At 35.0% G+C, this 144,179-nt stretch overlaps 4 protein-coding genes across 8 annotated transcripts; all 4 read left to right on the forward strand.

The window, feature by feature from the left end:
• The first annotated feature begins 26,588 nt into the window (after positions 1-26,588).
• On the forward strand, positions 26,589-42,706 carry LOC134845115 (myelin transcription factor 1-like). Its single transcript, XM_063861971.1, has 2 exons — positions 26,589-26,978; positions 42,189-42,706. Exons 1-2 carry the CDS (start codon positions 26,847-26,849, stop codon positions 42,414-42,416), a joined length of 360 nt encoding a protein of 119 aa, XP_063718041.1. The 5' UTR covers positions 26,589-26,846; the 3' UTR covers positions 42,417-42,706.
• Positions 42,707-47,240: 4,534 nt separating this feature from the next.
• LOC134843768 (lateral signaling target protein 2 homolog) lies at positions 47,241-53,784 on the forward strand. Its single transcript, XM_063860033.1, has 3 exons — positions 47,241-49,481; positions 53,071-53,740; positions 53,778-53,784. Exons 1-3 carry the CDS (start codon positions 48,668-48,670, stop codon positions 53,782-53,784), a joined length of 1,491 nt encoding a protein of 496 aa, XP_063716103.1. The 5' UTR covers positions 47,241-48,667.
• On the forward strand, positions 53,762-68,770 carry LOC134845212 (histone acetyltransferase KAT6B-like). Of its 5 annotated transcripts, none has more exons than XM_063862113.1 (2): positions 53,762-57,714; positions 68,603-68,770. In XM_063862113.1, exons 1-2 carry the CDS (start codon positions 53,784-53,786, stop codon positions 68,656-68,658), a joined length of 3,987 nt encoding a protein of 1,328 aa, XP_063718183.1. In that variant the 5' UTR covers positions 53,762-53,783; the 3' UTR covers positions 68,659-68,770. The 5 variants fall into 5 exon arrangements, 1 of the variants encoding a protein (XP_063718183.1); XR_010162725.1 differs by lacking the exon at positions 53,762-57,714 and adding an exon at positions 58,346-58,530 and having other exon boundaries at positions 68,617-68,732; XR_010162726.1 differs by lacking the exon at positions 53,762-57,714 and adding an exon at positions 58,346-58,562 and having other exon boundaries at positions 68,617-68,731.
• A 419-nt stretch (positions 68,771-69,189) lies between these two features.
• LOC134843769 (pleckstrin homology-like domain family B member 1) lies at positions 69,190-81,272 on the forward strand. Its single transcript, XM_063860034.1, has 11 exons — positions 69,190-69,199; positions 69,613-69,822; positions 69,873-70,039; positions 70,511-70,648; positions 71,557-71,622; positions 73,251-73,553; positions 74,244-74,354; positions 77,255-77,468; positions 77,787-78,499; positions 78,713-78,988; positions 80,335-81,272. The coding sequence occupies exons 1-11, from the start codon at positions 69,190-69,192 to the stop codon at positions 80,533-80,535; spliced, it is 2,409 nt and encodes an 802-aa protein (XP_063716104.1). The 3' UTR covers positions 80,536-81,272.
• The last annotated feature ends 62,907 nt before the right edge of the window (positions 81,273-144,179 follow it).

Consider the following 144,179-nt stretch of genomic DNA (forward strand, 5'->3'; position numbering starts at 1 on the left):
ACTCGGCAAACACTGGGTTCATTTTAGCTTGGTGAAAGAACTATCAATTCATATTCAACTAGACTAAAAAACAAGTAGTCCCTGAGGGTACTATCAGTAATAGGAGCGCGAGTTAAAAAGTAGGTCTCCTAAAGTATATGAATGCTCGGGATATTTACTTAGCTTCCCGAAGGTGAATTTTTGCCACAATTTGACCCCTAATTGGCAAATTAAGTTACCCTGATAGCTAGAAGGATGTGATTAGAATTGAAAATAGATAGGAATTTTAGGTTCTTGTTGTGAATAAGCTACCCATGGAAGGGGTTTTCCCCCACCGCCAGTAAATCGAAAATTTACCGGATTAATTAATTTAAGATTTGGGTGACTGGTTAGTTAAAGATAAGTTGGTTTAGAGGTGAAATTGGAATTGATATTTGCACAACCTAGGTGGAGATGTCTACAGTGAGTTTGGAATTCGTAGCTGATATTTGCAAAACTTAGTTGGAGATGCCTACGGTGAATTTGGCATTCATAACTACTGTCTTCAGGAGAAGTTTCTGCTTAAGACCTTGCGCAGGGGTACCATTCTGAAATTCAGGTCAGGACTTGTAGGGTTGATCGTAACTGTAACTAAAATCAAAACTCAAATGGTCAAACATAACGAAAAAGTTACGGTTAGCCAATCCTTAGCCAAAATAAAATTAGCTACTGGTGAGTGTAATCGGGTTCCTGTATTTAGTTAGGGAACAGTTCGATACTTGTGAGGGTAAGGATTCTCCCAAGTTAGTGTACGTACGTTAACTTAGTGGTTTTGCAAGAGTGAGAGATAGTTGATATAGCTATTGAGGATAGCAAAAGTTTAAAATTGTAAGTTAGCATTAACGCGAAGTTTAATTGTAATCGAGCAACAGTTTTGATGAATTGCAAACCATTTGATTTTTTGATTAGATTATAACAATATGTTCTGGTCAATTAATATCTTCTGTATTTCGACTTATAATTATCTGAATTTAATTGCCATTGGAAAGTCTTGCGAACGTGAGTGCGAGCGATACAGCCAGAAGAGCAGTACAAACTGGCAAGCGACATAATACCTTACGGAATAATTGCCACCAACTTGAGCAATTCGTGATTGTGGATAGTAGTAAACCTCGGTTGCCTCGCTGAATTCACTATTCAATACCCAAAGTACCACTTTGGGGTGTCCTTAAGAGAGAGAGAGAGATAGATAGAGAGAAAGAAAGAGAGAGAGAGAGAGAGAGAGAGAAAGAAGTAACTAGTTTAGAAGTATGTACAGAGTCTGCGAAGACTTGAAAGTTTACTATTTTTCTGTTTGATTTTTTATTTTTTGTCAAGTTTAATCTGAGTCGTTTGTTTTTACAATCTTCGCGACTTAGATGTTAAAAGTATATTTTTTTGGTAGAATGATTCGTGATCAAGTCGGTTTTTATTTCATTTGAAACTTGTAAACAATGTTCTTTCTTTTCGGAAAATGTTGCTGTAAATTTATAGCCTGTTTTTGTTGTTGCTCGGGCTTTCGAGTATAATGTAGCTACTATGTTTGTTGTTTCTATAGCTTGTGGTTCTGATTTGTATTGTGTAACTTGGTTTTTTGCATATTTGTGTAGCGTTTTTTGTTCATTTTCTTCACAATCGTAGTGTTTAACTAAGAAATCCTGAGGTCCTGTGCGAGGAGATGGAATTGTGTTTTGTTCGGAAAAAATTAGAAAAGGATGTGTTGAAAGGTTAATATTTTTAAAATATACATGTGTATGACAATCCTGAGTATGGGTTATAAAAGGTGATATCCAATTGTGTTTTTGGTATATCTGTCGTATTTATATATGACTTCAGTCGTTATAAATGGGGGAGGTAATGATTGAGCTGTTATATTTGGTGGACTTAGGGGAAAAGGGTGTTGAACAATATTTTTAAGTCTGACTGGAATTTAAGTATTCCAATCCAACCGTAGAGGGGGAATTGTCGATGGTTGTTCTTGGTATCTTGAATCAAGATTGGTCGGGAAATTAAGGGGGAAAAGTGTTGGTGATATTTGACTTAAATATGGTGTTGATGGAAGTGAAAGTGTTTCTGGGAGAGATGATAATACTTTATCGGAAGAAATATCTATTGGTTCATTCACTAAAATTGGTTCACCTTGAGTATATGAGTTTGTTGTCCAATATGGTGGTCTTTCGGTGGTGTCTGGGGGGTAAAAGGATTTTCTCGAATTTGTTCTGATTTTGGAGTTGAACCTCGATAGTCTGATGGAATATTTGAGATGATTTGTTGTGAAGCAAATGTGGGACTTTCTGGTAGTGTACTACTTGAAAGTTCTGAGGTAGTTAGTGTCGGCGATTGGGGTATGTTAAAATGAACTCTGGGGGTTTGAAAATTTCTATGTCTTCTTGGAAAATTTGTCTATTTATTTCAAGTGTGTTTTGATTTTGGCTTATATGTCTTACTCGATTAAGATCTTGTTGAAGGGTGGGATATAAACTATATGTTGGTTCGCTTAAAGATGCTTGGCGATGAACTGGTTCTAATGGTTCAGTTAATCGTGAGTGTCGTTCTTCAAAAGTGTATGGATTGTCTTGAAAAGAATTTCGTGTTGAGGGTTTTGGGATTGTTGGTAGTTGTAGGTGTTATTTGACTGTCATGGAATGTTGTTGGTGGGGGCTGGTTCGGTGGTGGTTGATTAGCAATTTTGAAAAGGTATTTGAGTGTTTAATTCTTATTGGGAAAATTTATGTTTATTATAATATTCTTCAAAAAAAAGTATCAAAAGAAAAGTTGCTAAGGCGTTTGTGACTATTGCTTTTTTTATAAATTTGCACATTGTCATGATTAGGGATATTAAAAATGTGAGAAAAATTATGAATAAAAGAAAAATATTTTTTCGACTTAAAATGGTATCATTTAAGTAGATTTTTTGTTTTCGTACCTGTAGATGTGGTCAATTATTTGGGAAAGTTGGAGGCATATTTCAAATAGAGAAAAGAAAATTCAAAAAAGATTGCAAAACTAAAAGAAAGGATTATTAATGATTCAAAAGTTTCAAGGAAAAGGAATAGCAAAAAATTAAATAGATTGAAAAATTTTGTGAAAAGGTTTGAAAGTTTGTGTTTTAAGTGATCAACTGTTATATAAAGAAGCATTTAAGAAATGATTTGTTTCGGCGAATATTTTTTAAAGTTTTGAGGTGAAATTCAAGTGTGGTCGGATTATTTCTTGATTTTTTGACAATTGGGTTGAGATTTGTCAGAAATTGTTGAGGGTGTATTTTTATGGTATTTGGGAGGTCTTCATAATTTTGTTTTTGTTTGTTGGGTAATTGGGGGTATCTTTAGGCCAAATGATCATGGGTCTTTTTTGCTTTAGGCTAGTTTGTCATTTTTGGTTGGAGGGTTTTTGAGGTCTGAGTTGGGAAAATAATGTTGATTTTTGCATAATCTGATAGGGGAGGGTTGAAATCAGACTTCTGTTTTTCTACTTTTTTGTCTGCTTAGTTACCGCAGCACCGAATTTGCCTGAATATTGGGCAATTTTACTTGAATCGAAAAACATTTCAGTGTATTCCGGTTTTGAGCAAGTAATTGACTTCCAAGAAATTTTGTCTACTTTTTTTTGCTTTTTTTGTTTTTTTTTCCATTTTATTGTGAAAGTTTTTTTATAAATTCAAGGAGCGTTCTGTGCATTTAGTGCAGTGGTAACATCTATGCATTAGACAAAAAAACCCAGTAGTTCGCTTTCAGTCGCGACTTTTTTTGTCGAAACTTCAATTTTTCTAAAGCCTGGAAATTCGTGTCTGCTAAATTTTGTCGGCTTAGGTCCTGCAAAAAGATTCGGTTTCTTGTAAGCATTTTGAAAGCTTTTTGTAAACACTCTACTTATGCAGGTAAATTTGTTTCAGGAAATTTTTTTCCTTTTAATGTTTAATGTACTTTTATTTTTGATGTGTTTTCATATGCCAGTAATCGTAGTCATGCAGTTTTGTATAGCAAGTAACGTGATGCTTCGTTTTACCTCTCTGTGAAAAAATTTTGAATTGTTTTCATCATATTTTTTCAAAAATTGAAAAAAATAAACATGAAAAACGAGAGAAACTCTTAAGCGTTTTTTGTGTTTCAACCTCAGTTCAGTACTAAAATTTAGTTTCAATCTGTGTTGTTTTTTGGCTGTTGAATCGGCTGTATTTGTCGCATAATTATTATTTCAGACAAAAAGCTCATTTGTGTTTGCACATTTTTTTTGTTTGGTTTCATTTGAGTTTTTCGCAATTTGCTTTTAAAAAAGATTTCTCATTGGTGTCTAAACCAAATTTTAAAGAGGTAGTCATATCATTTATAAAACCAAGTACCAAGCAGTTCAAAACCTCGTCCAGTCAGATCTAAATCATATCAAAGTTTTTGGTAACTTTTTTCATAAACTGCTAGACTAATTTGTTGTTTGACTATGTCAACTTGGGTTTTTGTATGCTTTTTTTTTGATACACTTAATGTATTTCTTCAGTTTTACGTTGTTTCATTACGTTAAAACAGTAATGAAACGCTTTTTTTTGCTGCAAAACTTTGGGAAAAGTTTGCGTTTTAATTTGCGTTTTAAAGTTCAGCTAGTATTCATGTTTTTCTTTTTTCAAAAAATTCAAAAACAAGCATCTCTTTTTTCTTATCAATTGGAGTTTAATTGCATTTTTCTGGACGGAATTTTGTTCAGTTTTCTTTTTCTGTAACCTTGTTTTTGTTTTATTCGATTTTGTTTTTTTTCGGAATGAAAACCGGGTTTTATTTTCGGCTTCAGCGTTTTTCAAAATCATTTGATTGTTCATAGCCAGAACATTCTGTTTGGTTTGAGTTTTTGAGCCATTTTAGATTGAAACCAGAAGATTAATTGTTTGGATTTGGAATTGTTTCAAATTCGTTCTCGTTCTTGCAAATTGAAGTATAGCTTTTCGGTTTATAGAATTCTTTTTTTTCATCAGTCTGCAGCTTACAAGTGGTTTCATCGCTTATCTTCTGAAAAGTTAGCAAATTTACAATGTTGGTTTCAGACTGAAACTTTTGCTGGTTGTTCCGCCCAGTGAAAATAGGGAGAATTGGGGAGCTTAGTAATCATCGGACAGGGTCTAGTGATATATCATATTGAAGCCTTTCTAGTCGTGATTCGAATGACATTAAAAAAGTAAAACTGTATATCTCAGTGTATTGAAAAATCAGTTTCTTAGTTTAGTTTTGAGCAAACAAAGTGAGCGCTAACTTAATTATGAAGTTTTTTAGAGCAGTTTCGGGATTCAAAAACCAAAACATCTACAAAAAAAATTAATTCGGACTTTTTTACAGTTTTTTTCCAGTCAATTTTCGAACACAACTGTTATCCATCTCACCATTGTTTTAAAATTGATTATGCTTAAGTTTTTTTTGCTTTGTTCGAGCTTTTAAAATCCAACTACGCGCAAAAAAAACAGCAATAAGTTTATAAAAACTTAATTGTTTGTTAAGGAATATGGTCTAATCGCGTGCTACTTGCGAAGAAACCACCTATCGTAGCTTAAGTTTAAAAATATTTTGCAATCATTTGCCACGCTGAGTTGTTAAAACCTTATTCTTATCATGCATTGTTTTTCATCGGAAGTGGTTTGAAGTTTAAAAACTTACTTCACTGCTCTTGTAAACTACTGTTCAGCTTCTAGCTGAAACTGAAACTGCCAATAAAGCTACAGATTTTAAAGGTTTTATTACGAATGCGATTGGCAAGTTCCTACAAATTGAAATTTAGCTAATCCGTTTTTAATAGTTTGTTTTTTCTTCGATTTTTTTGTTTGCTTAGCAAAAACGCTTCATCTTGTGAAAACTGGATGTATTTTTGTTTCAACAATTCGATTTTTTTTTGGCTTTTCTGGAAAAATTGCTAGAGATAACAACCAGGCTTGAACCAAAAAAGTCCTAGTTTTGGATCTGATCATGATCAAATTTTTTCAATATTGTCTTTTTTTCGCAAAAATTCATCGGTCTGTACGCGCCAGCTAAAATTTTGTCACATCGCGAACTCTTTTGAGCTTTTGTTTTTGTAATTAAAATTGTGTTCAAATAATTTCTGGCGGCGTTTCCAAATTTCCTGCCGAACCTAAACTTTTTTCATATTTTTTTGTTCCGCCCATATGAAAAATGAGGCGGAACATTAATTTCGGGTGTGTTTTAGTTTTTTCTAATTTTTTGTTTTCCATGCAAAATCAGTTACCACAAATAGAAATCGGAGAGAGTCAATTGATATATCATACAATTTTTAGTCAATATTAGAGTGAAAACAAAATTTCACAAAAAAAAATTACCAGTGTCAAGTAAAACCTGTTTGAAGTTTCTGATTTTTGTCTAACTTCGACCGAATAAAGCGATTGAGCCAGCTTACAATAGCTTATTCAAATGGCTTAAAAGCTTACAATAGGTTAATTAAAAAAGTAAAAACGTAGTTCTTTTTGGTCAACAAAAATTTTATGAGTATTTTAGCGCCTTTTTGGAATCAAAAACATCAGAAAGAATAAGAACATTTTAAACAAATTTTCTATTGATTTTTTTTCTTGTATTTATTGCAGCATTTGTCTTTTAGTTTGCTGATTTTACTCTGACTGTCAACTATGCCTGATTCGTCTTTTTTAGCATTTTTTGTCGCACCACGCCGAATGAAATGACAATAATTTGAAGAAAAACATGTTTGTTATGTTTTTAAGAATATGGTCAGAACATTCTCTGATTCTTGCGCAGTAACCGGCTATCCTTATTTTGTTTTGTTTTCGCTTAAAGACTATGTATGAGCCTCAATAGTTTCGACTGAATGTTAATCGTCCTAGTGGCCTTATTTTGCTGCTTTTGAAGAATAAAATTTGTGCTTATTATTTTTTTGTGTGTCCCTGAGGGTATCATCCCTGAGGATGCGGCTGAAAAATAAGAATTCGAATTTCGGATCTTTCAAACATTTTGAGGTCAAACTGTGTATTTCGTGAATTGTAAGTAGATTCAGCAACAGCACCGTTCTTTTTTTAAATCTTTTTTGTTCTTGTGTTTCTTTTGATCGTGCCTATAAAGTTTTAAATTGTTCAAAAAGTGATTTCTGGATTCCAGAGACCTAGCCAACAATCTCAGTTTTATTTTCGGCTTCAGCGTTTTTCAAAATCATTTGATTGATCATAGCCAGAACATTTTGTTTGGTTTGAGTTTTTGAGCCATTTTAGATTGAAACAAGAAGATTAATTGTTTGGATTTGGAATTGTTTCAAATTCGTTCTCGTTCTTGCAAATTGAAGTATAACTTTTCGGTTTATAGAATTCTTTTTTTTTCATCAGTCTGCAGCTTACAAGTGGTTTCATCGCTTATCTTCTGGAAAGTTAGCAAATTTACAATGTTGGTTTCAAACTGAAACTTTTGCTGGTTGTTCCGCCCAGTGAAACTAGGGAGAATCGGGGAGCTTAGTAATCATCGGACAGGGTCTAGTGATATATCATATTGAAGCCTTTCTAGTCGTGATTCGAATGACATTAAAAAAGTAAAACTGTATTTCTCAGTGTCTTGAAAAATCAGTTTCTTAGTTTAGTTTTGAGCAAACAAAGTGAGAGCTAACTTAATTATGAAGTTTTTTTAGAGCAATTTTGGGATTCAAAAACCAAAACATCTACAAAAAAAAATTAATTCGGACTTTTTTACAGTTTTTTTCTAGTCAATTTTCGAACACAACTGTTATCCATCTCACCATTGTTTTAAAGTTTTTTGATTAAGCTTAAGTTTTTTTTTGCTTTGTTCAAGCTTTTAAAATCCAACTACGCGCAAAAAAAACGGCAATAAGTTTATAAAAATTTAATTTTTTGTTAAGGAATATGGTCTAAAAAATTTTGCAATAATTTGCCACGCTGAGTTGTTAAAACCTTATTCTTATCATGCATTGTTTTTCATCGGAAGTGGTGCGAAGTTTAAAAACTCACTTCACTGCTCTTGTAAACTACTTTTCAGCTTCTAGCTGAAACTGAAACTGCCAATAAAGCTACAAATTTTAAAGGTTTTATTACGAATGCGATTGGCAAGTTCCTACAAATTGAAATTTAGCTAATCCGTTTTTAATAGTTTGTTTTTTCTTCGATTTTTTTGTTTGCTTAGCAAAAACGCTTCATCTTGTGAAAACTGGATGTATTTTTGTTTCAACAATTCGATTTTTTTTTGGCTTTTCTGGAAAAATTGCTAGAGATAACAACCAGGCTTGAACCAAAAAAGTCCTAGTTTTGGATCTGATCATGATCAAATTTTTTCAATATTGTCTTTTTTTCGCAAAAATTCATCGGTCTGTACGCGCCAGCTAAAATTTTGTCACATCGCGAACTCTTTTGAGCTTTTGTTTTTGTAATTAAAATTGTGTTCAAATAATTTCTGGCGGCGTTTCCAAATTTCCTGCCGAACCTAAACTTTTTTCATATTTTTTTGTTCCGCCCATATGAAAAATGAGGCGGAACATTAATTTCGGGTGTGTTTTAGTTTTTTCTAATTTTTTGTTTTCCATGCAAAATCAGTTACCACAAATAGAAATCGGAGAGAGTCAATTGATATATCATACAATTTTTAGTCAATATTAGAGTGAAAACAAAATTTCACAAAAAAAAATTACCAGTGTCAAGTAAAACCTGTTTGAAGTTTCTGATTTTTGTCTAACTTCGACCGAATAAAGCGATTGAGCCAGCTTACAATAGCTTATTCAAATGGCTTAAAAGCTTACAATAGGTTAATTAAAAAAGTAAAAACGTAGTTCTTTTTGGTCAACAAAAATTTTATGAGTATTTTAGCGCCTTTTTGGAATCAAAAACATCAGAAAGAATAAGAACATTTTAAACAAATTTTCTATTGATTTTTTTTCTTGTATTTATTGCAGCATTTGTCTTTTAGTTTGCTGATTTTACTCTGACTGTCAACTATGCCTGATTCGTCTTTTTTAGCATTTTTTGTCGCACCACGCCGAATGAAATGACAATAATTTGAAGAAAAACATGTTTGTTATGTTTTTAAGAATATGGTCAGAACATTCTCTGATTCTTGCGCAGTAACCGGCTATCCTTATTTTGTTTTGTTTTCGCTTAAAGACTATGTATGAGCCTCAATAGTTTCGACTGAATGTTAATCGTCCTAGTGGCCTTATTTTGCTGCTTTTGAAGAATAAAATTTGTGCTTATTATTTTTTTGTGTGTCCCTGAGGGTATCATCCCTGAGGATGCGGCTGAAAAATAAGAATTCGAATTTCGGATCTTTCAAACATTTTGAGGTCAAACTGTGTATTTCGTGAATTGTAAGTAGATTCAGCAACAGCACCGTTCTTTTTTTAAATCTTTTTTGTTCTTGTGTTTCTTTTGATCGTGCCTATAAAGTTTTAAATTGTTCAAAAAGTGATTTCTGGATTCCAGAGACCTAGCCAACAATCTCAGTTTTATTTTCGGCTTCAGCGTTTTTCAAAATCATTTGATTGATCATAGCCAGAACATTTTGTTTGGTTTGAGTTTTTGAGCCATTTTAGATTGAAACAAGAAGATTAATTGTTTGGATTTGGAATTGTTTCAAATTCGTTCTCGTTCTTGCAAATTGAAGTATAACTTTTCGGTTTATAGAATTCTTTTTTTTTCATCAGTCTGCAGCTTACAAGTGGTTTCATCGCTTATCTTCTGGAAAGTTAGCAAATTTACAATGTTGGTTTCAAACTGAAACTTTTGCTGGTTGTTCCGCCCAGTGAAACTAGGGAGAATCGGGGAGCTTAGTAATCATCGGACAGGGTCTAGTGATATATCATATTGAAGCCTTTCTAGTCGTGATTCGAATGACATTAAAAAAGTAAAACTGTATTTCTCAGTGTCTTGAAAAATCAGTTTCTTAGTTTAGTTTTGAGCAAACAAAGTGAGAGCTAACTTAATTATGAAGTTTTTTTAGAGCAATTTTGGGATTCAAAAACCAAAACATCTACAAAAAAAAATTAATTCGGACTTTTTTACAGTTTTTTTCTAGTCAATTTTCGAACACAACTGTTATCCATCTCACCATTGTTTTAAAGTTTTTTGATTATGCTTAAGTTTTTTTTTGCTTTGTTCAAGCTTTTAAAATCCAACTACGCGCAAAAAAAAACGGCAATAAGTTTAGAAAAACTTAATTTTTTGTTAAGGAATATGGTCTAATCGCGTGCTACTTGCAAAGAAACCACCTATCGTAGCTTAAGTTTTAAAAAATTTTGCAATAATTTGCCACGCTGAGTTGTTAAAACCTTATTCTTATCATGCATTGTTTTTCATCGGAAGTGGTGCGAAGTTTAAAAACTCACTTCACTGCTCTTGTAAACTACTTTTCAGCTTCTAGCTGAAACTGAAACTGCCAATAAAGCTACAAATTTTAAAGGTTTTATTACGAATGCGATTGGCAAGTTCTTACAAATTGAAATTTAGCTAATCCATTTTTGATAGTTTGTTTTTTCTTCAAATTTTTTGTTTGCTTAGCAAAAACGCTTCAATCTTGTGAAAACTGGATGTATTTTTATTTAAAAAATTCGATTTTTTTTGGCTTTTCTGGAAAAATTGCTAGAGATAACAACCAGGCTACAACCAAAAAAGTCCTAGTTTTGGATCTGATCATGATCAATTTTTTTCAATATTGTCTTTTTTTCGCAAAAATTCATCGGTCTGCACGCGCCAGCTAAATTTTTGTCACATCGCGAATTCTTTTGTGCATTGAGTTTTTGTTTTTGTAATTAAAATTGTGTTCAAATAATTTCTGGTGGCGTTTCCAAATTTCCTGCCGAACCTAAACTTTTTTCATATTTTTTTGTTCCGCCCATATGAAAAGTGAGGCGGAACATTGTTTTCAGGTGTGTTTTAGTTTTTTTCTAATTTTTTGTTTTCCATGCAAAATCAGTTACCAAAAATAGAAATCGGAGAGAGTCAATTGATATATCATACAATTTTTAGTCAATATTTGAGTGAAAACAAAATTTCACAAAAAAAATTACCAGTGTCAAGTAAAACCTGTTTGAAGTTTCTGATTTTTGTCTAACTTCGAGCGAACAAAGCGATTGAGCCAGCTTACAATAGCTTATTCAAATGGCTTAAAAGCTTACAATAGGTTAATTAAAAAAGTAAAAACGTAGTTCTTTTTGGTCAACAAAAATTTTATGAGTATTTTAGCGCCTTTTTGGCATCAAAAACATCAAAAAAAAATAAGAACATTTTAAACAAACTTTCTATTGATTTTTTTTCTTGTATTTATTGCAGCATTTGTCTTTTAGTTTGCTGATTTTACTCTGACTGTCAACTATGCCTGATTCGTCTTTTTTAGCGTTTTTTGTCGCATCACGCCGAATGAAATGACAATAATTTGAAGAAAAAAATGTTTGTTATGTGTTTAAGAATATGGTCAAAACATTCTCTGATTCTTGCGCAGTAACCGGCTATACTTATTTTGTTTTGTTTTCGCTTAAAAACTATGTATGAACCTCAATAGTTTCGACTGAATTTTAATCGTCCTAGTGGCCTTATTTTGCTGCTTTTGAAGAATAAGTTTTGTGCTTATTACTTTTTTGTGTGTCCCTGAGGGTATCATTCCTGAGGATGGGGCTTAAAAATAAGAATTCGAATTTCAGATCTTTCAAACATTTTGAGGTCAAACTGTGTATTTCGTGAATTGCAAGTAGATTCAGCAACAGCACCGTTCTTTTTTTAAATCTTTTTTGTTCTTGTGTTTCTTTTGATCGTGCCTATAAAGTTTTAAATTGTTCAAAAAGTGATTTCTGGATTCCAGAGACCTAGCCAACAATCTCAGTTTTATTTTCGACTTCAGCGTTTTTCAAAATCATTTGATTGATCATAGCCAGAACATTTTGTTTGGTTTGAGTTTTTGAGCCATTTTAGATTGAAATAAGAAGATTAATTGTTTGGATTTGGAATTGTTTCAAATTCGTTCTCGTTCTTGCAAATTGAAGTATAATTTTTCGGTTTATAGAATTCTTTTTTTTTCATCAGTCTGCAGCTTACAAGTGGTTTCATCGCTTATCTTCTGGAAAGTTAGCAAAATTTACAATGTTGGTTTCAAACTGAAACTTTTGTTCCGCCCAGTGAAACTAGGGAGAATTGGGGAGCTTAGTAATCATCGGACAGGGTCTAGTGATATATCATATTGAAGCCTTTCTAGTCGTGATTCGAATGACATTAAAAAAGTAAAACTGTATTTCTCAGTGTCTTGAAAAATCAGTTTCTTAGTTTAGTTTTGAGCAAACAAAGTGAGAGCTAACTTAATTATGAAGTTTTTTTAGAGCAATTTTGGGATTCAAAAACCAAAACATCTACCAAAAAAAATTAATTCGGACTTTTTTACAGTTTTTTTCTAGTCAATTTTCGAACACAACTGTTATCCATCTCACCATTGTTTTAAAATTTTTTGATTATGCTTAAGTTTTTTTTTTGCTTTGTTCAAGCTTTTAAAATCCAACTACGCGCAAAAAAAAAACGGCAATAAGTTTAGAAAAACTTAATTTTTTGTTAAGGAATATGGTCTAATCGCGTGCTACTTGCAAAGAAACCACCTATCGTAGCTTAAGTTTAAAAATATTTTGCAATAATTTGCCACGCTGAGTTGTTAAAACCTTATTCTTATCATGCATTGTTTTTCATCGGAAGTGGTGCGAAGTTTAAAAACTCACTTCCTTGCTCTTGTAAACTACTTTTCAGCTTCTAGCTGAAACTGAAACTGCCAATAAAGCTACAGATTTTAAAGGTTTTATTACGAATGCGATTGGCAAGTTCTTACAAATTGAAATTTAGCTGATCCGTTTTTAATAGTTTGTTTTTTCTTCGATTTTTTTGTTTGCTTAGCAAAAACGCTTCAATCTTGTGAAAACTGGATGTATTTTTCTTTAAAAAATTCGATTTTTTTGGCTTTTCTGGAAAAATTGCTAGAGATAACAACCAGGCTAGAACCAAAAAAGTCCTAGTTTTGGATCTGATCATGATCAATTTTTTTCAATATTGTCTTTTTTTCGCAAAACTTCATCGGTCTGCACGCGCCAGCTAAAATTTTGTCACATCGCGAATTCTTTTGTGCATTGAGCTTTTGTTTTTGTAATTAAAATTGTGTTCAAATAATTTCTGCTGGCGTTTCCAATTTTCCTGCCGAACACAAACTTTTTTCATATTTTTTTGTTCCGCCCATATGAAAAATGAGGCGGAACATTGTTTTCGGGTGTGTTTTAGTTTTTTCTAATTTTTTGTTTTCCATGCAAAATTAGTTACCACAAATAGAAATCGGAGAGAGTCAATTGATATATCATACAATTTTTAGTCAATATTTGAGTGAAAACAAAATTTCACAAAAAAAAATAACCAGTGTCAAGTAAAACCTGTTTGAAGTTTCTGATTTTTGTCTAACTTCGAGCAAACAAAGCGATTGAGCCAGCTTACAATAGCTTATTCAAATGGCTTAAAAGCTTACAATAGGTTAATTAAAAAGTAAAAACGTTGTTCTTTTTGGTCAACAAAAATTTTTTTGAGTATTTTAGCGCCTTTTTGGAATCAAAAACATCAAAAAGAATAAGAAAATTTTAAACAAATTTTCTATTGATTTTTTTTCTTGTATTTATTGCAGCATTTGTCTTTTAGTTTGCTGATTTTACTCTGACTGTCAACTATGCCTGATTCGTCTTTTTTAGCGATTTTTGTCGCACCAACCGAATGAAATGACAATAATTTGAAGAAAAAAATGTTTGTTATGTTTTTAAGAATATGGTCAGAACATTCTCTGATTCTTGCGCAGTAACCGGCTATCCTTATTTTGTTTTGTTTTCGCTTAAAAACAATGTATGAGCCTCAATAGTTTCGACTGATTTTTAATCGTCCTTGTGGCCTTCTTTTGCTGCTTTTGAAGAATAAGATTTGTGCTTATTATTTTTTGGTGTGTCCCTGAGGGTATCATCCCTGAGGATGGGGCTTAAAAATAAGAATTCGAATTTCAGATCTTTCAAACATTTTGAGGTCAAACTGTGTATTTCGTGAATTGCAAGTAGTTTCAGCAACAGCACCGTTCTTTTTTTAAATCTTTTATGTTCTTGTGTTTCTTTTGATCGTGCCTATAAAGTTTTAGATTGTTCAAAAAGTGATTTCTGGATTCCAGAGACCTAGCCAACAATCTCTGCGCATAACCAGTCTTTTGTTTGGCCTCCTAAAGAAATGGCTTTTCATGACAACATTTTTGCTTTCGACTAAGCAGGAGTTTATCCAAGTCTGTTTCGCCAAACTCAGAATTCGATTGAAAGTTTTATCCTGAAAAAATCTTGCATCATATTGAAGGTTAATGAGTAGTACGTTAATTAATATTCAAATATATATGTTAATTACAAAAACACACAAACGGTCGAGTCCAGGTTAGTTCAATTTTTATTAAATTTTTCCCTTCTCTGGTGAAACTCATAAGACGGTACCGATTTGGTCTACCCCACAATTGGGAAGAAAGAGAGCTAAAGGTACGAGCCCCATAGGATGTATACTAGAGATGTTTCGACCCTGAATGCAAAAAACCCGGATCCTTAAACCTCCCGTGTCCCAAGTATTAGCTTTTCACTGAAATGCAATTAATTCTATTAGAAATCGATAACTAGCGGCTGGAATGGGACCAAAATTATTATGTGATAGACTTAGTTGAGGAAAACTTTATAATGCAATCCCAGACCCACGACCCCTAATTCCGGTGTTTTTCTCGGAGCAATTAGTCACTACCCCGAATTCTGGAAGTCGTTTCTTAAGCCCCACTGATCACACGGAGGCAAAACTTTAAGATATGAAAAGTAGTGTCCAGTGAATTCATGTATTTTTTATGAGGTAAACCCGACTGCTTGACCTGAAGTTTTTAGCTTTCGGGAAAGAATATCCTTAGACCGGAAGTAGGCAATTTTTACAAAATAAGAGGCATACTGACTTTTTAATGGAAAAAATGATTTTCTAGCATAAAAAGGGAATATTGTTTTTATTGCGGCAAAAAACACAAATCCCGAAAAAAGAGCCTCTGTGAGTTAAAATCCTCCGGCGACTCCTTTTGGTGTTAGTAGCCTTTTCTTGGGAAAAGTGCTTCTGGACCTTAAAAATGTGATATTGTGGGAAATATAAATGGGATATGAGTGAAACTTTGTAGGTAAGACCCCAATGGGATTCTGATCCCAGATGTAAAGACTGACCCCGGGTGATCCCAGAGTGACCTTTAATTGATCTTTGGGTGCTTAGGACTAAAATTGCAAAGAAAGTGGCGCATTCCCCGGCGGCCCTAACTCAATGGAAACTCATATCGAATCGGTCACCTGACTTATAATTAGGAGGAAACCTTCCTTTTGGAAACTGAAGCAGGAGCTGAAAGGGATACAGCTTGTACATTGAAACATTGAACTAATGGAGCTATTTAAAGTGGACTTGGCAAACACTGGGTTCATTTTAGCTTGGTGAAAGAACTATCAAGTGATATTCAACTAGACTTAAAAAAAGTAGTCCCTGAGGGTACTATCAGTAATAGGAGCGCGAGTTAAAAAGTAGGTCTCCTGAAGTATATGAATGCTCGGGATATTTACTTAGCTTCCCGAAGGTGAATTTTTGCCACAATTTGACCCCTAATTGGCAAATTAAGTTACCCTGATAGCTAGAAGGATGTGATTAGATGTGAAAATAGATAGGAACTTTAGGTGCTTGTTGTGAATAAGCTACCCGTGGAAGGGGTTTTTCCCCCACCGCCAGGAAATCGAAAATTTACCGGATTAACTAATTTAAGATTTGGGTGACTGGTTAGTTAAAGATAACTTGGCTTAGAGGTGAAATTGGAATTGATATTTGCACAACCTAGGTGGAGATGTCTACAGTGAGTTTGGAATTCGTAGCTGATATTTGCAAAACTTAGTTGGAGATGCCTACGGTGAATTTGGCATTCATAACTACTGTCTTCAGGAGAAGTTTCTGCTTAAGACCTTGCGCAGGGGTACCATTCTGAAATTCAGGTCAGGACTTGTAGGGTTGATCGTAACTGTAACTAAAATGAAAACTCAAATGGTCAAACATAACGAAAAAGTTACGGTTAGCCAATCCTTAGCCAAAATAAAATTAGCTACTGCTGAAAGTAATCGGGTTCCTGTAGTTAGTTAGGGAACAGTTCGATACTTGTGAGGGTAAGGATTCTCCCAAGTTAGTGTACGTACGTTAACTTAGTGGTTTTGCAAGAGTGAGATATAGTTGATATAGCTATTGAGGATAGCAAAAGTTTAAAATTGTAAGTTAGCATTAACGCGAAGTTTAATTGTAATCGAGCAACAGTTTTGATGAATTGCAAACCATTTGATTTTTTGATTAGATTATAACAATATGTTCTGGTCAATTAATATCTTTTGTATTTCGACTTATAATTATCTGAATTTAGTTACCATTGGAAAGTCTTGCGAACGTGAGTGCGAGCGATACAGCCAGAAGAGCAGTACAAACTGGCAAGCGACATAATACCTTACGGAATAATTGCCACCAACTTGAGCATTTCGTGATTGTGGATAGTAGTAAACCTCGGTTGCCTGGCTGAATTCACTATTCACTACCCAAAGTACCACTTTGGGGTGTGCTTAAGAGAGAGAGAGATAGATAGATAGAGAGATAGATAGAGAGAAAGAGAGAGAGAGAGAGAGAGAGAGAGAGAGAGTACAAACCTAGAGACACAATTCCCGGAAATCTAGTACACTTTATATCTAAGATATCAATTTTGGACTCCCATCTAGTTTTCCACCCCCTCGTTAAATCACAAAATAGAACAGTTCAAAAGTTCTTCAAACAGCAACTTGCAGGTAAAAACTAATGTAAAAAAAAATTTTTCATTTCTTCACACTGATACCTTGTGATGCAATATATAACCTCAAAAGTATTTGAAATAGACTATCATCGACTCAACTTCACATAGAAGTCAAAACAGGGGCTGGAAAAGAGCTAGAATATGCTCTCCTCAAACAGTGATATCACATAGTGTAAATAGTTTAGGTAGATTTTACATAATCTATCTTCATGTTTTTTCAGACAAGTTAATACTTTTAACGAAATCCGCAAAAGAAGCTGAGGCAATAATGGGTGCGCGTAGAGGTATGGTCTCATTAAAAACCTCGTTTAGAAGCATAGTACTGTTCGTTTAAAACCTCGTTTAGAACTATAGTCGCGTTGAAAACCTCGTTTAGAAGTATGATCCCGTTAAAAACCTCGTCTAGAAGTATGTAACCGTTCGTTAAAAACCTCTTTTTAGAAGTATGGTTCCGTCAAAAAACTAGTTTAGAAGTATGGTCCCGTTAAAAACTTTGTTCAGAAGTATGCTGCCGGTCGTTAAAAGCTTCCTGTAGAAGTATGGTCCTGTTAAAAAACTAGCTTAGAAGTATGCTACCGTTCAATAAAACCTCGTTTAGAAGTATGGTCCCGTTAAAAACCTCGTTTAGAAGTATGATCCCGTTGAAAATAAAATCTCGTTTGAAGTATGTTGCCGGTTGTTAAAAACCTCGTTTAGAAGTATGGTCCCGTTAAAAACCTCGTTTAGAAGCATGCTCCCGTTAAAAACTTCGTTTAGAAGTACGCATCCTCCTAGTTTTTAGTTTGTGACCTGAAAAAAAAACTTTTAAGGAGACCTTCAATGATTCAATTTCAGAAAGAAGTCAAAAGGGCGACTGGAAAAGAGCTTGAATGTGCTCTGCTCAAATATTGATATTACATGATGTGGATAGTTTAGGTAGATCTTCCATAATCCATCTTCATGTTTCTGCAGAAAACTTATTACCTTTAATGAATATATATAATTGCTTAAGGTTGATATTTTTGAGAAATTCTAATTGTCAAGAGTTTTTTTACTTCGTAGAGGTTTTGAAAAAAAAAACATTTTCCGACAATGAAAATCACTATAGTCATACCTAATTTCAAATGCCGCAAGAAATCAAAATTCGGAACAGATAGCCCAACAATAACTTTGGTATCAATTAGAGGTAAGATATTCGTAAAGATTATATGCGTTCGGATTATTTCTTTTCTACAAGAAAACCATTTTTCAACAATAAAGCAGTTCGGCTAACAAAGTAGAAACGTCTACATTTGATGCAATTTTAAAAATTGTTGAAATTATTGATGACTGTTTACACAAAAAAGTTCCAGTGACATGCTGTTTTATTGAACTATCGAAAGAATTTGAAACAGTCGATCACCCAATTATTATTTTGCTACACCAATAAACGCACAATCTGGACAAAATGATAACAAAAAGAAATAGTGTTGTGTTCTACAAGTTTCAGTTTTGGGTCCAATTTTGATTCAAATTCAAAATAATGATCTACCGAATACTTGCAACAGTATCTTTGCTGATGATACCGATATGAACAAATGCAAATCTGATTAAATTGACTACTCGACTTTCATAAAATCTGACCCTTGTCAAATTGAAATCAAATTTAGATACATTTGAACAAGTGAATAGAAATCAATTTTCGCGAAACTCTTTTTAATTTTTTAGAATTGCAACTGGGTACTACAATTACTTTGTCCACAGGACTCATCTGGACTACTGGTGGTATCTTGGATCATATTGAATTCATAATTTTTGATGCCTCCATCACACTTAAACTGGACGTAGCGAACACGTCCGGGAGACTTAACGTCCTTTGTTCCAATTTGACCAGGACTTGTTGTTTTTCAAACGGTAAAAAACTCGGTTCAAAATTATTACTTTTCTGCTTATGTTTTGTCGGCTTAGTTGCCAGATCTTAGAATCGTCTTTTTTTATTGTAAAAATTTTTCACTATAGTTGATGATTTGAATGTTCAAGCGTTTTAAGAATCCGGTCGAATCGACAGGTGATTTTTTTAGATTGATTGTAATTTTTGCAAATCGATTTGTTAAAATTTCATTTTTTTTTCGATGTTTTGTCTTTTTATCCGCTGAATAAATTTTTTGTGGCATCGTTTGGGGCTCAAAAATTATTTTTGTATGCAAGGCGTGCGTGTGTTCTGGGGGAATTGAAACGTTTTTTTTATTAGTATAGAATTTTTTTTCCGCATGAATGGTTTCTGCTCTGGTTTTTTCGGCTCTGTTACCGACTCTTGACTATAAATTCGAATTCAATCAACCATTCGGTGCATCTGCCGTAGAAGTATTCTAAGTGCTTGATACATTAAAGGGCTGCGAATTGAAACCGATCGAGACCTGATTTTTTGCAAACTAGAGTTTTTGTGTTTTTTTTCGGGCTATTGTCTCTTTGTTTTTTTTCCATCAGCTTAGTTCTCGTAGCCCGATTTTTTAAAGGCTCAGCTTTCTTCCAAGTTTCTGTAATCCCTATGCTTGAGACGACGAATCCCGGGACTGCAATTCTGAGACCTGCTTTTTTGCGAAAAGAAAATTCTCAGCTCATTTGGATTATTGTCGATCTGCTTATTTTTTGTTGGCTTAGTTCAGCTGAGATTATATTTTCAAAATTCGGTTTCTTTCTAGCTTTTTGAAAATTCTTGTAAAATTTTGGATGATCCAGTGAATCGTGTATTTTGGGCTTTTGTTGCAATTTTTATCGACAAAAATGATTTTTGAAATATTTTTCTTCCAGTTTTTTCCATTGTAATTTTAATCATAGTCAATCATTTTTGTATCGCAAAAGACGTAAAACTCAGTTCCTCCTCTGAATTTAGATTTTTGTCTTTGGTTTTTCAATAATTTCTTTTCATTTATTAACAATCGGAGCAAAATGTCATATACTGCGATGTTGGTTTTTGTTCCAATCTAAGTCGTAAATGAAAGTGCTCATTAAAAGTGTTCACCCATGATGTTGCTGCATAGCATGTCTTCAAAAGCATTTCATTAGCGTTTTGCAATTTAAAAACGGGTCCATTGAAAACGTTCAGGATCAGGATATTGAGACTTGTTAAAAAAATTGCCCCTTTGCCGAAAATTTAGTTTTATCTCGAAATCTATTTTTCCAATTTGAAAAAAAACGTTGTGCCAATTGAAAGACCGAATACACATTTGTCTGTCTGCTAGTCTTTTTTACCTTAATCTCTTTCTGCCTTACCCCTTTTTACGGCCTTCAAAAATTTCAGCATAAGGAGTTTTTGATTTTTTTTTTTTCAATTTAATTCAATTTCTGATAAACTTCTCACTCAAAAGTGAAAAAAATTGACTCCCTTTCTCTATGCATATTTCGCTATCCTCTAATTTTTAGAGAAGAAAATATGGCAGTTTTGAGTTTTGGAGTCTTAATCGGTTTTTTTACCCTTGCGATAAGCCAGAGTATTGCAACCGGGTACTTGACTTTTTTTCCCGTAAACAATTTTGTCCACAGACTCATCTGGACGTATGGACTTATCTCTACCTTGTTTTATTATCTGTTCAATTTTCCTAATTTCCTTAGCTCTCCTGGCCAACTTAGCCTGGAAGTAGCCTTTCAAGTTGGTTGTAAGTTTACCAATCTGTTTGGGTGAGTTTTCATTTTTTTTTCATTTTGGAAAATTTTTTCGTTTTTGGCAAAAATTAGGTTCCTACTAAAAAATTCGCCTGATTTTCAATAAAAGTGTATCATTTCAGAGCCATTTATTTCTCTGTTTGCCTGCATACTCACCTAAATCCCTCCATTTAGAGCCTTCGAAAATGTGCGGGGGATCCATGTTTTTGATTTAAGAAGTTTTTTTTTCGGTTTTCCCGAAAACTGTTTCGCTCGAATATAATTTTTTGAGTTCAATGAATGGAAATCCTTTGAAAATCTCATCTGCATGAGTGGCCTTGACCAAATTTTTTTTGCATATAAAATTATGGCCCTCGAAATAGTCAAATTTCTTTTTTTTGACAGTTTGTGGATCTTTTCGACTTTTCTCGAAAACTAACCTCTTTAATCTGATATTGTTAGTTCAATGAGATAACAGCTATTGAGAAGTTCCTCTACTTTAGCGGACACTAGCAAAAAGTTATACACAAAAAATTATTGCCCTCTGAAAACTCTAACTTTTTTTAAAAAAAATTCTTGAAAACTACCCTGCAGTAACTGAGAAGTTTGGTTCAATTCTCCGGAAGCGCTTCGGGAAATTCTTTTGCTTATGCGTTTACGTCCAATTGTTTTTTACTCCAGAAGTTTGTATTGCGGATTCAACTAAATCTATGTTGCGGATTCAATGATATAAAAGGTAGTGAAAAGTTCTTGAGCATAAGTCAAAACTAACAAAAAATTGTACACAACAAATTATCGCCGTCTGAAAAATCAAACTTTTGACCTTTGAATGTTTTTTATTACTTTTTTTGCTAAGTATCCTACCAAATCTGATATTATAGGTTTAATTGAAAAAACAGGTTGCTAAAATCCTACCTTTCATTAGCAACGCCCAGTTCGTTAAAAAAAGTTATGGCCTTCAATTAAGTCAAACTTTGACAGTGATTTTGGAATGGTTTGCGTTATTATGATTTACCGGACCAATTCTCAGGTTGCGTTCAATCGAGATACCCGGCTTTGGAAATCTTCTCCGCATAAGCAGCCGTAACCTGCTTTTCGCAGAAAAACATGGTTTTTGGGAGTAGTTTAAACGTTTTTTAGAACTTACGACCGCTTTTTCTTAATTTTCTTAAATTTTACACCACCAAGTCTGAGATGAAAAAATTTATTGAAAGAATGGTTTGCAACAATTGCTCTTGCAGAAACAGCGAATCTTTAGTTTTTTTAAGAAAAAAGTTTTCTCCTGAGGTAAATTGATTGTCTCTAAATTTCTTACTCTTCTTACTTATTTTGGTAGTGAAACAACTAAAGTCTTAGGCAAAATTGAATTTTTGAAACCACACTGTTCGTGCGGCATCAATATAGCAAACTTATTCAATATTAAGCGCGTTCTTCCAGCCTTAGCTGGTCCTGTTGTTTGAAATGTTTTTAAATGTTTTTATTGTATCGCAAGTGGCGCGAAGCTCGACTTCGCCTCCGAGTAAAACTTTTTTCTCGTACTAATCTCACTAATCTGAGAAAGAGTATACAACAAAAAATTGGTAGTAATTTCTTTTCGTGAACGACTACAATCTTGTGTTTCTAGAATTTTTCTAGAATTTTTCTTTGTCTTATCTAAATGTTTTTTTTTGAAATTTTGTCCGTTTTCCACCTGCAATTAAAATTTCAACCAAAGGAAAAAAATGTAGAAATTTAACCTGCTTATCTCGTTTCAATCTATTTTCTGTATCAAAAGCAGCATGGCCTTAGGAGAAGTTCACTATTGAATTTTATTAGCATTTTTGAGAATTTTTGACGAAACGAACCCTGCCAAATCTGAGATTAAGGAATCAATCAAAAAATAGGTTGGGGAAAATTTTTCGCATAAACCGCAAATCCGTAGGAAAATTGATATAAATATTTCAAAAATCCATATTTAAATCGTTTTTGTGTAATCTTAAACTACTCCCGAAATTCACTCTCCCACATTCGAGTTTAAGGGTTCACACAAAAAAAACAAATCAAGCATTTGGTTTTTTTGAACATTTTCTTGGATTTTTTTTTTAACGCTGAATTAATCTGATCGATGAAACTGGTCTGCATATGGATTTTTCACCTGCCACAAAAATAAGAGCAAAAATTGGGCACGGAAATGTTGAAACTGTAAATGAGTCAACCGGGGGGCTTGTTGAGGTTTTTAAGTGAGCCGTTTAGCATGTGCAATTGGATTAGTTCTACATTGATTTTTTTAATTGTCAACTGTGATTTAAACTGCAAACCTTCAAGACATAAGTGCAAATAACGAACGGTTACAAATTTTGCAACTTTGGAAAACGGTTAATTTATAGTTTTTGCAAAACATCGTTTTTTCAGTTTAAAATGGTACACATTACTGATTCATAATCTTATTTCGTAATTTTTTTGACCGAAAGTTTTCATAATTCATAGATTTCGAAACCGATAAATGAAACAAGATTGTTCGATTTTCATTTCTATGTTTGACTTTCTTTCTATATTGAGATCCCCGTCAAAATACAGTTTTCTGTTGCTAAACCTAAAATTCATTAATTAATTAAAGATAAATTCTCAATATTCTTCCTATTGTAAACTTTTTTTGAGATGAAAACGTTGCAAAAAAAACAAACTTCAAAAAATAATTCAAAGTTTTTGTGTTCAAAAAATTTTCCGAAAGTTTGATTGGTGATTTAAATTATCTCAAACTGAAGATGATTTATTTGACTGTCCAAAGATACTACTTTCAAACAATTGTCTCGTGCATGCATTTTTATGTTCAGTAAAATAAAAAAAATTAACGTATTAATTGACTTGCGATGGAAAAATAAAGCCAAAAATGCCATCTCAGTAGAATTTCAGTTTTTCACGTTCAAAACAGTTTTTCACCATTTCAGTTTTTCACGTTCAAAACGTAGAAATTGTTGTTAAAGACTGAGACTGTAAAAAAACTAAAACTGAATATAGTGTAACGCTGTTTGTTTTAATTTAAGGATTTTTGTTTCAAAGTTAAAACTCAATTTGGGAGATGAGTTGTAATAATTAACTCATGTGCCTAATGGTAGTTAAAAATTGCTTCAAATAGAGTTTTTTATTGATTAAAAGACATTTCACATGATTTGATGTGGCAACGCATTTTTTCGCCCCAGTAAAGCTTTTTTAGCAAAAATAAACCGCTCGGAACACAAAACTCTGTTCATAGATTCAGGGCAGAGCACCTCATGTTCGGAATAACCGTTAATGGGCGATATTTTGGGTCAAATAGCATGCCTCAAAATAGCATGCATTGATATGTGAAATTATAACCGAGCTGAGAAAATAGAAGATTTCCCATGCAATAATTATCCTAAAACTGAACCAACTGACGTTTTACAACTCAAAATTGAAACTTTTTGATTAATTTCTTCCGAAAAAAACTTTAAAAAGACATTCTTTCAGGGATAATTAGCATGGTGGTAAAATTTTCACTTCGCGAGCGTCCAATTGTGTACTCAATCCCCTGTCATGCAATAATAGTGCGTGAGGTTGAGCTCTAGCTTCACCGTTCAACACAGCCTGACTAATTACGGCATTGCATTTAGTATGAACTTAGGATAGAATGTCTTCAGAATATAATTCGAAAATAAATTTTTAATCAATAATTTTTCCAAAACTTTGATTGGTGATTCATTTTATCTCATACTAAAATTTATTCAATTGACTGCCGAAAGATACTGCTTTCAAAGAATTATCTCGTGCATTTTTATGTTCAGAAAGAAAATTTTTTTTCTACTTGACATAGTTATGTACTTCTAGTTTTTTTAACGCATCAAAAGACTTGCGATACAAAAATATAGCCAAAAGTGCCATCATAAAAAAGAAAAGCTTTAAAATAATTTTTCAGTTCTTCACGTTCAAAACGTAAAACTCGTTGTTAAAGACTGTAAAGAAATTCAATACTGAAATAAATAGAACGCTATTTGTTTCAACTTGAAATCTTTCCATTCAAATTCAGTTTGGGAAGGGTGTAATAGTTAATTAATACGCCTAATAGTAGTTGCTAGTTGCTTCAATGAGCAATTTTTGTTCATTAAAACACAATTTAGTCAAAATTTTGAAAATCATATGATTTGATATGGCAAAGCACTTTTTTCGCCCAATAAAACTTTTTTTAGCCCAATTAAACCGCTCGGAACAATAAAGACTGTTTCTGTTTCTACAATCGGGGCAAAGCACTTAATGTTCGGAATACCCCTTGAAAAATCTCAAGTAGATTTGCTAAAAAGTTTCAAAAAGCAAAGATTACTGAACCGTTATTTTTCGTCCCCCAGCTGCCATTATGAAAAAAGCAGTGGTAAAGTTTGAGTGATGCAGGGATCTCTTGTGATCAATTAGCTCGCCTTTGGCACTGTTTTGATTGCATAGATGTTTCACGTTACTCTATCAAAATAATATGCAGATACTTCAAAGCGCGTGTAAATTTGTCCAGAAAGCTGTTATTCAAACGCCGGCAATTTTCTCTACAAAATTACTGAAAAAGTTTTTTTTCGCATTTGAAATTGGGAATTACATATCTTTTTGGAGTATAAAAGTTTTAATTCAAAAATTTTTGTTTAGAACGCTGAATTAGTCTGAAAGATTAAACTAGTCTGCATTCGGATTTTCACCTTCCCCAGAAAAAAAAACAACAATTAGGCAGGAAATTGTAGAAACTGCAAATGAGTCATACGCAGGGCATGTAGAAGTTATTAAGTGAGCCAATTAGCATGCGCAATTGAAATAATTCCAAATTGATTTTTTAATGCCATCTGTGATTTCAATTGCAAATTTTCAAGGCATAATTGAAAAAAATGAACGGTTAGAAATAATTTAGCAACTTAAGAAAAACGTTAATTTACAGTTTTTGCGAAACATGATTTTTTTCAATTAAAAAAAAACACATTGCTGATTCATAATTTTATTTCGTAAGAATTTTGACTAAAAATTTAGATATTTCATAGTTTTCGAAACAAATAATTGACTATTTTTTTTCGATTTTCCTTTCTACGCTTGACTTTTTTCTGATATTTAGATCCCCCTCGAAGTACATTGTTCTGCTGTTATACCTAAAAATCATCAATTTATAAAACATAACTTCTCAATATTCCTCCTATTTAAAATTTTATTAGATGGAAATTTTGCATTAGAGAGTCTTCAAAATCTAAAAGATTGATATGCGAAATTATAACCTAGCTGAGAAAATAGGAGATTTCCCATGCGTTAATTATCCTAAAACTGACCCAATTGACATTTTGCAAACTCGTCTAATTATTTTTGAAAAATTCCTAGGTGAAAATTGTAGGTGAATTGTGAACAATTGGCTGCAATTTCTTTCAGATTATATCATTTTTTTTGTCAAAAACTGCTTTTCAAAACGTTGAAGTCAAAAATGAATTTTCCAAAAAGTAATTTAGAAAAACATTCTTTCAGGGAAAATTAGCATGGTACTTCGAGATCGTCAAATTGTGTACTCAATCCCCTGTCATGGCAATAACAGTGTGTGAGGTCGAGCTCTCACTTGACCTTTAGATTGACCGTTCAACACAGCCTGACAAATTCCTGCTGCAATTGTGGTACCACGTAAAAGTTATAGACCCAAAAAAACGACCTTGAGTAAAAAAGAGCTCGACTCAGCAATTTAACTCTGGAATGTGGGGAACTAAGAGAAACTATTTTTTTTTTCATTAATTTTGCCCGCGGTGGCTTCAGCAATGATGTTTAATACGTTCTTGAAGATTGTTGTCATACTTTTTTTCAAGATTGTTGTCAAAATCTTTTTCTAAGCCGACATGGAGTGCTTTTCGTTTCCATTCAACTGTTTATTTTAGAGTTTGTTTAAAAAAACTTGAAATATGTTAGTTTGAAGGAGGTGGGAGCGGGAGCGCGCCGAAAAAATGCAATATTTTGATTATTTTTTTCCAAAATTAGGAAATATATGGAGTTTCAGTTAAAGCCCACGTCAACTAGCAAGTTGGCGCTGCTATGCAGTGCCTTTTCCCCCAATGGTATGGACGCTCCAACAACAGGCCAGCATTGCCAGCCAATGTATAGTTTAAGTAACTCCTGTAGTATATAGCCAAACTTCATTCGCGCAATAGCTCTTTAAAAGAGCAGAATATTGGGTTGCATATTTCACAATTCAGGAAGGTTCTTCCAACTCTCAATTCGTTCCTGTTGCATTTAAACTGTGCTAACTTGAAGACAGCCTTCACAATATTACATAATTGCTATCAAGTGTGGTCTCGAATAGTTCTTCGCAGAGTCCATCTACCGATTAATTAGAGACAGGGGAAGAAAAATTGGGATTAACCCACTGGCAAAGCGGCTTAGAAGTTTTTAGCATTATTCGACCCCCCGGTCATGCAGAAGAGTAACATTCGCATGGTGTTGTTGGTGGCAGGGGGAGCAGGGGTCGCCCTGAGCCAGTTCGCCTCCGAGTACAGAGAAATAACAGGGGAGAGACTGTTGGACCCCCCTGTCACAGAAGAACGGGTGAGGATCAGGGGCGGATTACGGGGGAAGGGGCATGCCCCTGCCGACCCAAAGGAATTTTTAAGAAATCCATTTTTGGCCGACCGACCCTAAAATTTTTCTAAGGGCGCCTCTGGCGCCAATACATACTAACTGTGAGGGGGAGTGCGTGCAAAAAAAAACGTGTTTTTTTTTCGTCAACATTTTCCAAAAAGTGCCCAAAAAGCGTCTTTTTAGTGCTCTAGGAGAGCTCGGAAAATCAATTTGGTCGATCTAAAAAAAAGGTAGTCAAAATTTTCCAAAGTTTTTTTGAAAATCAGCCCCCCCTCGAGAAAATCCTAGATCCACCCCTGATGAGGATAACAGTTTGCTCAGATCACAATTGCAATTAAGTCAGATCTAGGATTTTCTCGAGGGGGTGGTTTTTCGAAAAAATTTAGAACATTTGGTCAACTTTTTTTTAGGTAGACCAAATTGATTTTCTGAGCTCTCCCAAATCACTATAATGACCCTATTTTGACAAACAATTTCTAGGCAGCAGGGAAGTTTTTGAAAAAACAGGCCAGAAAAGGCATTTATAGGCATTTTATAGAGAATGTTGACCAAAAATTAGGTTTTTTCGGCGCAATCCGCCCTCAAATTTAGTATATATTGGCGCAAAAGGCGCCCTTAGAAAAGTTTTAGGGTCTGTCAGCCAAAAATGGATAATTCAAAATAGTACAAAGGGGGGACCCTTTGGGTCGGCATGGGGGTTGAATCTCTGAGAGGGAAAGGAGCGTCCGTCTCCCCCCCCCCCCCTTGAATCCGCCCTGATAGCAACACATAATTTAAAAATAAAAACATTTTTTTTTCTAATTTCAGCCCGATTTTTTTCTAATTTCTATTTTTTTTATCTTTTCTAATTTCAGCCCATTTCCATTTTCTGAAATGTAACATGGCTGATTATGTTTCTGATCAGTGGCCACTTATGCATCACCAGGAGAAGCTCAGCTCTGGTTCAGTCACGACCGCCCACGCGCTCGTTCTGAGATGGTACTTGGTAGGGCTGTCAATTACACCTATTACGCTAGCAAAATTATATACGTCGGACAAAACGCTTGCTAGGAATAAAGGGTCCTTTCTACTTTCGATCTAAGAAAGTAAATCTAAAATTCGCTGAGAAATATTTTATTAGAAAAGAAGTTAGTATGAATTTACAGCAAGTTGCCTTTTGACTCAATATTTATTTTAGGGGTGAGATTGGAGATATTTTATAGAGAATGGTTGGGGTGGTTAAAGAGAGTGGTGTTGGTGTTAGAAGAGAAATTGTTGGGATATTAGAGAGGGATGTTGTGGTGTTAGAAGAGAAATTGTTGGGAATGAATTCCCGTAGTTTTGAGCTTCTATTTATACTCAAATGGTGAAATCACGCCACTTTTGGTATCAAATGAGAAGTTACTTCCTAACTTCGTATTCTCTATTCGTACATTCGTATTTTACGAGAAGAGTGTTTCGTATGCTCGAACTTTACGAGAGGAATTGTTAATATTCGCATTGAATGAGAATAGTCGTTTCAATTCTCAATGCTTAAAGCGTTATACGAATTATTCCAATAGCATTTCCCTTCCTTTTGCAAGGGAATAAAAACATATTTCTTTTGTGGTGGCGGCGGCGTCACATTTTGTGAACGCAATAAAATAATTCATGTTTCTGTTTCTATTTGAAATCAGAACATATCCATCCTCCTATTTGGAGAGGAAAAAAACTAAAACTTTCATTTTTTTACTTTCACTTGAATAGTGGGGTAATTGTTGATCGATCGAAGCTTTTTCTTTCAATCTCATAAAAATGGTTCAATAGTTTGTTGGTATTACAGGTAGCAGATGTTATTGAACAACTGATACTTTGAGTCAGGCTTGAATGAATATAAATACATCAGTTACATTTATCAATCAAAATAGAGTTTACACAACCAATAGATTTAACTATAAATTTAAATACATCAAAATTATTTGTTTCTCAAAAATTTGCACGTCAGTTTAATATTATCATCATTGAACATTCTTTTTCCGAAGTCTCCTTTTGTCCTGAAATATGTGAAGTGGATGTTCATATGCGTAATAAGGGGAGGACTGGTTCATACAAAGGGGGTATTTTTTGTTTTTTTTTTTGTTTTTCATAAAAGTCAAAATTGTTGAGAAAGGCAAAACTAATAGCTGTACTACATAGCTATATAAAGCGAAAGAATAAATGTTTAAATGAAAGGATAAATTTGTACAATTTTCCTTCCAACCGGGCTATAAGTTGGTGATTTTTTGTTTTCAAATTGTGGATTTGCTTTTTCAGCTCCCGGATTTGATGCGTTTCATGTATATGACTGCGCTAAATTTGCTCAGTATAGTCATCTAACTGGGGGGTTTGTAATTTTGCCGTCAGATATTTTGCTGGGACATACATTTTTTGATATTCAAGAAGGGAATTAGATATGGAGTACATTTTTTTTATAGGGTGATCGGCTTCTAATTTAAAACGATTGATTAATGGACTCAAAGTATAATTCAGATCCATATCGAAGCCGGGATTGCTGTTAGAATTAATATATCGTTCACTTTCTAACTGAATATGTAATTTAGTTTTTAATTCAGTGGGGTGTAAGGGCTGTCGCCTAATGGTCATTGGATATTGAGAAAGTGATACCGGCGTATTTGCCGTTAGTATCTTATATGGTCTCACTATCTGGGTCCGTTTTTTAAATTTGGAAATTGAGGGAACCAGGGGTATTTTGAAATCAGGTGGTGAAACTTTTAGGGGTGGTGGCTTTGATGCTGTAGTTATTGGGACAGCTGAATTGGTTTGAATTAGTGGCTCAACGAAGAATCGTGTTGAGGTTGGCTTTGCAGTGGGGGTTGTAGTAGTAGAAACAGTTGGTTGTTGAGTGAGTGCTCAAAGCTGCGAGTCCAGTGGATCAGTTGATGGCAGGAGTGAGAGAAGATCCTCAAAATCTCTCAAGTCGTCATCAAGTGATGCGTCCATAGTTGAATCAGTTGGTATATCCTAGAACATTAGAATTTTTTTTTATTAGACTGGGTTTGTTGGATGATCCAAGTTTTGAGTTTTTCTCTCAAAATTTGATAATTGGATGTTAGGATACATGCGATCCTGGTTTATTTTATCAATTTCCTCTAAAAGAGGGGCTTGTATTTTTTGATCACATTCTTGTTCTATTTTTTCAGTTTGCTCATCTTGAGTGAAAATTGAGGTCACTATGGAAGTGAAAAGTATATTGTATGAGGCGGCAAGCAATACTTTGCCAAAGTGTAGTGAGCGGCCGGTGATTTTGTGAATATGCATAGCCTTTATTATGAATACTAGGCAATCTAGTATGAATTTCACAAATAGAAAAGAGGCGAAAACTATTCCGCATTTTTCTAAATAGTATTGTACTTTACCTAATATACGGGTGTATTCGTTTTTCCAAAAATTTGGAGAGATGAGATAGCCCAAGTATGTTGTTTGGGAAGAGCCTAGTGGGCTCTATGAGTCCGTGAAAAGAAATTTTTTAGCATTTAGAAAGGACCTGGATACTTTTTGCAGTATTCCTTTCATCTCTGAATTATCGGAAATCATATTCCAGAATTTTTGCATTTGAGCATAAGTGTAGATTGAAACGCCTTGGCTAGAGGCTAAAGAATGCTTAATCTTTTGAATTATCTCTTTTGGTTTAAAGAGATATGGTCCTGTAACCCTTGTAACTTGAGGGGTTAATTCAATCCAGGACTTATCATCATCAACATCTAGTTGAAAGAGATTTGAATGTTTGTCGGAGCAGTCTTGTAGATCTGCCGATTGTAAAGTTTGTCGCGTAATTGGATCGACGCACTAACATTTTCCTTATACATAATGGGAATGCAATTATAGCATTCATCCATTAATTGCAAAGGTGAATAAAATTTCGGACAATGGTAGAGCCAGGCAACGTTGCCATTGGTCTCTAAGAACAAAGAGCGGTTCTGAGTTAAAATATAGCCAGCCAAACGTGGGCTTTCAAGTGAAAGCATTAAAGTATTTAATATTGAGGAGCGTTCTAGTTCACATTGATTTTGCAGAAGGGCTAACTCGGCCTTTCTGAGCATGTAGAAGCTATAAAAAAGAATATAGTCCAATTTGGTTCCTATATGAGCTTCGTAGTCAATTTGATGAGTTGAAAGTTTGAGTGGCGGCAAATCATCAGTTGTTGTGAGAAAAGTAGAATTTGGTTGGCCGGCATTATGAATAGTTCCCGTTTCTGGGGTCGGTTTAACTTGGATTCCAGTATCCATATTGAAAACTTCAGTGTATGCAATAAAAAATGAATCATATGAAGTTGGATACACTATTCTGGGATGACCACAAAGAGATTGCGGTTTTTTCATCACCTGTTGCATGAATTTTTGAGAATCACTCTTTTGGGTAGAATGAATAGACGGGCTAGAATTGCCTTTAATTGTATAGTATGATTCTTCGTTTTGAATCATTTTAGCCGGGAATCTGTTTGAAACAGTGAAAATACAATTTTTGGGTTCTTTCCAAGTATAAGCAAAAGAGTCTAAGGATGTTTTTTCACATCCATTTATAGACACTGGACAGGGCAAAGGAATGTTTTGCCAATTATTGAATGTTCCATCTTTGAGGTTAACAGTCAGAGTTACATTTTGCATGTAAGTTTCAAAAGAGTCCAGTTTAATCCCAGAACCGCCATCACATTCATTATGATGTTTGCCGTCAACTTTGCCAGCATAGGCTTTAGTTATTGTTTTAACATTAAATTTGAAAGGAATATTTCCAATACTAGCATAGCCTAGGTTAAGATAGCCTCTGTCGGCGGCCGATTTACATTGATTGGCAGATAAATGGAGATCAGTAGTGATCATAACTTGTCGAGCGTCGATACCACTCGAACCAAAAGAATCGCAGAACCAGCGCATTGATTGGTGTTTCATTCGACACATTTTCGCATTTATTTTTGTGCGATAATGTTTTTGATATAGAGTAACATAAGCATGGGTTACTTTAATATTTTCTGGTTGGACTTTGCAAGGTGCTACTTTATTTAGAGAGAACATTTTGTTAGAAGTCATTAGTTGACAATCATAATGAGCAACCCGAAGATGATTTGCAGTATATGCATATAACTGTTCTTTCGGATCAAATGCTGAGGTTTGATTCAAAAGTATTATTAGAGTTAAAAGAGCAACCAAACAAATTTTTTGCAAATTTAGTTTTTGGTGGTGAATGATATCAAAAGAATTTTTAAAAGTACTCACTTTAAGCATTTCCTCGAGAGTGGTTAGAACAGGATCTTGGTCCATTAGTTCACCTTCCTCTAGTTCACTGTTTGGATTTGTCATTTTGGAGAGAAATCTGAGTGAGAATTTTATTTTTGTTTGAGGAATTCAGCAAATTTATGTTTTTTGCAGAGAGAAGGTTTTGAATGCAAGATGTGGAACTGAGCAAGAATGAAAACAACTGTATATCAGTTAGTTTTTAAAAGCTGTTTTTGCTTTTTTGCAATTCTAAGCTCTGATTGGCCGTTGTTATTCGGCGTCTTTCGGAAGTGACTCTTTTTAAGTCGTAATTCCTTCACCATTCGTTTTGTAATGTTGTGGTTTTTTCCACTTTGGTTTAATGTCGTGGTTTTTCCACTTAGTTTTGATTTGTTGAGATCTAGCAGTGAAATGATTTTTATTCGCTTATGCTGATGTTAGTTTTTAACAATTGCATTCCCCTTCCCTATTGGAGGAGGAAAATGAAAAAACATCTCTTCATAAAAGAGGACTAAAAGCAACATCATTTGCTTGCTTTCCGTTCAGTTTTAACTATCTTTATTTAATTCTCAAAAAAAAAACAAATTACTTCGTCCAAAATGAATTTTATTGATCCTGAAGATAATCTGGTGGACTTCCCGGAGAAGTTTTTGAACTTACGGGACGAGCTAAATTTTAAACATGAAGCCTTGCTGGAGGACAAGGAAGTCGAGAGAAGGGTGGCAATTTACGATGGCTAGTAGAGAAAGGGGTAAACTTAACGCTTATGGAGTTTATGATTTTTATGGACCGGAGCTATGTCTTTAAGTATGCGGTACTGAATGCCGAGGAATTATTTGAGCTGGGCTCAATTCAAAGTAAGTTCCTTGCCAAGAAACTATGGAGCCCATGGAGTGGAGACATTGTGGTTTCAAAAGAAACAATGGACTTTTTGTCCTTATTTTTTGGAGAGGATGTAAGTTTTTTTTACAATACACCCAATTTTAAAAATAATAAAAAAATTTTTTTATTCAAGTGGCATGGCACCATAGAAATTCTATATAAATTTGTTTTAGTTTCAAGAAGAGTTCTTCAGAAAGACAGAAACAGAAGAAGAATTTAGGAAAAACATAGAGCTGGATATCATGTTAGAAGAAATCTATCAAGCTTGGTGGCGGCCTTATTCAGCGCTGCAGTTTGCAGTGAGAAGCCTGAGTAGGGCCGCTGAAAATTCTCTGGAAAAAGTGGCGGCTGTTAAACTAATCAAATCCTACACGGATATAAAGTCTAACATTTATAAAAGTTATTTTTAAATCTATATGTTTATTTTTGGTGTTTTGTGGTTTTATTACAAACAAAATATTTATAAAAGAGAAAAGAAAAGAGGGCCAATAAAAAAAGAATAAAAAATATTGAGTTTGGCCAAATAAATAGTTAGCGGTTATTAATTCTTTTTAAATTTGCCAATTATACTACATGGAATTGTAGTTCCATAGAAGTTTGTAGGACGATTTGTCCGTTTAGGTCTTTTGCATTCGGAAAGTGATCCAGGTGCGGATCGAGTGTTCTCATAGAAGCTTTCCTGAGAGCTTTGAGGGATATTTTTTCCATCAGTAAACCTTTCGGATGATTCAGATAAACGAGGGAAATCAGGAGGACGGGGAGTATTATATTGTGTTGTTATATTATGGTGGCGGCGGCCAAAGTCATTTACGAGACTAGTATTAGGACTTATACTGCGGCTAGATAGGCGGCGGTGGCCATAACTACTAGATTGACTAGTTGAAGGATTAGGCGTTTTATCAACAGGATAGGTAGTTGAACTTCGAATAGGTCGAGGATTTTGGTCAATAGCAGTCGCATCGAATTAAGTTCTTAGATGCATGGTTTCTCTGCCTGAATCCAACGAGTGTTCATGGACAATGGTTTTATCTTGATCCTCATTTGTAGGGGTATGATCAGTCGTTTGTTGATAACCACTGTTGACTACTGGCCAAAACTGGTATTGTAAATTTTCAACCTGTTTAGGTTTATTGAAAGAGTTGATTTGTTGATTTGTTATATGATCATAAAAATCACTTGAAAATAAATCACTAGAGTACTCTTGTAGTAGTTTGGGCATTTTTTGTTCTTTAGGAAAGTATTCAACAATATGATTGCCGTTGAAAATTTTTTTTTCGTTAGTGAAATCATTTTGAATTCCGTATGTTACTTCCGTGATTTTTTCAATTACGGTGTAAGGTCCAGATCTCAAATTCAAAAGCTTTTGAGATTTCAATAGTGGTTTGGATCTATTTTCTAGTAACACCTTAGTGCCTTCTTTTATAGGATGTCCTAATTTAAATTGATTTCGGAACATGTGGGCCTTATTAGTGATGCGGCGGCAATGGGTATAGGTATTACCATAAATCAACTTAAAATCATTTTCCCTTTTCAGTATTTCGGCAGAAATTTGATTTTTAGAAATCTATCTATGGTCCCATTGTTTGACTTATGCTCGGTATGAGCATGATTTTCGAGACCAGCGCAAAATTCAGAGGTACATCTTTTGTTTTGGTCGCGGTAGAGGCCTAATTTAAGGCTGAGGGGAACCTGAGGCTTTATGCCAAAGACAATCTCATATGGAGTGTAACCTGTGTTTGAATTAATGGCGGTGTTATGTGCAAAAGCAAACTTATTTGGTAATTCAGACCAGTTTGAGCCTGAGGTACTCAAGAAATGTCGAAAGTACTGGGTTAAATGTTTATTCTGGACTTCAACTTTTCCGTTAGTCCAAGGCGAGTATGTAGTTCTTGGTCTCAGGGTTATTCCCAACTCAGAGGACCAATGAGCAAAGTCATTACTCATGAATGCACTTCCATTATCATGAATAATTTGTTGTGGAATACCAAATGTTGTGATGTATTTCTCTAAGAGCTTAATGGTTTCCTTAGAGTCTGCATGGGTGCATGGATATACTTGAAGATATCTAGAGAAGGCATAGATCACAACTCAGCAAAAGTTATTGCCGTGACTTGATGGTCTGAGTGGACCTTTATGATCAATGTGGATCGTTTTCATTGGGATTGTTTCCAATTGTCCCCATTGTTGTAAGGGAGCTTCAGTCAGGTCTTTTCGCTTAGGTTTATTTTTCTGTCTTTCTAGGCAATCATGAAGAAGCATGTTGACCCATTTATAGAGTCCGGGCCAATAGAAAAATCTGTTGATCATTTCCGAAGTTTTTGTTTCGCCGTGATGACCGCTAAGAGGATGCTTATGAGCTAACTCAAAGCAGTTTAGCACCAGAGAGATGGGCAAGCAAATTTTTGGACTCTTAGTATAGTCGTCATTATATTCATTAATACATAGAAGATCATGTTCGTCTTCAATGAATAATAATTCAAACTGCCTGATATAGGCTTTTAACCCTTTTTCTTCACGATAAGGATTTTTTTTGTTTCTTTCTGGCTTTTCGTTTTGCTTTATGCAATTTTTGGTGTCTATGATTACATTATCATTACACTGCTCGTGCATAATTGTTTCAACATCTAAATATGCTTCTTTAGCAAAATCGGTCATTTTTGCTATTAGTTCAATAGACTCAGATTTATTCTTTTCAGACTGGAGACTTAGAGGTTCAATTAATTTCAAAGATCTTGTTTTGGTTGCAAAATCATTTTTTGCTTTAACCAGGTCGTTGAGAAAGTTTTTCTCAACATTGCATTCATATAAGTCAAGTCATTCTGAATTTTCCAAAGGATCATCAAGTGCAGATACTTCATCTGGAATTTCTTCATAAACGTTTTGATCGTTTATATCTGGTATAGATAGTCGTTTGATTTGATCGATTTGTTTGCCAAATTGGAAGAAATCTGTTATATTCTGAATGGCACTACAAGATTCTTCAAAATATTCTGGAGCATCTTCAATTCTGAAGTCTCCTCTGTCACTTATGTTGATTAATTTCTTTTTTCCGCCTTGCACTTGAGCAATGGCTGGATAGCAATCGTTTTGAAATATGTTATCATCTTTGTGGAGTGCTGAATAACATATTTGTTCTCCATTGTCTAGGATGAACTTTATATCATTTGGAATGGTTTTGTGTTCTAGTTGATATCTTTTGATATCAGCGATGGGCACATTTCGGCTCAATAAGTCAGGAAAGGCTAGGTTTGAACCTGGGGTATAGATTATTTTCAAATTGTTGAATTTTGTCAATACGACTTGATATTTGAAAAATCTATGAGAAAGTTGTCCTTTTCTGGACCATAAGAAGAGAATAGGTCTGTGGTCGCAATAAAGATATAGAGGAAAGGGTGAACCTATAATGTAGAATTGTAATAAAAATAGAATAATAATAATCATAGGTTTGTAAAGCAGATATTGTTCCACATAGTTCACGATGTTGAGTACACATTTTCTGCTCAGCTTTGTCAAAGATTCTAGAATTGGCAGAAACAATCTTTTCCTTTCAGGAAAGTCTTGGATGAGTATACACCCGGTTCCTACATTTGAGGAGTCGGCGTGAATGTGGAATGGGTAGTTTACATTAGGTATGGCATTTGAAATATCATGACAGAATTTGTCTTTCAGTTTTTGAAAAACTTCTTCATGGCATGGTAGCCAGTGAAACTTATCACTACTGTTTGCCAGTTCATATAGACATTTTGCGTCCACATGAAAATTGATGATGTATGTGCTGTAGAATCCCATGACAACTAATACTCCTAGAACTTCTTTTTTTGATTCAGGGGATTTCAATTTTTTTATGTGATCGATTCGTGAAGCGATTGGGGAAAGACCATCTTTAGAGACAACATGGCCTAGAAGTTTAACTTTTCTCAGGAAGAAGAAAGTTTTGTCAGGAGCAGCTTTTAGGTTGGCCTTCCGTAAAAGAGAATGATATTCTCGAATTGTGTCAAACTTTTCATTTTTATTTTGACTCTGTAACAGAGTGTCGTCTATGTAAGTAATTGCTTTTTTTTTCTTTAATGAGAGGTCCGAAGGCATATCTCATCAATTTACTGAAGAAATTTGGAAGTGGTTTCAAGCCATAGAAACCAACTTGGTAGGTATATTGTCTACCATCTACGATAAAGCTTGTTGAAATCTGTGCCTCATCTGTTAGAGGTACTTGATGGTAGGCGCAAGAGAGATCACTACTTGTGAAGTATGATCCGTTTATTCTGGTCATGAGAACTTGTAGTGGTTCTAATGGCCAACTACAATTGCTAGTATCTGTGATTGATTTTAGATAACTAGCATCCAAGACCAACTTAACGTAGTCTTTTTTTGGAAGAATGATGACTGGATTTACGAACCATGAGTTCATATCATCTTTTTCCTTTAGTTCTCTGATTATGCCTGCTTGGATTAATTCATCCATTAACTTGTCCAATTTATCTCTTAGATGGACTGGGATTTTACTAGGTCGTTGTTTTTTGAATATTGCGTCCTTTTTGAGTGGTATATGGAATTTATGTTTTGTTTTTCCAATATCATATTTGTGATGAGAATAAACAACTTGATCCTCTATCAGCATTTAAATTAGATCTGCAAATTCATCATCCGATATATCACTTTGTGTGAAATTGAAGTCAGATAAGAATTTAATAGTAGTTTCGATTTTTTCCAAAGTGCTACTATTGTCCTTATCAATTGAGGAGTATTGGGTAAACGTTTCGTTGACAAGAAAGGCAATTAGCCGATCATTATGTTCTTTGTTTCGGTACTTTTTAAATTGTTCTTTCAAGGGAGGCCTGCAAAGGTTCTTTGCATCATTAGAAAAGTCGGTTGCTATTTCGTTTTCATTTTTGCATACTTTGACTATATCTGAACCAATTTGTTAAAATATTTCTGATACATTTTCTGTATCAAACACTTCAAGGGCAGGCCTGTCCTTGATTTCTTGTCCTGAAACATAGACAAATATACTAATTCCAGAATGTTGGAATACATCGACAATGATTTTGGAAACTTCTTCCGAATTCATTTTATCTAAGCCACAAGCAATTTTGGGCATTGCGATAGATCGAATGTTGTTTGCTATAGCATGATCTTTCATTTCGGACAAGGTGTTGAATATAGCGTCGTAAATGGGTTTCTGAAAGTTCTTCTGTTTGGTAATCAGGTTATATATGATTTGTCCAGATTTTGGATCAGTGAAGATAAGAATATCGTTAATGTTAGCATGTATTCGGTTACAAAAGTGTCGTAGCTCAGGGTACCTTTTGCTAATTGATTCAGCAAACCCTTTTTTCATTGCTCTATCTGCAGAGATTGTATGGGCAATGGGCATATTCGATTCGAATATGGACCTTTTTTTGAAGTCCACATATTGTAGACAGGGGCCGGATAATTGAGTGTTGCTTTCCTGTGTTGTATTGACAACAGTGTTCAGCATGAAACAGCTATCAAATTCCGAACTTTCGTTTAAAATTCTCGTTGTGAACTCATCACAATCGTGGATAGCAAATATTTTATCCTCGTGTCCTTGAATATCAGTTTCTGCATAGCCTAGTACACACTTGTTTAGTGTGACAGGATGATCTTTCTGATTCTCAATAAGGATAGGTAGGCTTTGCTCAATTTGAGTACAAACTGTATTAATGAAAACCAATTCGGTTTTGGTTGTATTTTTATGAGGCAAGAATGTAGTCCCTTTTTCGAACTATGAATTTGGTTCAGCCAAAGGTTTGTATAAGTATGTAGAGCGTGCTGGACTGAACCAGGGTTCTTTCAAGTTAATTGAGACAATTTTTGAAACGTTAGGATATTCTTTATCGTTGTTCATCAACCCGTAGGATATTACACCTTCTTTTGATTTTAGCTCAACTGCGGGGATATCAAAGTAGAGAGCTTTTAAGAATAGATTAGCAGTCTTTTCTTCAGTTATCCACACTTTGTGGTTAGATGGATACTTTCCATCAGTGTCGAAACAAGATTGAATAGATGTATGGCCAAACATACGTATATTAGATCCATTATAAGTCTTTGCTTTAATTTTGGATCGGTAAATTGTCATTTTTTTAACCTAATTTTTCCAATTCCTGATAAATTGGGTAGTTTATGATATACAAGTTGATCCTGGATCAATCATGAATTCAATTTCAAGTCCACTATTATTATTTTTGTCTCCGGTGGCAAAATGATATAAGCTAAGATATATCCTTGATTTAGGATTACTATCATCGCAATAGTTTAAAGGAAAGAAATCAGTGATCGCATCACAGTAATTGACCTCTTCCTCAACCCAGTGGGTAGTTTCAGACTGTATTTGATTCGATCTAAAAATTGGTGATTGAGATCCCGTTGAGTCTCGACTGTTATTGCTATTATAGCTTCCAGTGTTATATGGTCGACCTCTAAGGTTACTATTGAATTGCCTATTTTCTTGGTCGTAGAACTGTTTAGCAACTTGTTCATTTTCTCTGAATTTGTTTTCTCTGGGATACCTATCATCATAGAATTTGGGCCTTTTGGTATTGAAAGACGATTGTGCATTAGCCTTTTGGAAATTGTTTCCGTTGTAGTTATAATTATGGCGAACGCTATAATTATTTTGGCTAGGGTTTGAATTGTTAGTAGTTCTGTTTTGGTTATCCCAAAACCGGTTGCTTGGGTTAGTGTTATTCTGGTTAGGGAAGTTATTCGGTCTTCGATTTCGTTTATAATCGGTTTCAAATCAAACTCTTCGTTCATTTTTTGTTGTGAGCTCTTTGCGCAACTTATTTACTTCGTCCTGAACTTGCTATTTTGAACATCTAGATATAAAATGTCCATTCATTCTGCAATATTCGCAAAATCGTGTACTGTTAGGTCTTCCCTTGATGTCAGGGTGACTTTGGTGAAATGAATTCTTATCATTGATTGCACTAACTTCTCGATTCTTGATCAATTTAGTTAGTTCTTTAATATGAGTTTCTAATGAAGTCATTTTATCCGTTGTTGACTTATTAGCAGGATCAGTAGCACCAATGAACGTTAGACCCTTAGTGATTACATGATTTGTGAATTGATCCCAATTGGAATTTGGATGCTCTATCATGAGCTTTTTGTTTAAGGGCTAGAGGTCTTAGTCCCTTAATTGAGAAATCAATATAATTTTGACTTCTTTGTCTGGTTTGTATAGTTCTCTCAGCATTTTGAGCATCTTCAGTAGCATGAACGGTTACATCAATACTTTCGGGCCATCCTCTATCTACAGAAAATTTGATTCTGTGGAAATAATTTTTTATTAATTCGCCATCTTGGCGAGCTGCATTTTCAGCATCAATTCTATGTTTTAATTGATCTCGTCCGTCAGTGAATCTGTTTAGGAATAGATCTTTGATTTGAAACCATGTGTTAGCATTGGTTACATTATCATTGAACCATTCAAGAGATGTATCAGTTAACAATGATCCGAATAGGGATCGTTGTCTGCTATCATAGCTGCGTAGTGCATCATTATCAGCAGGTCTTTGACCTAATGAGAAAAGAATTTTGATTTCAACTGAATTCCAAAATGCTGTAGCATTTTGGTTCGGATCGTTTCCCGAAAATGTCATTAAAGACAAGTTGGGATGGGATATTGGGGTATCAGCCATTTTATATTTAGTTTAAAACTTCAAAAAGAAAGATAGAAAAGTTTATAAATTTGTTTAGAAAACTTAAATTTCCGATTTGGAAATTTATTACTTCTCTTTATTTGTAAAAAAAAAAATCAAGAATTCTCCTGTTTGAGAATTGGATTTTTTGCTTTTTATCTCTTTTTGAGACTTAAGCAATTTTAGCGAAATTTTAGAAGGTGAGCCTCACTGGTCGCACCAATTTATTACACTAGCAAAACTATATACGTCGGAAAAAAACGCTTGCTAAGAATAAAGGGTCCTTTCTACTTTCTATCTTAGAAAGTAAATCTAAAATTCGCTGAGAAATATTTTATTAGAAAAGAAGTTAGTTTGAATTTACAGAAAGTTGCCTTTTGACTCAATATTTATTTTAGGGGTGAGATTGGAGATATTTTATAGAGAATGGTTGGGGTGGTTGAAGAGAGTGGTGTTGGTGTTAGAAGAGAAATTGTTGGGATATTAGAGAGGGAGGTTGTGATGTTAGAAGAGAAATTGTTGGGAATGAATTACCGTATTTTTGAGCTTCTATTTATACTCAAATGGGGAAATCACGCCACTTTTGGTATCAAATGAGAAGTTACTTCTTAACTTCGTATTCTCTATGCGTACATTCGTATTTTACGAGAAGAGTGTTTCGTATGCTCGTACTTTACGAGAGGAATCGTTAATATTCGCATTGAATGAGAATAGTCGTTTCAGTTCTCAATGCTTAAAACGTTATACGAATTATTCCAATAGCATTTCCCTTCCTTTTGCAAGGGAATAAAAACATATTTCTTTTGTGGTGGCGGCGGCGTCACATTTTGTGAACGCAATAAAATAATTCATGTTTCTGTTTCTATTTGAAATCAGAACACACCGTAGGACAAAATTTCTTCTTCCCAGCTCAGCAATCGTGGCAAATTTGTGTCAACAATCTTGCAGATTGATTATTTCTAAACATCTTGAACCATCTCCGAAAAATCTTGAAGAATCTTGAAAATTTTTCTAAGATTTCACGAAAAAAAATCAAACTTGCTCAGTGAACTGCAGAGCCATGAAACAAGTTTTTGAGGATGCTATCCTGACTTTTTAATTGTTTAAGGACTTATAGAACACATAAGAAATGTAAAAAGTTTCTTTGCCTACTTTGATAAGTCTTCAAGATTCTTCAAGAAGATTAATACTGGGTTGGCATTTTGGTCGCTGATGGAACAACATGACAGTTGAAACAATTTAAACAAACTTCTGCAGGCTTGAAAAAGAAACATAATAAAAATCCATAAATCTGCTCTGCTGATCAAAACAGATACTCGTGGAGATAACTCTCTGTTTGTGAAATTGTAAATGAATTTGCCATGTGTCCTTTTAATTAACTCACTGTATCTGGTGTGTGTCAGGTGCTTGAAGTGATGTGTTCCATGCCAGATGTAGTACATGTGGACAGAGACTGTGAGGGACAGGTGGTGTTGGTGGCCCGAGAACACGCCATCACACAGCAGCAGCACCATAGTCGGCAGCAGGAGGGGCAAAGAGAAGAAGAACAAGAAGAAGAAGAAGAAGAAGACGAAGAAGAAAAGAACGAATACGATGCAACACAAAGAACAGCCGCCAACAGATCAGTTTGAGGAAGCCTAGAGTGAACTAAATTTGAAAAAAAAATCATTATTTTGTTTTCATTATGATTGAGTAACTTTTTAACCAGCCAAAACCCAAAACGAGCGGTGAAGATGTTGCCGCTTGCTGATCTTAAATCAGCCCTTTGAGTTTTGAGTAACGGCTTTGTCAATTCCAAGCAATTTTTTACCCAGTGGAATTTTGTGAGGAGGCGGCAATTTTTCAGAAAAGTTGTCGAACTTTTTCTTGAGACTGAATTCGACTATGATTGTAAAAGAAATAAGTCATACCAGTGGCAATTGAGGCGTTAAGGCGTATGTAGGTGCTGCGTGAGTTTATTTTAGTATTAGGTCGATCAAAAATTTGAAATCATTTTTAAGGTGCCAAGAAACTGATTTTTTGCTATTTCAAAACGAGGCCAAAATAAGCACTGGATAGGCGCACAATTTTGTGTCTGCATGTTCCTGGTTTCCAGAGACAAGGTTTTAAACAGGTTGTAAAATGTAAGTGGATTCCACTTGAAACTTTCCGGGGGTTCCGAGTACAAATGCCTGTCCAAATACAAATAAATATTGTCGGCAAAATTGTTTTGTCGCAGGTTCCTTAACAAGCGAATATAGCTAGCTTTTCTAATAAAAGTTAATAGTATGAACATTTAAAAGCTCAAATGAACGTTTTCCAGCAAGCTATTTTTTTGAAATCAATTTGGAAACAATCGCCAAATAATTTTGTTATTTGGGTTTTTAGAGGATCCAGTGATTTCAAATCATCAGTATTTAAGATGGGATGATTGGAGTGAGAAGTGGAATTGAGATCGAAGCTAGGTGGAGTTAGGATCGAAGTGAATTGGAATCGAAGTGAGGTGGAACTGAGATAGAATTGGAGACAGAAATTGAGATCGAAGTGAAAGATAACAAGAATTGATATTGAACCTGGCGGAGATTGAGATCGAAGTTGGGTGTAAAGTGCCAGAAATTGAAGTCGAAGTTGGGGGTAAGATCGAGCCAGGAATTGAGATTGAAGTTGGTGGCGAGTTGGCAGAAATTGAGATCGAACGTGTGGTATTACAAGTGGTAGCTCGATCGTTAGCAATTATTGAGATTGAACTCGCTGGTGACTGATTGAGATTGGTAAATAAAAGGTTTAGTTCAAAACGCTTTTTGTAAGTAACTGAAATTTGCGGATTACGCTCACAGTTTGTGGATTTCGCTTAGTCGCGGATTTTACTTTACCTATATTTTGTTATTGTTTGTGAATTCCACAGCTGGTTAAGGATTCGGCAAGTTCGCCTGTTCTTGGAGCAATTTCGAGCGGTACAGTTTTGTAGCTTTTTTTGGAATCCAAAACAGCAAAGGAGTTTAAAATAATTTACTAATGTTGCGGACTCTACGACAAATCTGATTTCGACTGGTTTCAGATACCGTTTGGCCTCGTAATAATCATTTTATTCATAACTAAATACAGTTTTAAGCAATATTTCAGCTACTTTAACCATTTTTTGAAGTTTTTTTCATCAAATACATGGCAAAAAAAAATATTTTTCAATGTCCAAAAAATAATGTGACATAAAACTGTTATTTTTGTTTGTTTTTGCTAAAAGATGGGCTCCGACTGTTTTGAGCTACCTGCACTAAAACCCACTATTTTTTTTCTAGTTTTTAAGCACACACTTTTTCAATTATTAACAAATTCCGGTTATTTCAGGTTCATTTATTAACAAATTTCGGTTATTTCAAGTTCATTTATTAACAAATTTCGGTTTTTTCAAATTCCATGCTACGGTGCCTAAATCAACCATTAAATTATCTGTAGTATAGTAATCCGCCATTACTCCAACAGGGGGGAGGGGGTAGGTACTAGAGTGAGTCAAAGGTAATAAAAACTACCAAATTTTTTGTACCAACAAAACTCAAAATGAGCGGCAAAGAGTTTAAGTCAGCCCTTTGATTTTTGAATGACAGTTGTTTCATTTCCACCCTAGCCTATTATTCCACCCTAGCCAGAAGAGTACGCAGCAGCAGTGGAGTTTTTAACCTGTGGAATTTTAACCAGGGGAGTTTTTGACGTAGTGAGAGATTTTTCAAAAAATTGTTGATTTTTTTTTGAAGTCAGTTACTAACGAATTTGCAAGAAATGCAATAAAACTACTATTGAAATTAAAAACTATACCAGCGGAAGACTTCAAAGACATACTCTCTTTTTACTATTAGACCTCGACCTCTTCAAACAGTTTCCCTGAGCTTTTTGGGTTGCGGTCAACAATTTGTTCTCAATTGAAGCTTGCTGAAAGCAGCACTTTGAACGAGAACAGTTCTTGAGCAGATCTTAATTTTTTAAATGATTTTGAAAAAAAATAAGAAATTTTTTGATTTTAAGAAATTATTTGTTGAAACGAAAGTGGAGTCAAAAGCAGTGCTTCACCTATATTCTAAATCCGCCAAAAATTAGCTTGTTTTTAATTATTTTGCGCTTGACGTATGTTTCCAATGTGCTCAACCGATAATTTGGATGCACTCGATCTATAATTCGACTTCGCTTGATTTTTCTCGCGACGGTGCTGGATCTCTTTTTGAAATTCGACGGAGCTCGACCTAAATTTAGATGTACTTGAGCTATTTTTGGATTTTGTGCAACTGCAACCTTTCTTTGAATTTCTCTTCTGGGCTTAAAAACTGACCTATATTTTTTGGCTTAGAAAAATATGATATTCCACTGTTTTGTCAAATCTAAAATTGTATTAGATTTAGCCAATTAGTTTTTTCCATTTTAGTTTTGTTTCGCGTCGTGTAAACTTTTGCAATACGTTCTGCTTTTATCACATGAGCAATGCACAAATTTTGCGAAACGTTCTGACTGTATGACCAGCTCGATTTATAAACCGACGCCTTCTCAAACTGCAAAACAATTCCAACTCCCTCCCCCTCCCTTCTCCTCACCACATTTGGGGGGGGGGGGGGTATTGGGCAGAGCAGCAAACGCACATTTTTTAAACCGATAACAACTATAGCAGCAGCGCCTTCCTACCATCCTACTGATGAGAACTATTTAGAAACCTGGAAGGAATTCTACCTTTGTCCAAAATTGTTTTCCAGAAACTAAGTTTAACCCTGAAACGTGTAGTCGTTGTATTTTAAGGCCACTACTTCTACTAGTCGTGACATGTGCCTATAGAGACTTTGTAACACCTGTGGACCAGTATGGAGGTTTTCAGACAGAGTTTACATTATGTTAGAAAACCAAACTTCGAATATTTCTAAATCAGCATTTTCTTTTTTATTACTTAATGTCACTGACTCTTTCTTACCATGGTGCTGCCTGATTTCTTCATAGGCAAGTGACCGCTGCGCGCTTCGAGAATTTCTGGTACAAAAAGCAATTCTTTTGATGCAACCTTTGATACTTCTCTTTCAAGTCAAAAGTTCTGGATTCATCACCTTTTTGAAGACAATAGAAAAAGCTGTTGAAAAGTGTGAATTGTCTTCACTTCTCCAGAGAAGTATAGGTTTCTATTTAGCTACTACTTGCCAGAAATTTGCCCGTATTTTACCCCTATTCTCTTCTCCTATTTCTCCTCATGCCCTCCTGTCATTTTTAATGCAACTAATAGAGTAAGTGAGATAAAAAAAAGAACAGCTTCAACTTCAAATCACTTCCATCTTTTTACTTTTCTCTCACTTCTCCTAAGCCCCCTCTCTCTTTTCTCTTTTATTTTTCATTCATTCACGCAAACAGATTGCCAAGTTGTGTTTGCCACCAATGAGTGTGTTCTACCGGGTAACTGCATCGACTACACCACACAGTTGAAGTTACTGCTGATAGATCTGTCGGCTACTACAGCCAGAACGTGTCCCATATCGCCGAAAACGACATCCAAAGACACGCAGTTGTTTGAATGCGACACACAATTTGGCGACACATAAATTGACATTTGACGACATTTTTTGGCGACACATATTATTTGACATTAATTGTTTGACAAAGTGTCGTTTCTCCAAGTGAATGAATCATTCGGACTATTTTGCGGAATAGTTTAGCATGTTAGGCAGAAGAAGTGTTCTAATTGAACAGTAGTACATTAGACTTGTTTATGCATTGGATACGTTTACCCACTAACTTATCACTGAATTAATTATTCTTTCCTTCTCTCTCTCTCTCTTATCCTCGACTGGATGAGGAAAAGGAGGAGGAGGAGAGAGACATTTGATCGCTTGCGTAGGCAGTGCAGTTAGTTAACCCACAGGTAAGTGATGGAAGAGCAGGACATGAGCTGCGTGGTTCCGGTGGCGCCATAGTGCTGTTTGAGGCATAGCGGGAAATGGTGGTTAGACACAGCAGCCTCTCTCTCTCTCTCTCTCTCTCTGTCTCCTCCACTGCACTGCACTGCAAACAGCACACTAGCTATGGATGGTTGCTTATGGCGCTCTTCTCTTCTGTTTCTTCTCTGTTTCTCTGCAGTTCTCCTGCTTCCAGGATGTTTTCTGCTCCTTTTATTGCTCAGCCTGCCTGTCCTGCTAACTCTTTCTCTTTTCACCTTCCCCCCAATCTCTACTTGGAGGCTGCTGGTGCTACAAATAACAACAAACAACACAACACAACACAAACAACACAAACAATTTATAGATTAACTATGTTATTTCTTACCCTTTAACCTACACAACAAACAACAAACTGTGGAAAGTAGTGAAAAGCAGGCAATAGACCCAAAATCCAACAAAAAAGAACACGCTAAAAAGTTTAAACACAACAAGATGCCAATTAAAATTCATTCTATGTACTACCGAAAAGTTATAAGAAAAAAAGCTGAAAAAAGGCCGATTAAATTTGCAGAAATAAATATAACTACATCAAAAATATCGACGTCAACTTTTATTTATGCTGTTATAGGCACTGCATTTCTGTCGCCAACGTGTAGAGAGAAGTTTCCTTTTTCCTTTTCAGCACCTGAAAAAAATGAAATATTGCTGTTTGATTTGATGCTGAGAATAATTTTTTATCCGTTTTACTGTTAATTCCTCGTGTTTTCCGCTGCTGCAGGTTCAGAAAAGAGTGTGTAGTGAATGAGTAGTGAAATATATCCTATTATTGTGGGTCCTCCTTTTATTCCATTAATGTATGGTCACTCAGCATCTTCATCGGCACAAAATGGCCACGGCGGCCACAGCCAATGACCATACTATACACACACCTGCTATCAAGTCCACTTCAGAACGAATTATTCCAAAAAAACAAAAAAACACAACCCCCCTACCCACTCCCACTCCCCAATCCACACTCCCTTCTAATCTGTTCAAATCGCCACAATCCCCCCAGTATCCTGCAGTTGCAACATTGGTTCTCAATCATTTACTTTTGTCACGCTCCTTCGCATATAGTTTGTTTTCGTGTTTAGTTATTTATGAGTACGGAATACTGCTGGCATTACATTTAATTCAGAGACAGCAAATGTACCAGCTACGAATGGCTGAGCCAGAGATATACCAAATAGCAGACCACATCAACCGTCATTATCCAAAGGTATTCTCCAATCAGAAATACACTCTATCAAACGACATAAGCGGTGGCCACTGGAATTAAATGAAAACAAGGCATCAACAATGCTAGACACCACACAAGCACGGCCATGGCATCGTGATTGCGTGAACAACTAATCTGTACAACATAATCTGTTTATGCTAGCAGTGCTTCTTTCTCTTCTATGCCGCCATATAGCTGCCAATCGGGCACTCCGGGGGGACATTTACCATCAAAACCGCAATAAACACATCATCACAGTTTAATCAGCGCCGTTATTGCATCAGTACTGCAATTGCAATAGGAAGAAGGGACAGAACAGGCAGAGAACAATGCAATCAAGACCATCACTGAACAATACACTTGTATAGTCCTACCATTCGCAATATCCACAAGCATGATGCAAGTGGGTTTGTATGCGCAGTCGCTGCAGTGTCACTTCTTTGGCCGGATGCAGAATGCGCAGGGCTGCTCTTAATTATCTGCATCTGCTGCCATTAGTGCCGCCGCCTAACTTCCACTTATATCTATCCATTTCAGTTACAATCGGGCAATCCGCTCAATTTCCCACAATTTATACTCACTCCTTGTCCCTCTTCTCTTAACAAAACTGATCAGCTCAGAAAAACAAACACACAAAGAACAAACAACATGGATTTGTGGAGAAAATACATTATAATTGTTGTTTGGGTGGTGTCTATCTACTACTGAATAGTGCCTATCTGGTTACTGTCTGATTCCATGTTCCACGATGCTGGAGTTCACAAAGAACACTTTTTCCAGTGCCTTGGCTCGCTTTCAGTCAAACACAGCTCCACCAGTTGTGACGCATTCCAATGCATCTTGTAAGACATTCAACCAATCTGACCAACGCCAACTCACTGACCAAGTCCAGCAGAATCATCAGCAGTTCCAGCATGTCCATTCGGCTACTTTTCAGGAGCCTCAGCATCATGAGGAACTACAAGCAGAAAGTGTACAACAAGTATCACATCACAAGGATAAACATAATGATCATCAGGAGTTGCATCTTCAACTGCCGCAGTGTGATTCATCGATCTGGTTACCCGACAACAACTCCATCGACAACAACAATAGCCAGATTAAAACCATAAAAACGTGCCCTGAAAAGAGGCCAGATTGTTTCACCAATGAAACAACTCCTGTTTACGCCACTGGGAGTGAACAGTACACTTGTCAGGACTATTCTGCAAGTGCTCAAAATTCGAACGGATCCGCTGAGACTTTTCTTGATACTACAAATGATGAGCCGAGAAAAGTGGCTGCTCTTTTTCAAACAGCTGAGACGGATTCCTCCGCTACTTTTTGGCCTCCCAACAAAACGGACTTTTATCGAGATAGTGGCGGAAGTGACGATGATCCCAGGAAGCAAGAGAGGAGCGAACGCGAGCAGGAAAACCCTGAACATCATTTGAACATGCCTGGCATATGTAGGCCATCAACCTGCTTGGACATAGACACTTCTTTACAGGTTTCAACTAATTTGGGACCACTTGATGACCAAGTGCGCAACTCAAATGATGTTGCGCCAAATCACTTTTCAGGTAGTTTTCAACTTTTCAAAAAGTAGTAATTAAAAGAAAAAAATATATTTGATACTTTATCAGGCATGGTGACAATTCGTCGCAGGTGACAATTCGTAGCGAGCAATACATTGCAATGCCAGCTAAGTTTTATAATAAATCTGAATTCCAGTGATACATGTTATACATGTGTTACAGAGTTTTTATCACTGGATTCCGCCAAAAAATGATGCCCAAACAAATTTATTTATTGTACGTGGAATCTAATGACAATTGATAAACCTTTCATGAAAATTCATCTGATAATTTTGAACCATTTGTCTTTTGTACTTTTTCGAATTTTTTTCTAAAACAAACAACTTTTTTTCATTTTTTCTACTCGGCTTCTAAGTGCAGTCGGAAGACTCAGGGCATCACCTTGATATAAAAATCAGTTTTTTTTTAATTGGAGGGGCGTAGATGTTGATCACTGCTGACCTGAGAAGAATAAGGCTTCAGCCTGCTTGAACATACACTTTTCCTTAAAAATTTTAGCAAATAAAGACTCCTCGTGTCCGCTGACAATTGGTAATTTTGATTATTTTCTGTGATATCATTTCACGCAAAACTATGAGGATCCGAACAATGATGAATTGCTTTATTGGGATAAGAAACGCATGATTTTTTTGTTATCTAATCACAAGCGCAAGCAGCTAATCCCGAATCGAGATTTTTCACCTAATTTGAAGCAAGATTTGAGCGGTTTGAGCGGTTTTTTTTAGACAATTGCGCTCATAATCTTGCTTCAGAATGAGCGGTTTGAGCGGTTTTTGAACAGTTTATCCAAAAAAAACGCACAAAAACCGCGCAAGATTTGAGCGGTTTTTCTAGATAAACCGCTCAAATCTTGCGCGGTTTTTTAGATAAACCACTCAAAAAATCGTTCATATCTTACGCGGTTTTTGAGCGGTTTTTTTAAAATAAACGGTTTTTTTTTAAATTTGTTATTTTATGGGGGTTTAAAAATTTTCAATTTGACTAATTTGGGACAAAAAGAGCGGAAAATATGTCGTGCTATTGAAGTATAAGTTAGGTGGCTCTGTTATTAGCATAGACCTAAATGCATCACTCTGTGCTTCAAATAGGTATTTACATCAAAATTTACGTATCAAACATTTTTACATAGAAATGAACGAGCAGACAGAAACTCAAAGCTTCTACCTTCATACAAGCAATCTCTATCTTTGTTTTTAGGTCGATCAAAATGATTTTTCAAGCTCTCCCAAAGCACTAAAATGTCCCAGTTTTGCCCAAATTTTCTGCGCCAAAAATAGCGATTTTGGGCACTGTTTGGAAAATTTTAAGCCAAAAAATCGCATTTTTTCCGGCGCGCATTCTTTCCTACAGTTAGTTTAATTTGGCGCCGAAAGCGGTTTTAGAAAAATTTTAGGGTCCGTCTGCCAAAAATGGATATCTCAAAATAGTACAAAGTGGGACGAAAGAAAATAAGGGGCGTCTGCGCCAGCCTCTGATCGAAATGATTATTTTCAGCCGGATAACGTATTAATAGGAGCCAGGTGATTTGCGTAGATTAGTTTAGAATTATCTTATGATTTGCTCCTTAAGCTTTTGTAATATGAGATATACTCAGCTTAAATAGAGCTGTTTATATATATATTTATATTTAATAAGTATATATGTATATATATGTACATACTATACTTTCTCTGTTTTGACTTCGACTTTTCAAATTGTTTTGAATTGAAGTTGGAACAATCAGGGTTTTGCCCTGATAAACGAGCAGTTTTAGTTCCCGGTGTGAGGATTCGGAACTCAAGTCGCCAGAAAAATAACCAAGCTTGAAATCGTAATGTAATTTTTGGCGCAGTCATGAAAATTGATTTTTCGCATCAAACAAAACTAACCCGGATTCATGTCATAAAAAATCAATTTAAAAAATTATATTGAGTCCCTCAACCGCTAAAACAAGGCCGTTTTTTTATTTACATGGTTAAGTCAATTTGTTTTTTCGACCTTGGAATGAAATGCCGGAAGATTGGGTTTTTTTCAGACTTTTTTCATTTTATTTTGCCATTTTTTGTAGTTTTCTCCATACCATCTAAAAGTTTGAAATGTTGCTGGCTCAAAGTTAATCAAAAGATATTTCAGTTGCGACATTTCATTTGTTGTTATGTTATTGCGTTTTCTATGTTATGGCGTTTGCAATTTGCCAATTTGTTCTATCTGAGAAACTTAAGCTGGGTATATCTCAAGTTACAAAAGCTTAAGGAGCAAATCATAAGATAATTCTAAACTAATCTACGCAAATCACCTGGCTCCTATTTATTCGTTATCAGGCTGAAAATAACCATTTCTATCAGAGGCGGGGGCGGAGGCCCCTTATTTCCTCCGGAATTCGACTCCCTGCCGACTCAAAGAGTCCGCCTTTGTACTATTTTGAGACATCCAATTTTGGCAGACTGACCCTAAAGTTTTTCTAAAGCCGCTTTCGGCGCCAAATTATACTATATAAGCGGCTTTAGAAAAATTTTAGGGTCAGTCTGCCAAAATTGGATGTCTCAAAATAGTACAAAGGGGGACTCTTTGAGTCGGCAGGGAGTTGCTTAAAACTTTCCAAACAGTGCCCAAAAACGCTATTTTTGGCGCAGATAATTTGGCCAAAACTGGGACTTTTTAGTGCTGTGGGAGAGCTTGAAAAATCAATTTGATCGACCTAAAAACAAAAATAGAGATTGCTTGTATAAAGGTCGAAGCTTTGAATTTCTATCTGCTCGTTCATTTCTATGTAAGAATGTTTGATACGTAAATTTTGATTAAAATGAACAATATATAAATCTTACAAAATTATTTTTGCTCCATTTTTTTGCAAAGTTTTTGCGCTTAACCTATTTGAAGCACAGAGTGATGCATTTAAGTCTATGCTAATAACAGAGCCACTTAACTTATACTTCAATAGTACGACATAATTTGCGCTCTTTTTGTCCCAAATTGGTCAAATTGAAAATTTTTAAACCCCCATAAAATATCAAAAAAATCGTCAATAAAACGTTTTTTTTTTATTTTGAGCTCAAAACATCAATAGATCTCAGATGGTGCAAACATTAGCTCTCAGACTCCGTTCAAACAGTCTTTGGCTAATATAAATCCGAAACTTGGAGCACACGTTTTTTAATCCTTTTCTGATTAATTTATCAATTTGTCAACCAAAGGCTTTATACGGTACCCAGAACATTCTGGGCTTCTTTCTGATACAAACAGTCTTGTTTGAACTTAGTTTTTATAGTGCTGTGGCAAATTGCTCTGTGACGAAGTGTCTCTTTTTGAGATTGTATCTAAGGTCGCCTGCCACCAATTGTCGCACTAAGAGCTGGGAACTGTAGTACCTCACGTTTTATTGTACCTTTACTAGTGTTTAGACCATTTTGCCCTTGTAGATTTTTAAACTTTGATGCAAAATCTGAACGCATTGCAATTAAATATCCAGTTTTACTTGAAGCAGCCGGTATTGTAATCTTGGTTTGCCTAGAAATTAATTTTAAAAAATTGGTTTATCTGATGAGGAGAAATAAATAATAGTTTTTTAAATAACGGATTTGTTTTTGAATTGCAGGCCCTGGAAGCGAGTTTAATATTGCTTATGAGAGTATGGACAGCACAAGAGACCACAGCAGATACATGATACCCGCAACACACGGGCCTCTTTTCAACATAAATCGAGGAGACAAGCTAGAGGGAAAAGAAGAAGAAGAAGAAGAAGAAGAAGAAGAAGAAGAAGAAGAAGAAGAACTTTACATCAACGTGAACTCTCTTAGTTTGCAGTCAAAAGAGCAAAGCAGTTACAACACTGCACTAGGGTATCATGAATACTCGATTAATCACTGCTCGCTAGCAGACTCAAGCAGATTAGGAGAGCATCCGCCGCATGATTTGCCTCCCTCACATCAAAATGTCCAAACGGGGTCTCAAAGTCTAGTCGAGCAACATGCAGCGACAACATCTCAGAACTTTCCATCATTAGCTGCAGATGATGGGAAGGAAGGGTGGGATTATTATAGCCAATTAACATGCGATTATTCAGCCTTAGAAGCAGATTACGAGTATGAAAATATGGGTGATTTGAGGGAGCAGATCAATCGACGTGATCAGATTCGTTTGGACGCATTTAGAGACAGAGATAAGGAGACAAATGAGCTTCTACTTGGTTCTCGCTATGACTTTGAGTCCGGTGGGATTTTGGGAGAAAGAGCGGCGGCGGCGGCAGTGGCAACAAGTCACTGGGAGCCGGAAGGGGAAGAGGAAGGGGAAATTTCCAATCAGTTACTAATGCGACTACCCCCCTCCTCTCCTCCCCCTCCCCCTCCTCCTGTTTCTGCTTTGCGGGGTGACAGTGCACCCCCTGAGGCCGCTTCCTGCCTGAGTAAACAAAGCCACGCGGTCACCACAAACAGCACAACAACACTGTTTACAAATAACGCTGACTCCAACCAACAGTCTCACACTTTGCAGTGGTCTGAATTAAGTTACACTGGCTTTGAACCTGTAGACCATTACCCCATTGATAAACACTGTTTTACCCCAGCAGAAGAAGAAGAAGAAGAAGAAGAAGAAGAAGAAGAAGAAGGAGAAGAAGAAAGCTATTCTTACCAGCAGCACTTACCAACGCCATCGGAAGGAGCAGAACAGTCTCGTGATATCTACTCAGAAAGTAATCATTTTCCATTAGTCGCTAATGAACTCTTCTTTGTCAAAAGTGATCCCTCCGAGTACCAAGCTCTCACTGCAGATGCTGGGCTGTTAGATCCCGACCGACATGAAGACTGTGAGGAGTCTAAACTAGAGTTCGAACAGAAGCGAGAAGAGTCTAGCCACACAATGACTTCTTCCAACGCTCTCACTTCAGATTTGCATCCTTGTCGAGGCAACTGGAAAGTGTCCAATGGGATAAACAAGTCCAAATCCAGCTGTGAACTTTTCACTTTTGACATTCCCAAAACTGACATTATCCCAGCGCCGCGTCACCTGGCATCGGGCAGCACTCCGGGATCAATTGAGTTCCCAGCGCGCTCGGCGGACGAGCTTGAGCTGGACATTGATCTGTCAGATGTGTCAAGTGTGCTTCTTGAGATAAACCAGTTGTCTAGATTGCAGCACCAGATGTGCGAGCAAACACAACTGGATTCTACGCAGCCAGAATGGGATTATCACGAGGAGCCAGACAGTTACATGAATGCAGAAGTTACCATCACAGAAACCGACTTTTCCTCTGATTTTAAACCCCAACTGAATGATTTGGATGCACCTTTAGTTTCCAATTGGGAAGTGCACATGGAGCAGATTGAGGAGTACGAGGAGCCTGATTACATGAATGTTTCGCTGCTGCCTCCCGACTTGGACTTCGACAAAGAGAGAAATCTGAGAGAGACTAGTCTGTGCGACGACACAGACGACGAGGATGATGCCTCTGATGATATTGTCGGGAGTGACGGGAAGTGGCGCAGTTATGAGCGCTACTCTAACGACAACAACGACAACCAAAACAGGTTTCACGCTATGAAGCAATGTTACAATGTAGACGATGATCAAAGCCAAGAAACATATCTGCTCGGTGACTCGCACCAAGGACTTGACTCCGAACTACAGCACTGCGCCGATCAAGTTGAACAAGTTAACACGGGGCACACTGATGAAGTTGCATCGGATCGAACGATTGATCAGAAAGATAATATAATGCGCACAGCAGAAACAAGAGTCGCTGAGCCAAGTAGTTCTGAGAACTTATCCAGAGAAGAACCACAGACTAAGGTCGTTACAACTGGTCAAGATGTTTTCAGGAGCCGCGAGAAAGTGTCATCAAAGCCGAGGGAGCTTGATAGGGGTGCATCACTTGGCGGAAGTTTAGGACGGCGCAAGGACAAAAGGGAGGGAGAAGGGAGTTTGGTTCGAAATCTCCACAAGCGACTGTCGGAATCTTCATTTTCTGCCTCTCTATCGTCCGCATTCAGTACTCTCAAGTCATCCTTCTCAGTCGAACAGAACATCAACGAGACCAATATCAGCCCAAGTAGAGATATTCTTGATGAAGCAGAAAATAATGGCAGTTTTAGCCAAGAAAAGGAAGACGAAAGGAAAAGAGTGGATTCTTTAATAGCCGACGAAGAAAATGAACATCATAGGACGTCTATTCCCGATGACCATTGTTCACATGTTCCAAGAAGCAAAAACGGAACAGAGATCGAAGAATGTGAAAGAACGCAGAATTCAGAAGCGAAAAAGGTGAGTGATAGAACTAGACTAGATTCCGATCAGAGCAGCAGTTTCGAAGACATAGCAGATCACGAGATCATTCTACAACAGACACCGTGGTCACTTGACAGCCAAGAAGTGCTTGAAGCGTATGATGAAACGTTGAATGATGCCGGGTCAATGAAGGCAGTGTATCCATCCGTAGTTACTTCTCAGACTAAGTTTGATGAGTTACAGCCGAGAGACGACAGAGAAGAAGAGCAACCAGACTCGCATCACAAAACTTCCTGTAGTGCTGACCATGAATCAAACTCAACAAAAGTTAAGCCATCGAATAGCGAGGGAAAAATCATTGATGAAAAAGAGGTAACAGAAAACGAGGAGTCCGAAAAAAGCGACGACCATCACTCTAGTGAGCTAGAAGAGACGGCAGAAGGAGTTGAAGGAGTTCAAAATGAAGAAGAGGACGATGATGTTGATTTTGATGACGAGGATCACCTTGAGACCGATATCTTCCAAGTGAGCTATTGTGTCCAACCAGGCCAGAGTCAGTTCAAAATGATGAACGCACTCTCCACCCAAGAAGAAGAAGACGAAGATGAAGACGAAGACGAAGACGACGACGAAGAAGAAGAACCGAATCAATCACCAGATGATGTTGAAAATGAGCAGAACTTTGCCGATGATTGGAAGATTCAAGACAGCAAACAAATCATAGATCTCGAAATTGAAAAGGAAGTTCAAGAGATACGAGCTATCGAAATCCAGAAACTCTTAGAGAATAACTTATCGAAAACAACTTCTATGGGAGCTAGTGAAGATTGTATCATGCCAAATTCAAACTTCACAGTTGAAAATTATGATCATCAGATTTTTTCCGGTCGTCAGAATGTGAAAAAGGATGCTGTATTATTATCAGTAAATGCGGCAAAAGACGATCATGCGAATAAAATGGAAGAATCAGTTTCTGTTGATGTAAATAACTTTTTGCCGCCCGTTTCTTCCGACAATTTACCTTCTGAGAGGCAGCCTATTGAGCAATCGGGATCCTCATTTCACTTCCATCAAACTATAGAGGACTCTTTATGTTTTGAGGAACCCAAGGCAGATGAGGCATTTATCAGAGAGAAGGATGAACACTTTATTGAAGCCACGGAACAGTCGAGGCTTACTTCAAATCCCGAACCTCCTGTTTCTTCTTCGATTCCTGTTAGTTCACCAGTTTTGGTGCAGCCACCTTGCTCCAGTCTCAAACTCAGCGCAAGTTCAGGCCTCAATTTTGCACCTGTTTTTGCCGAGCACCTGTCTCTAAACCTATCTTCAGTGGGAATGGAGGGATCTTGTGCGAGCATAGATACTGATAGTAACTTGTCACTTTCTTTTGATGAGTCACTGTGGCCGCTACACTTGTCAACCACACTTCCTCTCAATCACCACTCCCCTCATCATCATCATCATCATCGACAACCCCCCTCTTCTGCCTCAACATCTTTGGGATGCCCTTCACTGGCGACCAGACCAGTTCCAGTCATCGGTCCCGTCAGCACCCTCTACCCAGACACTCCTCTGCTGTCCTCCATCCTAGAATCTAACTCGAGTGCAACAGCTCCTCTTGCAACAATGCCGTCAGGCGACATCATGGGCGCTACAGGATCTGCTGTATTTTTCCCAGCTTCTACAGAGGTTCCAAGTTCTCGAACTGGAGTAGAAGGTAGACGAGGAAGTGGGAATGGCAGTGAAGAGGGAACTCTTGTTCCATCCCCCTGCTCCCCTCCCCCACCCGGAGTGGCGGCGGTGGCGGCTGCGGCTGTTACAGCAGGGGGAGTGCTGGCACTGGCCTCTGTTCACGAGGAGGTGTGCAGTGCCCGCCTGGTGGAGCAGAGGATCACAGTGCAGGAACTGCAGAGGAGGAGGGACATCTTCGCCCTCTGTAACTCACTCATGGCCAAACAACACACCACCCCCACCTGTCACGCCCACACCCACACCCACTCTCCCACAAGTGCTCAAGGTCAGTCTCACTTTCAAATACTTCTATTGCTGTTCATTCATTTGTACACTGTCGCACTGTTTTGGATGAATACAGTCTGACTTATGTCCGAGCTATTTTCAGTTTTTGAAACCAGTTTGTACAACAACATACTGAACATTTTGAAGAAAGTGACAAAAGCACAAAAAACCTGACCTTACTAATGAGTACGAGGCTTCAACAGCCAGAAAACTCAGAGAACTTCAATTCAGTGGTTTCGGTACTAATGATCTTGAATCATATATCCTTGACCTGATGTTTACCATATAAAAACCATAAGTAAGCAACTAATTGTACTAACTAAAGTTCCACAGTATCTGCTTGTCAATTCAACGGGTCGAGATTCGAGGCGACCCATCATCCGAGCTTGTTGGCTCAGGGCGAGGCAACATTACCAACGGTTCTCCGTAGAGAGCTAAGCAGCTCGTACGTTGTTGTTTCCTTCGCGGATAAATCGTCTTTATAATTTTGTTTTACAATATTAAATATTCATCAAATTGCTGAAAACAAATTACTGTTAAAAAACGAAACACGTCAGTGGCGGCTTACAACAAACCAGTACGAAGCTTCTGATTTAACCGGATAGATTAGATTAGTCGTTGAACGTATTTTTGTGTACTGTCTAACGCAAAACTAAAACTAATTGTTTTAAACTTCATTTGAATATACAGTTTCTAGACTGCTGTGATTAGAGCCATACAGCTAACGCTGCTTATAGAGCTTTTTGCAGAAAATGGCATAGACACTTACTTTGAGTGACCTAATTGTGGACACTTACATTGCTTATTCGTGGACAGCGTAAGTTACCAACGGAAGGTTCAATTTTGACGGTGAGACTCTAAAAAACTATTTCGTGCGCAAAAATCAAAACAGTTCTTGAAAGTGTTGCTTGTATGAGTTTTATAAGACTCCTCAAAAGCAGTAACTTTCTGTGGAATCTTAAGCGCAGATAGCCGCCAGGTCTTTTCATAAACATCTCGTGTCTCGGGACTCGCAATACGCATCAGCAGGGCTGCAGAATTCCCGCATTGAAATCGACTGAAAAGTTCTGTTGTTTCATCAAAGCGAAAATCGTTTTTTTTTCTTAAATTCGAACTAGACAGAATTGTACAACTTTGATTTGTATACGTCATCAATTGACAACTCATTTCTGGTTACCTCAAAAACAACAAAGAACATTACGAGGCCAAACTTTGTATCAACGCGGCTATTTTCAAAAAATCTTTTTGCTGTTTTAGTTTCCACAAAAAATGGCCAAAACACTGTATTGCTCCAAATTGCTCCAAAAACAGCCAAATTTGAGGAATCCGCAACAAAATTTGCGGTATTCAAAACAGTTTGTGGAATCCTCAAACAATTGAAAATTTATTTCCATAATAAGACTGCGCTGTTGTGAATCCGCAATTGGAACTGGAATCCGCAAAACTTATTGGAATCCTTATTTGATTTTGTTTGCGAAACCCAGTAACAAATGTTTACAAGATTAAACTGGTAACAATCAAAATTGTTAACATATAAATTCATTGGTTAAATTGTTTTTTGGAGACTTTCATTTTTTTACCTTTAGACAATTTTCGTGGTTCTTCTTAAAGCGTGTAAGATAGTATACAGATTGACAAGAAGCCGTTATGAGATTTATTTCTCAGTCATCGGTACTTAGGATAAAAATCATCAATATTAATTTAGAAGTCACAATCAGCCATATGAATCAGGCCATAATAAGAAAATAGGTTAACAGCAACATCAACAACTGGGATAAAACACGATGTCATCAATTAGTATTTAAGTATTTGAAAAGGTAAATATCGTATCGAGTTTATCTCGATTATCTCAATTATAGTTATCTCAGTTGCTGAAATAGCTATTTATAATAGACTTTGAAAAACAGTTAATATTGACAGCTGCAAAAATCTTCAACTCAAACACTGAAATAGCCATTTGTTTTCAACTTCATCTACACTACTGATATCACCAAAAACCTGCTTCACTTGCATCAGTAAAAGTTATTAAAGGTGGTTTCTTTTTATCCCACAACTGTTGAGGTTGATAAAGTTTTTGGTAGTAATTTACAACCAGCTAATTTATTTTCAATTTCAAAAGTTTCAAATTGAAAATACATGCTGGTAATTTTTACCCAATTTTTGACGATGTTCATCCGCAGTTTTGTCAGGATTTGAGATTTTTTGGTGGATTTTACTATCAAATTTTAAATCTTTAATTTTAAATTCTGCATTTTTCAGATACTCTTTCTAGCTATAAGTCCTAAATGTTTACGTCAGAACTGGTTCAGTTTTTTGGAAAATAAAACAAATTTGTGGAATCCGCTTACAGTTGCAGAATCCGCTCAAAGTTTGCGTATTCCTTTTACACTTGCGGTCATAAGCCATCCTCACGATAACCCAACAATGATTTATGACTTAAAAGAAAGATACCAATAGAACTGAACGAAAAAAACTTGGCGAATGAATTTTGCGTTTTCCGGGGAGTGGGCTGTCGTGGAGATGGCTTATGATCAAGTCAACTGAATAGACTAAATTGTTCAGCTATTGACCAATTAAACACTCACCCGGCAAACCATACAAAAACTTCAAAATCGAATGAGTATTTTTTTCTTAAGTGTGTTACTAAACCAGTTTCATAATCAAACTAACATTTTACAAAGAAAAAACATTGAGTGCAAAAATTTTAAACTTTTGCCTAGTAGGCCAGATTCAGCGTTTTCACACTGAAGCAAAAATCACAAGGAAAATTTATGTAAAGAATTTTTGTTTTTGTTTTTTGTTTTCTAGAATTTTTGTTTTTTGTTTTAAATGATAAAATACATTTGAATCAGTAAAAAAAACGATTTCATGACAATGTATACCTCACCTTTTTATCCCAGGCGAAGTTATCCCAGTCAAAAATATCCCAGAAGTAAAAAGAGCATTTAAAGACAATTAAAAGATTGCAATAGAATAATCAAAGGAATTGAAACCAAGATGCCGAAATTGAACAAACCAATCAAAGCAATGCTACTTTTTGGAAAAACGCGTGGAGTCAAAGTCAGTTCAAAGCGTGAAAATTTGAACGCACGTTTTATTTCTACCAATCTTTTGAACTATCAAAGCAATAAAATATGCCTTTCTAAGCTTACTTGGCAAGATGGTTAAAGAATAAGACTAGTGGTCAAAAAATCAAACGATCGATTCACGTTGGATCAAAAGTTTTAGTTCGAAATCGATAAAAATTGTCCCCAAGGCAAAATTATTGTCGTATTGACCTCTATAGTCTCCCACAAAATGGTACCTCTACGATGGCTATAAAGCAAAAAACTTTGTGATTTTTGGCAAATCAATTAAAAAAGCAACAAAATGTCGACAATTTGAGAAAATTATGCAGACACTTTGATAAATTGAATCAAGAAGAGTGTTAAAAATGCCAGAGCTTGAACTTAAATTACAATATTTGAGTTTTTATAAAAGTAAGTTGTCATTTGGACTTTTTCATTGAGTTCTCAGTACTTTCTACGGGTTTGTATGGTGGTAACGCTGGTTGCTTTCAGAATATTGAACTTCTGGTTGTAAGAATCAAGCTGATTTTTTTTCTAAAAACGTGTGAATTGAGGGGTGGCTGCCCTGGAAAAGCGACGTAACGCCGTTATGCCAGCCTTCAACTGCCTTGGTTGTTCGAATGAGACCAGCCGCCGCGTTGTCGTAATGATTCCATAGAGCTGGGGGAACAAAGGATCACGCTGATGTCGACCAATTGTTTTTCCTTTTATATAAGTCTTCTGGAAACATGATGCGAGCTCGTCAATCTTCACGAGGATATCAATTAGAATGTCAGACTGATTGGCAGATTGGTAAATTTTTTCTATGGCAAGAATAAACGCAGATTCGACATTTGAGAGAGGAATAAAGCTTAAAGCTGGGATCATTTTTAAGGTTAAGCTTAGCTTAGAGTTGTTTTCATAGTTTTTTTTCAGATCTAACTCTAAAAGCTTGCGATAAAAGCTTTGGCATAAATGAAAGTAGCAACCTTTGATTTCAGTTTTATATAGGGACGAAAAAGCGTTTAAGGCAGCTTGTTCGATGTCGATGAGAATTTTTTGACTACGATGCCTCCAATAAGGCTAATCGGGGCATCAAGAAACCTGTTGTAAGTGGACTGCTTTTCGTTTCTAAGCAAAACGTAAACACAGGGGGATAAAAGCCGCCAATCTGGATATGTACTGTGTAAAATTGATAAAACTGAGACGGACATATCTTGAAGGTTCCATCACAAAGCCAAACTTTGCTATGAATGCGATGAGCATTTAAATTTTCCATGTCCCCGAGAAAAAGGAAATGCCCATTGTCTTCTTTTCCGCTATCATGTAGACAAAAGGTAAATTTTTGTCGGGAATGTCGAAGTGACGGTCGGTCGACTAAATCACTGCATTTTGTTCTTGCATTTTGTTTCTATTGAGGGTTCTTGTCAGGGCTGCACGTGAAGGAAGTGAAAGCTGAATTGCCGGATCATTGTTCACATTCTTGAGGCTAGCTTCTATCAACTGGTTGTTTACAGGATTGGTTTATGATCTTGCTGTTTCTTTGAACTGCTTAACTAGCTGCCTTGCTTATACGCGACCCGGGTTAAACTCATGACTGTGCTCGTGATTGAACGAAATAATGGTTTCGTCGCAAGTTATTAGAGTCATTGGCCATTTTGCACAACGCCAGTGAGTGGTAGAATTGGGGTCTCGCTTTTTCATGAACTTGTGTCCGTCCAAGATAAACAACGCTTTGCCTTGTTGAGTTTTAGCGTAGTTAAATTGCGTCATTTTGGTTTTCATTGTATTGGTGCTATGTGTTGAATGATATGTCTTTGCGTTGTGTTTCATTATTAAAACTTTTTCAATTATGACTCCATTAACAGGTTAAAAAATGATATTTAATCCCTAGAAGAGAATCTTTTACCATTAGAACTATCTCTCTATGGCGTCTCTCGAAATAATTGAGGCAGTTGAATTAAATCACTTTTTAACTGCGATATTTAAATATGCACCAATCTTTGATAATCTGTAAAAGAAATTAAATTTTAATCCTCTATGGGATATTTGAATTGACGTGGGCTATTTTGGTATGGGCTATTGTGTCCTTTGGGATATATTGGTATGAGATATTTTGTAATGGGATACTTTCGAATGGTATACTTTGTCCTGTCACCACTAAAACAGGCAACAATTTTAAACTTTTTGCAAAAGCGGCACCATAGCCACATACGAAATAAAACATTCTTTTTATGCAAAACTGTATGAAATTCAACACTTAATTACTATAATTAACATACTTTGCATTATTTAAAGCTTACTTCAATCTGCTATTTTATTGCCGTTTAATCTAATGGCTTTCTGATTTGAATTTTTTTTTGCTTTTCGTGTTTTAGAGCGAGCATAAACAATTTTTTAGAAAAAAATCTATTTACAGAAAACTGCTTTTCATACAATTTGAGTATTGGAAACAATGAAAGTTATAAACAATTCCTTTTGTGGAAAATTGTATGAAAAATTGAATATCATAACAAAAAAATACGTTTATTGCGCCAATTGTTATTACGCGACCAAAATCAAGTTCTGGGCAGGTTTTCATAGTCATGGACGAAGTCTAAAAGTATCGGATTTGATCGCGATAGGCTGAAAATTGATAATCATATTCTATAAATTTGTCACAATAGTCGGAACAGGTTTCGCGCGTTAACGTAAAATTCAGGCGCGATAGTCTGACAATGAGTCGCAATAGTCTTCAGAGCAGTGGCGATTGTTTGACCTTAAATATGAGACCGCCTGGAGACACATGTTGAGGTCTTAGAATCAGAGCCTGATCTCAAGCAAAAGTCTAAAAGGCTGTTTTTGGAGATACAGATTACTGATTGGAGCAAGCTTCAAACTGCAGAAAAAAAGAACACAATATAAAAAACTAATTGTTTTGAAACAAGTGTTGGGTAATCGTCTATTGAAAAACGTCAAATTTTAAACTCCATAATTTATACATGCAATTTTAATTATATAAAAAATAAAAAGTGAAACAACGGTGGCAGCAAAAGTTGCACTTGTCACGGTAAATTGTTCTACGGACGCACCGATTCCTGTTAGTTATTCTTCGGTCCCTCTAGTCGCAGATACCTTTTCCTAAGTCTCGACGGTTGCGGAAACATTTCATCGGTCTGCAAACACTGGAGATGCGAATTTACTGCAAAACTAAAAAAACTTAACAAATTTTATAAGACAAAATTTGAGTAATTTTTTTTTCAGATTGCTTAAACTGTTTTCAGCAGAAGAAAAAACCGGGCTTTCAACTAAGTGTGGTTTAGTCCGAGATCAAAAATTAGACCAACAAGTTTGCGCCTAATTTTATAAGGCCAACTTCAGATGCGATCAGTTTCATCTAGAATGATTTGTAGAGCGCAAATTCTATATTCGCTTTGTGCACAGAAAAACGACCTTCAAGCATTAGAAAAAATAAGAGTTAAGACAGGCTTTTTTCAAACTTTCATGGCTTCATAAATTGGTTATGCTTATTTATAGTGATTTCAAATGTGGGAATTGTGCCAATTTGGGGACAATTATTGTGCCAATTATTGTTGTGCGCTGGCTACATTAACAGTGTTTATTGACATATGGCTGGAAAATTGCTCCGGTGTAAAAATAATTCCATTTTGATTCATTTCAAGGCTGGTGAGTATTGCCAAAAAATTTGTATAATGATTCTTATGAATGTTTTTAAGTCAAAATGTTAATTCTAAAGCTCTTACTCATTTTTCTGAATCATTTTTCCTATTTTTCCATTAAACAAAAGGAATGTTTGCTTGCTTTGTTTTTTAGTCATTTTTCGGCCTTTTAATTAAGCGAATCTGAGAAAAGTTTTTATTGTTCCGACTTTCGATACGAAAGTAACGGAATATTTGTGCTCGGGGTGGGTTTTTTTTCTTCAGACAAATTTCCACTATTTAACTAGCCGTTTTTGACAAAATTTTTTAATATCATTCGAAAGGTATTGTTGTCCTGAGCTCAAATTTGAAAAGATATTTTACCTGTGATCATGTTTCGTAAAGTTATGGGGGTTTAAAGATTGCCATTTTGGCCAATTTGGGACAATTAACGCGCGATACTTTTCGCGCTATTAACGCGTAAGCGGAGAGTTAATCCGTATTAGAATTCGTTACAAATTGGTTAAAAGAAGCTTATTCGCTATAACTGGTTTGTTAAAAGGAGCAAAATTTATCCTTTTGTACTTTGTATGGCGTGTGGGGGGATGATTTTCATAAAAAATTTCAAAGTTTTAGAAGAAAAAATTTTTTCATTTTATTTTTTCTTACATTTAGTTTTTTGATGTTATTAATGCTCCATAAACCTCAAAAGGCAGTCGGAACATTCAGGGCCTCGCCCTGAAGCGAGCAGTCTTGTTCCATTTTTCGGAAGATATTGTTGTCAATCCAAATTGAAATGATGCAAAACATGTGTTCTTTATATTAGAATACGCTATGTTAAGTACATCCACTTGAACCCTACATTAGCGCGTGGGTGTCCATTAAAGAAAAATTAAAGAAATAAAGAAAAATTAAAGGACAGTCAGAAATGTCAATAATACCCTCCGATACGTGCAATTTGTAAATTGTATAATTTTCTTTTCACAGTACAGAAACTATACTCAGAATACGATCAGAAAGGGAACAAGACTGCTCGTATCAGGGCGAAGCCCTGAATGTTCCGACAGCCGTTTAAGGTTTATGGAGCAGTAATAACATTGAAAAAATTTAATGTTATAAAATAAACTGAAATTTTTTTTTCTAAAATTTGATTTTTATTAAATAAAAATCATTCCCCCACACTCCATATAGAGTACAAAAGGATAGATTTCGCTCCTTGTAACAAATCAATTATGGCAAATAAGCTTTTTCAACCATTTTGGAACGATTTCTAAGATCTTTAAGCCCCCGTAACTTTACGAAAATTGATCACAGGTGAAACATTTTTTCAAATTTGAGCTGAGGGCAACAATACCTTTCGAATGATATTTGAAAAATTCCCTCAAAAATGGCTAGTTAAAAAGTCGAAGTTTGTCTGAAGAAAAAAATCCATCCCGAGCACAAATATTCCGTTACTTTCGTATCGAAAGTCGGAACAACAAGACTGCTCGTATATCTGAACGTTCCGACTGTCCCTTAATTATTATCGAATAATTTTTGGAAAAAGAAAATATTGAAAACCTATAACTTTTGTACAAAATCAAAGTGTAACAAATTCGAGTCGTGCGAACTAATACGACCAATTAGCTGGCCTCAATACAATTTGGAACGATTTTTTTTGAGCGGGATAACTCGCAACGCATAAATAATTCGCGTTACGCTCTCAGCATTTAAAAAAACTCTTCAAAGCGCGCATAAAGTCCAGAACATGGTAAATTTGGCAATTTTCAAATCTTCACATCTTGACAAAAAATATTCTTTTGAGGTAAAATATCTTTTTACATTCGAGGAAGTCGACATCTTCAATGGGGTATAAAAAGTTTTTGATGAAAACTAAAATTTCGATCGGCGAAAATTGACTGAATAAAAAAAACCACACCGAGCATAAATATTCCGTTTTCTTCGAAAGTCCCAAACATAAACATTCCGTTTTATTCGAAAGTCGGAACAATAATTAAAATTTAAAAAAATGTTTTTAAATGCCTCTGCGCTTCACTAAGTCTATAGTTTGATAGGCTTGAGACGTTCTTTTGGCTCCTATAGCCTATCAGCCTTTTGTATTGTTCGCTTCTTTGTCTTTGGGGTCTTTAAAATGAACAGGAATGTTTGGAAACTAGAATTGTCGACAGGGGTATTGTAACCATTTGTTTCTCTATCCGTCCTGACTTTGAATGAGGACGCGCTTTTTGTGTGTTCTTGTTGGTATGATTTATGATATAAATCACAATTTTGTGCTCGTTTTATTCCCCCATTCTATTGTTTTCACTTGTTACTTTTCAAGACTCTCTGAAAATGTTCTTTTTTCCTTCTTTATGGTATCAATTTTCCCTTGAACGGCAATATTAAGTTAGTTATCTTGCAGAAATTTAAGCTTGTCTATTTTCATTTTTGATTCATTTCATCGGCTATTTGGCTCTGCAATTTTTAGTTGAAAAGAAAATAAGCTCGAAGTTTGCTTCAGCTGTGGAGCTTTACATGAAATAACAAACAAAGTAACACTTAACTGAAAGTATTAGAGCCATTCGCACATTCTGAAAGTGTTGAATGTAATTCCCTGTTCATTACTGTATTGCCCTAAAGAAGTTCTCAAATTCTTGATTTTTAAGAGAAGAAACATTATGTTGGCTGATTAAAACTGTCACACTAACACTCTGTTTCCTTCCGAAACAATTCACTCCATTAAATTCCCTTTTCTTTCCCACTTGTGAATAGTCTGGTGCTGTTCAGTCTTCTCATAAACAATGCCAGCCAGCTGTTCCCTACATGGCCAGGATTTAATTTCCCCTCTTCTGCTCTGCTCACTTTAAATCCAACTTGTTTATCTTCCAAGTGTCCCCCACCATGTTTCAGACGCCTGTCGTGACCTTGTCGGGTCAACTGAGTCGTCTAACGTCCGCAAACTCAAACGAGAGAAAATAAATAAAAGCAGTACTGAGTTATTAATAGAGGCCTAATGTTTATGCCATTTTGGCCCCCCGTGAAAAGTTCATTCCAAGCTAGGCAGCTGACAGTTTTTATTGGGAAAAGCAAACCACGAATTATCAACAAGTGACAAACTTCTTCAATCCATCAAACTTTGAACTGAATGTCTGATGTTTGATTTGAACAAACTGGACCATCGTCTGCAAATTTCACTCACACGCTCCAGATGCAGAGTGGTACAGTAACTCCCTAGACCATTTGCAATGTTGAGGGGAAAGCTTCGACTAGAATTATGGTCATATCAAAAACACTCTTCTTATTTAATGCTGAACAACTAATAACACATCGCAGCTGTTTCAATGACTTGACGCGCCAACTCCAAAAAGGGCAATGTAGGGCGGAGGGGGGGGGGGGTGTTCTAGAAGTAATTCAATTCAGAGGAGGTCCAAAATCTTATTTCTTTTTTTATGACTCGGCGTGAAACAACAAGCCAGGTCGCTTCTTCATTTTCATTACATTTCTGACTCATAAAAACAGCTCTGATTACAAATGTGTTTCCATTTTCACCCTATTCGCAGCTTAATTTTTTTCCATGCACTAACTGTAACTCCTGGAAAACTGATCAGCTGATCAAAACAAGACGGCACACTTTGAGAGTTGGAGAGCTTTTTGTCGTAGAAGTTATGGGCAGAAAGAGTCTTTTGAAAGTTTTACGAGATTTCAGTGAATCTTTTTGCTCGAGTTTGAAGCAAAGTGGCCCAATTTTCTTAAACTTGCTCTTGAACAAATCATGTTAACAATTTATAGGAGGTGACAAACTATGCATAACTGGGCTCTTTTTTATTATTTATTCCCCCCAACCATTTATACTGAACAGTACAAGATCCTGGACAGACCAATTGAAAAACTGATGATATTTAAGTACTTGTACAAATGCAAATTAAGTGTCCATTGTATGTTTGATAAGTTTTGGAACCATTTGATAAGTTTTGGAACCATTATTTTTTTGACTAATACGGGATATTCAAAAAAACTAATTTCAATTAGCTATCAGAGCTTCGGTGCTGATTAAAAGCAGTCTCGTTGCGTTTTCAGTCTCTTTTTTGTTTTCATATGATAACTTTTTGCCAATCGAATAACTAGGGAATTATGGTATGATTTGGCAAGGTTTTTGGGAGTTTGAAAAGATATTTTAACTGTTTGAAGGATGAGGATAGGAGAAATTGAGGTGTTGGTCTTTTAGTTGTGATGTTTCAGGTGGCCTGTCACGTGATCATCAGCTGGAACTTGAATTTGTAGGAGCAACTTCTGCAGCTGCCACACAGAGTGCTTTGATGATATCTCAGTGCTCTGCTTCTCACACAGCAGCTGGGGCAGTTGCTGCTATACAAGTAGGGGGGCAGCTAGCTCCTCATCCTCACACACCTTCCCCTTCAACATTGACCAGGTCAAGTGGGCTCACTCAGGGGACAGGGACGGGGACGGGGGCGGAGTCAGTGGTGAAGTGTGCTGTAGTGGGGTTGGGGCGAGACTCAGACCCTGAGAGCGATCAAGTGAGTTCCTTCCTTTGATTTTGGAACAAGGGGCGTGCACTTTTTCCTTTCCATTCATTAACACCGGCGGTCAGTTTACATAGCCCCTAACGGATAGTTTTAGATGAAAAGTATTTGGATGCTAGGGAACTTTTTGCTGAATTTCTCCCAGTTGACCCGTAGATCCTATTTGCAATAAGAGTTTAACGGAAGCAATTTCCAAAAAAATATATCGTTGGATTGGTTCGGCCTTGGAAATTACTGAGGTTGAATGGTATGAGATTATACTGTATGTAAAATGAATGGAGGTTATTACTCCTTGAAGATGCTTAGACTGATCGCATCAAGAAATGTTGATATATACAGTCGCTTTAGGGGTTTTAGGGGGCGGGGTTCGACCCCTGTCGAACCAAAGGGTCCCCCTTTGATATTATTTTGGCTGACCGCCCTTAATTTTTTCTAAGGACCAAAATCTTTGGGTCCAACGTTTTCGTAAGTTCTCTTTGGCGCCAAAATCTACTAGTTTTGAGGTGTGTGCCCACGGGGAGCACAAAATATGCGTGCGGCGCAGAAACTGTGGTCAAAATGAGGTCTACTGTCAATACTATAAATACTAGGAGCAGTTGAGTAGGCCCCCCTATTTGGATGCTTGCTAGACTGGAGAATGAATGAATGAATGAATGAATAGATGAGGTGCATATCTATGATGTGGAATGATTAGATATCAACTTCACCTCAGATGACTCTAGAAGGATCATTTCACCACACATCATCATCATCATCAAGACCAATACCCCACCTGACAACAACAACAACAACAACAACAACAACAACAACAACAACAACAACAACAACAACAACAACAACAACAACAACAACAACAACAACAACAACAACAACAACAACAACAACAACTGCAGCCACAAATCACGTGGCCACGCACACCAACTACATCCTACGTGCTGCAAGACCCCCCTCCAGATGTCTCTACTCCATCTGGTGGTGCGGGAGGAGTAGGAGGGGGAGGGGGAGGGGGAGTGAGTCTGGGCGAGCAGAGGGTTAAGTTGGAGGAGGCGAGACTGCAGCTGGACCGACTGAGGAATGGGTGGGAACAAGTGAGACAGTCGCACACCCTCGCCATCAAAGAGGTCAGTGAGTAGTCAGTCAGTATAAGTATCACTACACTCACCCACAAACCTTGTTTTGACGCCAAACAGTTCGGGAAAAGAAACCAACTGTACCTTAAATGTATATTAATGCCCTAGTTCTAATTTTCACATTCACAGCAGGACAGGTACTAGCCACTTAATCTTCCACATCTTTCAAAAAAGCTCTTTTGCTTAATTTTATTATCAAGTCAACATGGACCTACCTTGAGCGTTAGAGGGTGCTGGAGAGTATAGATCTACTTGATTCTAAATTGGCATTTTTAGTCAGTCACAACCAATTATTTCATGCTCAATGCTATGCAAGTTTAGAGCAAACTGAATAAATTGTGGTCGGGGGATGGGGATGAGGATGGGGATGGGTGGGGAGTATTTAAACTGTTTTATTTGGTGGGAGGAGGATGTTCACTTACTGCCTTGTGTGTGATGTGTGTTGTTGTTGTTGTGTGTTAGTTGGGTGAGAAGAGGGCACGAGTGTTGGGCCAGTTGAGGGGGGAGGAGGCCAGTCTGGGAAGGGAGAGGGAGGCCATGCAGCTGATCCAGAGGAGACAACGGGTGCTGCAGAGAGCCACAGACACCACACATCGAATGGTAAGATAAGAGAGAGAATTATTAGAGAAGAGAAGAGAAGAGAGCTCAAAAGAAACACCATCTTAAGCAACAAACGGGAGGAGGAAAGGGAGTAAAAAAAACTACAGGGTATTCTCACGTCAAAAAGCCAGAACTGTAAAAAAATTACAATAAAAACCGATCAAAATCTTTAAACGGTCCCAAAGTCTGACCAGTGTTGTCCACATGTATATGTGGACTTTTTTAGGCCAGCGATACCGCATTTTTTAATCTCTGTAGAAACCCTAAAATGATCAAATTCGCCAATCCCGGGAAACTTTTAGTGAAAAGAGGCTCATTCTCTAACCTGTTATAATTAATGTATAACCGCAGCAGAGTATCTTGTGCTGGGAAAGAAGCGTCGGGGATAAGGTGGAAGTTTTCTGGCGGTGTGCTCAGATTTGCATTCCTCAGATGATTTAAGTTAAAAGTAGACAAAATTGATTGAAATTGGCTGAAATAAAACATGTACGAATAGAGGATTAGAATCCAAACTTAACCATCATTCATGAGGAAGTAATGGAAAGGGCTCAGGGGCCAATCTAAAATTATCTCGAGGAGGGGGGGTGGTGGTTTCAAAAAATTTTAAAAAATATTATCAACTTTAACCATATTGATTATCCGGAGCTCCCTCAAATTACTATAAAGACTTTATTTTGATCAAATTTTGTGCGCCGCAGGTAAATACTTAAAAAAAACAGGTCCAAGAAAGCGTTTTTGGGCACTATTTTAAAATTTTGACAAAAAAATTGTGTTGCTCCCTCGCGCTGCCCCCTCAAAATTAGTATATATTGTGGGGGGGGGGGGGGGGGGGGGGGTGGGGCAAAGGCGCCGTTATTAAGTTTGGGGTCGAATGGTTGTATCTATTAGTGTTATGTATTTTTGTGCAGTCGTCAACAGTAATAGTGGGAACCTCTGCTCTCAGCAGGGAGGAGCTGCAAAAGGCCGTCCTTATTGTAAGTACACCCCCCTAACACAGTCCCGTGACAGTGAAAAGAAGAGTGTAGCCCACCACATTAAGACATCATATTCAATAGGAAATAACTGCATGAGAAGGATTGAAGTGTACTGGTTGTAAATTAATCTAATCCTTAGAGAGTAGAGCATGATCAGTGCTATCGTGTGTCTTCACACCCTTTTCCCTTTTCCATTCCAGCTGACATTCATTTCATGATTAGAGTTTAACTTCAAGCATGGCTGAGGTAGCAAGATGCACGTTTAACAAAACTAAACAAGGATAGCCGGTTGCTGTTCCGACCACATTCTCAGAAAAAAAATTAACGCTCCAATTGTCATAAAAAATAAATTAATAAAAAACATGAAAAAAGATTTTTGAACATTTTTTGAACTAGTTTTCCAAAACTAGTTTTCTTTTTTTTTTAGCAAAATCAAGTTTTTTAGCCTAAATTGCTAGTTTGTATATATAACAAGCGTTACTCGATTGCTTTACTTGCTCGAAAATAAACGAAAAATCAATAACTTCAAACCAGTTTTTCTTGGACTTTTTTTTGCAAAATTTAATGTCGTTCAAATCACAACTAAAAGGGCTTCAATATGATATATCCTGTTCGATTATGATTTGTGGTACCTAATTTTGCTTGGAAAACAAAAAGTTATAAAAACAGGAAAAAAAAACTAAATTACATCCGAATACAAAGTTCCTCCCCGTTTTCGAGGGTCGGAACAACAAAAAAAGCTAGTCGCCGCAACTTGTATTTTTGTTTCCGGATTTCATACAATGCTATCATACAATTTTCATACATGGAGAAGGTGTGATTTATTTTGTTTGACTAGCTAAGTGTCTGCAATTGTATGAATAGCATTTTTTGTCAGCTATAGAGTTCAAACCGGTCATATACAGGTGTTTTAAACTTATTTTATATTTTTTATAAGATTTAAAAAAACTAGGATAGCCGTTTACTGTGCAAGTAGAACAGAACGTTTCGACCATAGTCTTAACAAAACAAGTTTTTTCAATTAATTTCCGTTTTTCTGCTGGGTGTGATAAAAGTATGTGAAGCAAAAACTAGAACTAAAAAAATTCGACATTCACAGTAAAATAGACAAACTGAACAAAAGTTTTTGAAGAGAAACGACCAGAAAAAAATCATCTAGAATTTTCAAAACAAAAAAAAACTTCAAAATGAACCATTTTGAACCTCAAAGTGTGCAAAAAACTGCAAAAACTATTTTTACTTGAGTAAAACTAAGTTTTCACTTGTAAATTAAGCATGAAGAAACTGTTCTGGGCGCCTGTTGTTTCGATTTACTGGTTTGAGTTCAGACTAAAATTAAAAACTGTTTTCGAAAACTTTTAAATATCCTTTGAGTCACAAATTGAAAATGTTCAATGTGATATATTACTCCGTCCATCCGATGATTGTTTTTGGTACCTGATTTTTGTGCGGAAAACAAAAGAAAACTAAAACATACCCGAATACAAATTTCTTTCCGATTTTGATGGAACAAAAAATTACAGAATAAAACAAGAGTAGCTGGATTTTGAATTGATTTGTTGTGCGTGCAAAGTTTGAATGAGGACAGGCATGGGAGTGTGTTGTTTGAGTCTGTTCACAATGTGTAGGAAGAGGCAAAAATGGGGAAACAGCTTGAGAAGATCGAGAGTCTTAAGAGGGACCACGAGAGGACGAACCGACTGCTGGACTCGTGTCCCGAGTCGCAGCACGAGGAACTGCTGCTGCAGTACAAGCGGGAGGCACTGCAGCTGGAGAGTGAGCTGCAGCTGTTTGAACAGATGGAGTTCTCACTCCTCGAGAGACAGCTGGGGGCGGAGGGGGCAGGGGCAGGTTCAGGGGATCCCCAGAGTAGCGCGGCACAGCTGACTGCTCAGCAGCAGCGCTCGCAGCAGATGATAGACAGAATACAGGTTTAACTTACACTCAAAAATCTTTTGTAATATAAGCTGATGATCATTGATTAAAATCATTCAAGAATATACGATACGGATATTGAAATCATGTACGGATTTATTCAATACAAAATATATTCAATGTACGGATTTTGAAATCAGGGGCGGATTTTGACATTTTCGAATATTTTGGCGCCTTTTTTAATTTACTTCAACCAAAATGATTTTTGAGCGCTATAAAAACCGTATTTTGACCAAAATTTTGCGCGGAAGGCAAATTAAAAAAAAACAGGCCAAAAAAAAGCGTTTTGTGAATTTTTGGAAAATTTTGACCAAAAAAGTGTTTTTTTTTCGGCGCGCGTTCCTCTTCAAAATTAAAATGTATTGGCGCCAAAGGCGCATATACAAAATTTTAGGGTTGTTTAGCCTAAAATGGATGTCATAAAGTGATACCAAAGGGGACCCTTTGGTTGGTGAGGGGGTCGAATCACTGAGGAAGGAGTGATCGGCAGCCGCGCCCATCCCCCCTCCCTCCCCTAAACCCTGACTAATTTAGAGTGTGACACTGACTATTTTAGAATGAATTTGTGTAGAGCGTTTGAGAAAAAGTGAAAAAGACAGGTTGAAGGATTTGGATGGTTTTCAGAGTGGTCTTAGGCTTAGAAGTGCATAGAAGTGGTTGTTTCCTGTCTCTCTCTCTATTATCAGGCGTCGCTGGACATTCTGCGGGAGGACGTGGGCAGGAAGGAGTGGGAGTTGGGACAGATGAAGGCCACCCTCCTCAAACACAGTGACCACTTCGCACACCAGATACACCAGGTGTGCATGTAATGTAACAAAGTGAACACAAACAACACTATCCGGTTGCAGTGCACACAGAAAACACATTTCATTTTTACTACATTACCTGGTCAAATTGTGCACTGGATAGGCGAACAGTTTTGTGTTTGTATGTTCCTGGATTCCAGAGACAAGTCTTAAAACATGTTATAATTTTGTTGGAACGATCAAAAAGATTGAAATATAAAACGAAGAACAAAAGGAGCGTTCTTGTTGCGGAATCCGCTCACAATTCACAAAATACACAGTTGGGCCTCGTGAATTACATTTTTTTCTTCATTTTTTTGTTATTTTCTAAATTTGTCTTAAAAATTTCAAACCAGATTTTTCTGAACACAGATAAAACAGATAATTTTTAAAAAATTCAAAATGTAAACCGAATTGATTGAAAGGGCTTTTACATGATATATCAATCAATTGTCTCAAATTCTACAATTCTCCAGGAGTTTTCAAATCGCTTAATAACCATACCCAACGAAGGCTGTTCTTCTAGATAGAAATGTTATATAGATTATCTAGCCAGTTGTATTTGTATTTTCTGTACAGAAATGATCTATTTATTTCTTAGTGTAGCAACACAATGCAAATTAAGACTTGTTATATCAAGTAATTCTTTGGATTAGCTTAAACTTTAGCTGAACTTCTGCTAAATTTCTGCTAAAACTATCATACAGTTCAGGTCATGTGGTCGGGCGTTTAGCACCAATGCCTAAATAATGGCAGGCCGGGAGTTCGAGCCTGTGGAGGAGAATTTTCCAGCTAAAAATAGCCTAGATTTAGTTAATTTCTGGTCAGAAAAAAAATGAGAAAAAAAAATTTAAGAAAATCCCTGCTCTATTTAAACATTTCACAAATAATTGCTGAACAAAAAATTAGATTAGATGTAAAAAATTCCAGGTCAGAAAAAAGGTTTTTCTCGATACGAGTATTATTGAAAAAAAAAGAAGCAAATTTTTTTTTGAACATGACCTTAATGTGTCAAAAGTTTTCAGCTCAAATAGTATAAAAGCTCCATCAAAAATTGACATTCTGAAATAAAAACAAAACATGTCGGACGAAAAAAAAACTGCACCGAGCACAAATTGCTCATCTACTTTTCAAAAGTCGGAACAGCTAGTTGATACGTCTCATGTTTGATAACTTCTCAGCTCATTGGACATACTAACAGGTTGTTAGTTCAAACTATTTCGAATCTTGGTAGAATATGAAAAGTACTATTTTAAAAACAAAACTGCTTGTATCAGGGCAAAGCCCTGTATGTTCTGATTGCTTTTTAATGTTTATGGAGCAGTAATAACACGAAAAAATTAAATGTAGTTTAAATAAAATGAATTTCTTTTTCCAAAAATCATCACCCCACACGCCATATAGAGTACAAAGTGATAAATTTCGATCCTACTAACAAATCAATTATGGCACATAAACTTCCTTGAACCAATTTGGAACGATTTATATGACGAATTAAATGTATCCGCTTACGCATTAATAGCGCGGAATATATAGCGCGTTAATTGTCCCAAAATGGCCAAAACGGCTGTCTTTAAACCCCCATAACCTTACGAAAAATGATCACAGGTAAAAAATTTTTTTCCAATTTAACCTTAAGACAAAAATACTTTTTGAATGATGTAAAAAGTCCGTTAAAATGGCTAGTTAAAAAGTCGAAACTTGTCTGAAGAAGAAAACGCTCAGATCACAAATATTCCGTTATTTTCGTTACGAAAGTCGGAAACCACGGTTTTTTTGAAAAGTAATTGCATAAAGACGATAGTTTTGAAGCAAGTCTTGATAGTTTTGAAGCAATTTTAGCTCGGATGAAGATTAATTTTCAGCATTATGAAAAACTGCAAGTTTAATAGTAGTTTGTGTATTTTTTTCAAAAAAAAAATCAGAATTTGAAATAAATTTTTTTCTTCCTTTAAAAAAGTTAAATGTTTCGCATCTACGAAAGCAATTTTACCGGAAAATTTTTAAGTACAAAACTTACATTGCAAAAATATCAGAAACATTTTGATGAAAGTGACGGAAAATTTGTCCTTGGGTTGATTTTTTTTCTAAAGACAAATCTCAAATTTTTAACGAGCCCTTTTTGGCAGAATTTTTCGTTCCACCTGAAACAATTTGTTGCCGTGAGCTCAAATTTATATATAAATTTTATTTAGGATCATTTTAAGTTATAAGGGCTTGAAAATTGCTTGTTTGGTCAACATGGGATACTTAACGCTCGATTTAAATCGTACTATAAACGCGTGGGCGGCGGCTTAACCCGGCTGAGAAATTCTTCGAATTTGAAATGCAGCATACTAGTTGCTTTAACTATTTCGTTAACTTATGCCTTATAGATCAATTTTTACTTGAATTAGCGCGTGGAAGATGGTTCGTCAAAAAATTCAAAACTTAGTAAACAATTTATTGGTATTTGCATCATTTTTAATTCGAATACTCCTCCATAGACGTTAAACAGGTAATCAGATCAGTCAGAACATGGCTTTATTAGGAGCAGTCTTGCTTAGCCGCTTACGCTTTAAAAGCACGAAATTTACTGCTCGTTGACAATCCCGATTGGGCCAAATTGGCATTTTTCTTACAAAAAATTTTTGCAGGTGGACTGTCTTTTTAATTGTGAGCCCAAGTAATCAATATCTTTTACAATTTATAGAAAAGGTAGGTTAAAACTAGTTTACTACAATTTTGACGTTTGTATGGAGCCGTCAGTTTTTTTGAAAGTCAGGACAAAAAAAAATTTGACACCAGTTTCAATAACTTTCGAAAATACGCTTAGACAGCTTTTAGCATATCAAAATTAAAAGTAATTCGATCATACCGTTTAGCTTGATAATAAGATGTGAGTATAAGATTTAGTGTTTATTGTTGTGTAGCAAAGACAGCACCTGTTGGACCTGCAAGTGCAATATGCAGAACTACTGCAGAAGCAGGACCAGCAGCACAGGAGAGGAGCAGGAGGACACCCACAGTCTCCATCAGCCACCTTCCCTCCTCCTCCTCTTCCTCCTCTTCCTCAGGGGGCCAGTGGTGCCAGACTGAGCAGTGAAGAACCATCTGACCGAAGTAACAACGGAAACTCAACCTTAGGTAACATGGCTGGTCTGATTAAGATACCAGCGCAGCTGTTTTTGCCAACTTATGTGAAGCTAAAAATACCATACGAACCTTTTACTTGGTTGAATAAACCTGAAATATTTTGATACAGAGTCTCTTGGAAACGCCTTATAGTTCCAACCACTAGACTTTTTCCGCTTTTAAAATTCTTTTTCATTGTTTGTGATTTTTAAAAGCAGTGTGGTCGGAAAGTGCTGTGCTACTTGCCCAGCAACCGACTGTCCTTGTTCAATTTTATACCTCGTTTTTCTATAAACAAATACTGACTGTTACATTGTGTGTCATCTGCAGGTCTGTTCGGAAAAGGTTCACGGGAGTCGACAGCACCTCTCACCTTTTACTCCCATAACAATGTGGTACAGTCATCGCCATTTTCCGCTAGTCAATTCTCAGCATCATCAGGAGTTGCAGACATCGAAATGTATCTTGCATCTTCAACTCCAGCCAGACTGGACAGCAGAGCGCTTAGTATTTCAGGGAAGTCATTTGCAATACATGACATAATGAGCACCCAGCCAAAAGTATCGCCCTGTAAGCAAAACAACGCAAATTCGATCAACTTCTCGTTCGGAAGTCCCACCCCACAGATGTCACTACTTCGACGTCCAGTGACCACGCCCACTCCTCAACGAAGAGCCGAAAACAATGCTTGGACCGAGTCACCCTCGCTAAGCAAACCGCACAGTCGGCAGCAGCCAGCAATTCCGGTAACTTGTGCTGCAGTTTTTAGTTGCATTCCAGATGTCGTTCCGACAAGTGCTGCATCCAGGGTTTTCGAAAGAGCTCAGCAAGCTGGTTCAGACCCGGCTGGATCTCCTCAGAAAGCAAAAGTTCATTTCAGACAAACTCCGAGCCAGAATTCTCTCTCTGCTGACCATCAGCAAAGCGGTGCACCTAACGGCGGCGAGCTTCTGCCCGTCAATGTTGGTCAACCGGGGGTTACATTCCGACATCCTCCTTCTCCATCGCCTCACAGGGCACAAACACCGGGAACACCGAAACAGGTAAGAAAAAAAAAACAAACTCTACGTTGCTACTAAACCCTACTGCTTTTGACTCATAGATTCAATCATCATTCCATTTTGAAACAAAACCATGGTTATTTAAATGCATCTGAAGTTACTTATAGTGGCCAAAATGACAAAAAAAAAATTGGCTCAAAGTAAAGAACATGGAGACTAAGACTATAGAGCGATGCTTGAACTGTGGTCCTTTAGGCAAGACCTCTGACCTGCTATCTGCCAAACAGTGCACAGAGTCTGCATCTGCGACAACACCTGGAGTCTCTTGGCCACTACTTGCAAGGCTGTGCACCCCTCCTCCACGTGGACCAGAGCAGCTGCAGGGGCCACCTGCTGAAACGGAGCAACTCTCTGCTAGGAGGGGTGGGGGCGGGGGTGGGTGTATCTTCTTGGAAACGACGCTGGTTCGTGTTCGACCGAGTGAAGAAGACGTTGGTCTACTTCGGCGACAGCAGAGAGAGCAAACTCAAGGTAATAATAATAATTAATTGTTTCCAAACAATATCTAGTTACAAAGTTATTTATAAAAATTTATAAATACAAATTAGAATCGTTTGGGAGAACACCATTAAACCAACAAGGCCCGTTTTCAGGTGTCTCATTAAGCGGAGAACAAAAAAGTACTTAAATTCTTTGATCCAATGCATTGGATTTTCTACCGGTAACCATTTATTAAACGTAAAACTTCTTTATCCGCACCTTTAAACCATTCTCTATAAAAAATTAATTTAAATTTCTCAGGTAGTCTTTTCTAACCATAACTTAGAAACCAAAAAACAAACAAGTTCTACTTATTGATCAATAAAAAGTCTCAAAGCATGCCCAGTAAAATCGTTTTTCCTAGAGTGTAATTATCCAAAAATTTGTGATTAAAACTATTTAATTGAAACCGAGAAGCAACTTTCAAGAAATTGACTCAGGTGGGAAAAAATTTATCGCAAAATTGAACATTTTTCTAATTTTAGGTGTAATCGACCCTCTGTTGAGTTTATTTCTGTTTATAGCTAACTTTTGATTTGTTTTTCGCTTTGAAAATATCACGATCAACTCTTGTTCAGTAATAGAATATCTCAAGGTTTTAACTTGGCACTTTTTTCGAATAATTTTTCCGGTTAATTTCAGAACTTCGGAAGCAAAAAAATTCTCTTACGGTATATATTTTTTTATCATGCATTAATTCAGAGATTGAATCCATCCTGTGTTTACAAAAAATTAATCTGATTAGCCTTCTGATTTTCATTTCCAGCTCTAACAGTTTGGTTTTGTCGATATTTGCATAAACAAAACTCCATATTGGATGATTGATTGCACGTAACTTTTATACGCAAATATTAATTTCCGTCCAGTTAGAAACTTTCTCAATTGAAAAAACACTCCACAGAATTGCAAAATTTTGTTCTTTACCTTATTATTATGCTGATGAAAATTCCATTTACAGTCAAAGAGAATTCCAAGATATTTAAAACATTCAACATCTTCTATTTGGGTGTCATTTAAAAAATAATTTACTGGTCGTTCTTCGGTTTTCGTGCTCCGACAGTATCTCATGGTCTTGGTTTTTTTGACATTCAGTGTCAATTTGTTCTTGTCAGACGAATTCATTTTAATTACACAATTTTAAGAAGACTTATAGTAATTCCTGGTTTATTTTAGCTATGGTCACAAAATTCACTTAGAAACAATGATTTGTTTTCAGATCATGATCTGCAAAATATTTTAAAAACGTCTCATTTTTAAGCCTTAAAGTAAAGTCATGTTAAATTCACCTGACTTTTGCGTTCAACTTGACAGCTGTCACTTCTTTGTTTATTTTGCAGGGAGGCGTTCCCTTTTCTGCGATAGAGGAAGTGTACTTTGATCATCTGAAGCAGCACAGGAGTCCCAGTCCGAACTTCACCTTCATTGTGAAGACGAAGCTGAAGCCATTCTCTCTCGTGGCCCCCAGTGCATCCTGCATGCGGGTGTGGATGGACGCCATAGTGACCGGCTGCGAGGGCAACACTCTCTACCACTCATGACACTCACATCAACACCCCCACCCCTCCTCCCTCCAGATACATTTCGAAGCAATACAAACAGAAACGCCGCCCCCATCAAGAACTCTTCTTTCCCTTCTTCCCATCAAACCCCTTCTACCCCCCCCCCCCCCTCCTTCCTACGTGACGGTCCCAAGTTTTAAAAGATTTTCTCATTATTCCATTGCGTCAATCCCTTGGAATCGAAACTGAAACAAAACCGGGTCAAGTAGATAAGGTCAATTGAAGCCTTCGAATATCAATTGTAGTTTGATCAAATCAAGTTCCAGAACAAGTACGTGCGTCATCAGTCTAAAATATACAATGGAAACCCTGAAAACAAAAGAAACCAATTTCAAAACTATAACTGAGACAACACCGGCCTCTTCATTTGAACGGGTCAGAAACTCACAAAAGAATTCGATCAGTGGTCCATTTTTAGAAGATTCTAAAGCGCGTCACCCAAAACTTCAGAAATCCCAAAAAACGTTGGCTCAATGAAGTAGACAACAAATTGAGAAGACATCGTAGCCCTATCCCACATCACTACAATTGGCAGAGCCAGAAGCAAAACAGAACCAGTTCCTTCTAATCATCGCTCTCGTTCTCAAGTGCATGGTGCTATCTATTTAGCTATCTATCTGTCTGTTCACAACCCCAACACAATTCAAACTCATTTTCTATTACATGACTGGGCTCTATTTTATGTACAAATAAACCATTCAGATTTTCGAATGCTACCAGAAGGTTCTTCTTGCAAAGATTCTTACGCCGACAAAATTGAGATAGACTGGCTAAACTCAACCAGAAACGAAGATCAGTTTTGTCTTTGTTTTACACTCTATGTTTCAGAACATATTTTTTGGAGAACAACCAGATACCTTTAAATAGTTCAGCTTTTGAATGGAAACATTTTCCGGTAAACTCCTAATTAATTTCCGACTGCTAGTAGGATGGTAGGCACCGTAAAAGGATTTTATCCGGAAGTGCCATCTCTAAAGCATTTATAGATCTGGCGATGCCACTCGTTGTCCAAATCAGTGGTTTCATAGAGCAGGAGGGGGGCAGAAGGCGTTTTTTTCTCTTTCTTTCCTGAACTGCCAAAACTTTCGCCACAATCTGATAAACATTTTATACGATTGTGTGTACTGAATGGCCAAAGTTTTCAACTTTCTCGGAAACTAATGCAAAAGCATGATCAATGCCAAACCAAGCGCGTGCTTTGACTCGTAAAAAGGCATAAATCTGATGTTTTCCATCTAAATTTTTGCATAAATGGAAGAAGCAACCAGATAACTTGGTTTCAGGAAGCTTGCTAAACCATAAAATTAACCTGGCTATCTCAAAGGCCAGCAAAGTTTTCTGTAGATTGATGTTTGGAGCTGCTTTCATCAAGACTGACAGATCTTGACCCTACTTCTTTGCTTCACTGTAAGAAGTCAAAAAAGCATGCAATTGTGTGATTAAATATAATAGTGCCAACAGTCAACCAAAAATCCGAGATTTTCAAAACTTCAATCCAGTCAGAGTCAGCAAAATAATGATTCTTTGATTCTTCTAAGATCATGGCTAACTGTTTTCATCAAGACTAACAAATCTTGACCTTAATTTTCAATGTTTTCACTTTTTCACAAGGCAAAGGCTTAAGCATGCATTTGTGTGATTAATTATAATAGTGCCAACAGTCAACCAAAAATTCGAGATTTTCAAAATTTCAATCCAGTCAGAGTCAGCAAAATATTGATCCTTTGATTCTTCTAAGATCAAGGCTAACTGTTTTCATCAAGACTAACAAATCTTGACCTTAATTATTCAATGTTTTCACTTTTTCACAAGGCAAAGGCTTAAGCATGCATTTTTGTGATTAAGTATAATAGTGCCAACAGTCAACCAAAAATCCGAGTTTTTCAAAAATTAAATCCAGTCAGAGTCAGCAAAATAATGATTCTTTGATTCTTCTAAGATCAAAGCTAACTGTTTTCATCAAGACTAACAAATCTTGACCTTACGTTTCAATGTTTTTACTTTTTCATAAGGCAAAGGCTTAAAGCATGCAATTATGTGATGAAATATAATAATGCCAACAGTCAACCAAAACTACGAGATTTTCAAGTTCAATCCAGCCAGAGTCAGCCAAACAATGATTCTTTGATTCTTTTAAGATCATGGCTAACTGTTTTCATCAAGACTAACAAATCTTGACCTTAATTTTCAATGTTTTCACTTTTTCACAAGGCAAAGGCTTAAGCATGCATTTGTGTGATTAAGTATAATAGTGCCAACAGTCAACCAAAAATCCAAGATTTTCAAAAATTCAATCCAGTCAGAGTCAGGAAAATAATGATTCTTTGATTCTTCTTAGATCAAGGCTAACTGTTTTCGTCAAGACTAACAAATCTTGACCTTACGTTTCAATGTTTTTACTTTTTCTTAAAGCGAAGGCGTAAAGCATGCAATTATGTGATGAAATATAATAATGTACAACAGTCAACCAAAAATACGAGATTTTCAAATTCAATCCAGCCAGAGTCAGCAAAACAATGATTCTTTGATTCTTCTAAGATAAAGGCTAACTGTTTCATCAAGACAAAAAATTTTGACCTTACGTTTCAATGTTTTCACTTTCTCACAAGGCAAAGGCTTAACGCATGCAATTGTGTGATTAAATTTAATAGTGTCAACAGTCAACCAAAAATTCGAAATTTTCAAAAATTCAATCCAGTCAAAATCAGCAAAAAAATGATTCTTTGATTCTTATAAGGTCAAGGTTAACTGTTTTCATCAAGACTAACAAATCTTCACCTTACGTTTCAATGTTGTTACTTTTTCATAAAGCAAAGGCTTAAAGCATGCATTTGTGTGATTAAGTATAATAGTGCCAACAGTCAATCAAAAATCCGATATTTTTCAAAATTTTAATCCAGTCAGAGTCAGCAAAACAATGATTCTTTGATTCTTCTGTTAGATCAAGGCTACTTGTTTTCATCAAGACTAACAAATCTTGACAATACGTTTCAATGTTTTTATTTCTTCATAAGGCAAAGGCTTAAAGCATGCATTTGTCTGATTAAGTATAATAGTGCCAACAGTCAACCAAAAATCCGATATTTTTCAAAAATTCAATCCAGTCAGAGTCAGCAAAATAATGATTTTTTGATTCTTCTAAGATCAAGGCTAACTGTTTTCGTCAAGTCTAACAAACCTTGACCTTACGTTTCAATGTTTTTACTTTTTCATAAGGCAAAGGCTTATAGCATGCAATTATGTGATGAAATATAATAATGCCAACAGACAACAAAAAATACGAGATTTTCAAATTCAATGCAGCCAGAGTCAGCAAAACAATGATTCTTTGATTCTTCTAAGATTAAGGCTAACTGTTTCATCAAGACAAAAAAATTTTGATCTTACGTTTCAATGTTTTCACTTTCTCACAAGGCAAAGGCTTAAAGCATGCAATTGTGTGATTAAATTTAATAGTGCCAACAGTCAACCAAAAATTCGAGATTTTCAAAATTTCAATCCAGTCAGAGTCAGCAAAAAAAGATTCTTTGATTCTTCTAAGATCAAGGCTAATTGTTTTCATCAAGACTAACAAATCTTGACCTTACGCTTCAATGTTTTTACTTTTTCATAAGGCAAAGGCTTAAAGCATGCAATTTTGTGATGAAATATAATAATGCCAACAGTCAACCAAAAAAACGAGATTTTCAAATTCATTCCAGCCAGAGTCAGCAAAACAAGGATTCTTTGATTCTTCTAAGATCAAGGCTAACTGTTTTCATCAAGACAAAAAATTTTGAGCTTACGTTTCAATGTTTTCACTTTTTCACAAGGCAAAGGCTTAAAGCATGCAATTGTGTGATTAAGTATAATAGTGCCAACAGTCAACCAAAAATCCGAGATTTTCAAAACATCAATCCAGTCAGAGTCAGCAAAACAATGATTCTTTGATTCCTCTAAGATCAAGGCTAACTGTTTTCATCAAGACTAACAAATCTTGACCTTAATTTTTAATGTTTTCACTTTTTCACAAGGCAAAAGCTTAAGCATGCAGTTGTGTGATTAAGTATAATAGTGCCAACAGTCAACCAAAACTCCGAGATTTTCAAAATTTCAATCCAGTCAGAGTCAGCAAAATATTGATTCTTTGATTCTTCTAAGATCAAGGCTAACTGTTTTCGTCAAGTCTAACAAATCTTGACCTTACGTTTCAATGTTTTTACTTTTTCATAAGGCAAAGGCTTATAGCATGCAATTATGTGATGAAATATAATAATGCCAACAGCCAACAAAAAATACGAGATTTTCAAATTCAATGCAGCCAGAGTCAGCAAAACAATGATTCTTTGATTCTTCTAAGATTAAGGCTAACTGTTTCATCAAGACAAAAAAATTTTGACCTTACGTTTCAATGTTCTCACTTTCTCACAAGGCGAAGGCTTAAAGCATGCAATTGTGTGATTAAATTTAATAGTGCCAACAGTCAACCAAAAATTCGAGATTTTCAAAATTTCAATCCAGTCAGAGTCAGCAAAAAAAGATTCTTTGATTCTTCTAAGATCAAGGCTAATTGTTTTCATCAAGACTAACAAATCTTGACCTTACGCTTCAATATTTTTACTTTTTCATAAGGCAAAGGCTTAAAGCATGCAATTTTGTGATGAAATATAATAATGCCAACAGTCAACCAAAAAAACGAGATTTTCAAATTCATTCCAGCCAGAGTCAGCAAAACAAGGATTCTTTGATTCTTCTAAGATCAAGGCTAACTGTTTTCATCAAGACAAAAAAATTTTGAGCTTACGTTTCAATGTTTTCACTTTTTCACAAGGCAAAGGCTTAAAGCATGCAATTGTGTTATTAAGTATAATAGTGCCAACAGTCAACCAAAAATCCGAGATTTTCAAAATTTCAATCCAGTCAGAGTCAGCAAAACAATGATTCTTTGTTTCCTCTAAGATCAAGGCTAACTGTTTTCATCAAGACTAACAAATCTTGACCTTAATTTTCAATGTTTTCACTTTTTAACAAGGCAAAAGCTTACGCATGCATTTGTGTGGTTAAGTATAATAGTGCCAACAGTCAACCAAAACTCCGAGATTTTCAAAATTTCAATCCAGTCAGAGTCAGCAAATTAATGATTCTTTGATTCTTCTAAGATCAAAGCCAACTGTTTTCATCAAGACTAACAAATCTTGACCTTAAGTTTCAATGTTTTTACTTTTTCATAAGGCAAAGGCTTAAAGCAGGCAATTATGTGATGAAATTTGATAATGCCAACAGTCAGTCAAAAATACGAAATTTTCAAATTCAATCCAGCCAGAGTCAGCAAAACAATGATTCTTTGATTCTTCTAAGATCAAGGCTAACTGTTTTCATCAAAACAAAGAAATTTTGACCTTACGTTTCAAGGTTTTCACTTTTTCGCAAGACAAAGGCTTAAAGCAAGCAATTGTGTGATTAAATTTAATAGTGCCAAAAGTCAACCAAAAATTCGAGATTTTCAAAATTTCAATCCATTCAGAGTCAGCAAAAAAATGATTCTTTGAATCTTCTAAGATCAAGGCTAACTGTTTTCATCAAGACTAACAAATCTTGATCTTAATTTTCAATATTTTCAATTTTTCACAAGGCAAAGGCTTGAAGCATGCATTTGTGTGATTAAATATAGTAGTGCCAACAGTCAACCAAAATCCGATATTTTCAAAATTTAAGTCCATTCAGAGTCAGCAAAAAAATGATTCTTTGATTCTTCTAAGATCAAGGCTAACTGTTTTCATCAAGACTAACAAATCTTGATCTTGATTTTCAAAATTTTCACTTTTTCACAAGGCAAAGGCTTGAAGCATGCAATTGTGTGATTAAATTTAATAGTGCCAAAAGTCAACCAAAAATTCGAGATTTTCAAAATTTCAATCCATTCAGAGTCAGCAAAAAAATGATTCTTTGATTATTCTAAGACCAAGGCTAACTGTTTTCATCAAGACTAACAAATCTTGATCTTAATTTTCAATATTTTCATTTTTTCAAAAGGCAAAGGCAAAGGCTTGAAGCATGCAATTATGTGATGAAATATAATAATACCAACAGCCAACAAAAAATACGAGATTTTCAAATTCAATGCAGCCAGAGTCAGCAAAACAATGATTCTTTGAATCTTCTAAGATTAAGGCTAACTGTTTCATCAAGACAAAAAAATTTTGACCTTACGTTTCAATGTTTTCACTTTCTCACAAGGCAAAGGCTTAAAGCATGCAATTGTGTGATTAAATTTAATAGTGCCAACAATCAACCAAAAATTCGAGATTTTCAAAATTTCAATCCAGTCAGAGTCAGCAAAAAAAAGATTCTTTGATTCTTCTAAGATCAAGGCTAATTGTTTTCATCAAGACTAACAAATCTTGACCTTACGCTTCAAAATTTTCACTTTTTCACAAGGCAAAGGCTTGAAGCATGCAATTGTGTGATTAAGTATAATAGTGCCAACAGTCAACCAAAACTCCGAGATTTTCAAAATTTCAATCCAGTCAGAGTCAGCAAAATATTGATTCTTTGATTCTTCTAAGATCAAGGCTAACTGTTTTCGTCAAGTCTAACAAATCTTGACCTTACGTTTCAATGTTTTTACTTTTTCATAAGGCAAAGGCTTATAGCATGCAATTATGTGATGAAATATAATAATGCCAACAGCCAACAAAAAATACGAGATTTTCAAATTCAATGCAGCCAGAGTCAGCAAAACAATGATTCTTTGATTCTTCTAAGATGAAGGCTAACTGTTTCATCAAGACAAAAAAATTTTGACCTTACGTTTCAATGTTTTCACTTTCTCACAAGGCAAAGGCTTAAAGCATGCAATTGTGTGATTAAATTTAATAGTGCCAACAGTCAACCAAAAATTCGAGATTTTCAAAATTTCAATCCAGTCAGAGTTAGCAAAAAAAGATTCTTTGATTCTTCTAAGATCAAGGCTAATTGTTTTCATCAAGACTAACAAATCTTGACCTTACGCTTCAATGTTTTTGCTTTTTCATAAGGCAAAGGCTTAAAGCATGCAATTTTGTGATGAAATATAATAATGCCAACAGTCAACCAAAAATTCGAGATTTTCAAAATTTCAATCCAGTCAGAGTTGGCAAAAAAAGATTTTTTGATTCTTCTAAGATCAAGGCTAATTGTTTTCATCAAGACTAACAAATTTTGACCTTACGTTTCAAGGTTTTCACTTTTTCACAAGACAAAGGCTTAAAGCAAGCAATTGTGCGATTAAATTTAATAGTGCCAAAAGTCAACCAAAAATTCGAGATTTTCAAAATTTCAATCCAGTCAGAGTCAGCAAAAAAAGATTCTTTGATTTTTCTAAGATCAAGGCTAACTGTTTTCATCAAGACTAACAAATCTTGACCTTAATTTTCAATGTTTTCACTTTTTCACAAGGCAAAAGCTTACGCATGCATTTGTGTGATTAAGTATAATAGTGCCAACAGTCAACCAAAACTCCGAGATTTTCAAATTTCAATCCAGTCAGAGTCAGCAAATTAATGATTCTTTGATTCTTCTAAGATCAAAGCTAACTGTTTTCATCAAGACTAACAAATCTTGACCTTACGTTTCAATGTTTTTTTTTTCATAAGGCAAAGGCTTAAAGCAGGCAATTATGTGATGAAATTTGATAATGCCAACAGTCAGTCAAAAATACGAGGTTTTCAAATTCAATCCAGCCAGAGTCAGCAAAACAATGATTCTTTGATTCTTCTAAGATCAAGGCTAACTGTTTTCATCAAAACAAAGAAATTTTGACCTTACGTTTCAAGGTTTTCACTTTTTCACAAGACAAAGGCTTAAAGCAAGCAATTGTGTGATTAATTTTAATAGTGCCAAAAGTCAACCAAAAATTCGAGATTTTCAAAATTTCAATCCATTCAGAGTCAGCAAAAAAATGATTCTTTGAATCTTCTAAGATCAAGGCGAACTGTTTTCATGAAGACTAACAAATCTTGATCTTAATTTTCAATATTTTCACTTTTTCACAAGGCATGCATTTGTGTGATTAAATATAGTAGTGCCAACAGTCAACCAAAATCCGATATTTTCAAAATTTAAGTCCATTCAGAGTCAGCAAAAAAATGATTCTTTGATTCTTCTAAGATCAAGGCTAACTGTTTTCATCAAGACTAACAAATCTTGATCTTAATTTTCAAAATTTTCACTTTTTCACAAGGCAAAGGCTTGAAGCATGCAATTGTGTGATTAAATTTAATAGTGCCAAAAGTCAACCAAAAATTCGAGATTTTCAAAATTGCAATCCATTCAGAGTCAGCAAAAAAATGATTCTTTGATTATTCTAAGATCAAGGCTAACTGTTTTCATCAAGACTAACAAATCTTGATCTTAATTTTCAATATTTTGATTTTTTCACAAGGCAAAGGCTTGAAGCATGCAATTATGTGATGAAATATAATAGTGCCAACAGTCAACCAAAAACACAAGATTTTGAAATTCAATCCGTTCAGAGTCAGCAAAATAATGATTCTTTGAATCTTCTAAGATCAAGTCTAATTGTTTTCATCAAGACTAACAAATCTTGACCTTACATTTCAATTTTTCATTTTTTCACAATGCAAAGGCTTAAAGCATGCAATTGTGTGATTAAATATAATAGAGCCAACAGTCAACCAAAAATCCGAGATTTTCACAACTTCAATCCAGTCAGAGTCAGCAAAATAATGATTCTTTGATTCTTCTAAGATCAAGGATAACTGTTTTCATCAAGACTAACAAATGTTGACCTTAAGTTTCAATGTTTTCACGTTTTCAGAAGGCAAAAGCTTAAAGCATGCTTTTGTGTGATTAATTTTAATAGTGCCAATAGTCAACAAAAAATCCAATATTTTTCAAAATTTTAATCCAGTCAGAGTCAGCAAAAAAAGATTCTTTGATTCTTCTAAGATCAAGGCTAATTGTTTTCATCAAGACTAACAAACCTTGACCTTACGTTTCAATGTTTTCACTTTTTCACAAGGCAAAAGCTTAAGCATGCATTTGTGTAATTAAATATAATAGTGCCAACAGTCAACCAATAATCCGAGATTTTCAAAATGTCAATCCAGTCAGAGTCAGCAAAATAATGATTCTTTGATTCTTCTAAGATCAAGGCTAACTTTTTCATCAAGACTAACAAATCTTGACTTACGTTTCAATGTTTTTACTTTTTCGTAAGGCAAAGGCTTAAAGCATGCAATTATGTGATGAAATATAATAATGCCAACAGTCAACCAAAAACACGTGACTTTCAAATTCAATCCAGCCAGAGTCAGCAAAACATTGATTCTTTGATACTTCTAAGATCAAGGCTAACTGTTTTCATCAAGACAAAAAAATTTTGTTTTGACCTTACGTTTCAAGGTTTTCACTTTTTCACAAGGCAAGGGCTTAAAGCATGCAATTGTGTCATTAAATATAATAGTGCCAACAGTCAACCAAAATCCGATATTTTCAAAATTTAAGTCCATTCAGAGTCAGCAAAAAAATGATTCTTTGATTCTTCTAAGATCAAGGCTAACTGTTTTCATCAAGACTAACAAATCTTGATCTTAATTTTCAATATTTTCACTTTTTCACAAGGCAAAGGCTTGAAGCATGCATTTGTGTGATTAAATATAGTAGTGCCAACAGTCAACCAAAATCCGATATTTTCAAAATTTAAGTCCATTCAGAGTCAGCAAAAAAATGATTCTTTGATTCTTCTAAGATCAAGGCTAACTGTTTTCATCAAGACTAACATATCTTGATCTTAATTTTTAAAATTTTCACTTTTTCACAAGGCAAAGGCTTGAAGCATGCAATTGTGTGATTAAATTTGATAGTGCCAAAAGTCAACTAAAAATTCGAGATTTTCAAAATTGCAATCCATTCAGAGTCAGCAAAAAAATGATTCTTTGATTATTCTAAGATCAAGGCTAACTGTTTTCATCAAGACTAACAAATCTTGATCTTAATTTTCAATATTTTCATTTTTTCACAAGGCAAAGGCTTGAAGCATGCAATTATGTGATGAAATATAATAGTGCCAACAGTCAACCAAAAACACAAGATTTTGAAATTCAATCCGTTCAGAGTCAGCAAAATAATGATTCTTTGAATCTTCTAAGATCAAGGCTAATTGTTTTCATCAAGACTAACAAATCTTGACCTTACATTTCAATTTTTCATTTTTTCACAATGCAAAGGCTTAAAGCATGCAATAATAGAGCCAACAGTCAACCAAAAATCCGAGATTTTCACAACTTCAATCAAGTCAGAGTCAGCAAAATAATGATTCTTTGATTCTTCTAAGATCAAGGATAACTGTTTTCATCAAGACTAACAAATGTTGACCTTAAGTTTCAATGTTTTCACGTTTTCAGAAGGCAAAAGCTTAAAGCATGCTTTTGTGTGATTAATTTTAATAGTGCCAATAGTCAACCAAAAATCCAATATTTTTCAAAATTTTAATCCAGTCAGAGTCAGCAAAATAATGATTCTTTGATTCTTCTGTTAGATCAAGGCTAACTGTTTTCATCAAGACTAACAAATCTTGACCTTACGTTTCAATGTTTTCACTTTTTCACAAGGCAAAGGCCTAAAGCATGCATTTGTGTAATTAAATATAATAGTGCCAACAGTCAACCAATAATCCGAGATTTTCAAAATGTCAATCCAGTCAGAGTCAGCAAAATAATGATTCTTTGATTCTTCTAAGATCAAGGCTAACTTTTTCATCAAGACTAACAAATCTTGACTTACGTTTCAATGTTTTTACTTTTTCGTAAGGCAAAGGCTTAAAGCATGCAATTATGTGATGAAATATAATAATGCCAACAGTCAACCAAAAACACGTGACTTTCAAATTCAATCCAGCCAGAGTCAGCAAAACATTGATTCTTTGATACTTCTAAGATCAAGGCTAACTGTTTTCATCAAGACAAAAAAATTTTGTTTTGACCTTACGTTTCAAGGTTTTCACTTTTTCACAAGGCAAGGGCTTAAAGCATGCAATTGTGTCATTAAATATAATAGTGCCAACAGTCAACCAAAATCCGATATTTTCAAAATTTAAGTCCATTCAGAGTCAGCAAAAAAATGATTCTTTGATTCTTCTAAGATCAAGGCTAACTGTTTTCATCAAGACTAACAAATCTTGATCTTAATTTTCAATATTTTCACTTTTTCACAAGGCAAAGGCTTGAAGCATGCATTTGTGTGATTAAATATAGTAGTGCCAACAGTCAACCAAAATCCGATATTTTCAAAATTTAAGTCCATTCAGAGTCAGCAAAAAAATGATTCTTTGATTCTTCTAAGATCAAGGCTAACTGTTTTCATCAAGACTAACATATCTTGATCTTAATTTTTAAAATTTTCACTTTTTCACAAGGCAAAGGCTTGAAGCATGCAATTGTGTGATTAAATTTGATAGTGCCAAAAGTCAACTAAAAATTCGAGATTTTCAAAATTGCAATCCATTCAGAGTCAGCAAAAAAATGATTCTTTGATTATTCTAAGATCAAGGCTAACTGTTTTCATCAAGACTAACAAATCTTGATCTTAATTTTCAATATTTTCATTTTTTCACAAGGCAAAGGCTTGAAGCATGCAATTATGTGATGAAATATAATAGTGCCAACAGTCAACCAAAAACACAAGATTTTGAAATTCAATCCGTTCAGAGTCAGCAAAATAATGATTCTTTGAATCTTCTAAGATCAAGGCTAATTGTTTTCATCAAGACTAACAAATCTTGACCTTACATTTCAATTTTTCATTTTTTCACAATGCAAAGGCTTAAAGCATGCAATAATAGAGCCAACAGTCAACCAAAAATCCGAGATTTTCACAACTTCAATCAAGTCAGAGTCAGCAAAATAATGATTCTTTGATTCTTCTAAGATCAAGGATAACTGTTTTCATCAAGACTAACAAATGTTGACCTTAAGTTTCAATGTTTTCTCGTTTTCAGAAGGCAAAAGCTTAAAGCATGCTTTTGTGTGATTAATTTTAATAGTGCCAATAGTCAACCAAAAATCCAATATTTTTCAAAATTTTAATCCAGTCAGAGTCAGCAAAATAATGATTCTTTGATTCTTCTGTTAGATCAAGGCTAACTGTTTTCATCAAGACTAACAAATCTTGACCTTACGTTTCAATGTTTTCACTTTTTCACAAGGCAAAGGCCTAAAGCATGCAATGCAATTGTGTAATGAAATATAATAGTGCCAACAGTCAACCAAAAATCCGAGATTTTCAAAATTTCAATCCAGTCAGAGTCAGCAAAATAATGATTCTTTGATTCTTCTAAGATCAAGGCTAATTGTTTTCATCAAGATTAACAAATCTTGACCTTACATTTCAATTTTTCATTTTTTCACAATGCAAAGGCTTAAAGCATGCAATAATAGAGCCAACAGTCAACCAAAAATCCGAGATTTTCTTAACTTCAATCCAGTCAGAGTCAGCAAAATAATGATTCTTTGATTCTTCTAAGATCAAGGATAACTGTTTTCATCACGACTAACAAATGTTGACCTTAAGTTTCAATGTTTTCACGTTTTCAGAAGGCAAAAGCTTAAAGCATGCTTTTGTGTGATTAATTTTAATAGTGCCAATAGTCAACCAAAAATCCGAGATTTTCAAAATTTCAATCCAGTCAGAGTCAGCAAAATAATGATTCTTTGATTCTTCTAAGATCAAGGCTAATTGTTTTCATCAAGACTAACAAATCTTGACTTTACCTTTCAATGTTTTCAGTTTTTCTCAAGGCAAAAGCTTAAGCATGCATTTGTGTAATTAATATAATAGTGCCAACGGTCGACCAATAATCCGAGATTTTCAAAATGTCAATCCAGTCAGAGTCAGCAAAATAATGATTCTTTGATTCTTCTAAGATCAAGGCTAACTTTTTTCATCAAGACTAACAAATCTTGACTTACGTTTCAATGTTTTTATTTTTTCGTAAGGCAAAGGCTTAAAGCATGCAATTATGTGATGAAATATAATAATGCCAACAGTCAACCAAAAACACGTGACTTTCAAACTCAATCCAGCCAGAGTCAGCAAAACATTGATTCTTTGATTCTTCTAAGATCAAGGCTAACTGTTTTCATCAAGACAAAAAAATTTTGTTTTGACCTTACGTTTCAAGGTTTTCACTTTTTCACAAGGCAAAGGCTTAAAGCATGCAATTGTGTGATTAAATATAATAGTGCCAACAGTCAACCAAAAATCCGAGAATTTCAAAATTTCAATCCAGTCAGAGTCAGCAAAACAATGATTCTTTGATTCTTCTAAGATCAAGGCTAACTGTTTTCATCAAGACTAACAAATCTTGACCTTAATTTTCAATGTTATCACTTTTTCACAAGGCAAAGGCTTAAAGCATGCAATTGTGTGATTAAATTTAATAGTGTCAACAGTCAACCAAAAATTCGAGATGTTCAATCTTTCAATCCAGTCAGAGTCAGCAAAAAAATGATTTTTTGATTCTTCTAAGATCAAGGCTAACTGTTTTAATCAAGACTGACAAATGTTGATCTTAATTTTCAATACTTTCACTTTTTCACAAGGCAAAGGCTTAAAGCATGCATTTGTGTGATTAAATATAGTAGTGCCAACAGTCAACCAAAATCCGAGGTTTTCAAAATTTTGATCCATTCAGAGTCATCAAAAGAATAATTCTTTGATTCTTCTAAGATCAAGGCTAATTTTTATCATCATGACTAACAAATCTTGACCTTACATTTTATTTTTTTCATTTTTTCACAATGCAAAGGCATAACGCATGCAATTGTGTGATTAAATATAATAATGCAAACAGTCAACCAAGAACCCGAGATTTTCACAACTTCAATCCAGTCAGAGTCAGCAAAATAACGATTCTTTGATTCTTCTATGATCAAGGATAAATGTTTTCATCAAGACTAACAAATGTTTTTCTTAAGTTTCAATGTTTTCACTTTTTCACAAGGCAAAAGCTTAAAGCATGCTATTGTGTGATTAAATATAATAGTGCCAACAGTCAAACAAAAATACGAGATTTTCAAATTCAATTCAGCCAGAGTCAGCAAAACAATGATTCTTTGATTCTTCTAAGATCAAGGCTAACTGTTTTCATCAAGACAAAAAAATTTTGTTTTGACCTTACGTTTCAAGGTTTTCACTTTTTCACAAGGCAAAGGCTTAAAGCATGCAATTGTGTGATTAAATATAATAGTGCCAACAATCAACCAAAAATCCGAGAATTTCAAAATTTCAATCCAGTCAGAGTCAGCAAAACAATGATTCTTTGATTCTTCTAAGATCAAGGCTAACTGTTTTCATCAAGACTAACAAATCTTGACCTTAATTTTCAATGTTATCACTTTTTCACAAGGCAAAGGCTTAAAGCATGCAATTGTGTGATTAAATTTAATAGTGTCAACAGTCAACCAAAAATTCGAGATGTTAAATCTTTCAATCCAGTCAGAGTCAGCAAAAAAATGATTTTTTGATTCTTCTAAGATCAAGGCTAACTGTTTTAATCAAGACTGACAAATGTTGATCTTTATTTTCAATACTTTCACTTTTTCACAAGGCAAAGGCTTAAAGCATGCATTTGTGTGATTAAATATAGTAGTGCCAACAGTCAACCAAAATCCGAGGTTTTCAAAATTTTGATCCATTCAGAGTCATCAAAATAATAATTCTTTGATTCTTCTAAGATCAAGGCTAATTTTTATCATCATGACTAACAAATCTTGACCTTACATTTTATTTTTTTCATTTTTTCACAATGCAAAGGCTTAACGCATGCAATTGTGTGATTAAATATAATAATGCAAACAGTCAACCAAGAACCCGAGATTTTCACAACTTCAATCCAGTCAGAGTCAGCAAAATAAGGATTCTTTGATTCTTCTATGATCAAGGATAAATGTTTTCATCAAGACTAACAAATGTTTTTCTTAAGTTTCAATGTTTTCACTTTTTCACAAGGCAAAAGCTTAAAGCATGCTATTGTGTGATTAAATATAATAGTGCCAACAGTCAAACAAAAATACGAGATTTTCAAATTCAATTCAGCCAGAGTCAGCAAAACAATGATTCTTTGATTCTTCTAAGATCAAGGCTAACTGTTTTCATCAAGACAAAAAATTTTGACCTTACGTTTCAATATTTTCACTTTTTCACAAGGCTAAGGCTTAAAGCATGCAATTGTGTGATTAAGTATAATAGTGCCAACAGTCAACCAAAAATCAGAGAATTTCAACATATCATTCCAGTCAGAGTCAGCAAAACAATGATTCTTTGATTCTTCTAAGATCAAGGCTAACTGTTTTCATCAAGACTAACAAATCTTGACCTTAATTTTCAATGTTTTCACTTTTTCACAAGGCAAAAGCTTAAAGCATGCTTTTGTGTGATTAATTTTAATAGTGCCAATAGTCAACCAAAAATCCAATATTTTTCAAAATTTTAATCCAGTCAGAGTCAGCAAAATAATGATTCTTTGATTCTTCTGTTAGATCAAGGCTAACTGTTTTCATCAAGACTAACAAATCTTGACCTTAAGTTTCAATGTATTCACTTTTTCACAACCCATAGGCCTAAAGCATGCAATGCAATTGTGTAATGAAATATAATAGTGCCAACAGTCAACCAAAAATCCGAGATTTTCAAAATTTCAATCCAGTCAGAGTCAGCAAAATAATGATTCTTTGATTCTTCTAAGATCAAGGCTAATTGTTTTCATCAAGACTAACAAATCTTGACTTTACCTTTCAATGTTTTCAGTTTTTCTCAAGGCAAAGGCCTAAAGCATGCAATGCAATTGTGTAATGAAATATAATAGTGCCAACAGTCAACCAAAAATCCGAGATTTTCAAAATTTCAATCCAATCAGAGTCAGCAAAATAATGATTCTTTGATTCTTCTAAGATCAAGGCTAATTGTTTTCATCAAGACTAACAAATCTTGACTTTACCTTTCAATGTTTTCAGTTTTTCTCAAGGCAAAAGCTTAAGCATGCATTTGTGTAATTAAATATAATAGTGCCAACAGTCGACCAATAATCCGAGATTTTCAGAATGTCAATCCAGCCAGAGTCAGCAAAACAATGATTCTTTGATTCTTCTAAGATCAAGGCTAACTTTTTTCATCAAGACTAACAAATCTTGACTTACGTTTCAATGTTTTTACTTTTTCGTAAGGCAAAGGCTTAAAGCATGCAATTATGTGATGAAATATAATAATGCCAACAGTCAACCAAAAACACGTGACTTTCAAATTCAATCCAGCCAGAGTCAGCAAAACATTGATTCTTTGATTCTTCTAAGATCAAGGCTAACTGTTTTCATCAAGACAAAAAAATTTTGTTTTGACCTTACGTTTCAAGGTTTTCACTTTTTCACAAGGCAAAGGCTTAAAGCATGCAATTGTGTGATTAAATATAATAGTGCCAACAGTCAACCAAAAATCCGAGAATTTCAAAATTTCAATCCAGTCAGAGTCAGCAAAACAATGATTCTTTGATTCTTCTAAGATCAAGGCTAACTGTTTTCATCAAGACTAACAAATCTTGACCTCAATTTTCAATTATATCACTTTTTCACAAGGCAAAGGCTTAAAGCATGCAATTGTGTGATTAAATTTAATAGTGTCAACAGTCAACTAAAAATTCGAGATGTTCAATCTTTCAATCCAGTCAGAGTCAGCAAAAAAATGATTTTTTGATTCTTCTAAGATCAAGGCTAACTGTTTTAATCAAGACTAACAAATGTTGATCTTAATTTTCAATACTTTCACTTTTTCACAAGGCAAAGGCTTAAAGCATGCATTTGTGTGATTAAATATAGTAGTGCTAACAGTCAACCAAAATCCGAGGTTTTCAAAATTTTAATCCATTCAGAGTCAGCAAAATAATAATTCTTTGATTCTTCTAAGATCAAGGCTAATTGTTATCATCATGACTAACAAATCTTGACCTTACATTTTAATTTTTTCATTTTTTCACAATGCAAAGGCTTAACGCATGCAATTGTGTGATTAAATATAATAATGCAAACAGTCAACCAAGAACCCGAGATTTTCACAACTTCAATCCAGTCAGAGTCAGCAAAATAAGGATTCTTTGATTCTTCTATGATCAAGGATAAATGTTTTCATCAAGACTAACAAATGTTATTCTTAAGTTTCAGTGTTTTCACTTTTTCACAAGGCAAAAGCTTAAAGCATGCTATTGTGTGATTAAATATAATAGAGCCAACAGTCAACCAAAAATCCGAGATTTTCACAACTTCAATCCAGTCAGAGTCAGCAAAATAATGATTCTTTGATTCTTCTAAGATCAAGGATAACTGTTTTCATCAAGACTAACAAATGTTGACCTTACGTTTCGATGTTTTCACTTTCTCACAAGGCAAAGGCTTAAAGCATGCAATTTTGTGATGAAAAATATTAATGCCAACAGTCAACCAAAAATACGAGATTTTTAAATTCAATCCAGCCAGAGTCAGCAAAACAATGATTCTTTGATTCTTCTAACATCAAGGCTAACTGTTTTCATCAAGACAAAAAAATTTTGACCTTACGTTTCAATATTTTCACTTTTTCACAAGGCAAAGGCTTAAAGCATGCAATTGTGTGATTAAGTATAATAGTGCCAACAGTCAACCAAAAATCAGAGAATTTCAACATTTCATTCCAGTCAGAGTCAGCAAAACAATGATTCTTTGATTCTTTTAAGATCAAGGCTAACTGTTTTCATCAAGACTAACAAATCTTGACCTTAATTTTCAATGTTTTCACTTTTTCACAAGGCAAAGGCTTAAGCATGCATTTGTGTGATTAAATATAATAGTGCCAACAGTCAATCAAAAATCCAAGATTTTCAAAATTTCAATCCAGTCAGAGTCAGCAAAATAATGATTCTTTGATTCTTCTAAGATCAAGGCTAACTGTTTTCATCAAGGCTAACAAATCTTGACCTTAAGTTTCAATATTTTCACTTTTTCACAAGGCAAAGGCTTAAAGCATGCAATTGTGTGATTAAATTTATTAGTGCCAACAGTCAACCAAAAATTCGAGATTTTCAAAATTTTAATCCAGTCAGAGTCAGCAAAAAATGATTCTTTGATTCTTCTAAAGGCAAGGCTAACTGTTTTCATCAAGCCTAAAAATCTTGATCTTATTTTTCAATATTTTCACTTTTTCATAAGGCAAAGGCTTAAAGCATGCAATTATGTGATGAAATATAATAATGCCAACAGTCAACCAAAAGTACGAGATTTTCAAATTCAATCCAGCCAGAGTAAGCAAAACAATAATTCTTTGACTCTTCTAAGATCTAGGCTAACTGTTTTCATCAAGACAAAAAAATTTTGACCTTACGTTTCAATGTTTTCAATTTTTCACAAGGCAAAGACTTAAAGCATGCAATTGTGTGATTAAATTTAATAGTGCCAACAGTCAGACAAAAATTCGAGATTTTCAAAATTTCAATCCAGTCAGAGACAGCAAAAAATTATTCTTTGATTTTTCTAAGATCAAGGCTAACTGTTTTCATCAAGACTAACAAATCTTGACCTTAATTTTCAATGTTTTCACTTTTTCACAAGGCAAAGGCTTAAGCATGCATTTGTGTGATTAAGTATAATAGTTCCAAAAGTCAATCAAAATCCAAGATTTTCAAAATTTCAATCCAGTCAGAGTCAGCAAAATAATGATTCTTTGATTCTTCTAAGATCAAGGCTAACTGTTTTCATCAAGGCTAACAAATCTTGACCTAACGTTTCAATATTTTCCACAAGGCAAAGGCTTAAAGCATGCAATTGTGTGATTAAATTTATTAGTGCCAACAGTCAACCAAAAATTCGAGATTTTCAAAATTTTAATCCAGTCAGAGTCAGCAAAAAATGATTCTTTGATTCTTCTAAGAGCAAGGCTAACTGTTTTCATCAAGCCTAACAAATCTTGATCTTAATTTTCAATATTTTCACTTTTTCATAAGGCAAAGGCTTAAAGCATGCAATTATGTGATGAAATATAATAATGCCAACAGTCAAACAAAAATACGAGATTTTCAAATTCAATCCAGCCAGAGTAAGCAAAACAATAATTCTTTGACTCTTCTAAATCTAGGCTAACTGTTTTCATCAAGACAAAAAAATTTCGACCTTACGTTTCAATGTTTTCACTTTTTCACAAGGCAAAGACTTAAAGCATGCAATTGTGTGATTAAATTTAATAGTGCCAACAGTCAGCCAAAAATTCGAGATTTTCAAAATTTCAATCCAGTCAGAGACAGCAAAAAATTATTCTTTGATTTTTCTAAGATCAAGGCTAACTGTTTTCATCAAGACTAACAAATCTTGATCTTAATTTTCAATATTTTTACTTTTTCACAAGGCAAAGGCTTAAAGCACGCATTTGTGTGATTAAATATAGTAGTGCCACCAGTCAACCAAAATCCGAGATTTTCAAAATTTCAATCCAGTCAGAGACAGCAAAAAATTATTCTTTGATTCTTCTAAGATCAAGGATAACTGTTTTCATCAAGACTAACAAATGTTGACCATAAGTTTCAATGTTTTCACTTTTTTTTCACAAGGCAAAAGTTTAAAGCATGCTATTGTTTGATTAAATATAATAATGCCAATAGTCAACAAAAAATCCGATATTTTTCAAAACTTTAATCCAGTCAGAGTCAGCAAAACAATGATTCTTCTGTTAGATCAAGGCTAACTGTTTTCATCAAGACTATCAAATCTTGACCTTACGTTTCATTGTTTTCACTTTTTCACAAAGGAAAGGCCTAAAGCATGCATTGACTTTGAAAATTTTAATCCAGTCAGAGTCAGCAAAAAAATGATTCTTTGATTCTTCTAAGATCAAGACTAACTGTTTTCATCAAGACTAACAAATCTTGATCTTAAATTTCATTATTTTCACTTCTTCACAAGGCAAAGGCTTAAAGCATGCATTTGTGTGATTAAATATAGTAGTGCCAACAGTCAACCAAAATCCATTCAAAATTAAGATTTTCAAAATTTTAATCCATTCAGAGTCAGCAAAATAATGATTCTTTGATTCTTCTAAGATAAAGGCTAACTGTTTTCATCAAAACAAGCTAATTTCGACCCTAAGCTTCTTTATTTTCACTTCTTCACAAGGCAAAGGCTTAAAGCATGCATTTGTGTGATTAAATATAGTAGTGCCAACAGCAAACCAAAATCCGAGATTTTCAAAATTTTAATCCATTCAGAGTCAGCAAAATAAAGATTCTTTGATTCTTCTAAGATAAACGCTAATTGTTTTCATCAAGACTAACAAATCTTGACCTTAGATTTCAATTTTTTCATTTTTTCACAATGCAAAGGCTTAAAGCATGCAATTGTGTGATTAAATATAATATTGCCATCAGTCAACCAAAAATCCGAGATTTTCACAACTTCAATCCAGTCAGAGTCAGCAAAATAAGGATTCTTTGATTCTTCTAAGATCAAGGATAACTGTTTTCAACAAGACTAACAAATCTCGACCTTACGTTTCAATGTTTTCGCTTTTTTACAAGGCAAAGGCTTAAAGCATGCATATGTGTGATTAAAAACAATAGTGCCAACAGTCAACCAAAAATCTGAGATTTTCAAAACTTCAATCCATTCAGAGTCAGCAAAATAATGATTCTTTGATTCTTCTAATATCAAGGCTAACTGTTTTCATCAAAACAAGCTAATTTCGACCCTAAGCTTCTTTATTTTCACTTCTTCACAAGGCAAAGGCTTAAAGCATGCATTTGTGTGATTAAATGTAGTAGTGCCAACAGAAAACCAAAATCCGAGATTTTCAAAATTTTAATCCATTCAGAGTCAGCAAAATAATGATTCTTTGATTCTTCTAAGATAAACGCTAATTGTTTTCATCAAGACTAACAAATCTTGACTTTAGATTTCAATTTTTTCACTTTTTCACAAGGCAAAGGCTTAAAGCATGCAATTGTGTGATTAAATATAATATTGCCATCAGTCAACCAAAAATCCGAGATTTTCACAACTTCAACCCAGTCAGAGTCAGCAAAATAAGGATTCTTTGATTCTTCTAAGATCAAGGATAACTGTTTTCAACAAGACTAACAAATCTCGACCTTACGTTTCAATGTTTTCACTTTTTCACAAGGCAAAGGCCTAAAGCATGCAATGTAATTATATAATGAAAAATAATAGTGCCAACAGTCAACCAAAATTCCGAGATTTTCAAAATTTCAATCCAGTCAGAGTAAGCAAAATAATGATTCTTTGATTCTTCTAAGATCAAGGCTAACTGTTTTCATCAAGACAAACAAATCTTGACCATGAGTTTCAATGTTTTCACTTTTTTACAAGGCAAAGGCCTAAAGCATGCAATGCAATTGTGTAATGAAATATAATAATGCCAACAGTCAACCATAAGTCCGAGATTTTCAAAAATTCAATCCATTCAGAGTAAGCAAAATAATGATTCTGTGATTCTTCTAAGATCAAGGCCAACTGTTTTCATCAAGACTAACAAATCTTGATCTTAACTCTTAATGATTTCTTTTTTTTACAAGGCAAAGGCTCAAAGCATGCATTTGTGTGATTAAAAACAATAGTGCCAACAGTCAACCAAAAAAATCTGAGATTTTCAAAAGTTCAGTCCATTCAGAGGCAGCAAAATAATGATTCTTTGATTCTTCTAATATCAAGGCTAACTGTTTTCATCAAAACAAGCTAATTTCAACCCTAAGCTTCATGATTTTCACTTCTTCACAAGGCAAAGGCTTAAAGCATGCATTTGTGTGATTAAATATAGTAGTGCCAACAGTCAACCAAAATCCGAGATTTTCAAAATTTAAATCCATTCAGAGTCAGCAAAATAATGATTCTTTGATTCTTCTAAGATAAAGGCTAATTGTTTTCATCAAGACTAACAAATCTTGACCTTGGATTTCAATTTTTTCATTTTTTCGCAATGCAAAGGCTTAAAGCATGCAATTGTGTGATTAAATATAATATTGCCAACAGTCAACCAAAAATCTGAGATTTTCAAAACTTCAATCCATTCAGAGTCAGCAAAATAATGTTTCTTTGAATCTTCTAAGATCAAGGCTAACTGTTTTTATCAAGACTAACAAATCTTGACCTTACGTTTTAATGTTTTCACTTTTTCACAAGGCAAAGGCCTAAAGCATGCAATGTAATTGTGTAATGAAATAAAATAGTGCCAACAGTCAACCAAAATTCCGAGATTTTTAAAATTTCAATCCAGTCAGAGTAAGCAAAATAATGATTCTTTGATTATTCTATGATCAAGGTTAACTGTTTTCATCAAGACTAACAAATCTTGACCTTACGTTTCAATGTTTTCAATTTTTCATAAGGCAAAGGCTTAAAGCATGCAATTATGTGACGAATTATAATAGTGCCAACAGTCAATCAAAAACTCAAGATTTTGAAATTCAATCCATTCAGAGTCAGCAAAAAAATCATTCTTTGATTCTTCTAAGATCAAAGCCAACTGTTTTCATCAAGACTAACAAATCTTGATCTTAACTCTTAATGATTTCTTTTTTTCACAAGGCAAAGGCTGAAAGCATGCATTTGTGCGATTAAAAACAATAGTGCCAACAGTCAACCAAAAATCTGAGATTTTCAAAACTTCAATCCATTCAGAGTCAGCAAAATAATGTTTCTTTGAATCTTCTAAGATCAAGGCTAACTGTTTTTATCAAGACAAACAAATCTAGACCATGAGATTCAATGTTTTCACTTTTTTACAAGGCAAAGGCCTAAAGCCTGCAAGGCAATTGTGTAATGAAATATAATAGTGCCAACAGTCAACCAAAAGTCCGAGATTTTCAAAAGTTCAATCCATTCAGAGTAAGCAAAATAATGATTTTTTGATTCTTCTAAGATCAAGGCTAACTGTTTTCATCAAAACAAGCTAATTTCGACCCTAAGCTTCAATGTTTTCACTTTTTTACAAGGCAAAGGCTTAAAGCATGCATTTGTGTGATTAAATATAATAGTGCCAACAGTCAACCAAAAGTCCGAGATTTTCAAAATTTCAATCCATTCAGAGTCAGCAAAATAATGTTTCTTTGAATCTTCTAAGATCAAGGCTAACTGTTTTTATCAAGACAAACAAATCTAGACCATGAGATTCAATGTTTTCACTTTTTTACAAGGCAAAGGCCTAAAGCCTGCAATGCAATTGTGTAATGAAATATAATAGTGCCAACAGTCAACCAAAAGTCCGAGATTTTCAAAAGTTCAATCCATTCAGAGTAAGCAAAATAATGATTCTTTGATTCTTCTAAGATCAAGGCCAACTGTTTTCATCAAGACTAACAAATCTTGATCTTAATTCTCAATGATTTCTTTTTTTCACAAGGCAAAGGCTTAAAGTATGCATTTGTGTGGTTAAAAAAAATAGTGCCAACAGTCAACCAAAAATCTGAGATTTTCAAAACTTCAATCCATTCAGAGTCAGCAAAAAAATGATTCTTTGATTCTTCTAAGATCAAGGCCAACTGTTTTCATCAAGACTAACAAATCTTGATCTTAACTCTTAATGATTTTTTTTTCACAAGGCAAAGGCTTAAAGCATGCATTTGTGAGATTTAATATAATAGTGCCAACAGTCAACCAAAAGTCAGAGATTTTCAAAATTTCAATCCATTCAGAGTCAGCAAAATAATGATTCTTTGAATCTTCTAAGATCAAGGCTAACTGTTTTTATCAAGACAAACAAATCTTGACCATGAGTTTCAATGTTTTTACTTTTTTACAAGGCAAAGGCCTAAAGCATGCAATGCAATTGCGTAATGAAATATAATAGTGCCAACAGTCAACCAAAAGTCCGAGATTTTCAAAAATTCAATCCATTCAGAGTAAGCAAAATAATGATTTTTTGATTCTTCTAAGATCAAGGCCAACTGTTTTCATCAAGACTAACAAATCTTGATCTTAATTCTCAATGATTTCTTTTTTTCACAAGGCGAAGGCTTAAAGTATGCATTTGTGTGGTTAAAAATAATAGTGCCAACAGTCAACCAAAAATCTGAGATTTTCAAAACTTCAATCCATTCAGAGTCAGCAAAATAAAGATTCTTTGATTCTTCTAATATCAAGGCTAACTGTTTTCATCAAAACAAGCGAATTTCGATCCTAAGCTTCAATGTTTTCACTTTTTTACAAGGCAAAGGCTTAAAGCATGCATTTGTGTGATTAAATATAATAGTGCCAACAGTCAACCAAAAATCCGAGATTTTCAAAATTTCAATGCATTCAGAGTCAGCAAAATAATGATTCTTTGAATCTTCTAAGATCAAGGCTAACTGTTTTTATCAAGACAAACAAATCTTGACCTTACTTTTCAATGTTTTCACTTTTTCACAAGGCAAAGGCCTAAAGCGTGCAATGCAATTGTGTAATGAAATATAATAGTGCCAACAGTCAACCAAAACTCCGAGATTTTCAAAATTGCAATCCAGTCAGAGCAAGCAAAATAATGATTCTTTGATTCTTCTAAGATCAAGGCTAACTGTTTTTATCAAGACAAACAAATCTTGAGCATAAGTTTCAATGTTTTCACTTTTTTACATGGCAAAGGCTTAAAGCATGCAATTGTCTGATTAAATATAATAGTAGTCCCAAAAATCAGAGGTTCCTAAATTTTCTATCAAATCAAATTCAGCAAAACATTGATTTTTTCTCGGTCATTTTTACTTGTAACAAAATCAAGAAAACGCTGAAAAGTTGACACATTTTCCAAAATTGTGGCCGGATGGATTCGTAAGGCAAATTGTTTTGTTCCTCCGCTATGTTTCAGATGTCTTAATGGCCTTTCTTCTAAGGAACTAAATGAATGGGTCCGAGATTTTTTGTGTATGGAAATTCACAAATTTTGCTACTGCAACCTTTGTTGTATAGTTTCTGCTGAAATCAGTTACCCCTTTGATAAGTTTTTGTTCCGATTTTTGTAACAAAAGTAACGAAATATTTGTTTTACTAAGCGTTCCTTGCTGGTTGAATGCTTAGTAAATTTATCCTAAGTTATAAGTATTACCATAAATCGTCAAATTGTCTTGACAAAAAGTAGAGTAGAAACAATAGTTAGAAAAGGTATGAATTAATTAGATGGTTAAATACAGAGCACTGGGTAATTAGATTATATAAGCGAATCGAACAGCTTAAAGAAATATACCTATGAGGGGAGGTTGAGTTAATCTTATTTTGTTCATCAATATTTTATCTTCTTACTAAGGTCGATGACTGAGTAGTATTTCTTGGGTTGCCTTGATGTTGTCCACTTGGCACTTCTGGTTTGGTTGTCAGTTTCGTCTTGCCGTAGTCCTTTGGGTACTTGTAGTCCAGACTTCCTCAGATGGGGTTATCTCGAGTATCTCGTTTTATAATTTTATCGAACTTGAAATGAGAATTTTTTCTCTATTTTATTTGTGAAAAAAGACTAGTTTAATTTTACTGTAAATGCAGAAAAGAAAACTTATTTATTTTTTGAAAAGGTCTAACTGAAGATATCTAACTTGCTGCTTACTGAGCAAAATGAAACACTGAAGATTTCAGGCCAGTCCTTTTGCTCGTAAGCATAAGCCGGCGGCTGATTCAATCTTTAATTATTCAGGTTTCACCTGCTCCTATGTTCTCCCTTTCTTATCAGGGAATTTTCAACTAGTTTTTATTTGATTTTTTCAAATGAAATATCTTTAACTTATTAGTCTCCTTTGATAAAAACCGCAGCCTTCAGTTTGAATCATTAAAAATTCATATTATTCTCTCTGATGCATCATATTGCAGGTGCATCTCTGCTTAATCAAAGCAAGGAGAATTTCAGTGCAGCCGGCAAGACTGCTAAATATTTATCCAGTTTGTTTCAAGTTAAGTTAAAAAGGATGTATTAATAATCGCCGCCCTTTTAAAATATTGATCATGAAAAAATGAGAAAAATTGGACAAGTATTTAAAAAGGAGTGGATTTTCAAAACAAAATTTTATAGTTCTAATAAAAGTAAATCAGTCAATATCTGATTTAGTGAAAAGAGGCTTTAATTTAAATGGCACGCTCCAATTTAGAATAAACAATTAAGACAATGGTCTTTTGTCTGTGTAGTATTTCTAGTTACTACAACTCACCCCTTTTTTTAGAAAATTAAGCTGTTCGATTCTTACAGTTACCATGGTGAAAATTTAAACACTTTAATGGTTAAATACTAAAGTTATAAAATTTTAAAAGAACATCAAATGAAAAAGTTATAAGGATAGGTTAGGGATTATCTAAAGCTTCCTTCCGGCTTCTAGCTCCACGTTGGATGATCTGAGGATAGCTATCTTCCTCTGTGAAGCCTCGAGTTTTTATTGCAACTTCACGATTTTCTTCTTTTTGATTTTGTTCTTGATTCGTAGTCTGCTCATTCCGTCCGTAAGTTCTTGAATGTCGTCTTGTTCTTCCTGTTTGTTTTTACATGGTTCGGAAAAGCAGTTATTCCCTCAAACGGGATGGTGACTTGCGTGCCTCCTGCCTTGCGGATGTAGCCGTGTTCCTCCCTCTTCTTTAATTTCCAGAAGATGGTTTCTTTCTTTATAACCACTTCTTGCTGGGTTATGAAATCGATAGGCATCATCGCCTTTTCCATTGTTGTTGAGTTGACGAGTTCAATGAACGATGGCAGTTTCCATCTGATATAATTTTCCTTTATTGAGTACTTTAACTCGTTATATATTTTGGATTTTCCGTATCCAATTTGGTTTCTCTGCACTTCTGCAGCTCCAATCTTTGGGTTAAACTGGGAAAATTGCGAGGGTTTTTATTTAACCCGTCGTTCATTGACAAAGATTGAACTGCTACAGGTTTCCGTTGTTTCTTCCTGAGAGGCAGCTTTCTTTTAAACTCCTCTGGTGCTGGGTCTGCATTTCTGCAGTTCCAGTTTAAAATTGGGTCATATTCCAGTTTACTAAACATCAATATAAAATGACCAAACATTCAAAATCCCGAATTACATTCGGATATTCAGGCTAATGATCAACTGTTTGAACAATGAAGGACAAAGTGTAAAATTGCATATATATAAAAGTTGGAACATATAATTTTGTGGTTTCACACAAACCCACCACGGAAAACAAATGAAGAAAAACGATCATGGTGTTTATTAACCGCAGGAATAAAGCACTTTACAACACTGAGTTAAGCTCAGATATGAAATTTAAAGCAAAAATGCAAATGTAGTTACAGCAAAAAATGGAAATTTGGGCATTAATTAACCCCTAATCTTAAATGTATGTCCACCTGGGGTCATCCACAGGCTTACCATGGGGTCCCCTTTTATAGGTAAAAGGGACTAGAAAAAACCGGGGGTAAATAGTATATAATATAGCATGTTTAAAGGGTATTTTGTGTTTACTGTTGTTTATAAAGATATATAAACTGTGAGCGAATTACTGAAGAGTTGAGGCCTTACCAAATGTAGAAGTGTAGAGGAATTGTATAATGACATCGGATAGTGTGGAGAATTAATTCAAGGGGTCGGAAAAATCACAAGGGATGTGGCATAAGGAACAAAATTTTGCAGTATTAGGGAGGCATCTTGTACAATTAGTGATACCGTGATGGCAATCAGTAAGATGTTGATAGCTTGACATACTTTGGGTCTGGGTACTTCCCCAAATTGCGCTTTTAACCATACTATCGCATAAACAACAAGGGGAGTAATATGAAAGTGATTGGGTATAATTTGGGACTTGGCAAATGGGGCATAAAATCTGTCCATATTTAGAAAAATGGGCTACAATTTGGTCATGACAGGCTATACAGATAAAGTGTGGTGGATGATGTGGTTCGTTATTATGTTGTTTCTTGATATTGGATTTTGGTAATTAGCAAATTGGGCATTCAAGAGTGGGTTGTTCAATGGTTTTTCCGAAGTACTGTAAAATGGGTTGAGAAACATAAAGAAAACTTTCGAAATAAAAATAACAAGCTTGAAATATTTTACATTTAAAAACTGGTAAAGTTATCTGAATCATTTTTTAAAGAAGGAAAGATTAAAGAATAAGTCAATTGGAGGTTTGGAAATTGATGTCAATAACATCTTCGTCATTGTTGAATGCATTTAAGATAATATTAAAAAATCTACTGCTGCTTTTGACAGTAAATTTTTCTTCACTGTGGAAGCCAGGACTATAACGTTTGCAAAAAATATCCAACTGCTGTTGATCGGGATGAATATAAATACGGTTTGTGCGCGCGTGGTAACCGTCAACTTGGACGAGGAGATTATAATCAAGGACAAAATCAATGTCCATTACCAAGCAGAACATTGTGCGACTTCCTAAACAAACAGCATAATTGTTTATTCAATTTTTTTTACAGGTCAGACATTTGTTAATTTGTTCGAAATTTAGAACGTGAACATCCTGGCGGCATATTGGGCATAAGATTTTGTCAAAAATTAAGTTAGTTTTGGATTTGAGAGTCATGTAGCATTCATTACAAATAAAATGAAAGGGTTGTGGAGTTTTCTTAATTGAAGGATTGTTTTCAATTCTAGACAAACAGGGCATTCGTTTGCCATTGTATGAAAAGAAGTTATGCCCAAAACTAATCAAAGGCAATTTTGGAAAAACAGATAGGGCAGATGTTTTTGCATTTTTCAAAGCAGTTATTGCATACAGTAATAAAAGGGTGCTTAACTATCATATGTTCCCCCTTCGATTGTTTCTGGATAACACTAATTGGTTGCAGATATTACAGACATCGTATTCTGTCATATTAATTACATGAATAATCTGCCTGCAAATGGGGCAAGGAATTTTTGCGAATGGTGTGCTAGCTCTTAGCTTGAGTTTATTATAACAATTAACGCAAACTAAATGTGGTGGTTTTGGAGGTAAATTTTTATGTAATTTTTTCATTTGGTCGCAAATTTCCAAACATATAGGACATTCAGTTGTCATTCTCACTGCTCATTCAATCTGGTCTAGATCGCAGGGAATGGGAAATGTTAGGCTTTTTGCAAGACATAGTATTAAATGCCAGTATTTATTGCTTGGTTTAATAAGGGTGCTGTGTAGTTCGCCATTATAAAGCGTTTCGAAATGAATTGTAAAAATAGGGATTATTTTGAAAATTTCTGCTAGAATGAAGGAGCGTTGGAACCCTTTAATTTGGACAAAAATTCCTTCGTAAAAATTATCATTCTAGTCTAAGGTACAATGTTCACATTCAATATTGGTAGGACAAGACTCTGGGTGTTCAGATACAAAAAGAAAGAATGGCCAATATCGGGAAGTGGGGTAAATACTAAGTTCCTCAAAAGTACCTGTTTTGATGTATCGAACATTGACTATCAAGTAAACTTGTAAATGTGGTTGTAATTCAAATGTTTTCTTTATATGAATAACTGAAACTGGTTGGTCGTTGATATTAAACATCATTTTTTCTAATTAGAGAAAATAGGTGGATTTAGAAAAAATTCTGCATTTGTGTCAAAAGCAAGAAAATGACTTAGTTCAAGGAAATTGGGGTGATTTCCTGGAACTGTTATTGTAGTTGCTATACTGGAGTTAACCTTACTCACACGTAAAAGATAAAAGTTTTCAGAGTGTTTTTCTACTCCAATGAGTGAGTAACGTAGGTTTGGTAACCGGATAAACAGATTACGAGAGGTTAGTGAGATCATTTGAATGGAAATCGCTTATGTCTTTTGGCAGATGACTTAAGCATGTATTCGACAAAACAAGAAAAAAATTCCAATTTGGCGAGTTGTGGAAGACTTCAATTGTTCCGTCTTCCCAAGTATTACAATAATCAAAATATAAGATACGTTTTGGACAATATGAACCGTTACAAGCGTCGAAGGACTTTTCTATTTGGTAAACGAGTACGTGACGATTGTTGTGTTTAAATAACATGAGTTTATGTTCAATTATTTTACTCACAAAAAATAATTTCTTCACAAGCAGTTTCGAATATGGCTGAGTTTTTATACTTTAAGATGTGAAGAATATCTTTGTATCTAGGATTGGTTTGCTTTACAATAATCTCGTAATTTTGATTATGGTGAAAGTCGTTGATAATTAAGTGTAAATTGTTATCAATTGCTACGGATGGTAAAATTGCTGTTGTGACTCGGGAATAGAATTTCTTTGGGAAATGAGGACATTATATGATTGAGCAGAAATTTTGATTTAGTGTGTCAAGGAACATTTATTTATCTCCAATTTTTATATTTGGAAAGTATCCATTCAATTTTGTTGTTTCCGGTTTAATACTTATACACAGAAGTGAATTCCTTTGAAATCGGTAATGACGACTGCTGAGCTATTTCCTTCAAGTAAAGAACAAATATAATCATATTTTTTGTTTGAAGAGTCAATTTCAATTTTTTGAACAGTTTCCTCAGGATAAGTTATTATCATAAGGTGAATACAATCATTTGGTTTGGTTTTTGGTAATCTTGCTGATGCTATTAATGCTGGTAGTTTGTTTGCATAACCTGGGAGTTGAATTAATAAACGAATGTCTCGATCCAAAATTCCTACCAACATTTAAATGTTTGTGTTCAAGTAAATTCTTTGTATCGTGGTATTTCACACACAAAAATGAACTCTTTCTGAAGTAATTTTTATGATAGCAGATTCGTTACTTTGAAGAAACGAACAGATATAATTATATTTGGGATTCGATGATTCAATGATAGCTTCATGAATCACGTTTCCTGGATAAACAGTTAGCATGAGGCGTATAAAATTATTGGTTCCCAATTGAGGTAAGTCAACAGCTGCTATTCGTGTAAACAGTTTGTTTGTAAGTGTGGGGAATTGAATCAGTAAAAGAACTTGTCTGTCTAAAATATCGACTAACATTTAGTCTATGGGGATGCACAGTTTTCTTGAGGGCATTCTGAAATAGAAAACTGTTGCTTAGAATGGTGTGATAGTGTTGTTGTTGTTGGTTGAATGAGGGATTGTTGTGCTAGAGATTGTTCCTATTACATTGGTCCGTACTAAATGTTCATTTTGGTTATTTAGGTCTGGGTATAATCCAGGTTCGTTTCGCGAATCTGGTGACCTGAAGGGTACTGCAGGCTCATTTCGCTCTACCATGGTATTGAAGCAGTGCTTTCTTGGTAAATATTTTGATTATGATATTTTTGCTGTCATCGTTTTTGTCTTGAGTTTCGCGAATTTGATAATTCAAGATTGGAGTTTTCGTTTGAGAAAATGGAAGTAAAAACTGATAGAACGAAAAGGTTATACGTTGCACCTAATATTATCTTCCAGAAGCTCATAGTACGATTTGTGAACTTAATAATTTCCAAAGCTTTAATAATTGTTTCTATTGTTTCTAGCAGGAATTTGTGAAAAAGAAAACAGGCAAAATAAATTCCGATTTTCTCTAAGAAAAAAGCAACAAAACCGAATGTTCCGATGAAACTACTCATGAAAAATCCCGGTGAGAGCAGAGAATCTAGATAAATTTTCTGGTTGAAACCCATTGCAGCGGTTAAAGCTTCGGAGTTTGCATAATCCATGAGTCCATTTTGGTGAACAGTTCTTGTAATTTTTTGAGAATAGATTTTGATGCTGTATTAAGAATAATGTTATCCCAAAAAGCTTTTAATTGTTTTGGGGTATACATGCCTGCGCGTCGCGAATCGTATACGGGAAATTCCGTAATATGGCCTATATCTTGTGGAGCGAACATTAAAGGAGTCTTGAAAGGTATTGGAGCCGGCATTAATTGGTACCAAGATAATTTATCATCTAAATCTTGTTGAAAGGCATTTTTGTAGCCATCAACGCAATGTTTTCGTTGGCAAAAGAAAAAGTTTGGCGGGTAATAGGGTCGTCAAACATTGTTCGCCCATTGTAAAAGATCGGTATTCGATCAAAGCATTTTTCGAGAACTTCAAGAGGTGAAACTTTTTTAGGGCAGTGACACAGCCAGCCAACTGCTCCATCGGTGTCCAAAAACATAGAACGATTGCTGGTTAACATATATCCTGCAAGCCTGATATTTTGTAAAGCTAACATCATTATTGTTAGAATTTGTGTTCTTTCGAGTTCACATTGATTCTGTAATAATGTCATTTCAGAATGTTTTAGTTGTTTAGCAATAAAATACATTATGTAATCTAACTTTGCACCCAGATGAAGTTCGTAATCAATTTCATCGGTACCTACATGGCGCCAAGGAGGATCCCAATTTTTATTGTTACGTTCATCATGGAGGAATGAAAAATTACCTGATCCCAGAGGATAGTTCAAAGGTTTCACTCTTATTTGATCGTTCTCATTTATTTGCATTTGATAGTAATTTCTATCATCGTGTCGTATGTTGCTGGATTTACCAGTGTTCATATCAAAACTGCCTGAATAAGAAATAAACAAGGACTCAAAATTTGTTTTATATAATGCTCCTGGCCTGCTGCAGACGTCTTGCTGCTTGTTGTAAATGCGAAATTTGAGGTCTAAGCCATTGGGTACAGATCCCTCACTCAGTATATGATTTTGAGGGTGGTCCAACTTATTAGCGTACTGGACCATTTTCGCTTTTTGAGAAAACTATTTTGTGACTACGCAATTTTCGGGCATGTCCCAAGTGTAAGCATAAGGGCTAATGATGTTGATCTGCATCCGACCTCGAGTACTGTGCATTGTAATGGGATACCGTAAGGATTTTGTACTTGTTTTGTTTCTAGATTTACTTTGAGTTGAACTTTTTGCATATGCGTTTCGTAGCTATAGTGTTTGATTTGTCCCCTATTCTTGCATGCTGTCGAACTGTCGCCTTCTAATGATGTTCCTTCATTTCTGTGTTGTAAAATACTTTCATCCAATTTTATAGTTCATGGGTGTATCCATCTTCATTCACTGTAATTTTGTTGTTCTTTGCTGCTTTTTCGCAATCCTCTGGTGGTATAATAATTTCATAGGTTATCATGTTCATATTGTGAACGATGGAAGAATGTGCCCACATTCCGCAATTATAATGAATGGGAAATGTTTTAATTTTACACATAACTGCGTTCACGTATGTTCTATACGACCGTTGATATACGCTAATTGTGCTATCGGTAGTGTAAAGGTTTTCTGGGCTAACTTTACATGGGGCCACTTGATTTAAAGCATACATTTTATTTTCCTGCATGCTTGAACAGTCATAGTGAGTCGTTTTGAGAGAATTCGATACGTTTTCCAAATCATCATTCTGTAGAATGACAAGAGGTACAAATGTTGAAAGTAGAGTAGTAAATTTCATCATTATCGCGAAGTTGCTAAAAATTAGCAATAGTAAATTTTTTGGTTGGTTTTTATTGGAAGAAACCATTGTTTCTTTTTTAAAAATTGACTAGTTTGATTGACCATTACGTGTGGGGTCATAGTTTGAAAAATCTTTTGTATCCAAATTGATGACCCGGAGATTACAAAACGAGTTTTTAGCTAGTGAAGACTATTAGAGATTTTTTTGTTGAATCCTGCTTGGTAGAAGCTGGGTTGTCGCCGATGTCTCTGAATTCTTTCATTTGTCGAGCCCATTTGAACAGATGTCTGTCCGTTTTGGAGGTTGTGACTTTATGTAGATGGTATATATGACAATTCATCGAAATTATTACCATTCCTATCGTTTGGATAAAGAGGTGTTGAGGTTAGCCTTCTCTGAGCTATTCCTGGTGTATGTGGCATTTGTATAGTTTCTGTGTTATGCTCTTGAAATCCTGAGTCAATATTCGTGAGGGTTTTTTCTTGCTCAGTTTCATGTAGTTCTATATTTTTTCTCGTCTATGGTGTGTTTCGACAGGTAAATATTCTGATGAACCCATTGGGTTTTGAAATGATTTGTTGGTGAGTGGTGTATTGACAATTTTATTCCTTGATTTCATTAGATATTCATAGAATGGTTTGTAGGACTGGTCTTTTAAAACATAGTCATTCACCAGTTTCTTTGCTTTTTCTTCAATGGGAAAGTATTCAATTAGATGGTTTCTATGAGCTGTCTTTTTTATAGTTTGATCTGAATCTAATTGTATTTCATAATTTACATTCGTTACTTTAGTTGTTACCGTATATGGGCCTGATCGTAGTTCTTGTAATTTTTTTGATTTGCCATCTTCTATGGAATGGTTTTCCATCAGTACTTTTTGACCTATTTCTAAGGGGTTTTCCTAATTTATATTTATTTCGATATTTGTGGATTTTGGCGTTGTTTTCAAGACTTTTCTTGTAAGCTGTATTATAGATGTATTTAAATTGGTTCTCTCGGATAAGTAGTGAAGTGTTAATTTTTGGTTTTAATAATGGTTGTATAGCTTTATTTGATGATGTTTGTAAAGAATGTCTGTGTAATGGGAGATTAGCACAGAATTCAGAGTTGCACGTTAATTCTGAATGTCGGAGTAATCCTAGTTTTAAAGAGGTTGGTATTTGAGGTTTTTGTCCGAAAACAATTTCGTATGGTGTTGATCCAAAACTTGCGTTGATAGTGGTGTTATGAGCGAAAGCGAATTTCGCAGCTAGATCACTCCAATTTACCTTTGCTTGATCAAAGAAAATTCTAAAATGTGTTCCTAGAGGTTTATTTTGTATTTCCACTTTACCATTTGTTCATGGTGAATATGCGGTTCTGGGGTTCTGGGAGCATGTGTTATTCCTAGTTCATAAAGCCAACTAGTAAAATCTTCGTTCATGAAAGCTGTTCCTTTATCATAAACTAGCTTTTGTGGAATACCAAATGTGAGAATAAATTTTTCTAAAGTTTTTATTGTTTCAAATGCGGTAGTGTTAGCTACTGGATATACTTGGAGGAATCGATAGAATGAATCTACCACAACTAAACAGTGTTTCTTCCCGTTTGATGTAGAATTAATTGGTCCCGTATGATCTATGTGTACATTATGAAACGGAAAAGGTACTGTATCCGTCCATTGTTCTAAGGGTGCTTGGTTAAGATCGTGACGTTTGTGTTCATTTTTTTGACAGTCAAGACATCCTGCTATTAACTGGGTTATCCATTTATACATGCCTGGCCAAAAGAAAAATCGTTTTATATTCGCAATGGTTTTGTCTTTTCCTACATGACCTGCTAATTGATCTGTATGGGCCAATTCAAATAATTTTATAAAAAGTGACATAGGTACACAAATTTTAATTTCTTTCACTTCGGGATTATCTGATGTTTGTTCGATGCAAAAAAATTTTCCTAATAATGATAATAATTCGAATTTATTTAGATATGAAGATAAAGCTTTCGATTGTCTATAATGTATAATTTTTGAGTCTTTGTTTTTGTTTCTCACTAATTCTTTAACGATTTTTATGACTGCATCGGTGTCTTGTTCTCTGGCAATAAGTTCCGTGTTCAAGTCTATATTTTTTCCTAGGTTGTTGAAACTAGTGAAAATCTGAGTAAGGTTATTTTTGTTTGTAAGTGTTTCGTTAGGCAGTTGCGATTTCATCGTTTAGCAAAATTTCTTGAAGGATTTCATCTTGTTCATCAATCGTTTCAAAGTGTAGGAGCTAGGACTGGTCTTCAATATCGTAATTTGACATATATTTCCCAAATTGGGTTGGTTTAGTGTTTAATTCGAAGGACAATTCGGAGTAGTTATGATCTGATTCTTCGTCATTTGCAAGATTATTTGGTATTTTGTTTTGAATCATTCTAACTTGGTTGATAGCGGAACCTTGTATAAAGCAAGAACTTATATCAGTTAGTGAGCGAATTTGTTCTTTTTTTGTTTCCTTGGTTATTTTGATTATTTTGTCGTTGTTTATTTTGAATCTAGTTACACCGTTCTTATTTTGCTTAATGACAGGAAAAAATTCGTCGCTGGGTCCTTTTTCGGTATCATGTACTTTGAAGTATTTTTCTTCGTAGCCATTTTCGTCGTAGAATAGAATGTCTTTGGGAATTTTCTTACGTTTTAATTGGGGTTTGTCTTAATCTTTAGTTGTTACAAATCTGCTTAAAATATCCGGGAATGTTAGGTTTTTTCCTTCGGTACAAATAATTTTCAAATTTTTGAATTGTGATATAACCAATTGGTATCTAAAATATCTATGGGAAAGTTTACCTCTTCTTCCCCAAAGGTAAATCAAAGCTTCGTGATCAGTGTAGAGATATATTGGATGCGGTGAACCTAATAAATAGTGTTCGTATGTTTGTAGAGCTGATACAACACCGCAAAGCTCTCTAGCTGTTGTTGACATTTTTTGTTCCACTTTGTTATATACTCTTGAATTAAAGGATATTATACGTTTTCCTTCTGGGAATTCTTGTACCAATATTGAACCTATTCCTATTGATGATGAGTCTACGTGTACATGGAAAGGATATCTTGTGTCTGGCATTGCTAAAATTGTATCTGCGCTAATTCTTTCTTTTATTTCGTTGAATAGTTTTTCATGATCTTGTGTCCATTTAAAAACTGTATCATTCCGTATCAAATTATAGAAAGGTTTTGAGTCTACATGTAAATTCTTTATATACATACTATAAAATCCTAAACAACCTAACACTCTCATTACATCTCTTTTGTTCTCTGGCGATTTCAAAGCTTTGAGATCATCTACCTTTTTATTGACTGGTTGTATGCCATTTTTACTTATTACATGTCCTAGAAACTGTACTCTCCTCAAAAAAAAATTGTTTTTTTCTGGTTGAGCTTTTAGTCCTGATTTTCTTAATAAGTCATGGTATGTAGCAATGATGTCGAACATTTCTTCTACAGTTTGTGCTTGCATTATTGTATCGTCTATATAGGTTACTGCTTGATTTAGTGAAAAGAGGCTTTAATTTAAATGGCACGCTCCAATTTAGAATAAACGATTATGACAATGGTCTTTTGTCTGTGTAGTATTTCTCAATACTACATTGAGCTCGGGGAAGTTTTTTTTGAGCTCAAATTTGAAAAGATACTTCACATGTAATTATTTTTGATAAAGTTACGGGGGTTTGAACTTCACCATTTTGGCCAGTTTGGGACAATTAACGCGCGATATGGTGTGTGGCAGGACAACTTTTACAAAAAATCTCAAAATTTAGAGAAACAAAATCTTATTTTATTTCGTTATATCAAGTTTTTTTCTGTTATTACTGCTCCATTAACTCTGCAAGTCAGTCGAGACATTCAGGGCTTCGCCCTGATACGAGCAGTCATGCTGGTCTTTAGATATACTACTTTGATACCACTTTGATAGATACCGCTTTGATAAGTTTTTGTTCGAAGATTTTGGCATTCCCTGTCAGCGGCAATAGGTTGATGTTTTTTGCTGCTTCAATTTCTTTGCTCACATCCAAGTTCTGTGCTGAGATTTTATTAAAGGTTTTGGTGTGGCTAGAATCAGTGAAATGTTAACAAAAATGCTCGTATCAGGTCGAAGCCTTGAACGTTCCGACTGCCTTTTTAGGTCTATGGAACAGTATTAACATGAAAAAATTATATTAAAAAAAACTATTTTTTAAAAAATGAGTTTTTTGTAGAAATCTGCGCCACACGCCATTTAAAGTACAAACTGATAGAATTCGTTCCTATTAACAAATCAATTATGGCAAATAAGCTTATTTCAGGGTATATACGTCACAGCTTAAAAAAACAATGGAAAACCCAAACAAGACTGCTCGTATATCACGGCAAAGCCCTGATTGTTCCGACTGTCTTTTAATTAATATCGAATATTTCTTGAAAAAAGAAAGTATTGAAAATCTACAAATTTTCGCAAAATCGAAGTGTGAAATTTTGAGTCGTACAAAATTATTACGACCGATTAACTTGCCTCAATGTAATTTGGAACTATTTTGTTGTGCGAAATAATTTTCCACGCATAAATAGTTTGCGTTACGCTTTCAGCATTATGAGAATAAACTCTTCAAAGCGCGCCTAACTTAGTCCAGAACATGGCCAGTTTGGCAATTTTCAAACCCCCAGAAATTTAGAAAAAAATCATCGGAGGTAAAAAATCTTTTTACATTTGAACTCAGGAAGTCGATATCTTCAATGGGTAATAAAACATTTTTGTTGGAACTATTATTTTGATCGGCGAAAATTGACTGAATAAAAACTACACCGAGCCTTAATATTCCGTTATCTTCAAAAATCGGAACAAAAAGAAACGTCACTAAAATTTTTTGATCTACCATGCATAAAATAATATACCGCAATCTACTTCTCGCAATCACAAAAGGAAAAGAGAAGAACCAGTTACTTCTAAATAATTTCTTACCAATAGTCTTGTCTTGTCAAAACTCCAGCACAAGGCAAACTAATTTTGTTTCACAATTCTTTCTTCTGTACATTTCAAAGTTTCAGATTCTCAATGTTACGAGAAGATTTTTCTTTCAAAAAGTTTTTGCGGAACAAACTGAGATAAATTGTCTAAAGTTAAAAAATTGATGATCAGCCTATTTATTTTTAAATAACAGTCAGAACATAATTTTTGCCGGGAAAATTAGATACCGTCAAATTATTCAGCTTTAGAACGGAAACTTGCTCCCGTAAACTTGTAATCGAAGAAAGGTTTTGTCCTGAAGTGACATCGTTTGAAGTTATTCTGGCGCCTACGTTTTGCAATGGAGACACTTATGCAAGGCATTTCGGGAAAAATATAATTCTTGTGTGAAAAATTGGCCATGACTTCTTGTAAACTAGCTACTAAAGTAACAGATTTTTAGGGAGTGCACGTATGAAACGCTTCTCGTGTCATTGGTTTGGGCAGAAATACGGGTGTCAGACCAATTGGCATTTGAGAAGTTGCATGAAGTATAAATTCCCAAATTATATTCATGAAAAAATTATAGTTGAAAAAACTACTTTTTTTTTTAAATTAGTTTTTTGTGAAAAAGTTCCCCCAGACGCCATATAAAGTACAAAGCTATAGATTTCATTCCTACTAACAAATCATTTATGGCAAATAAGCTTACAAGGTATGTACGTCACAGCTTAAAGAAACAATTGAAAACCTAAGCAAGACTGCTCGTATATCACGGCAAACCCTGAAAGTTCCGACTGTCCCTTAAATAAAAATCGAATTGTTTTTAAAAAAATAAAGTATTGAAAATCTATAATTTTTTGACAAAATCAAAAGTTGAAGTTTTGAGTCATACAAATTTATTACGACCGATTAACTTGCCTCATTGTAATCTGGAACTATTTTTTTGTGCGAAATAATTTGCCACGCATAATTTTTTTGCGTTACGCTTTCAGCATTATGAACAAACTGTTCAAAGCTAGCTTAATTTAGTCCAGAACTTGGCCAGTTTGGCATTTTTCAAACCCCCAGAAATTCACAAAAAAAATCATCTACGGTAAATTTTTTTTATATTTCTGCTCAGAAAGTCGATATCTTCAATGGGTAATAAAACAATTTTGTTGGAACTATTATTTTGATCGGCGAAAATTGACTGAATAAAAACTACACCGAGCCTTAATATTCCGTTATCTTCAAAAATCGGAACAAAAAGAAACGTCACCAAAAATTTTCGATCTCCCATGGAAACAATATTATGCGCAATCTACGTATCGCAATCACAAAAGCAAAAGAAAAGAACCAGTTACTTCTAAATAATTTCTTAGCAATAGTCTTGTCTTGTCAAAACTCCAGCACAAGGCAAACTAATTTTGTTTCACAATTCTTTCTTCTGTACATTTCAAAGTTTCAGATTCTCAATGTTACGAGAAATTACTTCTTTCAAGAGTTTTAAGCGGAACAAACTTAGATAAACTGGCTAAAGTAAAAAAAACGAAGATCAATCTATTTTTCATTAAAATAACAGTCAGAACATAGTTTTTGCTGGGAAAATTAGATACTGTCAAATATTTCAGCTTCAGAGGGAAACTTGCTCCCTTAAACTCGTAACCGAAGAATGGTTTTGTCCTGAAGTGCCATAGTTTGAAGGCATTCTAGCGCGGACGCTTTGTGTTGGAGACGCTTAGGCAAGGCATTTCGTAAGAAAAAATAACTTCTCAGGTGAAACATTGGCCATGACATCTTGTTAACTACCTAATGCGGTAACAGAATCTTAGTGAGTGCAGGTATGAGCCGCTTCTCGTCTCATTGGTTTAGGCAGAAAAACGGGTAACAGGCCAATTGGCTTTAGAGAAGTTGCATGAAGAATAATTTTCAAGAGCATACTTCTTACCACCTCGTCTGAGCTACACCGTGCAGCTAATAGGTCGCAACTCTGTGCTGGCCAAGAGGCGTCTTACGAAACAGTTGCTTCATTCTCTCACATCTGTTTTTAATGAGCCGGATTCTGAAGGAGTGCTGCTGTGCTGGTTAATGCTAGCAATGCTTTTAATGAGCTCAACAGACAGCTTGTTTTGCTGAACATAGCTTGCTTTGCTATGTTGAATGCTCAATTATTGTTACGCTTTTCACCGATCTTAACATAAATCCTGCAAACTTGTTTATATAATGTTGAAGTGCTTTGGCCGCAAAAAACTTTCTACTCGGGCAGGCCTGCAGGTATGCCAATGTATGTTTTAGCTCTGTTACCTCTCATTAAACGACTCCATGACCTTGCTAGGTGTTTTTGATAATCTCAAAACTCTGCTGCAGGTGGAAACGTTTAACAAATAAATTCATGATGGGGCTTGTTGAAAGAACTCCGGAGTACGGGTTTTTTCTGAATGCTTCCAAGACTAAGCTTTTTCTTAAATGTGAGATTGTGGACATTCTAGAGCGTGTTTTCTCTGGAAGTCGTATAACAATTTCAACAGAAGGAAATAAGTTTTTGGGATGCCCGATTGGTAGCAGAAAAATCATTGAACTCAAAAATGTCCTCAAAAAGTCAAGAATGTTCTCAAAAAGTCAGATGGATGTATAAGTAAATTTGAGAATTTATCTCACATCGCTGAGACGCAGCCACAGTGCTATTGCAATTTTTACGTCTTGTTTCAGTCCAAAGCAGAATTACTTGATGAGAGTGATCGACTGTAGCCAAGATGAAGAAAGAAGTAATCTCACCGAACTTGAAAACAAAATCAGAAAGCAGTTTTTTCCGAATCTGACTGGTTTAAATTCGTCAGGAGACGTTGAAAGGCCTGAACTAGAGCTTTTGATAAGACTGGCTGGTTTGAACATTATCACTTTAGAAACAGAATCCGCTCAAAAAATCAGAAACTTTTGATGATAATTTATTGTCAAGTGATACTGAATTGGACGCAAGCAGGCAGAAACGGGCATCTACTGAAAGACAGAATGAGAACGAGCACCGCACCAACAAAAAAAAGATGTTGTGTTGCGTTGCAGTCGCTTGTCAGCACTCCATACCGAAGAAAATTTAAATTGGCTAAAGATGGACGCGAGTCAAACTGGGTCACAACGTTGCCATAAGAAGAACATGGTTTTTGCCTGAGTAAAGCAGCGTTTCGTAAATCAGTTAACTTGCCTTGTTTTTTCTTTTACGATATGTGTTAGCTGTTGTAGTTTGTTCGAATGTGACGACATCACAACAGAACATGGATATGAAGATAACTTCAATGCAACTGAAGTGCCGCCCGTCTCGGAAGCTGATGTTTACGATATGAATGAAGCTGGGGTTTATGAACCAGGAAACAAGTTTTATCAGATCAATAACATTCAATAATTTTCATGACACTCGTTGCCCAATTTAGTGATTTTATAAGGCGACCGGCATAACGTGATTGATTTATCTTTTTATGCAATTGCGAATTTTTTTGTCATAATCGTCTAGATTGATTGAGTTGTCAAAACTTTCATTTTTCTGGGAAACTAATAGACTAGGGTTAAGGGTATGGTTAGGAATAGATTCAGGGTTAGGTTTTGAGCACTATTGTTTCATCCTAAAAACTCTAACGCATAGATCTCTAACTTTCCTTGTAAATTTGCATAAACGGAAAACGCAACAACGTAAATTAGTTTCAGGAATTTTTTTGCTGATGCCTTTAATTTGGTTACCTCAAAGAGCAGAAAATTTTTCTGCTGATTGATGTTCGGAGCTATTTTCATCATTACTAAACTTCTAACTGATTTCGAAATAGTCGGATAATAATTAACCACCAAAAAAAGATAATGTCTTAAAGTACCATCGTTTGAGAGCGTTTGTACATACAGCGATTAGACTAGTTGCCCAGTTTGTAGTTTTATGAAGCGACTAGTATTAGGTGGTGGGTATCCTTTTTTTGAATTGCTGAAATTTTTGCCACACTTGTCTAGGTTAACCAATTTGTCGGTGATTTCATTTTCTTGGGAAATTTATGGGTTAGGTTTGGGGATAAAAATAGGACGGCGGCCACTAGTTTTTCGTCCTTTTAAAATTTTGACGCATAAATCTGATAATTTTCCAGTAAATTTTTGCAAAAATAAAAAAACTTATTAACAAGCAACAAAATGAATTAGTTTCAGGAGTTTTCTTTGTTTATGCGTTTAATATCGCTATCTCAAGGACGAAAAAATTTTCTGCCGATAGATGTTTTGAGCTAGGTTCATCAGTGCTGAAAGCTGAAAGATCTGGGCCATATTTTTGTGTTCCGTTGGGTAAAAAGTCATAAAAATGCCATCATGTCAACAAACACTGAGGTTTTTCAAGATATATTACAGGCAAAGTCAGCAAAAAAGAAGATTCTTTGATTCTTTTATGAACACGGTTAATTTTTTGCGTTAAGACTACTGATTGTTTACTGATTTTTTCTCTGTTTCCACCTGTTCACGAGGCATTAAATCATGCATGGGCGTGAGTAAGTTTGATTTTGCTTTCGTCTACCAAAAAACAGGAGGTTTCTAAATATTCGTTTAAAATTAAATTGCGCGGAAAAGTGTCACAGGACTCGACACAGTATCTCACCTTTTATTTCCATTACACTGTGTGAAGACACCATTATTTTTTGCTACTCAATTCTCATCATTATCAGGAGTTGTAGAAAATGAAATGAAATTTGCCTCTTCAACTCCAACCAGACTGGGCAGCAGAAATTTGGCTAAAGCCAATCAGAAACGAGGATCAGTTTTCTTTTGTAATGCATTGTTTTTTTCATAAGAATAACGCTTATAACACATTTTCTTGGGGGAAAACTTACAATACTTCAATTAGTTCAAATTTTGAACAAAAAAAATTTTCCGTAAACTCGTAATAGTTTACCAAAGAGTCGGATGGTAACCACCAGGGAGAGATATTGCCTCGAACTGCCATCTTATGAGAGCGTTTCTACAACCAGCGATTACACTCGTTGTCCGATTCATAGTTTGACGAAGTGCCTGGTATCAGGCGATGGGTTCTCTTTTTTTTGGATTGCTGGAACTTCTAGCTTAATCGGAAATTTCTTGTCGGAAATTTCATTCTTTGGAAATTTAATGAACCAGCTGCAAATGGAGAAAAAAAAGCTTGATAAATTCAGTAAAGAGCGCATCGAGCACACTCTTTGGTGTTGTTCAAAGCTTTAAGCTTACGGCTGAATTACACCTCACAAGGAAAGCAAATTTGTTTATTCTCGAAAATTTGAAATTAATCAGAAAGTCGTAAAATAATATATCAAAAACTCTTTTTAACCCTTACTCAAGACATAAATTTGTAAAAACTCCCCAGCAAAGTTCGTTATTCCTTCATTTCTTTAAGGATTTTAAAAAATCCTCGAGGAAAAAGAGCCAAAATTGGCTAAAGCCAATAAAAAAAGAAGATCAGTTTTTCTTTGTTGTACACTCTATGTTTCTTTAGAATGACAATCAAAACACGCCTTTTATGAGAAATGTTTGAAATTTTAAAATAGTTCTGTTTCGTAACAAAAACATCTTTCATAAAATCTTAATTGATTTTCAAATAGTCGGATGAAAACCTCTAAAGAAGAATTTTTTTGTCTCGAGAAGCCATTGTTTGAGAGCTTTGGTACTACCAAAGTATCTAATTTCATTAGGCGGGGAGCATAAAGCGATTCGTTTCTCATGATATGAAATTGATGAACGTTTATTATGTTTTCACTTGTACACTTAAAAGATTGCATCTGCATGAGTCATCTTGATAGTTACCCAAAAACTAAAGGTTTGTAATTTTTCTATTGAAATAAAATCAGCAATGATAGTGATTTTGTCATGATTGTTTTTCCGGTGTCCAAATCAGCAAAACTCTGGAAAACTGACGCATTTTCAGAAATCACGGCCAGATGGATTCTTAAAACGTTTTTCATTGCTTTTTTAGTTGTTTTATTGGGATTTGCTCCAATTGAATAAGTAAAAAGGGTGGAGATTTATTGTTTAGAGAGTTGAATCATTTTTGCTACTGCAACCTTTGGTGTAAAGTTTTCGCTGAATTCAGTTACCACTTTGAATAATTTTTGGGCTTCATTTTTTCCATGTCGACGATTTTTTCATTCGCTGCAAATGCCAAAATTTTGATGTTCTTTGCTTCTTCAATTTGTTTGCGCAGATCCAATTTGATTCAGAGATAATTAGAAAAAATATGGTTTTTGCTAGAAGCAGTGAAATGGTAAAAGCGTCAAGAGCAACGCTTAACAGTGTGTATAAAAAGAAAAAAAATCTTAATACATATTTGTCAAGTTAGCCTGCTTACTTGAATTTCGCTGAACCTTGAGTAATAAATTAAAAAATCAGTGATGAATGAGTGCTAATTTTGGACGCAAAATTGGGTTTTAATCTGTTTTTTTTTAAATATTACATGCAAGAATCATTAATTCTCGGAAATTCTCAGTTTTTGCTTTGCTTGGAATATTGTAGATGAGACAAAATTAAGTTTGGTGTCAAAAGCGGGGTCAAATAGGATCTTTCCCCCACCTCACACGAGCATCAATTTTTGGGTGTTACGCAAAAGTTTACGAGATTGGTTGTGAAGAACAAATATATTTATCATGACCTAATTAGTTTGTCAACTTTCATAACAATCGGACAATTTGATTAATTTTTTTTTTGCAAATTTGCTAGTGGGGATGAAAAGGAAAAAGATTCGTTAAAGGTTTGTCATTTTTCCAGTCTTCTTTAACTTTTCTGAAACTCGATTTGCAAAAGTTGATTTCAAAAAGTAGTCTAAATTGAAAGAAAAGTTGTAAGCGTGAGGAAATGAATTTTAGAGAAAGGTTAAAATTATTGGCTTAAAACTGTATGGGCAAAAAATAGTGGGGCAAATTGTTACGGTTTTTGGCTTATTTCCAGTTTCCTCCCCCTTGTAAAATCACAAAAAAAAGCTAATCGAAAACTACTTACACGGTAATTTGAATGAAAGAAATGTTGCAAAAGTTTTCTAATCTGTTCACGCTGACACGTTTTGAGGCAGTTTATCCTCAGAAAACCAATTTTAAAGAGACCTTCATCTTTCGAATTTCAGAAAAACGCAAAGGGTGTACTGGAAAAGATCCAAGTTTTTGAAGGTAGCATACCTAAAAAAATTATTGTTACTAGTCTGGAATGGTTATTAAAAAGTCCGCGGCCAAAATATTGGTTTGATCAGTTGTAAGCAGTCTGAAACTGGACCGATGACTTTTTGCGTTGATGTCTCAGCTCGAACAACCATGCATTGTGTGAAAAGAACTCTGTTTTGCTGGTGGGGAGCGGGTAGGAGGTAACAGAAGAATCGCCGGCCATTGTTGCCCGAAAAAGCGAGAACGCACGTGCAAGCAATGACCGATAAACTAGTTTACATTACGAAGATGGACCTCATTTACCAAAATTATCATGATTCACCATGAGCGTAAACCGATTCGTTTCTCATTAATTGAAACTGATGAATGTTTATTATGTTTTCACTTGTACACTAGACTTAAAAGATTGCATCTGCATGAGTCATCTTGATAGTTACCCAAAAACTAAAGGTTTCTAATTTATCTATTGAAAAAAATCAGCAATGATAGTGATTTTGTCGTGATTGTTTTTTCCTGTGTTCAAATCAGCAAAACTCTGAAAAATTAACGCATCTTCCATAATCACGGCCACTTTTCTCAAAATGAATAAGTAAAAATTGTAGAGATTTGCTTTTCTGAAATTCGATTTGCAAATGTTGATTTTAAAGAAATGGTCTAAATTGAAACAAACTTGTCAATGTGAGGAAATGAATATTAGAGGAAGGTAAAAAAATATTGGCTTAAAAATGTATGGGCCAAAAATGTGGGGTAAAATGTTTTGAATCGTAGCTCTTTTCCAGTTTCCCTCCCCCTTGTAAAACCACAAAAAAAGCTGTTCAAAAATTGCTTACACGATTATTTGAATGAAAAAAATGTTGCAAATGTTTGCTCACCTGTTCACGCGGACACGTTTTAACGCAGTTTATAGCAAGAAAACTAATTTTTAAAAAACTTTCATCTTTTGAATTTCAGAAAAAAGCAAAGGGGTACTGGAAAAGGGCCAAGTTTTTAAAAGTAGCATACCTAAAATTTTATTCTTACTAGTCTGGAATGGTTATTAAAAAAATCCGCGGCCAAAAGTTTGGTATGATCAGTTTTAAGGAGTCTGAAAATGGACCGATGATTTTTTGCGTTGATCTCTCAGCTCGAAAAACAAAACATTTTGCGAAAAGAACTCTGTTGTGCTGGTTGGGAAGGAGTAGGAGGTAACAGAAAAATCACCGGCCATTGGTGCCTGAAAAAGCGAGAACGCATGTGCAATCAGTGACCGACAAATTGGTTTACGTTACGAAGATGGACCTCAATTACCAAGCTTATCAAGATTCACCATGTGCGTAAAGCGATTCGTTTCTCTTTAAATGAAACTGATGAAAGTTTTTTATGGTTTCACTTGTACACTAGACTTAAATGATTGCATCTGCATGAGTCATCTTGGTAGTTGCCCAAGAATAAAAGGTTTCTGATTTTTCTATTGAATTAAAATCAGCAATGATATTGATTTTGTCATGATTTTTTTTTCCTATTTGCAAATCAGCAAAACTCTGAAAAACTAACGCATTTTCCGAAATCACGGCCAGATGGATTCCTAAAACATTTTTCATTGCTTCAACGCTTTTTCAGTTGTTTTATTGGGATTTTCTTCAAATGAATGAGTAAAAAGGCTAGAGATTTGCTGTTTAGAGAGTTGAATTTTGTTGCTACTGCAACCTTTGGTGTAAAGTTTTCGCTGAATTCAGTTACCACATTGATTAATTTTTGGGCTTCAATTTTTCCATGTTGACGATTTTGTCATTTGCTGCCAATGTCAAAGTTTTGATGTTCTTTTCTTCTTCAATTTGTTTGCGCAGATCCAATTTAATTCAGAGATAATTAGAAAAAGTATGGTTTTTGCTAGAGGCAGTGAAATGGTAAAAGCGTCAAGAGCATCGCTTAACAGTGGGAATAAAATGAGGAGTCTTAATTTATATTTGTCAAATTAGTCTGCTTACTTGATTTTCGCTTAACATTGAGTGATAAATTAAAACTCAGTGATAGATAATTGCTAATTTTGGAAGCAAAATAGAGTTCTAATCTGTTTTGTTTTTAGTATTACAAGCAAGAATCATTAATTCTTGGAAATTCTCAGTTTTTGCTTAGCTTGTAATAATCTAGATGAGACAAAATTAAGCTTGGTGTCAAAAGCGGTGTCGAATAGGATCTTTCCCTCACCTCACACGGGAATCAATTTTTGGGAGTAACGAAAATTTACGAGGTTGTTTGTGAAGAACAAATATATTTATCATGACCTAAGTAGTTTGTCAACTTTCATAACAATCGGATAATTTGGTTAACATTTTTTTTGTAAATTTGCTAGTGGGGATGATCAGGAAAAAGAGTCGTTTTAGGGTTGTCTTTTTCCAGTCCTCTTTATTTTTTCTGAAATTCGATTAGCAAAAGTTGATTTTAAACAATAGTCTAAATTGAAACAAAAGTTGCAAGCGTGAGGAAATGAATTTTAGAGAAAGGTTACAATTATTGGCTTAAAACTGTATGGGCAAAAACTAGTGGGGTAAAATGTTACGGTTTTCGGCTCTTTTCCAATTTCCCTCCCCGTGTAAAATCACAGTAAAGTCTGCTCGAAAATTGCTTACACGGTAATGTGAATATAAAATTTTGCAGAATTTTGCTCACCTGTTCTTGCTGACAAGTTTTAACGCAGTTTACAGCAAAAAAAAAACTAATTTTAAAGAGACTTTCATCTTCTGAATTCCAGAAAAAGCAAAGGTGGTACTCAAAAAGAGCCGAGTTTTTGAAGGTAGCATACCTAAAGTTCTGTTGTTACTAGTCTGGATTGGTTATTTAAAAAAAACGCGGCCAAAATATTGATTTGATCAGTTGTAAGCAATCTGAAAATGGACCTATGATTTTTTGCTTTGATGTCTCAGGTCAAACAATAAAACATTTTGCAAAAAAACTCTGTTTTGCTGGTAGGGAGGGGGTAGGAGGTAATGGAAGAACCACCAACCATTGTTGCCTGAAAAAACGAGAACGCACGTGCAAGCAAAGACCGAGTAAATTAGTTTAAGTTTTGAAGATGGACCTCATTTACAAGATTATAATTAATCGCCATGAGCGTAAAGCGATTCGTTTCTCATTCGAAGAACGTTTAATATGTTTTCATTTGTACTCCAGACAACTCCAAAGATTGCACCTGCATGAGTCATTATGATATTCGCCCAAAATTAAAGGTTTCTAAAATTTCTATTGAAATAAAATCAGCAATGATAGTGATTTTCTCATGATTGTTTTTTCCTGTATCCAAATCAGCAAAACTCTGAAAAACTAACGCATCTTCCATAATCACGGCCACTTTTCTCAAAATGAATAAGTAAAAAGTGTACAGATTTGCTTTTCTGAAATTTGATTTGCAAATGTTGATTTTAAAGAAATGGTCTAAATTGAAACAAACTTGTCAATGTGAGGAAATGAATATTAGAGGAAGGTAAAAAAATATTGGCTTAAAAATGTATGGGCCAAAAATGTGGGGTAAAATGTTTTGAATCGTAGCTCTTTTCCAGTTTCCCTCCCCCTTGTAAAACCACAAAAAAAGCTGTTCAAAAATTGCTTACACGATTATTTGAATGAAAAAAATGTTGCAAATGTTTGCTCACCTGTTCACGCGGACACGTTTTAACGCAGTTTATAGCAAGAAAACTAATTTTTAAAAAACTTTCATCTTTTGAATTTCAGAAAAAAGCAAAGGGGTACTGGAAAAGGGCCAAGTTTTTAAAAGTAGCATACCTAAAATTTTATTCTTACTAGTCTGGAATGGTTATTAAAAAAATCCGCGGCCAAAAATTTGGTATGATCAGTTTTAATCAGACTGAAAATGGACCGATGATTTTTTGCGTTGATCTCTCAGCTCGAAAAACAAAACATTTGCGAAAAGAACTCTGTTGTGCTGGTTGGGAAGGAGTAGGAAGTAACAGAAAAATCACCGGCCATTGGTGCCTGAAAAAGCGAGAACGCATATGCAATCAGTGACCAATAAATTGGTTTACGTTACGAAGATGGACCTCAATTACCAAGATTATCATGGTTCACCATGTGCGTAAAGCGATTCGTTTCTCTTTAAATGAAACTGATGAAAGTTTTTTATGGTTTCACTTGTACACTAGACTTAAATGATTGCATCTGCATGAGTCATCTTGGTAGTTGCCCAAGAATAAAAGGTTTCTGATTTTTCTATTGAATTAAAATCAGCAATGATATTGATTTTGTCATGATTTTTTTTTCCTATTTGCAAATCAGCAAAACTCTGAAAAACTAACGCATTTTCCGAAATCTCGGCCAGATGGATTCGTAAAACATTTTTCATTGCTTCAACGCTTTTTCAGTTGTTTTATTGGGATTTTCTTCAAATGAATGAGTAAAAAGGGTAGAGATTTGTTGTTTAGAGAGTTGAATTTTTTTGCTACTGCAACCTTTGGTGTAAAGTTTTCGCTGAATTCAGTTACCACATTGATTAATTTTTGGGCTTAAATTTTCCATGTTGACGATTTTGTCATTTGCTGCCAATGTCAAAGTTTTGATGTTCTTTTCTTCTTCAATTTGTTTGCGCAGATCCAATTTGATTCAGAGATAATTAGAAAAAGTATGGTTTTTGCTAGAAGCAGTGAAATGGTAAAAGCGTCAAGAGCAACGCTTAACAGTGTGAATAAAAGGAAAAACCTTAATGCATATTTGTCAATTTAGTCTGCTTACTTGATTTCTTTTTAAAATTGAGTGATAAATAAAAAACAGTGAAAGATGATTGCTAATTTTGGACACAAAATTTAGTTCTAATCTGTTTATTTTTAATATTACAAGCAAAAATCATTAACTCTCGGAAATTCTCAATTTTTGCTTAGCTTGGAACAACCTAGACGAGACAAAATTAGGCTTGGTGTCAAAAACGGGTTCAAATGGAATATTTCCCCCACCTCACACGAGCATCAAATTTTGGGTGTAACAAAAACTTTTACGAGGTTGGTTGTGAAGAACAATTATATTTATCATGACCTAAGTAGTTTGTCAGTTTTCATAACAATAGTAGTAGTGGTGGTACGATAGGCTTCTGGGTAGATCCACGGGTGTGACCCCTCACTGATCAGTTTAAATGAGTTTTCCAGCTGGATTGCATTGTCGGCAGAGCCAGAAGATGCGTCAAGTGCACGGGACTAGCTCGTTGTACTGCGTTTCCACGTAATTCCAATATACTCGTGTTAGATTTTGTTTCAGATTTGTTGCGTCGCTAAAGTCAACTTTTTTTGAGAAATTGTTATACAGTAAAGCTGCTTTTTTCCAGAACTTTTCATCTTTTTTGCATAATCGATATTTTGGCAATTCGAATTCGTTGTTATTTCCTTGTCGGGTTGTTTGATTCGTGTTCCAACTTACATACTGAACCGCTGCTATATCGTAATCACCGCAGTTACTTTTCCAGAAGAGCAATATGTCGTGCAACGCCATATATATGGACACTGGCAGTAGATTAGCTGTTTTCAATTTTGTGCCATATGATGATTGTAACCGTATATCCAAGACATGGCTCTCGAATGCACTTTTTCAATGACTTTCAACGCTTCCTTGTTATAAAATACCGCTTGTGAGCCATATTATAATCGGACAATTTTACAACAAGTTTCTTTGTAAATATTTGCAAGTGGGGATGAAAAGGAAAAAGAGTCGTTAAATGATTGTCTTTTTCCAGTCCTCTTTAACTTTTCTGAAATTCGATTTGCAAAAGTTGATTTCAAAAAATAGTCTAAATTGAAACAAAAGTTGTAAGCGTCGGGTGATGAACTTTATAGAAAGGTGAAAAATACTGGCTTAAACCTGTATGGGCAAAAAATGGTGGGGTAAAATGTTACGTTTTTTGGCTCTTTTCCAGTTTCCCTCCCCCTTGTAAATTGACAAAAAAAGTCGTTCGAATATTGCTTACACGGTAATTTGAATGTAAGAAATGTTGCAAAAGTTTGCTCACCTGTTCACGCTGACACGTTTTAACGCAGTTTACAGCAAGAAAACTCGGCTCTTTTTCCTTTCCCCCCCATCTGCAAATTTTTATACTTGAATTTACTGTTCAATTTGTCCGATTGTCATGAACATTGGCATGTAGACTGATTAGTCCATGACAAACATATTTGGTCCCCATAATTAACATTGTAAGACAGCTCTTTAGATCATAAAAATCATGTTTGAGTGAGGCGGGGGGGGGGAGGAAAAAGAGCCGAAAACTCATTTTAAAGAGACTTTCATCTTCTGAATTCCAGAAAAAGCAAAGGGGTACTGGGAAAGGGCCAAGTTTTTGAAGGTAGCATACCTAATATTCTATTGTTACTAGTCTGGAATAGTTATTTAAAAAAATCCGCGGCCAAAGTATTGGGTTGATCAGTTGTAAGCAGTCTGAAAAAGGACCGATGATTTTTTGCGTTGATGTCTCAGTTGGGATCCTTGGCGCACAACAAAACATTTTGCGAAAAGAACTCTGTTTTGCTAGTGGGGAGGGGGTAGGAGGTAACGGTAGAATCAGCGGCCATTGTTGCCTCAAAAAGCAAGAACGCACGTGCAAGGAATGACCGATAAATTAGTTTACGTTACGAAGATGGAGCTCATTTACCAAGATTATCATGATTCACCATGAGCAAACTCAAGTTATAGTTAAATAAAAGTAACAACGGTAATTGTTTTAGTTTGCGAAAGTCACTGATAATCATGGCTCTTCATCCACAAGCCACTCCCCCTCCCCCGCCTATCCAATTTTACATGTTGACTTGTAAAGTCTGGAAGTGAGGGGTGGGGTCTAGGAGTTAGAGCCTTAGATAGTCATTGGCTCTTTTTCCTCCCCCCTCCACCTCACATAAGCATCAATTTTCTGCCGTAACGAGGGGTTTTGCAAGGTCAAATATATGACCAAATATGTTTGTCATAGCCTTATTAGTCTGCATGCCAAAATTTGTAACAATCGGACAATCGAGAACAGAAAAATTACCGTGAAAATTCGCTGGTGGGCGGGGGGGGGGTTGAGGATGATGAAGAGCATATTCGTTTTCTCCCCTTCAGCAGAGACGACTAAAATAAACTGTTTATAAAGGCCAATTAGGATTTACTGAAAAAAGAGGAGAGTTAAACTGACTTCTGCTATTCGGTATGGAAGAAGAAGACAAAGAAAAAGAGAAAAAACAAAGTAAGGAGAACAAGAAGGAGGAGGAGGAGGAGGGGGCTACAGGGGGAGGGGCAACAGAAGATGACACGGAAGACCCATCTCAGTCCCAGTCTAGGAAACACCATAAGAAGGTATGGCTCTTTTCCAGTTTTCCACCCCCTCGTAAAATCACAAAGTAAAACTGTTCGAAAATTGTTACGGCAATTTGCATGAAAGAAAGGATGAAAAACTTGTTCACCTGTTTACGCTGACACGTTTTACGCAGAGCATAACATGAAAAACCGGCTCTTTTTCCTTGACCCCACCCCCCCCCCCCCCCACCTCACTCAAACATGAATTTTATGGTCTAACGTGTGGTTTTACAAGGTTAATTATCGAGACCAATAATGTTTATCATGGCTTAATTAGTCTGCATGTCAATTTTCATGACAATCAGACAAAGTGAACAGTAACTTCAAATATAAAAATTTGCAGAAGGGGGAAAAGGAAAAAGAGCCAAAAAACCATTTTAAATAGAGTTTCATAAATGGAATTTTAGAAAAAAACCAAGGGGGGACTGGAAAAGAGCCAAAGGTATAAGTACAAAAGATATCTATCAAGTGAAATTTGTTTATTATTCGGAATGAGTTTTCTCAGGCTCGCTTACACCCTCTCCATTACCCACCCCCAGGAGCGGATCCCCCCACCTGCAAAACTCTGCTGTTGAATTTTTGTTCACGTTATCCGAATGTTACGAAAGTAAGCATACGAACTGACTAGGCTATGACAAACAAATATAGACTTCATGATTAACCTTGTAAAACCCCTCGTTACACCATAAAATTGATGCTTATAAGAGGGGGAGGGGCTCTTTTCCAGTTCTCCCCTTTCAAAATACCGAGGTTTATGTTTGTTTTACGTGTTATTACGGCTAAATGCGTAATGTTACGCTGTAAAGTATGAAGAACAAATCTGTTCACAGTTGTCGATTTGTTCACCACGCCAAATTTCTTTGCATGACAGCTTTAAATCGACTTTTCAAAATTGAACTTAAAAGGGGGAAACTGGAAAAGAGCCGGGGAAGGACCACAGAATTTTCTGCGCCGCAGGCAAACTTTTGAAAAAAAGGCCAAAAAAAGAGGCGTTTTAGGCACTTTTTGGAAAGCTTAGACCAAAAAATTGCCTTTTTTCGGCGCGCGCTCGCCCCTCAAAATTAGTGTTTATTGGCGCCCAAGGCGCCTTTAGAAAAATTTTAAGGTCAGGTAGCCAAAAATAGATATCTCAAAATAGTGCAAAGGGGGGCTCTTTTTTGGTTTTCCCCCTCACCTGACTCAACCATGAATTTTATTTCTAACGAGTGGTTTTACAAGGTTAAGTATGAAGATTAAATTAGCTTGTTACGGCCTAATTAGTCTGCAAGTCAACTTTTACGACAATTGGACAAGTGAACAGTAACTTCAAACATAAAAGTTTGCAGGTGGGGTAAAAAAGAAAGAAGAGCTCAAAGGGGGACCCTTTGGGTCGACATGGGGTCGAATCTCGCCCCCTCTCCCCTAAATCTGCCCCTACCTACCCCAAAATTGAATTTTATTTTTGAGAAAGCAAATTAACACTATCGGACTTTTTTCCTTGTCCCCCTGCAAATTATGTTACAGGTGAAAATTTTGTTCACAATTTTCGATTCGTATTAAAATTGGAATACGGACTAAATTAGCAAAGGCAAACATACAAGATTTGCATAATTACCCTTGTAAAACCACTCGTTACATCAGTAAAGTGAAAAGTGATGCTCGTGTGAGGGGGGAAGCGACTCTTTTTCCTTCAAACCCCTCACTTCACTGGAGCATGAATTTACTCAAATATCATGCTCAGAAAGTGGTAAGAAAAATGAGTTTTTGTTCAGAGCAAATGGCAATAATTTTGATCGCTTCTATCCTTATTGTGAAATATCAATGATAATTTAAATTACCGTATAAATTAAAGCCCCAACCTTACGTAAAAGGGAATCCTGTTAAGACAATAACACGGACATTTTCATAAAATTTTTTACTTTTCTTCATTATTTCCTCAGAATTTTCTAACACAACATGATTTGGTCTAACTTGAGCTAGGTCGTGCGCTATATAGTGTACTGACTATCTAAATCATAGCTTATAATGGCTGAAACTATGCTGAAGTCTAGGTGAAACATATCTGAAACCTCCGTTTTCTCGATATTTTTTTTTGAAAAGAACTATAATTCGCGAGAATAAAGTAAGACTTTATTCATATATGAATTGGCATCTGTACCAAAATCTCGAATGAATATTTTTCATTTGCAAGTTTAACAAGCTTTTTTGTCCAGGTAAATGTAAACTTAGTAATCAAAATCATTTCAATTGATCAGTATTAGCAATAATCCTTGAAAATTGTTGAAAAAAAAAAACGTTTATGATTCGAATCTTTCTTGGTTTTTTGTCAATTAATATAATAAATTCAATTCAAATTCTGAGAAACTCCAACATTCTTGCTAAAAAAAAACAAACTCCCATTTTATCCAAATTTTTATCAATTTTATTATTCTGACATTTAAAAAAGGGAAATTTCTGTGGAAATTTCGGAGAAAATTTTCAAAAATTACTACTTTTATTTGGCAAAAATCAATTAGTTTTGGAAGTACACCCTTTTTCTAGAAATCCACAGACTTTCTGCCTATTAATCTGTATAGAAATGAATCGATCTAGGTTAAAGCTAAAAACAAGCATATTAGAATGTGGTTTTATTTCAACTAAAATTTCATAAAAGTTCATATTCTCTCTTTCGCTTCTACAACAATAATTATCATGGTTTTTCCTGATTTTAGGTTAATTCCTGATTTCTGTTTCATATATTTTCTCGTTATTGGACCCAACTTGCATGCAATTTTAAGTAGAACCGGGGAAATTTGGAGGAAATATTATCAATTGAACAAACAATTTACCGGCAGAGATAAATATAGTGATAAACCTCAAACGACTGAATATTACATTTAAATTTACGAAAGAATTGATGATTGAAACTACAGCAATTCAATTGTTTGTTATCTGAATTTTTTTTTATAGCAGGCATATCTCGGAAAATTTTCAATTGAAGTTCAAGTAGAAATACTCAATGAAGTTAAGTTCTGACTTTCTGATTTTTCTTAACTCTATCGAAAGAACGCTTTATGAATTTTAACTGAGAAAACAAAATGAACAAAAAATGTGATTAAACAAATTTGTGAAAAGAATCTTCGACAATTTTGATTCAAAGTCATAAGATTGTGCCTCCTAACGTTTTGATTGAAAGGAAATTGACGTAAACCAGAGTAAAATACAAATTTTTTACTGTTTCTCTTTAATTCGGTTCATCAAATATTATATCAATGAAGAATTTATACATCTATTTCTAATGAAATTCTCAGTTAGTTGGAAAGATTTCAAGCAAATATTTTTAGGAATTTCTTTAAAAATCTACTACAACAGATTCTTTTGGTTTTTTAGATAAAAAATTCAAAAAATGTAGGTCTTGAAAGCAGATTTTTGATTTCTGCTTTGTCTAGTATCTTACATAACAACTTTTTTTTTGACTTTAACAAAAAAAATTGATAACTTGATGGAAAAATGTGTCCATAAATAGAACGTTTTTGTCTCCGAGATGCTTATTATGAAACAAGGTATCCTTAAAACGTCTGAACTTTCATGTAATTTTACTTATTTTACCAAAAACTAACAAAAACTTCAATGTATTTCACATAACTACCCATACATGACTGTTTTTATGCAGAATTTTTTCTCAATCTAATATTTGTAACCTAAACTTAAGCAAATTGATCTCAAAAATCACAGAGAAATAAATTATGCTTTGATTTGTCAAATAGCTTAATCTTGATTCTCTGTTGGTTTTAGCTTGATCTGCCATTTTCCGACTGATTCCATTTTGAACGAAAAATTACTCTGAAAACGGTTACCTTCCAGGGATCATTCAAAATTTCAAATCAAAACTGATTGGATGTTAAAATAAGATGCTGATTGGATGTTAAAATAAGATCTTGAGTGGATTTTAAAATAGGATGCTGATTGGTCGTTAAAATTAGATCTTGATTGGATGTTAAAAAAATGATCTATATTGGATGTTGAATAGTTGTTGATTAGATGTTTAAAAAAAGATGCTGATCGGATGTTGAGATCAGTTGTTGATTGGATATTAAAAAAAGATGTTGGTTGGATGTTAAAAGAAGACGTTGTTTGAATGTTTAAACAAAATCTTGATTAGATGTTAAAATGAAATCTTTATTAGATGTTAAAATGGGATATTGAGTGAATGTTAAAATGAGAAGTAGTTTGGATGTTAAAACTAGATCTTGATTAATGTTGAATTAGGATGTTGATTGGATTTTTAAAAAAATATGTTGTTTGGATGTTAAAAAAAAGACGCTGATTATATGTTAAAATAAGATCTTGATTGGATGTTAAAATGATCTTGATTGGATATTAAAATAAAATATTGATTAAATGTTGAAATAAGACCTTGATAAGATGTTAAATAAAGATGTTATTGGAATTTAAAATAAGATGCTGATTGTATATTAACAAAGATGTTGATTGGATGTTAAAAAATATCTTGATCGGATGTTAAAATGAGATCTTGATTGGATGTTAAAATAATATGTTGATTGGATGTTAAAATGAGGTGTTGATTGGATTTCTAAAAAATACGTTGTTTGTATGTTAAAATAAGACGCTGATTGGATGTTAAAATAAGATCTTGATTGGATGTTAAAAAGATCTTGATTGGATATTAAAATAAATTGTTGATTAGATGTTAAAATAAAATCTTGATTGGATGTTAAAATGAGGAGTTAAAGGGATACTAAAATTTGATTTTGATTGGATGTTAAAATAAGATCTTTATTGGATGTCAAAATAAGATGTTGATTGGATGGTAAAACGAGATATTGATTGGATGCTAAAATTAGATCGTGATTGGATGATAACAATAGGATGTTGATTGGATGTTTACAAAGGTGTTGATTGGATGTTAAAAAATACCTTGATCGAATGCTAAAATGAGATCTTGATTGGACGTTATAATAATATGCTGATTGGATGTTGAAATGAGATGTTGATTGGATGTTAAAATAAGAAGTTCAATTGATGCTAAAATAAGATGTTGATTGGATGTTAAAATGAGGAGTTAAAGGGATACTAAAATTTGATTTTAATTGGATGTTAAAATAAGATCTTTATTGGATGTCAAAATAAGATGTTGATTGGATGGTAAAACGAGATATTGATTGGATGCTAAAATTAGATCGTGATTGGATGATAACAATAGGATGTTGATTGGATGTTTAAATGAGATATCGATTGGATGTTAAAATAAGATCTTGAGTGGATGTTAAAATAGGATGCTGATTGGTCGTTAAAATTAGATCTTGATTGGATGTTGAAAAAAAAATTATCTATATTGGATGTTGAAACAAGTTGTTGATTAGATGTTAAAAAAAAGATGCTGATCGGAGGTTGAGATCAGTTGTTGATTGGATATGAAAATAAGTTGTTGATTGGATGTTAAGAGAAGACGTTGTTTGGATGTTTAAACGAAAACTTGATTAGATGTTAAAATGAAATCTTTATTAGATGTTAAAATGGGATATTGAGTGAATGTTAAAATGAGAAGTAGTTTGGATGTTAAAACTAGATCTTGATCAATGTTGAATTAGGATGTTGATTGGATTTTTAAGAAAATATGTTGTTTGGATGTTAAAAAAAGACGCTGATTATATATTAAAATAAGATCTTGATTGGATGTTAAAAAGATCTTGATTGGATATTAAAATAAAATGTTGATTAGATGTTAAAATAAAATCTTGATATGATGTTAAATAAGGAAGTTATTGGATTTTAAAATAAGATGCTGGTTGTATATTAACAAAGGTGTTGATTGGATGTTAAAAAATTTCTTGATCGAATGCTAAAATGAGATCTTGATTGGACGTTATAATAATATTGGAAGGATACTGTTTGGAAGTTAATATTAGATGTTGAATGGATGCCTAAAAAATTTTGATTGGATGTTAAATTAGGATGCTGATTGAATGTTAAAACAAGACGTTGATTGGATATAAAAAAAGACGTTGATCGGATGATAGGACCTGAAAAACAGATCTGGTTGAATTTTAAATTAAGATATTGATTGGATATTAAAATAAGATGTTGTTCGATGTTAAAATATGATGATGACTGGATGTTAGTATAAGATGTTGATTGGATGTTAAAATGAGGTGTTGATTGGATGTTAAAAAAGATGTTGATTGGATGATAAAATAAGATCTGGATTGGATGTTGAAATAAGATCTTGATTGGATGTTAAAAAAGTTCTTGATTGGATGTTAAAATAAGATGTTGATTGGATGTTAAACTATGATCTTGATTGTATGTTAAAAAAATTTCTTGATTGGATGTCAAATTAATATAATGATTGGATTTTAGAATAAGAACTTGATTGGATGTTAAAATAACATGTTCAATGGATGCTAAATTAAGATGTTGATTGGATGTTAAATTGAGGTGTTGATTGGATGTTAAAAGAAGATGTTTATTGGATGCTTAAATAAGATTTTGATTGGATGTTAAAATGAGATGTTGATTGGGTGTTAAAATAAGATGTTCAATGGATGCTAAAATAAGATGTTGATTGGATGTTAAAATAACATGTTGACTAGATGTTAAAATGAGATGTTGATTGAATGTTAAAATAAGATGTTGATTGGGTGTTAAAATAAGATGTTCAATGGATGCTATAAAAAGATGTTGATTGGATGATAAAATGAAGTGTTGATTGGATGATAAAATAAGATGTTCAATTGATGCTAAAATAAGATGTTGATTGGATGTTAAAATGAGGAGTTAAAGGGATACTAAAATTTGATTTTGTTTGGATGTTAAAATAAGATCTTTATCGGATGTCAAAATAAGATGTTGCTTGGATGGTAAAACAAGATATTGATTGGATGCTAAAATTAGATCGTGATTGGATGATAACAATAGGATGTTGATTGGATGTTTAAATGAGATATCGATTGGATGTTAAAGTAAGATCTTGATTGGATATAAAATAAGACGTTGAATGGATGCTAAAATAAGATCTTGATGGGATGTTAAAATAAGATGTTGATTGGATGTTAGTATAAGATGTTGATTGGATGTTAAAATGAGGTGTTGATTGGATGTTAAAAAAGATGTTGATTGGATGATAAAATAAGATCTGGATTGGATGTTGAAATAAGATCTTGATTGGATGTTAAAAAAGTTCTTGATTGGATGTTAAAATAAGATGTTGATTGGATGTTAAACTATGATCTTGATTGTATGTTAAAAAAATTTCTTGATTGGATGTCAAATTAATATAATGATTGGATTTTAGAATAAGAACTTGATTGGATGTTAAAATAACATGTTCAATGGATGCTAAATTAAGATGTTGATTGGATGTTAAATTGAGGTGTTGATTGGATGTTAAAAGAAGACGTTTATTGGATGCTTAAATAAGATTTTGATTGGATGTTAAAATGAGATGTTGATTGGGTGTTAAAATAAGATGTTCAATGGATGCTAAAATAAGATGTTGATTGGATGTTAAAATAACATGTTGACTAGATGTTAAAATGAGATGCTGATTGAATGTTAAAACAAGACGTTGATTGGATGTAAAAAAAGACGTTGATCGGATGATAGGACCTGAAAAACAGATCTGGTTGAATTTTAAATTAAGATATTGATTGGATATTAAAATAAGATGTTGTTCGATGTTAAAATATGATGATGACTGGATGTTAGTATAAGATGTTGATTGGATGTTAAAATGAGGTGTTGATTGGATGTTAAAAAAGATGTTGATTGAATGATAAAATAAGATCTGGATTGGATGTTGAAATAAGATCTTGATTGGATGTTAAAAAAGTTCTTGATTGGATGTTAAAATAAGATGTTGATTGGATGTTAAACTATGATCTTGATTGTATGTTAAAAAAATTTCTTGATTGGATGTCAAATTAATATAATGATTGGATTTTAGAATAAGAACTTGATTGGATGTTAAAATAACATGTTCAATGGATGCTAAATTAAGATGTTGATTGGATGTTAAATTGAGGTGTTGATTGGATGTTAAAAGAAGATGTTTATTGGATGCTTAAATAAGATTTTGATTGGATGTTAAAATGAGATGTTGATTGGGTGTTAAAATAAGATGTTCAATGGATGCTAAAATAAGATGTTGATTGGATGTTAAAATAACATGTTGACTAGATGTTAAAATGAGATGTTGATTGAATGTTAAAATAAGATGTTGATTGGGTGTTAAAATAAGATGTTCAATGGATGCTATAAAAAGATGTTGATTGGATGATAAAATGAAGTGTTGATTGGATGATAAAATAAGATGTTCAATTGATGCTAAAATAAGATGTTGATTGGATGTTAAAATGAGGAGTTAAAGGGATACTAAAATTTGATTTTGTTTGGATGTTAAAATAAGATCTTTATCGGATGTCAAAATAAGATGTTGCTTGGATGGTAAAACAAGATATTGATTGGATGCTAAAATTAGATCGTGATTGGATGATAACAATAGGATGTTGATTGGATGTTTAAATGAGATATCGATTGGATGTTAAAGTAAGATCTTGATTGGATATAAAATAAGACGTTGAATGGATGCTAAAATAAGATCTTGATGGGATGTTAAAATAAGATGTGGATTGGATGTTAAAATGAAATGTTGATTGGATTTTTCTCACAAAACTGGGTACCATAAACAATAATCGGACAGGTTCGGTTGATATATCAAATTTAAGCCCTTTTATTTTGATTCAAACAACATTTTAAAAATTTAATTTTTTCTCAGAGTTGAGAAAAACAGTTTTGAATTTTTTTTTATTTTCACTTTAATAAAGGTTAGCGAGCAGGCCTAAAATAGCGTAGTTTTTTCAATTTTATGAAATTTTTAAGGATTTTTTTGATTTTACTTCTAGTCATTTTCGTCCAAATTGCTTTTTTTTACTAGGACTGTCGTTCGGATCCCTCTATCACATCACGCAGATCAGAACCTAGTAGCACAGTAACCGGCTGTCCTTATTTATACTTCGTCTAGCGGATCCTTGAAAGATGAAATTCGAATTGATAAATTAATACCTAACTTGTGGGAAAAATTGAATCGATCAATTATAATTTCAAAAACATCAAGCTTTTTGAAGTAAGTCTAATTTCCGATACTGATGTATGAGAGGGCTGAAATCTTTAGTTTAGAAAAGAAGGCCTTAATATTTTGCATACTTCAGTGGCAGTGTGATTTTTACAGCAGTTTTTGTATTATTCGTAAATGCACAGCAGCAGTGTTAGCAGAGCATAATAGTAACAAAAACTAGTAAACTAATTGCGTATATACGTATGTTTCTGAATTTCAGCATAAGAAGAAAAAAAAGAAGAAGAGCAAGCGAAACGTAGACAGCGACAACACCCCCTCCGAGCTCTCCCTGTCCCAGTCAATCAGTGCGTCTCTCAAGGGGGGAGGAGGGGCAGCCACCAACGGGGGAAACTCATCTGATCCCGGTGAGGGGCTAGGTGCACCCGAGGGGAGCAAGGAAGGGGGCTCGAAAAAGACGAAGAGTAAGAAGTCGAAGAAGTCTCATAAAAGCAAATCGAAAGGTGAAAGACTGTCAACTAGTCAAACTTTAAAAGTCAACTTTTATCAGAGCCAAAGTCATATAAATCCGCCGTCGAAGGTCCTCTCGAAATTGCAGTTATAAATTTTTGTTTTAGTAGAACTAAATTGCGTGGTTATAATTTTATTATTTTAGTAGAATTTGAATGCGCGGTTAACCACCAACGAAGCAGCAAAAGTTTTATTGTTCTAGTCCATGAGCGTCTCTCAGTCAGTTTTATCCCATTTTCTTGTGATATTATTCCTGATGGGTATAAAACACGTTTGCCCATTGACGATACATTGTTCATAACTTTTGCATCTGTTGAAGATGACAAAGAGGAAGGCAGTGGAAATGCTGGTCTGGACTTGGAGGGAGGCGCCGAGAAGGAAGAAGCGCTGAAGACCTCGACCACGTCAGGAACAGTTACAATGGATCCCAAGAACGGCTCTGTTGTTGTAATGTCGGGCAAATCAGGCGTCAACGGCACTGCGAAAGTCGAGAGCCTCATAAACTCTGCAAAGTCTTCAACTCATGATGATGTACTGTCAGACAAGAAAGAAACAAATGGTGATACTGATTTGAATGATGAGGTGAAAGAGTCTGAGATCAAGGAGACTGAAGATAAAGCATACATGCCAGGAGTTCCGACGCCGGACTTGGAGGATGCTGTGGAAATGGCAGAAGCTTCATCACCAGCGTTACCGCCGGACGACGATGAAACTCCGCTCGAGACCAAAGGAATGAAGGAATCGGAGACCTCCGGAGTCAGGGCTGGAGAAGATACTATAGCTGAAAAAACGCCCGAGCCAGACGCTGGAGATCCAAAAAAGAATGAGACTTCACTTGAGATAGCAGGACTCCAGGAGTCCCTTTCTGAAGTTCCCAAAGAATCCGAAACAGGTCCATTGGACAATTCAACAGACGCTCTTGTGAAGGATTTGGCAAGCGGAGCACCTAAGACCTCAACTGCTAGACTGAGCAAAGAGTCTGCAGCAGAATCGCAGAAGCGAATTCTATCAGGCGACCGACAGAGACCACAGGCGACCTTGACGGAAGCAGGTAGAGGTGGAAACACAATACTAGGCGATAAAGATTCAATTGTAATATACGAGAAGACGTCCAAAACGCCCGAGCTAAGAGCATCGGCTGCAAAAGAGTCGGTGCCTCGAGAAAGCTCAACTGTTCGTGCCTCGGGTCAACAAGAGTTGTCGTCAAGGGCTAATTATGCGGAGCCAAAAGAGGGTGACTATGTGTTGCCGGGACTGGAGCCCCCAGCTGTGGATGAAATCATGCAACCGGCAACTGCGGAACACTTGGAGAGGGGCACCGACACTCCACTGGCCGAAGGGGCGGCTGCGGCAGAGATGGAAGCAGAGGCGGCGCCGGAGGGGGTCGGAGAAGGAGAGGGAGGAGAAGCGGATCCGA

Source organism: Symsagittifera roscoffensis, chromosome 4 (assembly GCF_963678635.1).
Source record: "Symsagittifera roscoffensis chromosome 4, txSymRosc1.1, whole genome shotgun sequence".
NCBI lineage: Eukaryota > Metazoa > Xenacoelomorpha > Acoela > Convolutidae > Symsagittifera > Symsagittifera roscoffensis.

Bases quoted from the DNA above. Each gene is read 5' to 3' on its own strand.
- LOC134845115 (XM_063861971.1), top strand. From the start codon at position 26,847: ATGCAGAAGAGTAACATTCGCATGGTGTTGTTGGTGGCAGGGGGAGCA. The intron at 26,979-42,188 runs GTGAGGATCAGG...GGTGTGTGTCAG, and splicing joins CCCCTGTCACAGAAGAACGG to GTGCTTGAAGTGATGTGTTC.
- LOC134843768 (XM_063860033.1), top strand. From the start codon at position 48,668: ATGCTGGAGTTCACAAAGAACACTTTTTCCAGTGCCTTGGCTCGCTTT. The intron at 49,482-53,070 runs GTAGTTTTCAAC...TTTGAATTGCAG, and splicing joins TGCGCCAAATCACTTTTCAG to GCCCTGGAAGCGAGTTTAAT.
- LOC134845212 (XM_063862113.1), top strand. From the start codon at position 53,784: ATGCGACTACCCCCCTCCTCTCCTCCCCCTCCCCCTCCTCCTGTTTCT. The intron at 57,715-68,602 runs GTCAGTCTCACT...TTGGTCTTTTAG, and splicing joins CTCTCCCACAAGTGCTCAAG to TTGTGATGTTTCAGGTGGCC.
- LOC134843769 (XM_063860034.1), top strand. The intron at 73,554-74,243 runs GTTTAACTTACA...CTCTATTATCAG, and splicing joins AGATGATAGACAGAATACAG to GCGTCGCTGGACATTCTGCG. The intron at 78,500-78,712 runs GTAAGAAAAAAA...GTGGTCCTTTAG, and splicing joins CACCGGGAACACCGAAACAG to GCAAGACCTCTGACCTGCTA.